This window comes from Balaenoptera ricei, chromosome 16 (genome assembly GCF_028023285.1).
Source record: "Balaenoptera ricei isolate mBalRic1 chromosome 16, mBalRic1.hap2, whole genome shotgun sequence".
In the NCBI taxonomy this organism is placed as follows: domain Eukaryota; kingdom Metazoa; phylum Chordata; class Mammalia; order Artiodactyla; family Balaenopteridae; genus Balaenoptera; species Balaenoptera ricei.
The window spans coordinates 19,933,531-20,055,426 of NC_082654.1; the positions used below are offsets into that span (position 1 = coordinate 19,933,531).

General features: G+C 39.5%; 2 protein-coding genes across 6 annotated transcripts; one reads left to right on the forward strand and one right to left on the reverse strand.

Moving 5' to 3' along the window:
• Positions 1–16,723: 16,723 nt before the first annotated feature.
• On the forward strand, positions 16,724–28,025 carry SMNDC1 (survival motor neuron domain containing 1). Of its 2 annotated transcripts, none has more exons than XM_059900207.1 (6): positions 16,724–16,912; positions 18,107–18,226; positions 23,029–23,171; positions 23,788–23,949; positions 25,835–25,988; positions 26,774–28,025. In XM_059900207.1, exons 2-6 carry the CDS (start codon positions 18,107–18,109, stop codon positions 26,909–26,911), a joined length of 717 nt encoding a protein of 238 aa, XP_059756190.1. In that variant the 5' UTR covers positions 16,724–16,912; the 3' UTR covers positions 26,912–28,025. The 2 variants fall into 2 exon arrangements, with proteins under 2 accessions (XP_059756190.1, XP_059756191.1); XM_059900208.1 differs by lacking the exon at positions 16,724–16,912 and adding an exon at positions 20,948–21,136 and having other exon boundaries at positions 18,141–18,226.
• A 5,891-nt stretch (positions 28,026–33,916) lies between these two features.
• MXI1 (MAX interactor 1, dimerization protein) lies at positions 33,917–117,821 on the reverse strand. Of its 4 annotated transcripts, none has more exons than XM_059900773.1 (6): positions 117,368–117,821; positions 98,629–98,761; positions 80,246–80,275; positions 40,857–40,971; positions 40,059–40,230; positions 33,917–36,477 (listed from the first exon to the last, which is right to left on the reverse strand). In XM_059900773.1, exons 1-6 carry the CDS (start codon positions 117,627–117,629, stop codon positions 36,314–36,316), a joined length of 876 nt encoding a protein of 291 aa, XP_059756756.1. In that variant the 5' UTR covers positions 117,630–117,821; the 3' UTR covers positions 33,917–36,313. The 4 variants fall into 4 exon arrangements, with proteins under 4 accessions (XP_059756756.1, XP_059756758.1, XP_059756757.1 ...); XM_059900775.1 differs by lacking the exon at positions 117,368–117,821 and adding an exon at positions 115,135–115,284; XM_059900774.1 differs by lacking the exon at positions 117,368–117,821 and adding an exon at positions 100,453–102,781.
• Between the last annotated feature and the right edge of the window lie 4,075 nt (positions 117,822–121,896).

A 121,896-nucleotide genomic window follows, 5' to 3' on the forward strand; every position in this document is an offset into this window, starting at 1 on the left:
GGGGTTATGCTTTGTCAGTCTCCTGTCTGTGAGCTGGTGCTGAGTTTAATTACTAGGACCTGACCTCAGAACCTTAGCGTCAACGTCCTTGACTCTTATTTCCCTGGTGTCAGGCTTCAATGACACCTGCTCCCTGAAGCCCTCATCTCCGTAGGTCTAGAGTGTTTACCTTTGCTTTGCATCATCATTAATCTTTCTGATTTTGCCCCTCAACTCATTTTGCTGGACTGCTCCTTCCTACATGATCCCTCTGAATTTGTTTTCTGACCAGCTAGCTGAATCATTAGGCCTGTTGCTGTCCAAAGTCTGCTTTCACATCAGTCCTCACCAGGTGGTTCCTTCCTTAATCTTCAGTGATGGCTGCATTCACCCTCACCAGCGTTCACTACCCCAGAAAATGAATGAGGTCATCCTATAACATACGCAAAGAATACATCTAAGGTGGTCTTAAACGAGAATCTATCCTATACTAAAATATCTCTAAGGAAGGCCAATCCCCAGTTTAAACTGGCACTGGACAGTCTCTAAGGGGAAGACATCCTCCCTTTGCCTGCATTCACACAGAGGGAAGATTCGGAGATGAGCCGATCACTACCTCTTGTGGTTACCTTTCACATACTCACAGATTGACACTCAGTAGGTCATTGGTTTCCGTTCTCCAAATTCCATTCATTTATTAAAATTACATTTTGCTAACCCTTTCAGATTGTTACTCCCCATTTGGTCCTCTGCAATTACCTGTCTTATGCTCTGAGGCTGAGGTATAGTGATAAGAGCACGGTTTTTCCTCTAAATCATAAACTTGGGAACAAAGTATTCTTCATGATGCCACTTGTCATTTCCTTTTTCTTTAACTTCAGAAAGTCACTCTGGGGCTTCCCTGGTGGCGCAGTGGTTAAGAACCCGCCTGCCAATTCAGGGGACATGGGTTCGAGCCCTGGTCCAGGAAGATCCCACATGCCGCAGAGCAACTAAGCCCGTGCACCACAGCTACTGAGCCTGCGCTCTATAGTCTGTGAGCCACAACTACTGAGCCTGCGCACCTAGAGCCCGTGCTCCACAACAAGAGAAGCCACCGCAATGGGAAGCCCGTGCATCGCAACAAAGAATAGCCTCCGCTTGCCGCAACTAGAGAAAGCCTGCACACAGCAACAAAGACCCAATGCAACCAAAAATAAATAATAAATAAATTAATTAATTAAAAAAGAAAAGAAAAGAAAAGAAAGTCACTCTGGTGGTCAGGTGAATTCCTGAGCAGTGACCCTTTGGCACAAGTGTTCCTCTTCTAACTAAGATGGTTGAACCCATCTCCTTACAAAGTGGAAACATACAGCTTGTTTCTGTAGAGAAGCTGCTAACCTGACCCACAAATGCAGTTTTATTCCCACCAGAATACAAAATGATCCATGATGACAGGGACTTTGTTTAGTTACTATATCTCCAGTATTTGGCATATATAGGCACTCATATGTGTTTATTCATTCATTCATTCAACAAATGCTTATTGAGCATTTACTAAAGAGGGCATTGTGCCAGGTGATACTTGGGATCGAAGGAATGAAAACAAGTATACCTGGGAGGATATTTCAGCCACAAGTAACAGAACTATTTTAAACAATTAGGTATTTATTGTTTCACATAAGTGGAAGTCCAAATTTAGATCAACTCAGATTTGTTGTCCCACCATTAAGGATCCAGGATTTTTCACAGTTTCATCCTAAACTTTTTTCTCCCCTCTGGAAAAGGGAGAGAGGGGAAGGAGAGAGAAAGACCATAGGGTGGCTGCCAGTAACAACTAAGGTAATAGCGGGAGAAAGAGTAAAGAGGAAGACCCTTCCCAAAGTCTTTAGCATTCCTCTTGCTTCTCAATGGCCAGAATTGGGTCACACACCCATTCCTGAACCATGGACTTAGCCTCAGACCGTTCAGCCCCTCACCACACAGTGAGGATGGGGTGGGCTTCCTCTGAAGTAAGGGGACTGTGTTGAGGAGGGGTGGCCCTCTGAACATACAGAGGTTCTGTTAGAAAGGAAGGGAGTCGGGTCTAAGGGCTAAAGGTGGGGCTAGGGAGCAGCCATAGCATTCACTTCAAGTCATAATGTGTAATGAAAGTCTATAGTTTTTTTTTTAAAAAGTGCCTGTCCACATATTAGCTCATGTAATCCTTACAATGATGGCAAAGTGGTAGTTCTCATTCCAGGGGTAAATCAGAATCACCTAAGTAGTGAGTCTGATTCAGAAACTCTGTTGTGAGACCCAGACATTTGTAATTCCTAAAAGCTGCACAGGTGATTCTGATGCCCAGGCAACATTGCACACCAGTCCAGTGCTATAAGTAAAGCACCAGCACCCCATAGGTGTGAGAGTAAGAATTCAGCACAATCTCTACCCTGGAAATCAACTAAATGCCAATTAAGACATTCTGACATATGTGCCAGAGGAGTTTAGGGGAGGAAAAGCTCCCTCTAAGCCAATAAATTGGGGAAGGTTACTGGGAGAGAGTGGGACCTCCAAAGATGAATAAGACTTGAATAGAGAACACAGGGAGCAATGTAGCCAGAAGGGCACAGCATGAGCTGGGGTGGAACAAGATGGAACACTTGTCAAATTCATGTGTCATGTTTGTCAGAGGACAGGCTGATCTCTGGTTTGTTGCCATATTAGTACATGACAAAGGGAAGTTTTCACATTTTTAGAGTTTTCTCATCTTGAACCAATGATTGAAGAAACTGAGGTTTGTTTCCAGAACTGGGTGAATCAGTGCTATCTGATATTCCTGATACTTTACTGAAACTATTCACCAAGCTTCCTCTTTGAGCACAAAGGGGATTTTAAGAGGCAACGATTGGGGCTTTCATATATTTGTGTTTGAAAAATCAGAATAATTGGGTGGAAAAACCCTATGAGATCACCTTTCTGCTCTACCCAACCTGTTGTGAGGTGGGGGGGTGGATACACAATGATCTTCTTAGAGAAGGAGACATTTCAATCCCTTCTCAAAGCAAACTAAGATAAACCCAATAAAATCCAGCCAGGCTGCAGAAGTGATTAGGAGGAAGGTTAGAAACAACCTGAAGAATATGGAGAAAGTTTGTAAGTTGACTGGTAATTGGATTACATTTAAAGATTCAACTAGTGACATATTCAGAGTAGAGTTTCTTTTATTTGTTAACTCCAGGCAAGAGGCTTGGCAGTTTACTGATAGCACAGAAGGTGAGTCATGCTGCACTGGCTCGCTCAGCCGGGCTTGGACAAATATCACCCACTCACTTTGATGGATGCACCTCATGCATAGAAATATGTGGACAGACACTGATTTTTTAAAAAATGCTATCATTACTCACTGTTTGTAACAACTTATTTTCCTTCTTTTTTATACCTTTGTTGTTACTACTTCTGCTGCATCTAACTTGCATTTTAGTGAACTCTAAAGGGGTCTCCTGCATGCTAAAGGAGTTTCTCAGAAATAGAGAGTTGGCAACAGACTTGCCATATGTGTCTTGGGCTGGATACTCTTGAGGAATATTCCTCTCCCAGGTTTCAAGAGCCTTTCCTATGTTATTACTCAATGGGTTCAGGGTGAGAACTCTGGGTAGGAGAGGTATTTACAGAAAGTATTAATGTGATAATTAGCTTCAGCAATGAAAAAAACAAAATATGTGCATACTTTTCAAGTAGGTGTCATACTATAAACTTTACCAGAGAATGGTTATTGTCTGGGAGCTCCTAGAAAGAGAACACCAGGCCACAGAGGAGAGGGCTGGCATAAGCCAGTGAGGGCAGAGGTAAGAGCTGGCTCACCTGGTTCCAGCTCTGTTCCCAACCACGTTGGAAGATAGAAGACGGAGCCGAAGCAAGAGCAGGAATGTGAGAGAGGGCAGCTCAGGTAGGGGCGATGCAGTAGGGGAGGCATCCCTACAAAGTTAAAGAAGACTCACCCCTGTTCAGTTGGGCGAGCCAAATCTTTCTGCAGGTTCTATCTTTCCTACTTAGAGCTGGTCTCTAAGTTCAGAGAGAACCATTTCCCTAGTGTCAATGCCATAGTCTTCTCTTCGTGGTGGATCTGAAATCAAAAATGCTGATGAGCCGAAAGTGATTACAAGCAAAAGATAATATTTTGGAGAAATTTGGACCTTGTTTTGGCAAACGAATTGCTTAAACCCATTCTAGATAGACATAAGGGGGCCTACTAAATCTAGGTTAGAAGCAAAGACCCAAGGAATATAAATGATGGGCATGAATACTATTCCACAAAAAGTGATTTAAAAAGTAAATAAGGGTAGTCAATCATGTATAACTGGGGAGAGTACAAAAACAGTTTCACTGAAAAAGACCACTCTCCTAGTTTAAGTTAGCTGGTCTACCCATGTGCTAGCGATCATACAAAGAGGTGATCACCTAAGGAGGTGAAACACTTAGCCCAAGTTATCCTCTTGATGGGAAAATAAGCCCAATATGTCTCAGTACCCTCAGGTCTCCATACCTAAGCATGTGTACAAAGTTTCTCTCCTTGGGCTGATAAGAATTGGGGCTTAAAATAATGATTCTGGCAGCTGAAAGAAGAAAGAGCAGGATGACAATGTAGTAGGCTTCCAAGCTCTAAATGATAAGGGATTGAACTAAGACAGCAGCTGTGAGGGGGAAAGAGATTTGGTATAATAAATGGAGTTGGTGTCCCACTGAGGTAGAGAAGAAAGCAAAGGATGAGCCCAGAAGGATTCCAGGCTTCCCTCAGGAGAATGTGGCAGGTGACATCATTTCTTGAAAAAGGAAATATAAGAAATGAAGCAACACTGGAGAAAAGAAGATAAATTCCATTTTAGACATGTGGGTGATCGGTGGCTCATCTGGCTAATGGTCAGTTGATACTTAAAAATGTTTTCTCAGTTAAAAATGTATTGGCTCTGAGTAGAGGGGCTACAACTGTCTTGTGCATTATTTTATTCCAGGGCCTAGCACACAGCAGGTGCTCTGTATTTTTAAGGATCTTTTGCTCTTAGCAGTTTGAGTATTATGTATGGTTTGTTTGTTTTTTAAATTTACTTACTCTGCTTGGCATTTACTAAGCTACCTGAATCTGTAATTTCAAGTCTTTCATCAAATTTGGAAAAATTTTAGCCACTATTTTCTAAAAATTTTTTTCTGAATTATTTTCTCTCTCATCTTCTTTGGGGGTGACAATTACAACCATATTAGAACTTTTGATATTGACACAGAGGTCATTGAGGCTCTATTAGTTTTTTTCAACATTTTTTTCTCTCTTCAGTTTTTGATCACTTCTCTTGATCTATTTTCAAGTTCACTGACTCTTTCTTCTAACATTTCCAGTCACCTGTTAATCTTATTGAGTGAGTTTTTATTTCAGATATTGTATTTTTCACATCCAGAATTTTTGGTTCCTTTTTATAGTTTCTGTTCCTCTGCTGAGGTTTCCTGTCTATTCATTCATTATGAGTATATCTTTGTTTATGTCCTTGAACAGTTAAAATAGCTAGTTTAAAATAATTGTCTCCTAATCCTAACTTCTGCATCATTGATTGTCTTTTCTCTTGAACATGGTTCCACTTTTATGTTTCTTTGATTGTCTCTAATTTTAGATTGTGCTTGCACAATGTGAATGATACATTGTAGAGACTATGGTTTCTGTTATGTTCCTCTCACATAACATAACATAGGGCACAGACATAGAAAACAAATGCATGGTTACCAAAGGGTAAAGGGGGTGGGGGAGGGATAAATTAGGAGTTTGGGATTAGCAGATACAAACTACTATATATAAAATAGCTAAACAACAAGTTCCTACTGTATAGCACAGGGAATTATATTCAATAGCCTATAATAAACCATGATGGAAAATAATATATTTATATTTATAACTGAATCACTTTGCTGTACACCAGAAACTAACACAACATTGTAAATCAAATATACTTCAATAAAAAAAATTTTTAAGTCCCTCTCCCACAAAAAAAAGAGTTAACTTGGTTAGACTGTTTTTCTCCTCTGTGGTGGGCAAGGGTTGAAATTTCTATTCAGTTCTTTCATCATTAGCTGGGCTGATTGAAGTCTGCCTCACATGAGTATTGTTCAGAGATCAGCCAGAGGTTTGGGAAAACTTAATGCACAGAATTTGGAGGTTCTCTTCTGTTGTCTTCTCCTTTCTAGGATACCTCCATGACCACTAATATTTTCCAGTTGCTGTGATAGCTTCAAACTCTGTCTTCTAATTCCTCAAACCAATTCACCAAAACTGTGGGTTTCTGTCCACATTCTAAAAGCCTCAGCATGGAGTTGACTGGAGCTTGCCCTCAGGCAGAAGAAATCATTTTTAAAAACAAACAGAAAACTCATCTAGTGCCATTCCCTCCTTCTAAGCGTCAACTCTTCTCTAGTTTCTAGTTTGGTTACGCTTTAATGTCTTTAGATAATCTCCCCCGCCAGAGTTTATAATTATTATTTGCAAAAGGGTTAATCCAATATAAACTACCTGCTGTTAACAGACCTGGAATTCCAGGTGCCCAATAAATATTTGTTAAACAAATTCAAGCACCCACTTTATATTTCCATGCTGATCTCTAACAGACACCATACACTTAACCTAGCCCCAATTAAACTAAACCCTTTATTTCCTCTCTCTCTCTCTCTCTCTCTCTCTCACTCTCACCTCCAGCAAACCTGCTCCTCTCCAAGTCTACTTTATTTATTTCATATACATATGAGATACATACATATCATATACACATAATATGTACGATATGACTAAAATTACTGTCATCCACAAAGTCACCAAGGCTCTTCTACTTCTCAAAAACAGAGAGCCACTCTGCAGTTCTCACCTCACCTGATCTTCACAATATTTGACACCTTTTTTATGGAAACTCTTCTTGTGGTTTCTGTGACATTATTCTATCTTGGATTTCCTTCCTTTGGCTGCTGGGACTTTGGTCTATTTTACAGATTCTTGTTCTACCACTCAGCCTGTGAATGCTAGTGTTCCTTCCTCATCCATGTTTTCTTCTCACTCTCTTCTATTCAGGTAGCTTCAACGTTCACTTAACAAATATTTGTTGAACACCTATTCCATGCCAAGCTCTTTTCTCAGTGCTAGGGCCTTGCCCTAGCACTGCTCTTTTCTCAGACAAGGCCTTGCCCTCATGCAGCTTACATTCTAGTGAGGGGAGATATCTATCTCTGTATCATCTATATATCTATCTATTCAACTGCTTTTGTGGCATTTCCACTTGAATGTATAATAGACCTTTCAAACTCAACATGTCCCAAACTGGAACACTCCCACCTCAGAGTCTTTGCATTTGCTGTTCCCTCTGCATGGAATGATCTACCAGATGTCCTCATGGCTCACAATTCTTACTCCCTTCAAATATCTGCCCCAAAGTCAATTTTTCAGTGAGGCTTTCCTGACTATTTGCTGTAAAATGAATACAACCTATGCCCTCCTTTTGCACTACCCATCCCCTTACTCTCCTTTATTTTTCTCCATGGAACTTATCACCATGTAAATACTACAGATCTAATTTTTAAACTGTTGATGTCAGTCTCCCCTCAGTAGATAAAGCCAACTTGCTCTCCAATGTGGATAAAACAATATCCAGCAATTGTGCATGAGTGGTTTTTTCTTCATTCAAAATTTTAAATTTTCTCCCATTTGATAAGTTTTTGTTGCTATATCTCTGATTATTCATAAGTTTGAGTATTCTTCATATGTTTATTGGCTATTTGGTGTCATTTTGTAAATTGTTTGTTCATATCTTCTCTTCTTCCTCCTCTTCCCCATTCTTTTCGCTTTTCTCTTGGGTTATTTGTCTGTTTTCTTAATGATATGAAGGATTTTTAAAAAATATTCTAGTTACTACTTCTTTTTGCAAATACCTTCTTGTGGTCTGTTGCTTGTTTTTAACTTCGTAATGATGCTTTTGGTTGTATGCATGATTTGAATTTTAATATAGTCCTATTTTTTTGATCTTTTCAAGGATGAATTAACACAAATTATTTTTAGGTGTATGTGCTGGAGGAAGAAGTTATCAAAGGAAATTCTTGCCAAATGACCTTTCTTTTCTCAGTAAGGTAAAAGAAGTCAACTCTTATAGATAGCTGTAGAGTCCCTGAGCTTCCTCCTTTAGCCAACATATATTAATTGACTCTACAACAAATGCCTAGATCTGGGAGTTGGCCGGGGTGGGAGCAGGGAGGCAGGAGATGAGATGGGATTTCATACATTGAACCCTGCCTTACTAGAGCTTACCATCAGAGGACTAATTTGGTTAGATGGTGTAGCCTTGATATACTTCAGTAGAAACTCAGAGGAAGGAGAGATGGGGGTAATATTGAGTAATTGTCTATGGACTGGATTAATCAGAGAAGATCATATGTCAACTTTCTTGACCTCCTATAAACAAAGAATCACAGAATCTCAGGGCTCAGATAAGGAAATGGAGGCTGGCCAAAGTTAAGGTCTTCCTGCTGAAGGTCTCACAGCTAGTAAGAGGCAGAATCCACACTAGAATTACAGATCCTAGGTCCAGTGTGCTGTTTTACCTGCCAGTCAAGCAAGTTGTCATGTCTTCCTTTGATCATAAAATAGAGACCTGAGAGCAATGCAAAAGAAAAATGGAGTAAGACAAGACAGAGCATCAATTACAACCAAAAAAAGCCCACAACCATTTAGTCCGGGCTCACAAACTGTTAGAAGCAGCTATTATATTCACATCAACTTGTTTGTCTTATGAGGATACAAGAAATATGTTATCATTTTTTTTTTTAGATGAGACAGAAAAAAGGAAAGTGACTTAACCCAGGGCACTTGACAAGTCACGGCAAAAATGAGAGTAAACAAACATGGGCTCTGTGTTCAATACTTTTCTCTTCATAAACCATAAGACGAATGGCCACATATATCTATAGATTGTAGTCACTTTCTTGTCTCAGTTACATGAGTTTTGTTCTTCCACTGTCAGGTTAATTGGTTCTATTCACTCTGTCTGTGGAAAAAGTATCAAATTAGGCACCTAATCAGTAACACTGAAAAAATAAATAAACCAGAGATACATTGATTGCTCATAATCAAGCAATTACAGTCATGTTTTTCCTATCTATATACTTACCAGCAAACAGGAATGTAAAAATCACTTTCAACTGCCTGAAAAGAGACATGTCATTAATTAGGATCAATCAGAAATTCTCTCCACCAAGAAAATGCTTCAAAACATTAACTCCTTATACGTTACTGTAGTAATAAACTTATGAGGCAACTGATATCATATGCCCATGTGTCAGAGAAATACTATAATGCTAATTACAAGAAATCTTTAGGATATTCTCCAAAGTCAAATATAATGTTCACTGCTGTCAAAAGTTTGCTTTTGATAGCAAACTCCATGTGTCTCAAGGAGACTGAATTCTACTAGTGCCAGGCACACCTTGCCAAATATTGACGATGCAAAGAAGAACGAGATGTAATCACTGCCCCTTAGATATGATGTCTAGAGTAGCTCCATTCTAAACCCCAATAGCCCAGGGTGTTTGTTACTAGATGTAAAACACTAAAGGAGCAGAAATGGGAAACAAGGAGTTCTGTGCAAGCTGGTGAGCAGTCACCAAAGTCTCATCAGAACTGGGTCATTAAAGATATTCTTCCAAGCAGGAAAGTGGGGAAAGGCATGTGACGTAGAACAGACACTAGGGGCAAAGCAGTAATGCATGAAAGAACAGGGTAGGTTCATACGTGGAGAGTATGGTCAATGCTCAGGCTGACAAGCAGGTTGTGGCCATATCACTAATGGCCTTATATGGTGGGTTAACAAATGGGATTTTGACAACTAGGTGTGGGTATTCTTGGATTGGTGTTTCCAGAAGATCAATCTGGCAGCCAAGTGTGGAAGATGCATCTCAGGGAAGGATTCCCATTCTTAGGCTACTGCATCAGGCTAGGTGAGAAATGCTGACAGCTTGGTCTGCAGCACTGGGATGGAGAAGAGGGAATACATCCAAAAGACATTTAGTGAGTAGAATTAGTCAAACTACTATAAGGGAGAAAAGTGATTCCTTTAGCTGAAACTGGAAAAAAAGAATAAGAAGGGCATCAGTATCACAGAATACAAAAGAAGACAAAATCGGGCAAAAATAGAAAGTTTAAAAAACTTCTTGGGACTTCCCTGGTGGCGCAGTCGTTAAGAATCCACCTGCCAATGCAGGGGACGTCGGTTCAAGCCCTGGTCCGGGAAGATCCCACATGCCGTGGAGCAACTAAGCCCGTGCTCCACAACTACTGAGCCTGTGCTCTAGAGCCCACGAGCCACAACTACTGAGCCCATGTGCCACAACTACTGAAGCCCGCATGCCTACAGCCTGTGCTCTGCAGTAAGAGAAGCCACAGCAATGAGAAGCCCGCGCACCACAACAAAGAGTAGCCCTTGCTCGCCGCAACTAGAGAAAGCCCACATGCAGCAATGCAGACCCAAAACAGCCAAAAATAAATAAATTAATTAAAAAAAAACCTTATTTATAAATAGTTGATCATGCATTGTCTGCCTGCAAAGAGGCTATTTTCAGAACATATCATTTATTCCTCCTTAAAAAAAAAATCTTACCTTAATGGCTTTTCTTTTTACAAAATTTGCCCTATTGGCTTTCGATGTGCCAGAGTAAATAATCACCAATTGTGCCAAAAAATTTTGGAGCATCCTTCAACACTGGAAATGCTTTATCTTGGTACCTGAGATGCTTAAGCATAAGCAAGCTCTCCTACAGCATTTTATATGTATATATGTATATATATATCAGAAATCAATTCGAAACAAACACCTGCAGGAAGTGCTGAGACATTTTTCCATTAGCTTTTAACACAAGGAAAACAAGATGAGAAGGTGACATTGTTTCATGGTTTCTAAAATGGGTAGCTTCTGCAAGAGAGGCAGCATCAGAGGTGCCAAAAACAGGGTGCCATGGGGAAAGTCTGCCTTCTTCCCTACTGTGGATGCTGGGTGCCCTACCCAGATTCCCTCTTCAGGACTGAGGTGCTTGTTCTCCCAGAGGGAGGGAGTGTTGGTGGCTGAGTTTTCAGCTGAATTGCTCTTGCTGCACAGGGGCAGCCCATATCTATTGGCTGATTATTCGGGATTGGGTGGGTATAAAGCCCTGGCTCCCTTGACTTCAGGTGGGGAGCATCTCTGAAGGGCCATCCCAGCTCCAGAGCTCCTACAGGACTGGCTGAGGCCTTTGTTGCAACTGTGTTGCAGCTCCTTCTTTCTCCCTCTGCCCCATCCTGCTCCTGTTACCTCTCACAGGTGATGTTCCCAAGGGTATACCCCAATAAACCTCTTGCACAGAAATCCGAGTCCTTTTCCCAGGAACCCCAACCCATTATACCTACCAGGACCACAAAGAGCCCTTCGTGGTCACTAATTACAGAGAATGAAGGTGTCCCTATAGAAGCATGTATGTATTAAATGTACTGGGTCTTGAACAAGATGAGCCACACTTCCTACTTATGTTTCAGCTTATGTTCTAAAACTGACAACAGAGAGATGTTGTAAACAGAACACGGTGATCTAAAGGAATTTGGATATAAAGTTATTTTATTAAAAAATTATAGCAAGTACAAGTAAAAATGTGTACATTAAAACCAAGAACAGGAGTTGAGTATAGATGAATAGCAGGCCTTCATCACTTGGATACTATAAACCATAGTTTTTTTTGGCTGTTTTTGTTTTTCCCTGTCTTTTCCCCAACAAATCTGTTCGGCAATGTTCCTTCACTAAGGCTCCATCACTGGGGTGGGGCAGGGGGAGGGAAATCGGACATCAAAAGATACCTGTGGGGCTTCCCTGGTGGCGCAGTGGTTGAGAATCTGCCTGCCAATGCAGGGCACACGGGTTCGAGCCCTGGTCTGGGAAGATCCCACATGCCGCGGAGTAACCAGGCCCGTGAGCCACAATTACTGAGCCTGCACATCTGGAGCCTGTGCTCCGCAGCAAGAGAGGCCGCGATGGTGAGAGGCCCGCGCACCGCGATGAAGAGTGGCCCCCGCTCGCCTCCAACTAGAGAAAGCCCTCGCGCAGAAACGAAGACCCAACACAGCTAAAAATAAAAAAAAATAAAATAAAAAAAAAAGATACCTGTGTCCCTACTGCCACCTAATGGTTCTTTGAGCATTAAGGTCTCCATTGCGTAGTTCTTTTTTTCCCAACTGCTGACACTATACCAATAAATTGGCTAAATGTGACCATATCAAACTATGGACCACTAGTCTTACTGTGGCAAAACTCTGGGGCTCATTCTGGCTTCTGGAAAAAGTCATGTTAACTGTCTCCTTTTTCCTCTTTACATTTGGGAATGTATATCCCCCTACTTCCCATGGTTGTTTGGTATAATATGTATCCTTTTAAAAAAAGATTGTTTTATTATCTACCCACTGTGCAATAAAAGTGATGTGGAATGTACCAGGCTTTCCCTGCTTTTTCTGTGATAAGCTTTTTCTAAGATAAATAAACAGGCAACATGAATATGGGGGGTGGGAAACACAGATAAGGAGGGTACTTTCAGGGGCTATGATGCAGATGAATCCAATTAACTCTGGGTGTAAAAGACCATCTTAAGACTACTGATGGAGGCTGTTATACGAGAAAGCCAAACAGAACCAAAAAATGAAAAATGCTCCTGTCACCACATCAGAGGGCAAGGCCCACTGGACTCTCTCTTGCATGTGGGGACAAAGTAATTTTTTCTCATGCTTTCCTTCCTGGCCTTCAAAGAGCTCCTGTGACTACTTCAACTTCCACTGCCCACATCTTGACCCATCTGGCTTTCTGTGGCTTTTTGTTTCTGACAATCACATAAGCTTTTATAATCTCCTATATTACTTTTGAGCTTGTTAAACTACTGCTAGCTCCTAGATTTCTCCTCAACTATCTGCTGCCTTTCCTCACCATTCCCCACCAACATGCACAACACCGGTCATAACTATTCTAACTAGTCTATGAACACTTTTCTCCATCTTTTTCTTTTGAAAATTCTGAGACATAATTTTTCAACAAAAAGTTGAAAGATTAGTACAATGAGCAAACACATGCATCCTCCACAATGACTGTTAAATATTTTGCCACGTTTTAATTCTTTCTCTCTCCATATATGTATGTGTGTGTACATACACACAACGAATTTAGCAAAATTTTATATAATTTTTTGGCAGAACTATTCTACCATTAGTGGTGCTAAGTGTGATCACTAGGCTAAGTTGGTGACTGCTGAATTTCTTCATTGTAAGGTATATTTTCCCCTGTATAATTATTAATATATGGAGTGATACTCTGACACTGTGCGAACATCCTCCTTTTCGCTACCTCCTTTTACAAGATGGGTTTTAGATTCTCTTGATGACCTTTGCCTGAATTATTAGGGACTGCACAAGGTGATTTTTCCAATTCCATAATTCCATCTATGTTTACTGGCTGGCATTCATCTATAAAGAAAAAAAATCCCTTCCCCAACCCTTGATTTTGAGTATCACTCTGGACTTACGGATTTTTAAAATGTATTTAATGATTTGACAATCTATCACAGTCATTACTCTTTTTAGTGCCGTGATTGACTCATATTTAGCCAGTGGAGTCCCCTCAAGCTGGGTTATGTGAACTTTTGACTTGATCCTATTAGTTTTGGGGCACTTCCTTGTTTTCTGGCAAGATGTTCCAGGCTCACCTTTGTACTATTGTACTTTCCGGGCCTAAGACCCAAAAGCAACCATTTCCCCAAGAAATACTGTTTCTTTTGTGGAGAATGGTATTAAATATCAAGATAGGGGCACCCTCCACTGGGGTAACATTACTTCTAAGATATATGTGTATATATATATTTTTTTTCCAAAATTCAAATTTAACATCAGAGGGCTTTCCCCCCAAAAAACTTCTTTTTTAATATATTTTTCTTTCCTCTTATTAGAGTTTTAACTAACAAAATTTATTAATTATTCACTTTATCTAGAGTAGATAAACATAAAAGTTTTAAAATTACATTACTAATAGTACTATTAGAAATAAATCTGTGATGTTTGAGATTTTTTGTTTTTGTTCTTTCTGCCCTCAGAATATATCCCAATAAGAATGTAGGAGTACTATTAAACACCACTTTCAAATAGATCTAAAGAACTTTGATGACTCTGACATTTCTGATCCTTGTAGAGCCTAGATTATCATCTTTTTCAAACTAATCCTTTTTTCTTTTTTTAGTGGTACACGTGAAACATAGAATAGCTGAAAATTGTGCATCCTAAGACTAGAAAGGCAATGCAGATTTCAGTGAACAAATCAGGATTGCTATGACTGGTGAGCACCTGCATCGGTCAGCATTCATTTAAGGTTGTTTTTCCATCAAACTTAAATGGATGATATAACCTAAGAGTCATCTCAGGATATATTTGCAAGGTATTGTACCCAAAAACACTCAATAGGAAGAAAAAGCCAGTAGCTTGCCCTGCAACAAATCTCCATGCAAACATTCAAAACACCTATTATGACTAAAAAGGGCAAAAGGCATAGATAGTTATTTTGACTATGTACACATCTCTAATTCATTACCTTAGGCATTTGTACAGATAGCAAAAAAGTTAGGCAAATCTGGGGCTACTTTTAGTCAAGAAGGAATACAATAAAAGCTAAGCTAAAGAATGCAATCTCCCATTTAACCAACATGTACTAGTTTATTCTATACTTTTATGCTCTGCAGTGAGTTGGTACATTTCCAAAGGCAGTGGCTATACTTTAATTATCTTTAGTAGTGAAAGAAAATAGCTGCATATATGACAATGTGGAGTCTTTAAATTTTATGTACTTACTGAGTTCAATAAAATAAATACCAGCTTTAAAGAACTAGAGGTTTTAGATACTGTTCTTTTTGAAGATAAACACGATTAAATTTGAGTGAGAATATTTTAAGATTTTGACACTTCAAAGGAAGTGGTAAGTCAGATCGCCTATTTGAAGGAACACTCTTAGTCAAAGCTTGTACTTGCTCCAGCTTTGTCTTTAAAAGCACATAGAATCACAGTGAAAAATAAATGAATACATGTAAAGTGTTTATAATGGTGTCTGGTACACACAACTGTTATCTCTTTGTGAGAACTAATAACATTCACTATAACTTTTCTTTCCAAATATAATCTATGTTGCACACAGGGAGAGATTAAAAGCAATCCTGAAAACAAAAGCTATCAAAAAACTATACTGAAGCTTATAAATATTTTCCTATTTTCTGATCTTGGGGGTTCATTAAGAGTTCTTATTTGAGAAATTTTAAAACAGCTGTAAAGTTTACTTTATATTCATGGAAGATCCTCCTGGCATTAGTTCTTAAAATACACAATTGAAATAAGAGCAGTTGTCAAATACTACATTGTGTTTTTAATAGATTTCTACTATATTAAAGAAAAGTACATCCTCTCTGGTTTGTCTTCCCTCTTAATTCTAGCTACACACTGCTGCCCTCTGCAGCATTCTCCATTCTTGCAAGCTGACTGCCACTCTTAATCATCACAAACCCACCTTAGAGGAAGGCTTTCTTAAGGGTCCAGCAACAGACCCCAATCCTCCAGGTAACGTTCTTTCCTGGCATTCACATAGCCTCTTCGTGTCTCAGACCTTTATCTTTTTTTTTAACTAGTTTTTTTTTTAATTGGAAAAAATTATATACGTATGGGGAAAAAGAAGGATAAAAAGGATTATTAGTGAAAACATGTGGCTTCCACTCCAAATGTCTACATATATTCGTGCATCCGTCCATAAATGGTATATATTATTACAAACATACACACTTAACACGCATTTCTTTTTAAACATAAGTGGACGTATTCACACCACTACTTATCATTCAAAATTGTAACTTGGAGATTGTCCCCTTTCAGGCGGTATTAACCTATATAACTTAATTAAAACCAGTAAGTGCTAACAACATAGGTTTTTCTTTTCTTTTTCACGGTACGCATGGCCTTTATTGTTTGCTACGGGAAGTGGAAGAGGCGGGGATGCGATAGCTCCGGCTCCTGGGGCGACTCCACAGATTGGGTCACCGCCCTCGAAAAGTCCAATTAGGTTTTAAATAAACCAATCTACTCTCGAATAGGTTCTGCCACAATCTAAACAGCTTTTTGTTGCCACTAAGACTTTTATTATTCTGTGAAGCGGTGGTTCTCAAACTTGACCAGACATTGGTATCACCTAGAAGGCTTGTTGAAACAGGTTGCTGAGGCCATCCTCAGAGTTTCTGACTCAAAGGTGTGAGGTGGGTGTTGAGAAATCGTATTTATAGTAAATTATTTTTGCAATAAATTATAAATTACTGTAAAAAAAAAATACCACGCAAGGCTGATGGTACCGGGACCACACTCAGAGAACCAACCGGTAGTATGAATGCTGTATTAAACCCCGTTCCTCCCACCACCCAGCATCCTGGGAACCTCAAGAAGTGCCCAACAGCACCCAGCCCTGAAGTAACTAACCAACGGACCCCAACTCCGAGCCGGAACTAAAATAAAACGAACCTACATCCGGCGCCTGGCGCATACCAGCACGTCGTTTCCTTCCTACGAAACCCCGCCCACTTTACTTCCCTAACGTGATTAAGGGCCGGCGGCCTAGAGGGAGCTGGGAATCACGTGAGTCGAGCGACGTCTTGCGAGGATTTTTTTTAACCTCTCGCGAGACTTCACCCGCCTCCTCTATTCCTCCTTCCAGTGCCCGGCTTTAGTCCTCTCCCGCTTGCCGTTGAGTGAGGTATTCTTTTCCACACCGAGTCGCCTAGTTGTCGCGGCGGAGCTTTTGCTTGCTGCTGCCGTTGTCGCAACCACCACTGGGCTCCTTTGCCGCGACCCCGTCCCGCCGCCACGCCCCCAGCCCCACACAAGGTAACAAACGCGATGAGGGAGAGAGTAAGGCCTCGCCGGGCTTTGGCCTCCCCCTAGTTGAAGCGGAGGCCTGAGGCCGAGGAGCGGGCCGCGCTGGAGAGGCCCGGGCGCCGGCCGGAGTGTCAGGAGCGCCGGCCTCCTCTTCCACCCAGAGTTGAGCCCTGAGCGGCCTCGGACGGGGTTGGGCTAGCCGCGGGAACCCAGCGGGTGGAGTTGGCATTTTAAGGACGCTCCGGGCCCTTCCGTGCCTGTTTGCGGGTGGGGCTCCGGCTCCGGGGGCCTCCGCTGGGTTCGTGTTTTCGGTTTCCCTGGAAGCTGTTTGAATTTCGAGGTCTGAAATGGTCGAGCAAGTTGTGGCGGGCTTTGAGGTGTTGGGTGACCGACGGGGAGCAGCCTGGCTTGCTCTAACCCTTTTGGAGTCCTTCCAGGCTCCAGGCTGTGGTTGGACGGGGATTGTAAAACAGACGGGTCCTCGGAAACCCCGTATGTTCGTTAATGAAGCGAGAAAGAATTCTCTCCTATCTTATTTTCGGGAGAAGAATGAGCCAGATTTGGTGAAAGCCACGTTCCTTAGATTGCCTAAATAGGAGAGTATCTGTGCTGTTTCTTTAATTGCAGAAAATGCATCGTCAGTATTTAAGTGACTGGGTTTTTGCTCTGGATAAGAGTTTCTAAGCGCATTCATATTAATTGAATAGCTCTTGTGGAGAGAGTTATTTGTGTAGTTAATCCAAAATCAGTTGGAATTGGTTTTGGAAGTATTTTTTAGTGCTTAAAAATCAGAAGCCTCAACTCTTTCAACAGTTTAGTGCCTTTTTTTTTTTTTTTTTTTTTTTTGGTGACAGTGTAACAATCCTGTTAATTGAGCCTAACAGTGCCTTCCCTGTTACAGGACTTTAAAGAAAATTAGAAATTCTTCTTTTTCCTCTTACCTCTTGTTTTCTGTTCCTATATGTTATTTGTCTGACATGTTTATAATCATCAGAATACTTGAAGTTTGTGTTTGGCTCACAGCTTTTCTCTGAATTGAAAGTAAAGGTAGTAGTGATAAATTACGCTGCAGTGAATTATAATAATGAGTTGGGAGCAAAATTGGTTAGGGTTGATTGAGGTAGACAGGGAAAATTATTTTTTATGGTTTGTTTTTTTTTTTCGGTTCTGTTTTCATGGCCTTACTCTTTTTATTTTCTTCAGATGTCAGAGGATCTAGCAAAGCAACTGGCAAGCTACAAAGCTCAACTCCAGCAAGTTGAAGCTGCGCTGTCTGGAAATGGAGAAAACGAAGATTTGCTAAAATTAAAGAAAGATTTGCAAGTAAGTATGAGGGGACACTTATAGTTACATTGCTTGAAAAGAATATTTCTGTGTTTTACAAATGATCTATTGTTAAGAATCTGTGGGTATCCAGAACACCATTTGGAGGGAGTGTTTCACCCCTTTTCACCCCTTGTGTGTACAAGTGTGTACGCACATAGGCATACATGGCTTCTAGGAGTAGGGTTGCTTCCTCAGTTTGTGTGCATCAAAATGATTGAAACATTGTTCTTTGTTAACGTCAACCTTGTATGCTCGTATAATTTTTAAAAATAGGAGTTAACGTTAGAAGTCATTGTCAAACTTTCTAGAGAAAGAGGTACATACAACTTTACAAGGAATAGCACTTCTGTTTTTAAAGACCTGGAAAAGGAATTAGTTCAAAGGGTAACTAAAATTAAAGGAGGAAAATATAACCTGATTAAGATTCTTTTTAATGCCAAAAGAGTCTTTGAAAATGAAATAGAGCGCACATGCCAGAGATCCTGTGTGTGTGTAACAGAGCTAGCTCTAGTGCTTTGTGTTGAAAACACATTATAAAAATACCTAAAAAGATGCCTGTTTTCTGCATAAATGTTATATAATGTTTGAACTTAAGGCTAGGTTTTACATGTAGTTTTTGACACTTGTTAGCAACTTAAAATTAAACCGAATCTATGTGAGGAGATCTTAATTTGTTCTTTTTGTTGTGGAAGGGCAGTAAGTATGAAACCTGCTTTTTGAAACTTGCTCTGGGGTTTCGAGACAAACATAAAGCCATAATAGTAAATATCTGTTATTTTTCAGAACAATAGGTTGATTAATAAAAATACCATATATAATACTTGTAAATATGTATGAGTTTTCATCTTGACAAATTTGTGAACTTAAAATTCTGAACCTGATTTTTTGGAAAGTTTTAAAAGATGTTTTGATTAGATGGCCTATATTCACTGATTCAAAACAAAACTTGAATCATCTTCATCCTATCTAAGTAATCCTTTCCCTCCCTTTATATCATCCTCTTGCCCATTAAAATTACTAAATTTTAGGGATATTAGAACTGCAAACAAATGAAACTTATGTGAAATGGGGTCCAGATTCAGGATTCTGAAAGCGCTTACCTGGGCATAATTAAGATGAGTTAAATATTTTCAGGTTCAAATTCTGGATTTAGGATAGACTTTCATGAAGTTGCAATAGTATGTTATTTTCCTAAAAACACAGAAACCAGGGCCTCTCTTCAATACGTGGAAATCAGGCCAGTGGATTTCAAGGAGCCAGTCAATAAGAAAAAGATGTTTTGGGAGCAGTTTCTCCCACTCTCAGGCCAACTTTCTGCTTGCCTCAAGGAGAGAGCCTGGCATGCCCCCATCTCTCTGTCTCTCTCTCTTTTTTTTTTTTAAACCCAACTTAAAAGCAGTGCTTTTTTTCTTTGAAGAAAATAAAACGTCATGTGCTAATGTTGTATATATTGCTTCCTGGGCAGTAGGAGGGAGGGGTATATGTGGAACTGGTGGAGGGGGGAGTTGGGAGTGAAGACTGAGAACATTATTATGAGGTGTTTTTAGTACTTACAGAGTAAATTGTCAGAGCCTGGGCAGAATTGTCTTATTAGGACATGATCCATAGTGGAAATACTATTGGGAGACAGACCACTGTGGTAGGCATTGTAGTAACTAGGTAAATGGCTTACTTACGGTTCAGTTAATAATGACTTGGGGGGCCATTTATCTGTAAAATGTCCTGTTTTCTGTAACCATTTTGAAAAGCATTGTACAATAGAACTTTCTGTGGTGATGGAAATGTTCTATATCTGCTGTGTAATATTATAGCCACTACCCACATGTGGCTGTCAAATATTTGGAATAAGACTAGGATGGCCGAAGAGCTGAATTTTTAATTTTATTTAAGTAGCCATATGTGGCTACCATATCAGATGGCACAGATTTAGAAGCATAAGTTCTAACACTTCAGTTAGAAATAATAGAGAATGTTTTTCCTGAGCAGTCTTGACTTTGGATTCTTTTCCTCTTATTCTGTCTTGGAAAAAAAAATCATTTTGGTTACTAGAAATAGGTCTGTTTTGAATTGAAAACTACTCAAAGGTGGAAGGCATCATTTAGGATTACATAAAATTCTGGAAAGTTTTTTGCTGTCTGCTTCCATCTAGTAATTGTTATCTCCATTGACTACAGCTACAGCTTCTATTTTGTCATAGGTTTTTTTTGTGTGTTTGTTTTTTTAAAAATCCTTTTCCTTCTCTGCATTCTGGGATATACCTTGTGCCATTGATATTTAATCCTGCCTTTTATATTTGCTGAAGAATCTGTTCAGACTGATGACTTGAGTTTGTGACCTCCTTTATTTTCTTGTGTTCCTTTTATGGAATATCCTTACTCTGGTTAAGAATTTGTTTGCCCTTTCATTTATGCAAAATGTTCTTTCTGCATTTTTTTCAGTGACCTTCATTTTGTCAGTAAGGCTTCTATGTTTATTTCTTTATGTACTATCTTTCATATAAAGTTACTCAACAGGCAGCAGATTAATTTACTAAAGTCCTAATTGCCTTTCTTTTTTCACTTAAAAGAAGTGGGTTTAGTAAAATCCAGGCTAGCTAGTTGGCTAGCTCCCCAGGCAGTCTCTGATAATCACAAAATATAGTCAATTTATTAGGCTGTTTGCTGAATACACTGGTTCTAAAGGAGGCAGGGGTCAAGTCACTTGTCTCATATGTTACAGTGGCTCTGCATCCCCGAAACGCCTTCCTTCAGTAAGCAGAGTGCTTGAGTTGCACCCCCTTTGACCTGCTGATATGTAGATCACAACATCTGATGCTTCCTGGGATTGCCGATTACTGTAACTGCTGCCCATCTGTCAATGAAGGAGCAGTTTCAGAACTCAGACTTGGGGGAGGAAAAGTAATTAATGGTATGTACCTTTAAGAACTCCCTCATACATAAAATAGTTTCTCTAATACTTTGGTCCATATACACATGTGAAGGAAAAAAAAAAAAACCATTTAGAAGGGTCTTCATAGTTGTTGGGAGGGGTATGTAAAACATGGCAAAGTAAAAAGACAACTAGAGATAAATGCTCCAGATTTTTTAAAGCGTCATTTCAGTGCAGGACTCTGGAAATTATAACATGCACAGCTTTTCAGGACCCTTTTCTTTGGTGAAAATGTATTTCCTTATGAAAATATAGTGGGGAGATGTTTTATCCCAAGAGAAGTAGAGTTCTAAATCTTGAGACCTACAAACACAGACTTCATGTTTGTGCTTTAGTTGTTAAATGATCCCTAGTTAAATGGAATTATTTAATGATAGGGATTGTATGGGCTCTTGAGTCAGGCTTATTGGATTACATTCTTGGCCCTAGAAGTGGTTAATTAAAAACAAGACTGGATAATTTACTCTCCTTCTTTGTGTAGTACATGATCTATTTATTTGGAAGTTCTTTGCTTATTTGCAAAAGATTGTCTTATTAAAAAGTATTTGAATGGATATTTGGCACCTAATAAAACTTTCATTAAAGATGTTAATCTACTGAATTTTTAACTTAAATCTGAGTCTTCTAGTTTTTTCATTCATAAAATTTTTTAATTAATAAAACTGATCTTTCTCCAAGGGCTTTAATAATCCTTTTTTTTTTAAGGCTCAAATAGAAGTTTTTAAGAAATAGCCAGGAAGATTTAAAATCTTTAGGAGAGAAGTAACATTAAACTTTCTTGGCTATTGAACCAGAACTACTATTATAAAACCTCAGTGTGAACCAGAAGAAACTCAATACAGAGTGTAACTTTGCTAATTTTTCTCCCAGAACATACAATGTGATGTTTAAGGTATTTTATTTGCAACAGCAGAGGAACAGGTATGCAAGTTCTTAAATCAGATAAGGTGATGCATAATATGAGTCTTCATCAGAGTAAAAATATAGCAGATTGGTAGCAGAATCTATCAATTTGTTCTATTTCTTAAGTTTTTTAACCAACCCTACTAAACACCTTTAAAGTCAGTAAGTGTAAGCCTGAGTTAGAAAATATATTTGCCACACAGAAAGGTTTTGCCTACCTGTGTGTGTTACATTTATTTTATTCTTTTCTTTTAAATGAAGCTGTGCTAATGTGCTTAACATTAAGGTATTGGGATATTTTAAATCTGACTTGGTAATTTACCTACCCAGATGGGATAGATTTTATAATAAATGAATAGAGAAACTACTGTTTTTTTAATATATCTACAGTACTTTGTAGAAATATGTATGAGCAGGAACATTTTTATTACTAATAAGGCTGCTTCAAGTGTTTGGGGGTTTTTGAGGGGGAACTCAACTGTTGGCAGGCAGTTAATACGACTGCCAAGCAGTGCCCTGTAAAAAGTGCAGTTGCGCGACGTACACGTGACAGTGATGTGAGAGAAAAGTGATCTTGAATCTAAGTCAGTGCCTTACAGTTGACTGTTTCTCATCTTTAGAGAGATCTATTCAGCTAAAATAGGTGCTTAAAAATAATGTACAGTGTAAATTCAAGTCTACCCTATTTCTGTTAGTATTTGAGGTTAATTAAATTGAAAGGCAACTGCCTGGGTTTAAATCCCAGCACCAGTGTATAAAATACTGTATCTCAGTTTCTACATGGGGATAATCACAGTATCTACATCATAGTATTGTTATGAACTGCAAATAAATATGTGTAGAGTACTTAATGAGTGCTATGTGGTATGAGAGCTGTTAACCAAAAACTGAAAGAACTTGCTTGTTGAAAGTAGTTGACAATGTGAATTATAAAAATAATGTTAATGGTTTTTGTTTTTTCTTTTTAGGAAGTTATAGAACTAACCAAAGACCTTCTGTCAACTCAACCTTCTGAAACGCTGGCAAGTTCAGACAATTTTGCTTCTACTCAGCCCACTCATTCTTGGAAAGTAGGAGACAAGTGTATGGCAATCTGGAGTGAAGATGGACAGTAAGTGTAGAAAAAAACTGTAAATATAACATGAAATAGTAAAGTACAATGGTAAGGTGATTTTATTCAGCTTGAACTACCCTATTTTAATCTTTCTATAATAGCCAGTATGACTTATAGAACGAATTTGATTCTTGGGTGGTTACCATTAATACAGTTTAATTTTTAGCTTTAGATTAAGTTTTAGGGCAGAAGAATGGCTTGGATCCTAGAGGAAATAAACGTGAAAGTAGAGGAAAATGAATGGATATTTTTAAAAAAAATAGTCTAAATTCATTTTTCCTTGAATTGAAAATTGAGTAATGGTTGGTTATCTTAGACTTTTGTGAAGCACATACACTGAAATTATTCCTATAATAAGTATCTTTTCTCAAAAGAGATTGACTAAAGCACATATAGTAGACATGTAAGAGACTTCCTTGGCAATATTTTGGTTAGGACTTCCTTTTTTAAAAGCAGATGGCTAACTCCAGCCACTATTATCTTTGCCAAAGGGACATTTGATTATAGGAGTTTCATTTTAGACACATTGAATAGTTGAATCACTGCAGTATAAGTCTTGTAGGCTGAGTGCTAAACCTTTACTCACCTGCTTACAGCCATGATATCTTTACAGGTGTTATGAAGCGGAGATTGAGGAGATAGATGAAGAAAACGGCACCGCTGCAATCACTTTTGCTGGCTATGGCAATGCTGAAGTGACTCCACTGTTGAACCTCAAGCCTGTAGAAGAAGGAAGGAAGGCAAAGGAGGACAGTGGCAACAAACCCATGTCAAAGTAAGTGACTTTGACTTTAGCATTTTAAATGTAATCTTCCCCATTTGGGTACTTGAGGTCTGCAGAATCTATGCAGGCTAGACTAGAGTAAGAAACTTATAATACTGTTCACCATTATTTTGAAGATTAGCAGTGTATGGTCAACATTGTCTGTATATGTATGCCTAGGTAAAGTGAAGACATTTTGGTTCCCACTTAGGCATTTAATGAATAATTATTAAGAGGATTCTATATATCGATACTTCTCACTAAACCAGGTTCTGGGTTCCATCACAGCAAAGAAGACCAAATTAGGCCTTGTCCTGACTGAGTTTATAGTCTAAAGAACAAACACATAATTAAAGAAGAACTTTAATAATATGTAAAAGTAATGGAGGGAACATAACGGGTACTTTTAGGGAACAAAGAAAAGGTACCTAAACTGCATTTTAGTCATCAGGGCAAATTTCTTTGAGGAAATGATGTGTAAACTGAGATTTGAAAAGAACAGGTGTTAGCCAGTTAATGAACTAGAAGGTATGATCTTGGGCAAGCTGCTTAACTTCTGTTCCCTCATCTGTGAAACAGGGACAATAGTATATCCGTTATGGGGTTGTAAGGATTAAATGACGGCATGAGTAAAACATGTAGCACAGTTCTTGACATGTAGTAGAGATCTCACTCAGTAAATGTTTACATTTAAAGAAGAAAACAAGGTGGGAACATAGAGGTAACAGAAAGAAATTCCTTTGGTAAAAACTTGGGGCTCGAGGGTGGGTGGTTTGACAAGAGAAGAGGTTAGAGGGGCAGAGGTCAGATCATAAAAAGCTTGAAAGCCACGGATGTATTTCAAGTAGAGAGGATCTGATGTGTTCAGATTGGAGCTTTCGAATGATTCCTGGCAGCAGAGAGAAGGCAGCTACTGCTGTCATCCAGGTATAAGATGATCGTGGACCTGAACCCAGGGAGTAGCAGTTAAGGATGGACCCATGTATAGTTTGAGAGGTATTTAAGAGATAGAATGAACAATTTTCAGTTCTGCATATTTGCCACAATTTGCTATCTTTTGGATTTGTCAGTTTTCAAAACTTAAGTTGCTACATAAATATATTTGAATTTGGGAAAATTATATCATCTATTAAAGTAAATTTGGTTTAAGCATCCCAATAAGAAAGATTGTAGAATAACATGACATTTCTATTTTTAGTCTTTGATATTTGTGTAAAAACCACACTTCATAGTAGTGATTATATGATACAGAGGAGTCTAGATCGTATAGCCTTGTTTTTAAAGACCTCTCTCTTCATCCTTCTTTTGGTGAGAAGTCAGTGTTAACAGACTGAGCAGAAATTATTGAGAGGGCTTTAGGCTCTGATTGGAAAACCCTAGTTGTTTTTGTTTTAATAATTGTTAGCTATGATTTCCCTTTGTACTGCTGTGCTCTTCCAATCTACATGAAATAGTTTTATCTGCATTGAATCTCTTCATACAGTTTTTCCAAATGCAGCATATCACACTTGCTAACTGCCCATTTAACAATTGATACAGGTTTAGATAGCTTTTAATGTTGAAACTCATCCTATTCCTAAAACACAACTGGCAAAAGCCATGTAAACGGCAAGTTAAAAGTCATAGTTGAAATGTTTGATTTAAATGGGTAGTAGATTACTACACTTGCGTTCAAAAGCTTCCAAGGATACTGCATATTTCAAATAACATTTATTTCTTAGTAGTCCTGAGTGATCGGCATTGATGTTAGCTTTTATTCGTGCGGTGAAGAATGTGTAAGTTCATTAGGTTTTGGGTTTTTTTTTGTGGGGGTGGCAGTGGTTGCACTGCTAAATATCTCTAAGGAAGTCATCTTTTAAATTTTCAGAGTTGACATTTACCTGTTCTGTCCACACAGAAAAGAAATGATTGCCCAGCAGCGTGAATATAAAAAGAAGAAAGCTTTGAAAAAAGCACAGAGAATAAAAGAACTTGAACAAGAAAGAGAGGACCAGAAGGTGAAATGGCAGCAGTTCAACAACAGAGCCTATTCTAAAAACAAAAAAGGCCAGGTTAGTAAATCCTTTCATCATACTTTGTAAATTTGCAAAGTGCAACTGTCATTAAAATAACTTTAAAATGAAAAAGGAGGTTCATAGATTTAACGAAATAGTAACTGGATCTTGAATTCAGAATCCTCTTTAATCTTCATTTTGACTTACTGAAAAATATCTCCATTAGCCACTGTCTCTGCAATGGAAGCACTATGAATGAGTTTATACCAGGAATTACAAAAGATCTAGGTTATTTCCTCTTATTTTTTTTTTATTTTTTTTTAATAAACTTATTTATTTTATTTATTTATTTTTGGCTGTGTTGGGTCTTCATCGCTGCGCACGGACTTTCTCTAGTTGTGGTGAATGGGGGCTACTCTTTGTTGCGGCAGGCAGGCTTCTCATTGCAGTGGCTTCTCTCGTTGCAGAGCATGGGCTCTAGGTGCGTGGGCTTCAGTAGTTGTGGCGCATGGGCTTAGTTGCTCCGCGGCGTGTGGGATCCTCCCGGACCAGGGCATGAACCCGTGTCCCCTGCATTGGCAGGCGGATTCCCAGCCACTGCGCCACCAGGGAAATCCCTGATTTCCTTTTATAAACTAAAATTTGAAAAATTATTTGTTATCTTACATACTGCTTAGAGTGTATTGAACCCTACCTGATTTGTTAACATGCCTTATGTTGGGTATCACTAGTGGGTTTTATGAGCACTCAGGTTCCCTTGAGGTACTTTTCCTTATAGGTGTATTTTGGAATTTTAATTTTTTCCAAAACTAATCAAGAATTGTTTGTTTCATTTCTCCTAGGTAAAGAGGAGTATTTTTGCTTCACCTGAGAGTGTAACTGGCAAAGTTGGAGTAGGAACTTGTGGAATTGCTGATAAACCTATGACACAGTATCAAGATACCTCTAAATACAATGTTAGGCATTTGATGCCTCAATAATCAGAAAAACTGTTGGATTTCATCTCTGCAGGGCTTTACATTTACCTTTTTATCCTTATATTTTTCTAAAGGTAAATTATTTGTTAGACGAGTAAGGAAGATACCATTGTCGTCATTGTTTGACTTCAGTAGAATGAAACTTGAAGAAATTGTATTTGATAACTGCTATTCATTTAAACTTTTTTCATTACTACTACCAGTTTCCTCAAAGTTTGTTGGATAAAGCAACTTTTCTAGATAGATGCTGGATAAATACAGCACTTAGATGAATTATTGATCTTCCTAGTATCAGGCCCCCACTTAATGAATGGCATATACGTTTTGTAAGGCTCTAACTAACTGGGAATTTTCAGATGCTTTGAACTTGCCACATATTCTAGCAATTCACTGGAACATCAAGGCAAAATACCAACCTGCTAAAGAGAACTTCTCTTCATTTTTTTTAATCTTCAGCTTAAGCCTAGCTGTTGCCCAGTTAACCTAAAAGTAGGTTAATTTGTAAACGGCAGAGTTTTTCTTGAGGTTTTTCTCAACTCGTTTCCTAAGCCTATTAGGCCATCTCTAAAATTGATCCAGCTCTGTATTCTTTTCATTGAATTTTAGTTTTATGTAAGAAACCATGTTTAGAACCAGCTACCTTTTCTAATGTTTTTTTTGTTTTTTGTACGTTTGCTTTCCTCCTGTGTTGATTTTCACTTATGGTAGTGGTACCATTTTTTGGATGTGTAATGTTTATATGAGAAAACAAAAAGCTGATGTATAGCCCTGTATACAATGTAGATACTATTTTTGTAAAAAACCAAGGCTAAATTAATGAACAAGAGTACCGAATGTTTCATCATTAAAAATTTACTGTATTTCTTGTGCATTAATCTGACCATAATTTCCCTGTATATTATGTTCACGTAGCTGAGTTTGTAATTTTTGTTAACTAGATCAAGTTGTCAGCATTTGTTGGTAAGTGAACATCACAATTATCCTGAGTTGAGTTTAAGCCAAATGTATGCGTAGAAAAGGGTCTTCCTATTAATGGAAGATGGTGATTTTTAAGATGTGTATTAATTTCAGTTTTTGTATGTTTAACTTTTATTAAATAAAGTGTTTTTAAAATCTCCAGGGTGTGTTAACAGAAAGGTGAAGTTAGCTGCCAGCATTGGTATAGTGATTAAGCATACATCATTTCCACAGGAAAGAATATTGAGTGTGTAATAAATGTTTCGATAAATCCTTATGTGCTCCTTATATCGGACATAAGAAATTGGAAAGGACAGACTAGTTTTAAGGGTTGTGCTTGCATAGGGGTGTTTGTAAATTTTTGGTAGAAGGGGAAAATAATTTTTATTTCATTAAGAAAAAAAATTTTTTTTTATTTCATGAATTTTAATTTTTTTGGTAAATTGAAGCTTTTTAAAAAAGTTTTTGGCCACGCAGCACGGCATGTGGGATCTTAGTTCCTAGACCAGGGATCGAACCCGTGCTCCCTGCAGTGGAAGCTCAGAGTCTTAACCACTGGACCGCCAGGGAAGTCTGGCAAATTGAAACTTTCAGGAGGACAGTGATGAGAGAGAGATTTCCTCGTGTCTCCATCTCCCTCCCAACCCAGGAGATCACTGTTGTTTTGTTTTCTTGTTTCTTTCCCTGTAGTTTATGGCCAAAGGGTAGAGCACATAGGACAGAATGAAAGGTGAGGTAGTTTTTCAATACAAGGCACAAATTACAGTAGAAAAGGAGCTACTTAGCCTGAAAAACTTCTAAATATACTAATGTTCTTGTTACCAGTATAACAAACTTTAAATCAATGGTATCCTTAAAGGATTGCAAGGGAACCCTAGTAATTAAAAAGCACTGGAAAGAAATTTGGTATAACTCTGTGGCCACACAAAGTGGTTTTTGGTGAGATTATCTTGGTATGTTTGCTGGAGTAATAGTTCACCTGGTGTTTGTGTAGGCAAGACTTGTGTTGAGACTCGTGCCTCCTTTGACTCTATGGGCCTTCCTTTCCGCACATTAATTTTCCTGGAGGGCTTTTCAGTAGGAGGAGAGAAAAGGGAAAAAAAAAAGTGACCGTGTTGTATAAAACATTTTTTAACAAATAGGCATATAGCATGAAGTCAAGAGCCTGTGTGTTGAAGACCTAGATGTGGTCCTTTGTAAAGTCCTGTTGTCAGGATGATGATAGTGTCTCTGGACTAAACTTAAGAATTAGGAATCTTGGGGGGACCTGTCTCATAGTGGATGCTGAAGTTGAGAAATGCTTAATGAGGAGCATGATACCAATGGTATTCTACAAATGCAGGTGGTTAAGCTCTCAATATTCTAAAATCAAATATGCTTGGTCTATGAAGGTTTGTTATAAAATTTAATCTAGAGGTTACCCTCTTGTCAAGAAAGGAGACGTGAAGCTCTGAAGTGGACAGACTGAACCATACTTGATGGCCCCCACGTGGCTGTGGTTGCATCTGTCTTTTCTCAGAACTTGACATTTGACTTTGTCATTGACTCTTTCAAGGAAAGAACAGTCCTAACACCCCCAAAACAAACAATTTTAAATTTTAATATTAATCAGATAACAGTGTTTTAATTAACATGTAGAAAAGTCATATTGGAAGAGCAAGGACTCTGGAGCCAGACTGCTGTTTGAATCCTGGCTCCCTCATTTATTATTTGTATGCATAATTCTCTGCCTCAGTTTTCTCAGCTGTAGAATTAAATTAATACGTTTCATTAGGTTGTAAGGATGAGTGAGTTAATATGTGTGAAGTGTTTAGTAGAGTACCTGGTATGTTGTAAGCACTATAGATAGAAGTGTTTGCTACTACTGTGCAGAGCTAATGGTGACTATCTGATCTTTTTTTCCTTAACTTGAATAACAATTCACATTATAATGGAAATAATACTATTGCTTATAAATGTGTTAACTGAAATGTTACCAAGTTACCAAAGTTCTAAGACATATTAAGTAATCCTGGTAGAGGTTTAAATTTTTGTATTAGAATATTTTAGGGTTTGTTTCTTAGTGGGAAGGGGGTTACACACCTAAGAAAAAAAATCACTTTTTTTTTAAAAATTTTATTTTTATCTTTGGCTGCGTTGGATATTGGTTGCTGCACGCGGGCTTTCTCTAGTTGCGGTGAGCGGGGGCTACTCTTCGTTGCAATGCGTGGGCTTCTCATTGCGGTGGCTTCTCTTGTGGAGCACGGGCTCTAGGCGCACGGGCTTCAGTAGTTGTGGCACGTGGGCTCAGTAGTTGTGGCTCGTGGAGTCTAGAGCGCAGGCTCAGTGGTTGTGGCGCATGGGCTTAGTTGCTCCGTGGCACGTGGGATCTTCCCGGACCGGGGATCGAACCTGTGTCCCCTGCACTGTCAGGTGGATTCTCAACCGCTGTGCCACTGGGGAAGGAAGCCCCACTCGTAATTCTTGATTAAAATTAATGAGGGATTCTTGGATCTGGGTCCTACCCCAGGCCTATCCAGGCCAAGGTATGTCTTGTTTTTTTGACAGACACCACACAGGTGATTCTGATGTGCATCCCTGGCTGAGCACCATGTTTTAGGTTAAATGTGAAAACGGTTGGATTTTTGAAACGAAGGAAAAAATTTATAAGTGGCAATTTTCTGAGCCCAATTATGAAGACTTAGGCATCAAACCAAAGTGAAAATGCATCCATTTAATGTAACAACTCATTTTTTTAAATACTTGTTTTTTCACAACAAAGGATGTGCATGTGCATGCACGTGTGTGTTTCCATTACAATGCAGTTTTAATGCTGTGTCTGCCTTTAAAATAGCAAGGGAAAACCATGAGGTGACAAAGGAAACTCAGTTTTGTAAGTTGTGTGGTGTTTGTAGATTGTGATTATATAAGATGAAAAATACCACTTGCAAATTAAGCGAAGTATTAGAGTTGATTTGGCTTTTTGCCTCAACTGGGTATTAACTGAGATATAAAAGAAGGAAGAAAATGTATTAAAACCAACAAGGTTTTGTATTTGTTAAAATATTTAGAGAGTTCAATAAACATGTGCTGAATTGTATTAAGTATTTGTATAAACTATGAAACAACCAGTTAGTATAAATGGTAATTTACAAGTTCAACAGTAAATGTAAACATTCTTTGTGTCTAGGATTTTTGAGTTGCAAGTTAAACTGAATTTTTACTGCAGTGGAGAGGAAAAGCATAGCAGGTAAAATAACAGGTAATGCCATAGTTTAAACAAAACCAAAGCTATTGATTCCCCTTATACTATGATTTTTTAAAAAAGCGTACCTGTATAGATGGGTATAGATGTATCCTTAAGAAACATCTCAAGAGGTTCAGAAGCCATTAATATTGACATTCTAAGAATTTGTTTTGGCCTAGCCAAAAGTAGTAAAACAAACAAAAACAGATGGTGTTAGATTTCTGTGAGGCTCGCCACTTGCCTTTTCTGCCATTCAGCTTAGGTATATAAATGTTCTTTTGTGGCCCTGAGTGGGGAAAAGCATATCTGAGAATAATGCTGGGCTTGGGTTAGCTGACAGCTGAACTAACTAAAAATATCAAATTATGGCTACTTGTCATCTTTTAGTTCCCAGAAATAAAAACTGGCAATTTACTTCCACCAAGCACCTCACCAGTTCATTTTTACAAAACGGGTACAGACTTGTTACTGGAATTATTAAAATTGTAACTTGTTTCCCCAGTTATTTTTAAGAGCACAGCTAAAGAAGCTATGGTTATTCTCATTGGGAGAAAAGGTTTGTTTTTTGTGTGAAGAGCTACTTCACACAAAAATCATGGTTATTATTTTGCTGGCTCATGATTTTCCTTTTTTGGTGAAACTGATGTGCTTTTGTTTTTTCTCCTTTCAAGCCCTGCACTCACTTTAGCAAGATGCAGTGAATTTCTGACCAGAGAAACAAAGAATTCAGGCTTGGAGGAAACACTTGACTCTACATCCTGGGAAAACTAGAGTTGAAGCCTGAGATCCGTAGCTAGGCTAGTCTTTAATAGATGGTAATTGTCCCAATTGTTCATTGCTCAGAAGTATGCAGGAAGGAGGAGTAAGTATCCCTTTGGTTGTTTTGCTCAGAATTTTTCCCTCCAAAAGCCCTGTCAGGTTAGTTGACCTAGCTTTCAGAGTGAGTGTGATGAAGCTGCTAATTTAGAAACAACTGACTTCTTAAATTTGTATTTCTTACATACATTTTAGAGATATTTTATGGCTTTTATGTTTTTACAATGCTATTCTGTGCCCTGGTGTGAAAATCTAAAATATCCCCATTATTGTCCTACTAGTAAAGAGTAAAAGCATTCTTCCATAGCTAAGAGCTTGAAAAAATAGAAAATATCCCAAAATTATAGGAAGTTGGCAGTACTTTAGAAGAGCTTCATTTAAACCATTTCCCCTAATAATTACTACATAGAAAGGTAAAACAAACAACTGAAGCTGTCAGCCAGTACATCTATGTTGAACTACACTTACTATTTACAAGAATCAGATGTATTCCAAAAGAAAACTAGTTTCCTGTTGGATCTGGTACCTAGGCCAATAGGATTTTTCTTCATGGTGAGGCCAGCACTAAAATATTAACTAGGACACTCAATTTATTATGCAATGGTTACTATCAGTGTATAACATACTCAAGCTCAGGTCCTTTCCCTTTTTTAGGAAGACCAGGTAATCACTAAAACCAATGATACATGAATCTTACAAAGCCTTTATTTAAAAATTTCTATAGGATGTCAAAATTTACTTCTTACAATGTAGAACCTACCACAGAATTTTGTGAAAATGAACCATTTTATTAATAGTCTTATTCTGCAAGACCCAGAGTCAGAATAACTAAAATTCAAGATTAAGGACGAAGAGATTAGAAGGCTGCATTCATCAGAGGAAGTAGAGAAGTATAACACCTGTTAATTTCCTTCTAGCACTACATGCTCCTGGGCTGTGGGGGTGGTGTGGATCCACAGGTGTCCGTTTTTGTAATTCTTTTTTTTTTCCTTTTTTATTCAAACAAAGTCACAAAAATTATAATCATCCTCATCAGTTCACTCAGTCTACATATATCAGTTTTAATCCTTAACAGTCTTTCAAAATAGAGGTAGTATTTCTATCAACTTTCCAGGAGGAAACAAGTCTCCATGAAGAAATTTAGTGTCTTGCCCAGGGTCCTTAGCAAATGTTAGAACTGCTATTTAAATGTAACCAAAACCCTTGTTCTTCCCCTGTTATGCTCTTTTTGGAAGGGAGTATGGAATTTTTGAGGTGGAAGGATAATAAAAAGGGCAGCTAGTTGCTTCTTCAAGTGGAAGAAAACAAACCCTCAAAAAACCCTTCCCCGAAAGGGTAAACCATTTCCTTTTGAGAAATGACCCAGGATGCAGTGTGGCTTTAGGTTTAGGAGCCTTGCCTGAACAATCCTCATTGCCTTTTAAAATCCCTTCATAATGCTAAAAACTGTCATTGTTATGGCCCTAAAAAAGGCATTTCTGCTGGAGTTTCTCATACCTATTCTAATCAGAAACTAGAGTTGTAATGACTTCATCACAATCTTCTTTGGTAATAATATGCACAGAAATAGGATTTACCTGTACCTATTAATATATCACTCAGACATTTTACATAGGGGGCAGTGTTAACTCAGGTTAGTAAGGACTAAATGGGAACTTCCAGATTGGTTTTCAATTTGAATAATAGTAGAGTCAAAGGGATTCCCTAAAAAGTTATTTGGAGAACAGATAATTATTAGAATGACAAATGGCTTTGTGTCCTACCTGAAGAAATTAAGATTATTGGGTACATTAAACCATCTGCAGTTAAGTTATGTGGAATTATCAGTCAAGAAGGCACCTGTTGTAAATTACTGAACAGGAAATGGCAATGATTTAAACTGCCATTAATTCAGACCACTGAAGTGGTATAAACATAGACATTTAAGGAGATAGTTGCCTCTCAAGATATGGATGCTCATTCATATTTTTTCCTTCATAGAGAAGGGTGGTACAAAAAGCACTCGTGTGTTCTTCATTCACAATTTTTATTTCTTGCAGTTAACTTTTTGTATCTTCAAAGTCCATTTGTCTTTAAAAAAAATTAATACTTATTCATCATACAATCCATCCCCTTCCCCCTAGGAAAACAAATTCAGGGAAGGAGTAATTTAGGGGGCAGTTGAAATAGGTACTATGGGTTCGTGACAAAGGCTTCCCAGCCCACCATCCTGTACACATACGACAAAATTGCAGCACCTCAAGTTCACCTAAATGAAGTCCCAAATTCCAGCCCTCGGCAAGTGATGCAAGTGAATGCCATGGGAATTACAAAATGGAAGCTCTGTCACTGGGTTCCATTTACTTTCCATGGTAGTTAGCAGAGTCTTCAAACTGTCTCCCTTGGGAAAGTCAAAAATAAGCAAACATATAGAGCAACATTTTGACCTGGCCAGGAGTAATTATAAATGAAACCAGAAATAATTTACCTGGGCCACAGAAATGAATTTCTTTTATCATGTTTTTCATTAAGTCCCCAGCACCTGAAGTAGCAAGTTCTAATAATGGGCTTCTAAAGGCATGCAGTTTTTCACACATCTACTTCAAAGAATTTCTTCCACTCAAACATACCACAGTCAAGGACAAAATATTTTTGGAGGCACGGGAAGAGCACAAGAACAAGTAAGTATATGATGAGGCCTTATGTATGACCAAGATGGTTCACGTCATATATAGAAGCAGTGAGAGCTGTTAAAAGTGCTACTTACAAAGGATGGTCTAACATTACACACACAACTCAACTGCACTGCTAAATATGGTTGTCTTTATTTTCTTTTTCCTTGCCCAGCCCTATCTAAACAAAATAAAACTACAGGACTGAAATTAACCCATTAAAATCAGCAATAAGTTATGAAAATCATAAAGCTTTTTTTTTTTCTTTTTTAAGTAATTAAGGGTAGTTAAATTATTTAAAGTATACAAAGTCCAAAGAGCCAGGGTAAGGTCTCCAAGGCTTCCTGGGGTAAGGGAGAGGGCCAGGGGAGAACCTGGGAGTTTGAAAGACAAAAAGGGAACACATGACATCAAAGTGCAGGCTAGAATTTCACTTAAAATAACATTTCTGAAAATATTGACAAGAGCAACAATAGCACCTGCACAATGGGATTGTGAGGAAGGAGAGAGACTGCCTGTAGGAAAACGGAAGCAAATCTTTACATTAAAATGAGACAAGTGCCGAACTTAACTATGTTAACTATGATAGTATGTCTACTATAGATATCAGATGGTTAAAAGATGGTAAAAGGTAATGATTCTAAAAGAAAACAAAAACAGCATTGACCTTTTTTCTACTTAGCCCAGACCTCATTCATTTTGTGCACTATAAAGAGTGAGGTGTGAGGTGTTTTATCATTATCAAATGCTGCATCAAAATAGATGATTTTTTCCCATGTGTTTTTCACTATAAAAGACGTCTATGTTTTTTATGGACAAGCTTTAAAAAGATGTCATTTTGGTTTTCAACACATACAAACAGTTATCAAAATCTGAAATAAAAATTCTGCCATGGCTCAGACCTTGGCCTGCTAATCTGTGTGCCCAGCTCTTCTGGCCCACGCAGACACAGAGGCACATGGAGCTTTTTCCTTCTGGCCCCTCAGTCCGAACTCAGGCCCTGTGTGGCAGAGCGTGTCATGCACACAGACCCAAGGGCCTAAGGGCAGCTGACTGTAGAGCTGGCGGTTGGGTGCCCTAGTGCTAACAATGCTGGATAAGGTTAGCTTGCTTAGCATGGAATCCAACAGAAAGCTGAGCTGCATGATGATCCCTTTCAAAAGGCTTCATGGGAGTCTCTCCTTTTGCAGAGCATGAAATGAGCTTTTTTTTTTTTTTTTTTTTTAAAGAATTGATCATCCACAGGCTTCAGGATAAGCTGTCCCAGGCTTGAGTTTTAATAGCTCTTTAGCTATCCAAGATTAATGCCTGATTATCTTGTCTTGTCACATTACTATAGGTTTGGTTTTTGTTTTTAGGACCAAAAAGCTCAGGAAGGGTTCATAATCCCATCCTTAAATGTGTCTACTCAATCAATGTAGTATGAGCAAACTAGAAAAGAAAAAGAGGATGGAATCTCCAATGTCCTCTTTCAAATCAACTAAATCAAATCGAGAAAATTTCACACACGTTTTCTGCTGCCATTAGAAACTGATTTTCAGATATGAATATTATGAATATTTGTTCTGTTGAGGAGCCTCTGCTCCACTTTTTGCTAAGTATTTGCTTAAATAGAGGTCTCTTGACCCTTCCATTCAAGTATAGCTTTGTTTAGCTTTAAAGAGGAGACTGCATCATGAACCCAATTTAAGAGATTGTTTGGATTGAACTGGCCCAGTGAATATTGTGCCCTGCACTGTTATGTCATGCTGGGTTCTAGGAAGTGAACGAAAGTTTGACACTGGCACTGGAGTAACCCTCGTCACTCCCAATACTCTGCAGGCTGCTGTGGTCATCAATGTCACTGATGCTGGTGGTACTGATATTGTCCACTTCTCCATGGGAGAACTCTGTGCTTTCAACATCCACTTCAATCTCCTCTGCCAAAGGGAAAAAAGGAAGAACGTTAGTAATCTAGTATACGTGTGCCTTCAAGAACAGGGGGGCATGAGGAAAAGAAATTACTTTTTGTAGTATAAACTGTTACACAAACTACTATCAGTCATCTGTGAAGAACAGAAGGACCCAAAGATGAAGAGACACAGGGATATATTTTGCAAGGGAAATGTCTGGTATACAGTGGTGGTCTCAATTTAAGCAGCAAGTTTACTAAAGCCTTTGACACCAGTCAGTCTAGACCTTCCACCAAAAGCACTTGAGCTACTTGGGAATTAGTGCTTAATATTAAAAGATCCCAACCCCAAGTAGTTTAACAACATTTGTTTTGCATTAAACTAGAAACTAATTCTCAGTGATCTTTATTAAGCAGAGTTGCCTTAAAGGGGGAAAAAAAGCATAAACTGAATACAGGTGAACTAGAAAATGTATCCATCCAGGCCTTTGGTGGTATTATTTTACAGATAGTTCTATAGACTTCTAGGATTCATCATAAAGATCTCTGACTATTCAGTAACCAAAATTAGCCAGTCATTATAAAGTGGACTCTGAGAGATTTGTCTTCAATTAAATTCTCTTGCATCAAATATAGCTTGAAATGAGGGCATGAGGCTTAAAAGTCTCTGGATTATAGTGAGATCTATAGTAAAGATTACAGTAAAGGCATTTTATTTTAGTACTGGTGGTATTTAACTTTACTTCAAAAACCAAACATGATAAAAAAATCTAAATACATATATGACCCAGCTATGTATAGATATTTTAATTGTTAAATACTACATATACAATCACCAATAATATATAAAAAGCAATACACATTTTTTTTAAAAAGGCAGTTGAAAGACCATTTTCTCCCATAACAGACAGGATGAACTCAATACTCTTCAATTCTCTTAAAACAAACTCAAAGCCTGATGTTTCATATTTGGCACTGATTTTAGCTGTTCACACTGATCACACAATCACTTTAGGAAACGTAGATTCTAGCTGAGCGCAAGAAGACAGAGTAAGTTATTTTAAAGAGCATAATTTTCAAAAGGGCTTGTTGCTTCAAAAAGTTTTAGCAATCTGTTTTTAAAATGCAGGCAGTTGTCCAAACAAGCTGTACAAATAATCCTATGAATTCATAACTATTTGTTTCATATCCATAATGCTTCACAGGCTATTTAGTGTTTCCCAGTATCACAGAACACTCATCCAACCTACATTTGGGAAACAAAATCAAGACACCCTATCCAACAGAGCATGCTGAACTCAATTAAAACAAAATAAAATGAGAGACTGTTCTAGCCAAATGGACTAGAGATGTTACTAAAAAAGTCCCTGTAACTCTGGGAAAGAGAGCTGCCAGAGAAGAACAAGACTGGTACTTGGTAAGGTACTTGCACTTTGGGAATACTAAAAAAATGAGAACTATAATGTTGAAAACATACCCTCTCTCTGCAATTTGGAGGTGGGGTGGGTACAAGGAGGTACCCACTTTTTGGTTATTTGAGGGTAACCAAAAAAGTTGATGAGATGTTCTTCTTTAAAGAAGAAAAAGTTAATAAACACAAGAAGAATGACAGAATTAGAAAAATCACTATTTTGTAACACCTAATGAAATAGTGATTGAGCAACAATCATCAATGACTGTTAAAACTATTAAGTGAAAGGTTGATACATCTGCATAAAAGATGACATCACCTGAACCCACTGACCAATTATCACTATCATGGGACAATCAAAAATAACACTGATGCAACAGGAAGTACACAGCACCACCCATGAAGTATTCTTGCCTCAAAAAAGAACATGAATTTAATCATGCCCCTAGATCTACCAACCAGTTTACAAGAAATATGAGGGACAGAACATGTTAAATGACACCATGAGGATTCATTCAGCCAAATCTAGAATGTGGGAAACTCTATAAGAAAAATGGCCCAGTTTCCCAGGTTCTACAAGAAGTAATTGGCATTGAAAAAAAAAAGTGAGAAAGGGAAAACTATTATAGATTAGAAGTACAGTTGACCCTTGAACAACTCAGGGGGTTAGGGATGCCAACTCTCCACACAGTCAAAAATCTGAGTCTAGCGTTACAGTCAGCCCTCCCTATCTGCAGATTCAACCAATCATGGATCATGTAAGTGCTGTAGCACATATTTACTGAAATATATCCACACATAAGTGCACCTGTGCAGTTCAAACTTGTGTTGTTCAAGGGCCAACTGTACCTTAAAAGGTACAAACGTAATGTAGACTTTGTTTGGATTCTAATTCAAACATACCAATGGTAAGATGCCATTTTTGAGAAAGTCTTTCAGAGACTGGGTATTAGATGACACTAAATAGGATTACCTGATTTTATTAATTTTGTGGGATATTATAATAGTATTATATATATTCTTAAAGTCCTATTTATTAAAGATACATATTGAAGTATTTAGGAACAAAATGATAATGTTACCTGAAATTTGATTTTAAAAAACTCCAGAAAAAATGGTGAGGGAGTAAGGGTAGTAGAGAACAGGTGAAACAAGAATGACAAAATGTTGACAGCTGTTCAAGCTGGATGACAGGTACATGAGAGTTCATTACTCTATTTACTTTTGTGTATGTTTAAAAATTTCCATAATACAAAGTCAAAAGAAATTTTACAAAATTTTCTTTTTTTGTTTTAGAATCCTCAAAATCTTGTGAGCTCTAGTTAAAGTTCACCTCTGGGATCTTTTATTGTGGTGTGAGGCCTGATGTAGTGGGAGCTATAGATGAGCAGATCAGTAAGATTCAAACAATTTCTTTTCTGGTTGTTTTTTGTTCCTTAATTCTGCCAAAGACAAATGTTCTGGGGCAGATGTAAAGAGAAATGAAGGGCATGGTACTTTAAAATATAGATATAAAAATTAACATCACCAGTAATAAAACATACCAACATAATGTATCTTCCTGATACAATGAATCGAGAAGGGCACAACATCACTTCTGTGATATTTCTTCCCCCAAATGTATAATACCTCAATCTAATGAAAAAACATCAGACAAACCCAAATTGAGGAACACTGCATAAAATAACTGACCAATATTCTTCAAATGTGTCATGGTCATGAAAGAAAGACTGAAGAAATATCTAATGCAATGTAGGATACTGCACTGGATCCTGGATCAGACAAAGGACATTACTGGGGAAAGTGGTGAAATTTGAATAAGGTTTATAGATTAATTAATAGTATTGCATGAATGTTAATTTCCTGGTTTCAATAACTGTACTATGGTTACATAAGATATTAACATTAGGGGAACCTGGGTGAAGGGTATATGAGAACTCAACAATTTTCTACAGAAAACTTATAACTTTTAAGTCTAAAATTGTTTCAAAGTGGAAAATTTTCAATATATATATAATCAAGAAAAAAAATTCTATAATTCATACAGGCATTGCTAGACAATGTGACTACATAAAATCTAGAATGCTACATTCAGTGCTGGCAAAAAAGGAAGCAAATACAATGCCACCCAACCTCCCCTCTCTAAATTCAGATACAGGGATGCTAGTGTTTCATTAGCGAAGAAGCTCACTGCCTACCTCGCTCTGAATCAGAACGATCTGAAGAAATAGTTGATCCAATGCTGTCCATTCGTATTCGTTCCATCTCTTGAGGACCCTGCAGCTGTTCCAGTCGCCGCTTTAAAAATCTCTGTTCTCGTTCCAAATTCTCTAGCTGGTGCTGGCTCTTCCTTTCAGCTTCTTCAAGTTTCTAAAATGATAAAGTGATATTTAAGTTTGTGTGAGGTACAGTACAAACAATAAAACTGATTCCTACCTAACATCTCAAAAGATTTCTTCTTTGACAGAGAAAACATGAATGACTATACATATGTGTATATACATAAAAACATACATAAGTATATATTTTTTAAACATGAAAAATAGTTCTTTCTTCACTTGTGTGTGTGTGTGTGCGTGTGTGTAATGAATGCTACATTACTAGAACAGTACAGAATTCTCAAAGTCTGTCTGTCAAGTTACCAGCACAAAAGAGAAACTTGCTCTGCAGTATAGTTTGATGGAAAATTACTGAGAGACATAGCCAAATGAAGTCATCTCCACCAGAGGGCACAACTGCCTTCCTTCAGGGTATCAGCAGAGTAATTGTTATTTTCCTAGTATTCTCAGCTCTTCAAATGACCATGCTGTCAAAACAATTTAATGTAATCAGGTTATGTTGCTCCCATCAGATTAGCTGATAAGTTTTCAGAAAATTTCTCTTGAGGTCAGTTATTAAAGGAGGACACTGTGCTAGCTGATATATATGAATAGGAATCATTGCTAAAAAGAGAGCAGGACTGAGAATCATCAGAAAATATGACAAAAAATTCCTACCTTGATGTGTGCTTTGGCTTTGTTGAGCAAACCAAGTGTTGTGTGCCTGGTGCAATCTGGTCCTAGTGGAATCAGAACTTTTAAGCGTTCTAAACACAGGCGAAGATGAGCTCGTCTAAGAAAGACAAAAAAGTCCAATCAGTACAGCCTGAATATTCCACTAAAAACATCCTAAAGCCTATTTTAAGAAAAATAAGAATTTTCACATTATTCAGTCTATAACCATGTTACGCCCCTAATTCTTCAGTTTCAACAAAGTATCTGCATGCAAGTGCAGGTGTGCCTACTGGTTTTCAGTTTCTGACATTTCTGTTGTACTCTGAAGACATCAGTCACTTCAGATTATTATCCCCAATGGTTATCTCTGTCAGAGGTGATTTAATTTTAACCTGCCCCATAAACTGTCTCAACTGTATTAATGTGGAAGTAGGAAAACATATTTGGGCAACTGTATTTGATTTTGAATGTGTAAAACCACAGGCTAGAGTAGAGGTTTTCAGCTTCAAAGCACCCCCAAATGCTCACAAATTTCCATTTCCTCCCTTCCACCTTTCATTCACACACACACACACACACACACACACCCTTCTCCACAACTGTAGCCATCCTACAGTGTTTGTTATTATGTATTAGGTTGAACCATACAAAATTTCTGATATTCAACCATTTCTCACTTATAAAAATGGCAACTTCATATGATCCAACACAATAGAAACAGCAAAATTCTGTGGCCAGTGAGGACAGGGTTAGGCAAAATATATGGCCCTGAGGTCAATTCTAGCCACTGAAACAACAACCCATAAAATAGTTCCCTATTTCCTAATATCTAAGTGTACCAGCTATCATTAGCTTTTCATTTTTATTTGTTCCCTCTCCCCTCTCTCTTACTACCCCTTACCACCTCCAATTTTCTACACATGGAAAAAAGCCATGACAGAATTCTTCACTAAAAATCACTGTATTCTTTAATACACCCATCCTGTGGGCAAGTTAGGGAAAATTTCTCCTGTAAATGCTAGCAGAGAGCCTCATGAATTTATATTCCCTATACCCTACAGGAACTATGATTACCATGATGAGAGTTCTGGGTACATAATTTCACCCTGAAACAATACTAGTTCGTATATCTGGTCCTGTGCTTCATAAAGTATAACATAATTCATCAGTTAATAATATATCTGAAAAGAAAACCCACAGATGTGTTCATAGATTAGCTCTATTCCATAAAGAGCCATAATTGAACATTTAGCAACTGTTTCAACTGCCCCACGAACAGAACACATCCTCCATTTTTTCCTCAAAGAGGGCCAAAACGGTCTACTAGCTCAGCCACCGAACTATGCTTTCTCTGTCTTAATACATAAGAAATAATGTTAAGAGACATTCTCAAATGCTAGCAATTTCAAAGAGGAATAGGAGAAGGCAGCCAATTATGTCACTGACAAGTAAGGATGATTAAGGGTAGTGAGGTCAGAGATCTGGCAGATGAATTGTCAAGATTCTTCCAGTACCCACTAGCCCAGCTAGTTAAAGGTCCGCTAGCATTTCCATTCCAAGTCTCTTTATTCAGTTCAACAACTAAAATCTACTAATTGGCTCCAGGCTGAAACCTGACATACCTAATGTGGATAATGAAAAAAAATTTTTAAACTTTCCCTAAATTAAAGGATTATCAATGGATTCCCCTTAATGAGATTAAACAATTTTAAAGTCACTCTCCTCCCCTGCTATGCTACCCAAAATCATAGAACCTTTAGTAGAATTTTCATTTTTAATTGGAAAATCCCTTAGGTGAGGACTCTCACATAATCACAGAGTGCTCTTGCTGAACAGGCTAAAACTAAACAAAATAAAGTCCACATTAAAAAGTGGCTTTGAGATTGGTTCAAGATGGCGGAGCAGAAGGACGTGCTCTCACTCCCTCTTGCGAAAGCACTGGAATCACAACTAGGTGCTGAACAATCATCGACAGGAAGACACTGGAACTCACCAAAAAAGATACCCCACATCCAAAGACAAAGGAGAAGCCACAATGAGACGGTAGGAGGGGCGCAATCACAATAAAATCAAATCCCATAACTGCTGGGTGGGTGACTCACAAACTGGAGAACACTTATACCACAGAAGTCCACCCACTGGAGTGAAGGTTCTGAGCCCCACGTCAGGCTTCCCAACCTGGGGGTCCAGCAACGGGAGGAGGAATTCCTAGAGAATCAGACTTTGAAGGCTAGCGGGATTTGATTGCAGGACTTTGACAGGACTGGGGGAAACAGAGACTCCACTCTTGGAGGGCACACACAAAGTAGTGTGCGCATCGGGACCCAGGGGAAGGAGCAGTGACCCCATAGGAGACTGAACCAGACCTACCTGCTAGTGTTGGAGGGTCTCCTGTAGAGGCAGGGGGTGGCTGTGTCTCACCATGAGGACAAGGACACTGGCAGAAGTTCTGGGAAGTACTCCTTGGCATAAGCCCTCCCAGAGTCCGCCATTAGCCCCACCAAAGAGCCCTGGTAGGCTCCAGTGTTGGGTCGCCTCAGGCCAAACAATTAACAGGAAGGGAACACAGCCCCACCCATCAGCAGAAAAGTGGATTAAAGTTTTACTGAGCTCTGCCCAGCAGACCAACAGCCAGCTCTACCCACCACCAGTCCCGCCCATCAGGAAACTTGCTCAATCCTCTTAGATAGCCTCATCCACCAGAAGGCAGACAGCAGAAACAAGAAAAACTACAATCGTGCAGCCTGTGGAACAAATACCACATTCACAGAAAGATAGACAAGATGAAAAGGCAGAGGGCTATGTACTAGATGAAGGAACAAGATAAAAGCCCTGAAAAAACTAAATGAAGTGGAGATAGGCAACCTTCCAGAAAAAGAATTCAGAATAAAGATAGTGAAGATGATCCAGGACCTCAGAAAAAGAATGGAGGCAAAGATTGAGAAGATGAAAGAAATGTTTAACGAAGACCTAGAAGAATTAAAGAACAAACAAACAGAGATGAACAATACAATAACTGAAATGAAAAATACACTAGAAGGAATCAATAGCAGAATAACTGAGGCAGAAGAACGGATAAATGACCTGGAAGACAGAACGGTGGAATTCACTGCTGTGGAACAGAATAAAGAAAAAAGAATGAAAAGAAATGAAGACAGCCTACGAGACCTCTGGGACAACATTAAACGTAACAACATTCGCATTATAGGGGTCCCAGAAGGAGGAAAGAGAGAGAAAGGACCCGAGAAAATATTTGAAGAGATTATAGTCGAAAACTTCCCTAACATGGGAAAGGAAATAGCTACCCAAGTCCAGGAAGTGCAGAGAGTCCCATACAGGATAAACCCAAGGAGAAACACGCCAAGACACATAGTAATCAAAGTGGCAAAAATTAAAGACAAACAAAAATTATTGAAAGCAGCAAGGGAAAAACGACAAATAACATACAAGGGAACTCCCATAAGGTTAACAGCTGATTTCTCAGTAGAAACTCTACAAGCCAGAAGGGAGAGGCATGACATATTTAAAGTGATGAAAGGGAAGAACCTACAACCAAGATTACTCTACCCTGCAAGGATCTCATTCAGATTCGATGGAGAAATCAAAAGCTTTACAGACAAGCAAAAGCTAAGAGAATTCAGCACTACCAAATCAGCTTTACAACAAATGCTAAAGGAACTTCTCGAAGTGGGACACACAAGAGAAGAAGAGGACCTACAAAAACAAACCCAAAACAATTAATAAAATGGTAACAGGAACATACATATCGATAATTACCTTAAATGTGAATGGATTAAATGCTCCAACCAAAAGACACAGGCTCACTGAATGGATACAGAAACAAGACCTGTATATATGCTGTCTACAAGAGACCCACTTCAGACCTAGGGACACATACAGACTGAAAGTGAGGGGTTGGAAAAAGATATTCCATGCAAATGGAAATCAAAAGAAAGCCAGAGTAGCAGTACTCATATCAGATAAAATAGACTTTAAAATAAAGAATGTTACAAGAGACAAGGAAGGACACTACATAATGATCAAGGGATCAATCCAAGAAGAAGGTATAACAATTATAAATATATATGCTCCCAACATAGGAGCACCTCAATACATAAGGCAATTGCTAACAGCTATAAAAGAGGAAATCGACAGTAACACAATAATAGTGGGGGACTTTAACACCTCACTTACACCAATGGACAGATCATCCAAAAAGAAAATTACTAAGGAAACACAAGCTTTAAATGACACAATAGACCAGATAGATTTAATTGATATTTATAGGACATTCCATCCAAAAACAGCAGATTACACTTTCTTCTCGAGTGCGCATGGAACATTCTCCAGGAAAGATCACACCTTGGGTCACAAATCAAGCCTCAGTAAATTTAAGAAAATTGAAATCATATCAAGTATCTTTTCTGACCACAACGCTATGAGATTAGAAATCAATTACAGGGGAAAAACGTAAAAAACACAAACACATGGAGGCTAAAAAATACACTACTAAATAACCAAGAGATCACTGAAGAAATCAAAGAGGAAATCAAAAAATACCTAGAGACAAATGACAATGAAAACACGACGATCCAAAACTGATGGGATGCAGAAAAAGCTGTTCTAAGAGGGAAGTTTATACCTATACAAGCCTACCTCAAGAAACAAGAAAGATCTCAAATAAACAATCTAACCTTACACCTAAAGGAACTAGAGAAAGAAGAACAAACAAAACCCAAAGTTAGTAGAAGGAAAGAAATCATAAAGATCAGAGCAGAAATAAATGAAATAAAAACAAAGAAAATAAAAGCAAAGATCAATACAACTAAAAGCTGGTTCTTTGAGAAGATAAACAAAATTGATAAACCATTAGCCAGACTCATCAAGAAAAAGAGGGAGAGGACGCAAATCAATAAAATTAGAAATGAAAAAGGAGAAGTCGCCACAGACACCACAGAGATACAAAGCATCCTAAGAGACTACTACAAGCAACTTTATGCCAATAAAATGGACAACCAGGAAGAAATGGACACATTCTTAGAAAGGTATAACATTCCAAGACTGAACCAGGAAGAAATAGAAAATATGAACAGACCAATCACAAGTAATGAAATTGAAACTGTGATTAAAAATCTTCCAACAAACAAAAGTCCAGGAACAGATGGCTTCACAGGTGAATTCTATCAAACATTTAGAGAAGCGCTAACACCCATCCTTCTCAAACTCTTCCAAAAAATTGCAGAGGAAGGAACACTCCCAAACTCATTCTATGAGGCCACCATCACCCTGATACCAAAACCAGACAAAGATACTACAAAAAAAGAAAATTACAGACCAATATCACTGATGAATATAGATGCAAAAATCCTCAACAAAATACTAGCAAACAGAATCCAACAACACATTAAAAGGATCATACACCATGATCAAGTGGGATTTATCCCAGGGATGCAAGGATTCTTCAATATATGCAAATCAATCAATGTGATACACCATATTAACAAATTGAAGAAGAAAAACCCTATGATCATCTCAATAGATGCAGAAAAAACTTTTGACAAAATTCAACACCATTTATGATAAAAACTCTCCAGAAAGGGGGCATAGAGGAAAACTACCTCAACATAATAAAGGCCATATATGACAAACCCACAGCAAACATCATTCTCAATGGTGAAAAACTGAAAGCATTTCCTCTAAGATCAGGAACAAGACAAGGATGTCCACTCTCACCACTATTATTCAACATAGTTTTGGAAGTCCTAGCCACGGCAATCAGAGAAGAAAAAGAAATAAAAGGAATCCAAATTGGAAAAGAAGAAGTAAAACAGTCACTGTTTGCAGATGACATGATACTATACAGAGAATCCTAAAGATGCCACCAGAAAACTACTAGAGCTAATCAATGACTTTGGTAAGTTGCAGGATACAAAATTAATGCACAGAAATCTCTTGCATTCTTATACACTAATGATGAAAAATCTGAAAGAGAAATTAAAGAAACACTCCCATTTACCACTGCAACAAAAAGAACAAAATACCTAGGAATAAACCTACCTATGGAGACAAAAGACCTGTATGCAGAAAACGCTAAGACACTGATGAAAGAAATTAAAGATGATACAAACAGATGGAGAGATATACCATGTTCTTGGATTGGAAGAATCAACATTGTGAAAATGACTATACTACCCAAAGCAATCTACAGATTCAATGCAATCCCTATCAAATTACCAGTGGCATTTTTTACAGAACTAGAACAAAAAATCTTAAAATTTGTATGGAGACACAAAAGACCCCGAATAGCCAAAATAGTCTTGAGGGAAAAAAACGGAGCCGGAGGAATCAGATTCCCTGACTTCAGACTACACTACAAAGCTACGGTAATCAAGACAATACGGTACTTGAACAAAAACAGAAATATAGATCAATGGAACAGAATAGAAAGCCCAGAGCTAAACCCATGTACCTATGGTCAACTAATCTATGACAAAGGAGGCAAGGATATACAGTGGAGAAAAGACAGTCTCTTCAATAAGTGGTGCTGGGAAAACTGGACAGCTACCTTAAAGAATGAAATTAGAACACTCCCCAACACCATACACAAAAATAAACTCAAAATGGATTAGAGACCTAAATGTAAGACCGGACACTATAAAACTCTCAGAGGAAAACACAGGAAGAACACTCTTTGATATAAATCACAGCAAGATCTTTTTTGATCCACCTCCTAGAGTAATGGAAATAAAAACAAAAATAAACAAATGGGATCTAATGAAACTTAAAAGCTTTTGCAAAGCAAAGGAAACTACAAGCAAGACAAAAAGGCAACCCTCAGAATGGGAGAAAATATTTGCAAATGAATCAACGGACAAAGGATTAATCTCCAAAATATATAAATAGCTCACGCAGCTCAATATTAAAAAAACAAACAACCCAATCCAAAAATGGGCAGAAGACCTAAATAGACATTTCTCCAAAGAAGACATACAGACGGCCACAAAGCACATGAAAAGATGCTCAACATCACTAATTATTAGAGAAATGCAAATCAAAACTACAATGAGGTATCACCTCACACCAGTTAGAATGGGCATCATCAGAAAATCTACAGACAACAAATGCTGGAGAGGGTGTGGAGAAAAGGGAACCCTCTTGCACTGTTAGTGGGAATGTAAATTGACACAGCCACTATGGAGAACAATAAGGAGGTTCCTTAAAAAACTAAAAATAGAATTACCATATGACCCAGCAATCCCACTACTGGGCATATACCCAGAGAAAACTGTAATTCAAAAAGACACATGCACCTGAATGTTCATTGCAGCACTATTTACAATAGCCAGGTCATGGAAGCAACCTAAATGCCCATCAACAGAAGAATGGATAAAGAAGTTGTGGTACATATATACAATGGAATATTACTCAGCTGTAAGAAGGAACGAAATCGGGTCACTCGTAGAGACGTGGATGAATCTAGGGACTGTCATATGGCGTGAAGTAAGTCAGAAAGAGAAAAACAAATATCGCATATTAACGCATATATGTGGAACCTAGAAAAATGGCACAGGTGAACCAGTTTTCAGCGCAGAAATTGAGACACAGATGTAAAGAACAAATGTATGGACACCAAGGGCGGAAAGTGGCGGGGGTGATGGTGGTGTGATGAATTGAGAGATTGGGATTGACATATATACACTAATAGGTATAAAATGGATAACTAATAAGAACCTGCTGTATAAAAAAATAAATAAAATTCAAAAAATAAAAATAAAAAAAATTAAAAGTGCCTTTAAACTCTTCATTAGGATTATTATAGCATATGCCTAACAACGAACTCATGTGAGATGACTGGAGGGTGGAGAGAGACTGGTGGTTCTCTTGCAATAATTAGAGGCTCCCAAGGGAGCTCTGAATTCAGTCATCTAAAAAAGTTAACAAAGCAACTAACTAGTAAAGTTAACAAGTATTTTGCCACAGGAATAAATTGTCAATTTTGTTTAAATTATTTAACCCCAGCAATTCAGTGCATATATAGGAACTTTTACTTTTAGCTTAAGAAACTTCAAAATGACTCCTTACTATAGTTTCATATCAAGAAAAAAATGGGTGGGTCAGTTTTCTGTTTTGTGAGATCTAAGTTAAAGTCATATTAACATCTAAGCAGAATTTGCAGCAACATGGATGCAACTAGAGATTATCATACTAAGTGAAGTAAGTCAGACAGAGAAAGACAAATATCATATGATATCACTTATGTGTGGAATCTAAAATATGGCACAAATGAACATATCTACAAAACAGAAACAGACACAGAGATCAGACTTGTGATTGCCAAGGGGGAGGTGGGAAGGGAGAGGGATGGACTGACAGTTTGGGGTTGGCAGATGCAAACTATTACATTTAGAATGGATAAACAACAAGGTCCTACTGTATAGCACAGGGAACTATATCCAATTTCCTGGGATAAACCATAATGGAAAAGAATATAAAAAAAGGAGTGTGTGTGTGTGTGTGTGTATACACACACATACATATATATATGGATAACTGAGTCACTTTCCTGTATAGCAGAGACTGGCACAACATTGTAAATCAACTATACTTCAATAAAAAAAAAAGATGAAAAAAAAAAACTATGCTTTAATGTGAAAAAAAAAAAACAATCTAGGCAGAAATCAATTAAAAAGGGACTTCCCTGGTGGCACAGTGGTTAAGAGTCCGCCTGCCAATGCAGGGGACACGAGTTTGATCCCTGGTCCAGGAAGGTCCCACATGCCGTGGAGCAAGTAGGCCTGAGCACCACAACTGCTGAGCCCGCATGCCACAACTACTGCAGCCTGTGCGCCGCAACTGCTGAGCCTGCGTGCTGCAACTGCTGAAGCCCGCATGCCTAGAGCCCATGCTCTGCAACAAGAGAAGTCACTGCAATGAGAAGCCCATGCATTGCAACGAAGAGTAGTCCCCGCTTGCCTCAACTAGAGAGAGCCCGTGCACAGCAATGAAGACCACAAAAAAAAGCAGTCCCCCCCAAAAAAAGAGAAGAAATCAACTAACAATATTAAAATGTCTGTTTTCTCTTTTTAAAAAATCATTCAGTTGTATATTACATGACTTTTGTGTACTCAGCAATGATGTTCCAGACACTTGCTTGAGTGGGAGAAGTAAAAAAAAAACGTATATTTTAAGAGTTTATAATCTAGACTACAAAATGAAACATTTTGTTTCATTTAGTTCACAATGAAATGAGTCATACAGGTATCAAGGGCAACAGAATCTGAATAAAAGGAGAGATTGTACTTGGAGAAGGCAGCCTTTTAAAAGAGGTTGAAACTTGACTTTGAACTTGAGGGATGCTGAATTTGTTTATGAAAAAAGCAAGGATTTTCAAGGTAATTAAAAGAGTAAAGGATTCAAAGTGCACACATTGGGACCAAGTTTAAACCAAAAATTAAAAATAGCTTTTTTCATTCAAGAGAAAACAACTGAATTGGAATTCTATAAGGAAATATCAGCCAAGTTCAGCAGTCTGGTGATCTACAATAGCACTGTCAAATCAGGAGCTACCCAGGCCAAAGGAGTCAAGGTGTAAGTAATGCCTAAATGAACAGGGAAGGCAGACTGCCCCTCTAAAATATTTTTTATTAGCCACTATTGAACATTTCTTCAGTCAAGTCAATTTGTTTAGCCATTTTTAAAAATTGAAGTATAGTTAATTTACAATGTTGTGTTAGTTTCAGGTGTACAACAAAGTGATTTGGTTATACATACATTTTTTTTTTCAGATTCTTTTCCATTATAGGCTATTACAAGATATTGACTATAAGTCCCTGTGCTGTACCATAGGTCCTTGTTGTTTATTTTATATATAGTACTGTGTATATGTTAATCCCAAACTCCTAATTTATCTCCCCCACCCCTACCCTGCTATCCCCTTTGGTAAGCATAAGTTTGTTTTCTACGTCTGTGAGTCTACGTCTGTTTTCTAAATAAGTTCATTTGTATCATTTTTTTTAGATCCCACATATAAGTGATATCATATGATAGTTGTCTTTCTCTGTCTGACTTAACTTCACTTAATATGATAATCTCTAGGTCCATCCATGTTGCTGCAAATGTCATTATTTCGTTCTTTTTTATGGCTGAGTAATATTCCATTGTATATATATACACCACATCTTCTTTATCCATTCATCTGTTGATGGACATTTAGGTTGCTTCCAGGTCTTGGCTATTGTAAATAGCGCTGCAATGAACATTGGGGTGCATGTATTTTTTTGAATTTTTATTGAGTTATAATTTACATACCATATAATTCACTTGCTTTACTTGTACAATTCAATGATTTTTGGGTATATTTAGAGAGTTGTGTAACCATCACCACTGGCATGGAGTTTGGTTTTTTTGGGGGGCCACACTGCATGTGGGATCTTAGTTCCTCAACCAGGGATCGAACCTGCGCCCCCGGCATTGCAAGCATGGAGTCTTACCCGCTGGACCACCAGGTACATCCCGCCTGTATCTTTCTGAATTAGAGTTTTCTCTGGATATATGCCCAAGAGTGGGATTGCAGGATCATATGGTAACTCTGTTTTTAGTTTATTAAGGAACATCTATACTGTTCTCCATAATGCCTGCACCAATTTACATGCCCACCAACAGTGTAGGAGGGTTCCACTATTGAACATTTCTTCAGTCAAGTAATTTTAAATGTGCTCCAAGATGCAGTTTATACTAAGAAAACATACCCTGAGATAACATGTCTCACAAAGGCCAGTGATGCCATTTTCCATGTTTTGTAAATAGGGTCCTTCAAAATAGATAATATTATGAAGGATGAGTGGTGAATGATGTCCTCTGCTCTTCTGTGGGGACAAGTGTATGTGTGGGAGCCAAATGTCATTTCCTCCAGTTTTTGTACTTATAAGTGAATCAGGCATTTGGAGAATAGAATAACAAAGGGTTAATGGAAGTTGAACAATAGCAGCTGACCAAGGCGGAGCCACACTTTTCAAAGTTGCCATTCAAATACTGCACACAGTTTTTCACATGTGCTTATATGCCACTTTTAAGTAAATGCAATGGATTCTCTGTGACTGTCAACTGGAAAGTTCAATCAGAAAATCCATTCTCTTCCATGTGTAAGTTTTTTCTCTCCAACAAATTACAAAACGAACTGTATGGCAAAATTCTTCTTCCCTTACAATGGTGCTGTGCTGCTCTCCACCCTCTCCCCCATAGTCTCCCTGCTGGTAACCAGATTGCAAGCTTAACCACCAATGACCTAGAAAGGCATATCTTTTGATGCCATCTGGTTCTTTCTTTTCTTGCCTTCATTCTCATGTGACTGGTGGCTCAGGAGTCTCTTGTACAGAGCTGCCAAATCATGAACTGTAAGACAATGGGGGAAAAAGAGGACAAGAGACAGAGAAGAAAAAAAGCTTGGTTTGATTTGAAAATCCTTATGTACTGAGAAAAAACTTGCAACTATCATGAGACGATGTTTTTCAAGTCTTCAAGGAGTGGAAGAACTGACATAAAGAAGAAGGATTCATGAAAGGCATGGTTCTGTACCTTTAGTCAAAGTAGGGTAAGAAGGTTGGGGAAAGTTAAGGCTGCTGTTCTGAATATTCTGATGAACATTAGACTAACAGTCAATAGGAAAAAACCTCACATTGTAAAATTAACGTAATCAGACTTGATGGAAAAAAATGTAGCACCCTGGTTAGCAGTTACTTAACTTTTCACAACGCATCAATAGCTCAATAAAAACTATACAACTAAAATCTTTCCTAATTTAGCGTGAGCGACTGTAAAGCGAAGTTAAGATTAGACACTGCAGCAGGAGGTGCCTTGTGAGAAAACTGGAGTCTTGCAGAGAGGGAGGGGGCAAGACAATGGAGAGATGGCAAAAGTACTTTTATTTTCAAAGACACTTTGAGGTCTGTTTTAAAATGAGATTTAAAAGTGGGTTTTACCCAGGGGAAGAGGCAATTCCCAGTGACTAACCCTGTTAGAGAGAAGGTCCTATCAGAATTACCCACACCTTCAAAAAGGGCAAGCCCCTTGTGGGAGAAGGAACAATTAGAGTCTGTTTGGCTTTTATTTTGGTAGATTGGGATCATTTTTCCCTGAAAGAACCAGTGCTGCTTTTGATTTCAAACCTTGTAAACTCTACTGCCAAAGTGAAATATCACAGAACATGAGGGGAAATGATTTTGCCATAAAATGGTCCCTGCTAGTAGGTGTGATATTTTAATGCATAGGTATATCAACCAGAAGAAGCACACTGTTGAGGGAGGAGAGAGGAAAGAATTCCCTTTCAGAAAGAAATTGCAAGCATCTATCTCACGATGATGTTTTTCAAGTCGTCTCTTGAAACTCTAATCCCTCTGCCCAACAACAATAAGAAATTTAACGCCTGCCCAGCCTCACAAACCATCCATTGGCTGATGCCCTTGGAGGCACGGTCCTTCACTGGAACTTACTTGTCTTTCATTCCTCCACTACGGGATACCAAGACTTTGCCAAGTAACGAAATAAAAATGGAAAACAAGTCAAGCGATAGGGACAGTACTGTATTTTCCTCTCTGTTGAATGTTACGCAATGGGCTGTGAGTCCTCCCTTGAGCCACTTTCTTCAAAGCTGCAGTGGCTTGTGGCCAGGTTTCCCAACTCTCTACACAACACTTTTGCACATGACAGCAACTAGCTGTTTTTCCTACACATTTTGTACTCCAGCATTTCTCTAAAATGTAACATGCTGAGAATTTTCTGAAAATCTACAGTTACCAAAAAAAAAAAAAAAACCAAAAAACTGCCTGCCTCCTTTTCTTATAAAAAAAAATGACATTAAAGATGGATCCAGATATCAAGCACAATCATGCTACACATGAACTTTATTACAAAAAACAAATATGATCATATTCTGCTGTTCAGCTTACTCTGTTTGTGAAATAAGCTTTAGACAAGCTATTCCCATAAAACGGCACATGATAATTATATGCTTCATTTACAACTTATATATTATCTACTTCATAAAAAATAGACTATTAACTTCCAGTGAGTAACTTAGTAAGTGGCATTTCCCTAGCGTCGGAATTGACTGTGGTGTCATGGGGCTTAAGGACAATAAAATTAAAACTTAGGAGAATAGCTAGGACCCTCTTCTCACTTTTCAGAAAAAAACTGCTTTCATTAATATTCCTCTTAATTCAACTGGTATCGTGTAAAATAACCAGATAGGAATATTTACAAGTGTTATAATGAAGTTGTAAATTATATAAAGTACATAATATTATGATAATATAAATTATTCTATAGTCACATTTATCCACCTCAGCACTTAAAGGGCTCATCTATATACAAGATAAGAAAATCAGTAAGGTTGAGATACATGTTACTCATTCTTTGAAAACTTTTAAAAATCAGTTTCTCCCAGTAAAATCAAAGTAGTTCTCAGGGTAGGGAGCCAGAGAGTTTTTTGTTTTTTTTTAAGTTATTCTATTTTTTAAAAATAAATTTATTTATTTATGGATTTAAACATTTTTGGCTGCATTGTGTCTTTACCGCTGCGCACGGGCTTTCTCCAGTTGCGGCGAGCAGGGGCTACTCTTCGTTGCGGTGCACGGGCTTCTCATAGCGGTGGCTTCTCTTGTTGCGGAGCACAGGCTCTAGGTGCATGGGCTTCAGTGGCTGTGGCACGCGGGCTTCACTAGTTGTGCGTCGCAGGCTCTAGAGCGCAGGCTCAGTAGCTGTGGCACACAGGCTTAGTTGCTCTGCGGCATATGGGATCTTCCCGGACCAGGGCTCGAACCCGTGTCTCCTGCATTGGCAGGCAGATTCTTAACCACTGTGCCACGAGGGAAGTCACCAGAGAGTATTTAAAGCCAGAAAGTTAAATATAGTATGCCTTCCAGAAGTCATAATTTTCCTCAAAGGTTTGGAAAAAGAACACTATTTTATATAAAAACAAGAACTGATAATAGTGTTTATATAAAATAGTGTTCTTCTTTATTTGAAGAAGACTTCAAATAAATCTTACATTATTTCATAGTACAACCCAGGACCTCCAGGAATCTATGTTAAACTATTAGAGCAAATTACTACAGATCACTATCAGAGCTCGGGACTTCAGAACATCAATTCTGAATTACTGTTGGGATTATGTCTTTCAAAGGTTTAGAGAGAGAGAAAGAGTGGAGCGGGGGAAGCGAGCAGGGGAGAGGTGAGTACTCAATAAATTAATGATGACAGTGACATATTCTTTCTTAAACTACACAGATTCCATGTAGGCTGAAATTTTAGTCTTTACATCTCAGAGATATGAAGAGGATGAAGTGGCACTCAGTCAATAACAATGACCATCAGTAAACAAAGAGCTACATTCTATTATGCCACTGAATTAGATGCTGTAAAAATTTTTTAAAGATGCCAGTAGTAATCTTTATCTGTTTGAAGATGCTATAATTTGGCCTACCACCTTTCCAGCTCCACCTACCATTATCCATTCCCTTTTGCAAACCTCTTCCACAAACCAAAGGTTTGTATTTACGGATTTCTCTACCTGGAATACCCTTTCCTCCACTGTCCTCTAGTGGGCATCTAACTCATTTGTCAGCCCACAGCCAAACTACTGTTTCTTCCATGAGGCCTTCCTTGTCATATCCCTTCCTCAGATAATTAATACTTGATTTTTACACTAATCACACTATATTTTAATTATCTTCTGGATAAGAATGAATCCATACTTTTTAGTCGTTTTAGTTCTTCCAATACCCAAACAGAATGACTGGCCCACAGTGGGGAGAAGGGATGTAACAATTTCTAGTGGATATTTCTGGGCCTCCCTAACTCAGCAAAGTTGAGGTAAAAATACAGGGGCCTCCAAACAGTATAATCAGATGGCAGGCCAACATTCATGAGAGATTTGCTTATGGATGCCAGAACTCTATACTTTGGTGTGCAGCTGTGGTCGCCACCCAAGATGACTACACGTAGAGTAACTGACAATCTCCAACCAACTCTTGTTAAGAGTAGACATGAAGCAGAGGGTTGGGAACTGCATCCATTTACAAGAGAGTGACTTATCAAAGTATTTACAGTGATGGGGGACTAGGTCAACAATATCAAATAAAATTCACAGATAATTTTTTAAAATCCATTTTTTTGGTCACCAATATCAACTTTCTGACCTTACTGACAGGCCTCCTAGCAAGTAGAAAACCTGACTGATAAGTCTGGCCTCTGTTCCAGCTGTTGTTCAAGAAATGGTGATAATAAAAAGTATGATGACAGGAAGGCAATTATTAAGGAGAAAATAGAAAAAAAAATAGCTAAGAAAACCCAGGTATGAGGGGAAAAAGTCTAAAAAGAAATACTCCACAATGCAAGGGGGAAAAAAATTAAATGAACAGTTTTTATCTCATTTGATAAGATGAGAAACTCATGTCTCCATAGTTTTACAAGCTCTCAGGACTGCTGATCCCTTGAAGCCTACAGTACAGAACACATAAATTATTTCATTTTTATTGTTCTGCATTCATCTCTAAGGGAGACTTGACTCTTGACAGCCTCATGTGAAAAAAATAATTAAAATCTGGTTCCAGAGGCATATGTTCTCTACTGAAACTCCCACAAGGAACCCAATCTCCAAAGTGATTTAACGGAAATTGCTCACTTGATATCCATTCTGTGCTCAACTTAACTTCCATGCATATGTCTCATTCCCTCTCATATCTGTTTACAAGAATTTTGTTAAAAAAAAAAAAAAAACTTGATCATTCATTCACCATATTTCTTCTTTGGTCACACAAGAACTTTCTGTGTTCCAAGTTTCAAAGTCTGGGAAATAGGGCTACATCACTGGTGAAAACAGTGGCAATTTGTTCTAAATACAAAATAGCTTATTTTCCTTTGGCAACTCTCCAGGGTTTTGGGTGGAGGGAAAGGATACTTCTCTCTGGAGAGATCAGGCTCTGAACCTGGCCTACTGTCAAAACTTAGCTGTGGGTGGGAGAGAAATTTTTTTAAATTATTTATCTTTCACATCAATTTGGAAACTGATTAAAGATTTTTGCATTATTAACAGTTTTTCTACTCTTCAGTCTTTTGTTGGTGTTCATCCCTATTCTGGCAGCCCCCATTGGCTGATTTAATGGTACCAAGGGGCTGAGAAGTGTTGCTGTCCAAAAGAAAAAGCATTCTCTCACAGGGACTGGGAAGGCAATCTGCAATCACAACAGTAGCTACTTGTTAATTTTCTATTTGAAACACAGTGATGTCAATAGTATTGTACCCTGCCAGCCACCATGGGGTAAAGTACATTTTGAAACCAAAACAAACTTCCTACGTGCTGGCAAGTCAGATTTGAGACACAGTGATAACTTTCTGTAAGACACTGCCCTAGTTTTATATACAAAATGCACACAACAAGCATCAGTCTATTATTCTGTAAGAGTTTAAGTCTGCCTCTCACAGCTCCATTCCTACCCACAGCCCAGTACAATTTATCAAATCACAGTCCAGGGTGGAAGAGGGAAAGGAAGAACTATTGTTACTGACCTCTAATAAAATGGCGATCCTGCTTAGCACAAACAGCACACTCCAAGAATGCTTTGTAATGTAGATGTTCATTTAGAAGCATAAAATGAAAATAGCGTGATACCTTTAAAAATAGTCCCACTATTAAGATGTGATTAGTGTAATAGTTCACTTTAAGGAGGTGTATGCACTTAGGAGGAGAGGCACCTTTCTTACATGAAACAGAAACACTCTGGCCTAAGAATTAATGCATCCCTGGAAGATGAATATTCACAATTTGTACTGAATATAAGTAACCTGAAATAGAGAGCTAAATGACTAAAACTGGTGACTATGCTTACTACTAGCAGACGGCAAATGGTTTGGCATTGCTGGACATCTGCCAATTTAGTCAATCCAAGCCAGGGATTATTTTTAAAGCCCCATTTTAGTAAAATTTCCCCAAAATCAAAATGTGGGGTTTTCTGGTTTTGTTTTTGCTTTGGGGAGGTAAAATTTGGGGCAGGAAAAAGGGTGCCAAAGAGCAATTGTTGGCCAGGTGTAATTTTTAAAAAAACTAATCCTGAGGTATTTGTAGGGCATTTGGAACCTTTTAAAAAATAAGATTCACAGAATTTTAAAATAAGATTCACAGAATTCACAGTCCTGACAATGACAGAGAATTAATGTTCTTATGTCAAAGTTACTTAACTCCTCTGATCTTTCTCTTTCATTATATACTGTATCACATTTTTTTCTGACCACAAAGGGCCCAACTGAAGAGTAGTTTTTGAGAGTTACTTTTGGAGGCAGCCTCGCATAACAGCTGGCACCAATCCTGGACATGCTCTTCTCTGATAAAGCAGAAAATTTTTCAGTGTTGTATTAGGGCACTGACAGAAGAGCATTTTTAGGCAGGTAGAAAGTGAACATGCCTTAAGAACTACTTTACTTTAAAAAACCCTTCTGAAAAGGAAAGGTATTCAAAGGATTAAGAACAATTACAATAGTCTCCTAAAAGGTAAACTTTTATCAGTAAAAGACTGAGTTCAAATTAAGACTGGGTTGCAACACTACACTTTGTGGCTTGTTTCTATTTATATTTGTCTAAATCTTAGTTTGACTCTCCTCTGGATAAGCCCAGAAAAAAATTAAATGAGAGAAGAATCAGAGATATAATATTTATTTTGTATGATTCCAGCCTCAAGGCAATACCATTATAGTTTTCTGTTCAAGGACTGCTACAAAAGTGCCATTACACTTTGATTCCAGGAGAACAGCCTTGAAAAATCTATATTGTTCTGTGGATTTGAGAAGAAGGAAAAGCCATGCTGAGGGAACATGTTCCATTTTGTTACCACTCAATCAAAATCCTGGCTGTTCATGGGGGAGGTTGTGTGGCTCTCTCACTTAAGTATATTCCAACAACAACATAAAAACTGTTGCTTCAGCCAAAGAAGGGGGTAGAGTTAGGAGGTTAAGTTTGCCCAACTTGGCCACAGTTCCTTTCAGTTATTAGAAATACTACAGGGTGAAAGTCTTGGAACATCTTCCAGGATCACCAACATCTCTAATCTCAGGGAACAAAAGATACATGAAGGATCCTTTGAAATAAAGGAAAATAAGACCCAAAATTTATTCAGTATTCTTCTAGACACACCAATATTTCCTGAATATTGCAAGCCAACAAATACATGTTTCTTCCTTCATCTGACCCAATACACGCAGCAGTAAACTCCAACAGCTTTCAAGGGAGTTCTAAGAGCCCAATATCACCAAACTGCTCTTTAGGAAAAGCCTCCTCCATTTCAAAAATAGCAGTCTTGCAAAGCCGTTCAGCTCTATCTAAACTGTGTTATGTTTACAAATGTTTTAACTGCGAAGACGGAATTTCCAATTGAAAAAGAACCTTATTTAGAAGACACTGAATTTTTTTTACAGCTATGCCAAATACAAGCTGTTCTGTAAAGGAATAATTGTGAATCCAGCTGGATTAAAATGAATCAAGATAGAAAAACCATACAGACGTTACAACCCTAGAGAAAAATGCAATAATTGGTCACACCAATGATTCAAATGCCAAAGAGTAAGTTTTGTCAGTGACACCAGCAGGCTCAGGGAAACTATGATGATTGTCCTACATGACAATACATGTATATTACAGAGACATACCCCTAACATCTTCTTACTAAAGTCAAATAGCAATGTTTTTTCAAAGAACTGATCTAGATTGGTTTGACTTTATTTTCGTTTTTTATTAGGGTAATAAGTCCCTATGTAGTTAGCACTCACTGTGTACAGTAGGACTGTCCTTCTTTTTAATCCGAAAATTCCTCCTTCAAGCTTTCCAAGCTTCAAAGGAGTACACTTCCTAATTCTAGTCTGTTATGATTTTGGTGAAAAAATCTTAGTTGTATTCTTTTTTAATTTCCAGATTTCTCCTTTGTTCTAATTTAGCTATTGCATTTCCAGATTAGAAAGATATTTTTCTCATTTAATTTTAGATTATTTTAAAGGCTCAGCATTGCCCTAATTACTTTGGGATAAAAGTACTGGAAAATAAAGGATTCTATAAAAAAATAGATTTTTTGGTAATGGCATAAAATCCTACATCAACCTCCCATATCAGGCAAACTTAAGAGTGACAGGTTGTATGTTGAAATTTTTAAAAGTCAACGATCTAAGGTTGATGTACTAGAGCAGGCACAGAGTTTACAAAGGCACAGGATTTCTCACAGATATATCTTGTTCAGGGTTCTATATTAAAGGATAAATTGAGACACACTCAGACGAAATATAAGTTACAAGGGGAAACACATGATAGCAAAAGTTACTTGGCTCTTCATCATAAAGGGCTTACTGGAGTACAGTGAACATCTTCAACAGTACTCCAAAACAAAATGACATCCAAGAGATTCTGGAGAGCTAAGAAAACTGGCCTTTGGTGTTATCCTTATTTACCTGAAGCTACAGCAGATGTACCTGCCCCAGCTGAAGCTTTTGGCTCTTTTCACAAGACACTTGGGCATTCATCTACACTGCCAGTACAAAAGAGGGAGAACCCTAGTAGACACCCCTTCAGAGGGAAAACATAGCCATTACAAATGACACTGTATTTTAGCTGTCATTAAAGAAATACCAGGAAAGAAACTATAGATTAAGAGAATAAAAAGGCTTTATCACATTCTCTAAATGTAGTCCCAGGCCCATATCTGTCTTATCCATGCTGAATAGCTGAAAGTCCACTTTCACCCCAGAACAAGTGACAAATTATCCTTTAATGACTGAAAGAACAAAAAAGTTTCAGATGCAACATTTCTCCTGAAAACCCTTTCAAACACACTGACAATGTTTTAAAACCAATTTTGGCAAACTCCTACAGAGAATCATGCAAGTCACAGGAATAATCACTCGTAACTAAGTTGTTCATACAAGCTTCAGCCCATGATAACCCCCTGCTTTGAGTTTACCACAATTCCCATCTGGAACACACACAACTTAGCAGTTAATTACATACTGTTTGCAAGGGCTTTATAATTTTGTCTTCTACCTAGTTAGACTAAATCCTCAAAAGCAGGGCCTGGGATTTCTCCTCCTTTTATCCTATCCCCAGTACCTAGCACACAGTCAATGCCTAATAAATGCTTGTCAGTTGATCTATAATTATCTTTAGGAGTCCTTTGTCAGTGCCAGGAATTAAGCCACTTCAAATGAACTCCCATCTCCACACAAAGATTTTAAATCAGAAAACATGATCCTGGGGTTAACAGTATGTAAGCCTGTTAAGAGACATTAGCATAGACATCTGACCATTACCAATAACTTATAAGTCATCCTAGATTGATATTCAAAGGAAGTTCAAAACAAAGTCTAAATTTTCAAGATCAAGGAAACTTGAAACAAATCCTAAACCTAAATTTTCAACATATTTCTGAGTTAAAATAAAAGTGCAAAAGGTGGATGAGGGGAGAGAGTTACGGAGAGGTCAAATAGTACCTTAGCTGAAACAGTAAAACTGCTGCTAAAAGACAAAAATTGTTTATTCCTAACCCCTGTCTTTTGGACCTGTACTAGCATCCAACCAACTCTTCAAAGTACTCAAAGCGCTACCAAAAATGTTGAGAAACCTCCAATAAACCTTCACCTGCCGAGCAAAGGTAAGGCCATTTTGCAAATTGAAGCTGCTAAGTTCAAACATATGTTTGAGCTCCAGCTTTGTTAGGTCTAAACCAAGAAATCCTGGACAGAAGTAAAATACAGTTCCTTATATCATTTCCAAAAAAGCTTCTCTGTAGAGGACTACCATCTGAAAAAAAATTATTTTTAAATTAAAGCACTAATCAGAAAATACCCTGAAGCTCACATTTAAAAATCCATTTTTTCCTACTCCATTCAAATGTTACTAAACTAAGCATGTTGACAACAATTTTAAAATAAAATGAATTTTATTGTAGCAAATTGTAAGGCCAATTAAAAGTTTAGAAAAATGACAGCAAATATCTATTAACTTTATCACAAGTAAATTAATCTACATATCTTTGTCAGTATGAAAATAAAAAATCTAAGATCTCAAGAATAGGGGAAAACTAACCACTAGTATCTTTCCTTCTAAGCAGAGCAGATCAAAGAGTGCTAAACATGATTATTTTTAAAATTTCTAATAAAATGCTCAACAGAGCAAGAACAAGTTTTTTTTTTTTAATTTATTTATTTTATTTTATTTATTTATTTTTTATTTATGGCTGTGTTGGGTCTTCGTTTCTGTGCGAGGGCTTTCTCCAGTTGCGGCAAGCGGGGCCACTCTTCATCGCGGTGCGCGGGCCTCTCACCATCGCGGCCTCTCTTGTTGCGGAGCACAGGCTCCAGACGCGCAGGCTCAGTAATTGTGGCTCACGGGCCCAGCTGCTCTGCGGCACGTGGGATCCTCCCAGACCAGGACTCGAACCCGCGTCCCCTGCACCGGCAGGCAGACCCCCAACCACTGCGCCACCAGGGAAGCCCGACAAGAACAAGTTTTAATACACCATATCTGAAATTCACTGAAGTAGTTACGGATCACTTTCTATTTACTAAACTTGTTACCTTTACTTTAATTACTTCACAGCTTTCAAGTGAGCCAAACTCATAGCTACTTTTTAAACAAATACACACACACACACACACACACTTTTAAATTCAGGCATAAAAGAAACGGCTCTAGATGAATACCTATGAGCACCAATTGGCCATTTCAATAACAATCTATTTGTCTAGAAGCATTTATGGAAATTCTCAGCATTCTATGATGTTTTCCTAAAGCCATTAATTCTAAACTAAGAGAGACATTAGCCTTCCAAAAAAGAATGTCTTTGGAAGCAACCTAAATGTCCATCGACAGAGGAATGGATAAAGATATGGTACATATATACAATGAAATATTACTCAGCCATAAAAAAGAATGAAAGAATGCCATTTGCAGCAACATAGATGGACCTAAAGATTATCATACTAAGTAAATAAGTCAGACAGAGAAACACAAATATCATATGATATCACTCATATGTGGTATCTAATTTTTAAAAATGATACAAACTTATTTACAAAACAGAAGCAGGCTTACAGATACCGAAAACTTATGGTTACCAAAGGGGAAATTGTGGGTGGGGAGGGCGGGATAAATCTGGAGAATCAGGAGCTTGGAATGAATATACCATACTACTATATATAAGATAAGACAACCAACAAGGACCTACTATATAGCACAAGGAACTCTACTCAATATTCTGTGATAACCTGTAAGAGAAAAGAATCTAAAAAAGAATGAATATATGTATATGTATAACTGAACCACTTTGCTGTACACCTGAAACTAACACAACACTGTAAATCAACTATACTCTAATAAAATTTAAAAGAAAGTAATGTCTTCCCAAGGTGCCACCCAAGAACAATGTTCTAAGTGATCATGGAAACTTCCATGTCATAATCTATTTAGATAATTCTACAGGCTTTTAATGATGTCAAAATCATAGCTATCAGAATAAATCAAGTTACCAAAAAATCAGAAGCAAAACAGGATTAACACAACTGCAGATAAAAATTACAGGGAAGAGTCTATATCTCAAAAAGCAAGCTAATATGTAATAAGATGTTAACATCTTAGAGCTATGTAGACAGAACAAGGTAACAACACATCAAGGGGAAGACACCCGTATAAATTCTAAACATTCTGAGGAAATGTCTTTATAACAACAACAAAAAGATCTGTCACCGCTTCTTGCTATTTATAGCAAAACTTTATTTTAAGTCACAATTGAGTTTCTCAGTCTGCTGTACCGAATTCAGATACAGAGAGATATGTACTTGCACCTGTAAAACCATCACACTCAAGAGGCATTTTCCCATGATACAACTTTAGGAGAGGTCCCATTATGAAGCACTATCATCACATACTTCCTAAGTGGGTCATATTACCTAGAATACCCTATGAGGACAAACTGTTCTCTCTGAAGCAGGAGTGGAGAACAAAAGTATTTTCCTTGGAAACGAAAGATATCTTCAGGGTAGCAAATATCTCACTATGTGCCTTTCTAAAATATTTTCTATCTTGAAGTGGCAGGTTTCAAAAAAAACAAAACCCAAAAAAACCCCAGCTACTTATTTGACTTGGCATTTAACTTTTTTCTCTTAATCTAACACAATGTGCATAGCCAGCTATAAAAATCAAATAAAAATGTAAATTACTAATTCACTGACCACCTGTTATATGCAAGACACTGGTTAGATATAAAGACGAGCAAGTTACAGTCCCTTTCCACATGATCCAGAAAGGAAAGACATTACAGTATGAGGTAGTATGGGTTAAAGTTCATATAAATGACACAAACAGTGAACAGATAGGAATTTAGAAGAGATATCATTTTGGATAAACAGAAAAGACTTTGTGAAAAACATATTTTAGCTACACCTTGAAGGCAGTGTGAAAAAGTTCCTTTGGGAATCAGAAAATCTAGATTCTTTCTCATCCTGACTTTGTCATTAGTTTGGTGGAGTATAAAACTTGGAGGAACTTAGTTTTCCTTATCCATTAAATAAGAATACTAGACTAGATGATTTTCTAAGAATCCTTCTAGCTTTATTATCTATGGAAATGTATAGGTAGAATTGCATTTATTGCCTTTCAAAAAAATCTTTAAGTTCACAAGTAATACACTCTTACTACAGAAATTCTAACAAAATCAACATGATAGTTTCTCCTTGATTCTCACTCCCCTCCCCAGAGGCAACAAGTGTTTCAGTTTGACATGTATCTTTCCAAAACTTTTCCAATGTATTTACACATTTGATTGTGTTATTTTTAACATAAATGAGATCATACTGGTAATACCACTTCTCAATTTGCTTTTTTTCACTTAGTATGTCTTTGAAATCTTTCCACATAAACACATAGAAATCTATATCATTCTTTTCACCCAATACAAGGTACAGATGTATTATTATCTACTTAGCCATACCTCTTTTGATAGGAATTCATGTTACTTCTTTTTTTTTTTTTTTAAAGATGGAAATAATTTATTGGATATACTTGGACATTTATTTTCCCATATGACACTTAGGAACATTTCATTCAAATCTTTTAAAAAGCTGGCAGTTTAGCAAAAAACATTATAGGACATCTATCAATATATATTAATTTTAGGAGAATTTATGTTATGACATTAATCAATTGTTTAAATTTTTTTAAACATCTTTATTGGAGTAAAATTGCTTTACAATGGCGTGTCAGTTTCTGCTTTATAACAAAGTGAATTAGCTATACATATACATATATCCCCATATCCCCTCCCTCTTGAGTCTCCCTCCCACCCTCTCTATCCCACCCCTCTAGGTGGTCACAAAGCAGCGAGCTGATCTCCCTGTGCTATGCGGCTGCTTCCCACTAGCTATCTATTTTACATTTGGTAGTGTATATATGTACATGCCACTCTCTCACTTTGTCCCAGCTTACCCTTCCCCCTCCCCGTGTCCTCAAGTCCATTCTCTATGTCTGCGTCATTATTCCTGTCCTGTCCCTAGGTTCTTCATAACCATTTTTTTTTTAGACTCCATATATATGTGTTAGCATATGGTATTTGTTTTTCTCTTTCTGACTTACTTCACTCTGTATGACAGACTCTAGGTCCATCCACCTCACTACAAATAACTCAATTTCGTTTCTTTTTATGGCTGAGTAATATTCCATTGTATATATGTGCCACATCTTCTTTATCCATTCATCTGTCGATGGACACTTAGGTTGCTTCCATGTCCTGGCTATTCATTGCGGCTCTATTTAGTTCATTGCAGCTCTATGTACAATAGCCATGTTACTTTTAATTTGAGGTTATTATAAACATTTTTGTTATTCTTATTCATCCCTCTCTGTGCATTAGAAGTTTAAATGGGGAGTGTGGGGGCGGGGGGGGGGGAGGAAGGAATTTGAGCCAAAAGCATAAAGGTAGAAAATAAAGAGGAAGATGAAGAAGTTCAAACCAGGAGTTCTTATTTTCAGCAAAGGAGGAAACGGGAGTCACAATAATATACTGCAAGTAGCTTTAAGACTAGGAATTGGGAGATATGAGTCCTAGCCCTTGGTTCACAAACTAGATCTGACAGTAAAAAGTGGAATTGGGTATTTCAAATCTCATAATTTTTTTCAGACTAGATGGGATCTTAAAGATCATTCACTTATACTTCCAGATTTTAGAGAAACTGAAGTCTTATCTGTAATCTAGAATGTGATTTTGATGACCCCTAGCTTTGAGTTTCTACCCCACACTCTGCTGAAAGGATTTTTTTAGAAGGGCTTGAATAGTCACTGTGATAAAATACTACAGAAACACAATAAGAAGTGAGAATAACCAACCCATAATGTTACATTTAAAGACAGCAGAAGTTTCTAGTGGACCCAGTCAGCACAGCTCTGATTTCCAGCAAACTTTACCAACTCTGAAGAGGAAAAAAAATAAACAGTGGAGATGTCCTAAAATTAGGGACGGGTTTGGCAGACTATCAAAGCAGTGAGGACATTATTGAAAAGCTACTTTGTCCAAATGGTAAGGAAGAAAGATCCCAATATACCTATCTACTTCTTCTTCAGATTGTTTATAGACAAATGTTTTAAATAAGCTAAGCTGCCCTTCCCTGGAGTTTTGTGTAACAGCAGTGTGCTTTTTCCTCTGGGTATGGCACCCCTCATCTAATGATCAGTGGGGCCTATTAAAATGACTGATTAGATATAGCAATACAATACAGTTACAACCACAAAACCAGATTTCTGGAGCCTGAGCAAATGTAAACTTAAACTTGTCAGAGAATACAAAAAAAAAAAAAAAAAGTGACCAGGATTTAGCACAATAATGTTTACAGATTAACTTGTTACATTTCCTTAGTGAGTCAATGGTAAGTATTTTTCCAAAAGGGACAAGGTCCTAATATTCATTAGTATTTAAATCTCAGAACTCATATCTATATTTATGTGTGTATTCAGCTTTAAGGAATGTGTTTATATTAGTTATAAAAGACATATATGCTTCTTAGGGCAAGTTCTAGTTTTACAGAAATATTTACTATTTATCATTATAAAATAAGTACTTGTTACAAAATAAGCTTTTATTGTAGCTATAGCACCATGTGTTACAATAATCTATAGATATTTTACAAAGCTCTAGTTTGAATGAGATGAGGTTCTAAGCTCATTTTTCCAGCTGCTCTTTAATCTTGTGTGTGTGTGTGGGGGGGTATTTACATACATACATACATACATATATATATGCTGTGGAGATAGCAGAATAATATTTAAGTTTTTAATATGCCTATAATTATTGAACTTAAAAAATTCACAGAACTATAAAACTTTTCATGTAGGAAGGGAATCAGAGATCATCTAGGTCCCCTCCTTTTTACAGCCAAGGAAAGCAAGACCCCAAGAATTTAGTTGACTTATAATATCCACAACTTACCACTAGTAGAGATGAAAAGAAAAATTATTCTACCAGTAGTAGAGACGAAAAGAAAAATTATTATCTTCTAACTTATGGTACAATTCTCACATCAATGCATTACATATCCCCAAAAAAGTCATCTGTGTTGGATTACAGGTATCCTTTTTGACAATTTAGCTCCTAAATCACATTTAGTATTAAAATCTACCTTTCTCTATTGGCTTTCCCCAAAATACCAACAAAAAAAGGAAGTCATTCATACTTATTAGTTCACAAAGTTTCAACTTTTCTTGATTTAGAAGATATGAATATAAGCAATATGTCATGTGGTTGTCCCAGGGCTGAATCAATTATTTTCCAAGCAAATTTATCTTCAAAAGCTGGTTAGTGGGCTTCCCTGGTGGTTCAGTGGTTAAGAACCCTCGCTTCTACTGCAGGAGGCATGGGTTCAATCCCTGGTTGGGGAACTAAGATCCCGCATGCTGCACAGTGCGGCGAAAAAAAAAAAAAGATTAGCAACTAACCATATTAGAAAATTCTTATTACTGAATTCTCCTTTAGAACTGTGGTTTTTCACTCTTAACACCCATGGGACTTGCAACTGGCATTATTCACTAGAATGCACAGAAAAAGATAAGCATGTACAAAATAACTATCCTCTTCTCTGCAACAGCTAAAACATATCAAACGGTCTGAATCTCTTCATTTTTAAAAGTAAATAAATTGAAGATACTAAAAAAGTATCTCATGTAATAAAAAGATGTCTCACTGATGTACCTCTTGGCATGCTTTAACTGCCAAAATTTGTACCAAAATAGAAATTTCTTTACATGAAGAAGATGACAGTTTAAGAAAAAGTATTTGAATTGCAGTTATTATTATTAAACCAATATTTATCAGAGCATTTACACTGCATTAATTACTGTATGCAACAAAAGAATTTAGCAAAACAGCACACTGCCTTAAAATCTAGTGAAATTCTGCTGCTGTATAATTATTATGAACATCAGTGTAAAAGGTATACCCAATTTTATGGATCAAAGCTGACATACTACAATATTCCTTAAAGCTGACATAAAATAAATTCTTGTATACTGCATCATCTAAAATATATCAGGAAAATCTATTACTATTCCTCTTTAAATTACAAATTCATAGTTTGAGAGGAAGTGTTTTCCTAAACAAGTTACAGTTGCCCTGAGATACACACTCTGCAATCACTTGGATAAAAAGCTACTACACCTTCACTATAATACTCACCATGTCAATTATTTAAAGTCTGACTTATTTATTTATAGACATAATTTTAGAATCTGAGTTTCAAGTTATAATATTTCTTGGTTATTTTTAAAACCTAATGATCTCATCTCTTCCCAGGTATCATCTGTAGAATTGATTTAAACTTTAGGAATTGGATAACTGAAGTTCTGAGAACACTTAGTTTCTAGAATGCAATCCTTGTCTGAGTCAGCCTCTGTCACCTTGCAGCCTGAGTCAGGGAATAGAAAGCTTAGCCTTAATGAGCTATTTCTAACAAAGGTCAATATAGAAACTGTGAATCTGTCTAGACACTGCTGCAATGACTTCACTGTATAGGCTGCATTTTAGATGTGTAATTTTATCCTGGCTATGCTTCCTCTATTAACCATAAATTTTACCTCTAAAACCCACCCATTACTTCATCTCTATCTCATATAACATTCAACTATAATTGAATTGAACTCTAACAGGTGCCTATCTCTGCACTTGGACAGCTATTTTTAGTTTGTCTACAGTTTTCAGCGTTCCTACCCCTATAAAACTACAGTTAAAATATTCATTTACTTGCATACAACAATAAATGCATCAATTACATGTTTCTCTGACAAATGATGATGTTACTCTGCATACTGTTTGATAATGTTAACATCTCCATATAGCTGGTTCTACAGTTTCATAAATAGCCAAATTCTATTAAATATGTGTCCCCTACTTTCCAGTGCATAGCTACTTTTTTAGGGTTCTGTAGTTACCCTCGATAACTCAGTACTGTAACTGGACTCCTACTGTCTAAAAAAGTACAAAGAATAAAATTAACTTCTTCAGGGACTTTTACACGAATTTAAAAAATAAGGGCCAGTTTTCCATCTTTAGACTAAAAAGAGGAAACAGCCATCATTTTTACTTGCCTAATCAGAAAACTAGATCAGTAGCTATTTCCTGCTACCTGGACAATGCCGTTTCTCCTTCCCTCCACAGCTATACTTTTTCTTTTTTTTTTTTCTTCAAAAAATCCTCCAAAGAACTGTGCTTTTAAAAAATTTTATTTATTTATTTATTTATTTATTTATTTATTTATTTATTTATTTATTTATTTATGGCTGCATTGGGTCTTTGTTGCTGCGCGCGGGCTTTCTCTAGTTGCGGTGAGCAAGGGCTACTCTTCTTTGCTGTACGTGGGCTTCTCATTGTGGTGGCTTCTCTTTGTTGTGGAGCACTGGCTCTAGGCGTGTAGGCTTCAGCAGTTGTGGCACTTGGGCTCAGTAGTTGTGGCTTGCGAGCTCTAGAGAGCAGGCTCAGTAGCTGTGGCACATGGGCTTAGCTGCTGTGCGGCATGTGGGATCTTTCCGGACCAGGGCTTGAACCCGTGTCCCTGCATTGGCAGGCGGATTCTTAACCACTGCGCCACTAGGGAAGCCCCCCACAGCTATACTTTTAAAATTTTGTTGTTCAAGGCCTGACAAATACGATCAAGTTATATTTTAGTATACCTTAAGCGAATCTGATACAATTACTATATGCTTTCAATATATGGTCTTAATTTTGTTAAGTTTCATTGTTAATTAGAGGCTCTGAAAAATCTTTAAATATTCCCTTTTTATATGCTACAGAACTCAATCTTTCCTCATTATCAAGTACTCGAACCACATTAGGTAGTAGCACCATATAATATATTGGAAATTTATCTGTGGTTAATTACACATCTTAAGCAGTTGTAAAGTGTTGAGTCATTTGTGCAATGCCATCAGACAATGATGAAATCAGCACTTTTTAAGTGCCAAACTGTGAGTTCAGTAGACTTTTTCAGACCTTTTCCCCAGCCAGTGGTGACTGGTATGATGAAAGGATGACCACAAAGTTGGTGAGCAATTAGCCATTTTAGTGAGTGGTGAAGTGGTATCTCAATAGTTTTGATTTGCATTTCCCTAATGATTACGATGTTGAGCATCTTTTCGTGTGCTTATTGACCCTTTGTATATCTGTTCAAATCCTTTGCCCATTTTTATATTGGGTTGTCTTTTTATTGTCTAGTTGTAAGAGTTTTTCATATATTCTGGATACAAGTCTCTTAACAGATATATGTTTTGCAAGTATTTTCTCCCATTCTGTAATTTGTCTTTACTTTCTTGATGGTGTCTTTTGAAGCACAAATGTTTTAAATTTTGATAAAGTCCTATGTATCTATTTTTTCTTTTGTTGCTTGTGCTGCTGGTGTCTTATGTAAGAAACCATTGCCTAGGCCAAAGTCACAAAGATTTACTCTCAGGTTTTCTTCTAAGAATTTTATAACAGTTTTATACCTTAAATTCAGGTCCGTGATCCATTTTGAGTTCATCTGTGTATATGGTGTGAGATAGGGATCTAACTTCATTATTTTGCATATAGATATCCAGTTGTATCAGCACCATTTGTTGAAAAGACATTGAATTGTCTTGGCATCCCTGTCGAAAATTAATTTACCATAAATATGAGGGATTGTTTCTGGAATCTATTCCATTGATCTATAAGTCTGTAAGTATAAGAATACTTAGATCAATACCACACTGTCTTGGTTACATAGCTTTGTGGTAAGTTTTGAAATTGGGAAGTATGAATCTTCCAACTTTGTTCTTTTCAAGATTGTTTTGGCCACTCTGGGTATTATGCATTTCCATATGAACTTTAGGATTAATTGTAAATCCCTGCTAAAAAAAGAAGCTGGGATTTTGACAGGGCTTGCACTGAATCTGCAGATCAATATGGGGAGTACTACAATATTAAGTCTTCCAATCCATAAACACAGGATCTCTCTCCAGCTAAGGTCTTCTTTAATTTCTTTAAACAGTGTTTTGTACTTTTCAGTGTACAAATCTTTCACCTCCCTTGTTAAGTTTATTCCTAAGTATTTTATTTTTTTAGATGCTATTGTTAATAGAATTGTTTTCTTAAACTCATTTTCAGATTGTTCACTGCTGATCTATAGAAACAGAACTGGTTTCTGTGTGTCAATCCTGAACCCTGCAACTTTGCTAAATTTTTTAATGAACTCTAGTTTTTTATGTGTATTCCTTAGGATTTTCTATACATAAGACAAGACTATGATATCTGCAAGTAGAAATGGTTTTACTTCTTCCTTTCCAACCTGAATGCCTTTTATTTCTTTCTCTCACCTAAATGTCTTGGTTAGAACCTCCAGTACAATGTTGAGTAGAAGGCATGAGAGCAGACATATTTGTCTTACTCCTGATCTTAGGGGAAAGAATTTAGTCTTTTACCATTAAGTACAATGTTAGCTGTGGATTTTTCATAAATGACCTTTTTATCAGGCTAAGGAAGTTACTATAAGGTATTTTCATAATGAAATTTATATCTTAGTAATAAACCAAGGCTAAGAAAAACTTTCAACTGAACTTTCCAGAATTATTGGACCCAATCTAAAACTACAGACTTTTGATCCGGCTGCAGTTATATATTTCAAACCTACAATAAAGGTATAGTTTCCTTAACTACATAACTTTTTTTTTTTTAAATTTATTTATTTATTTATTTTTGGCCGCATTGGGCCTTCATTGCTGTGCGTGGGCTTTCTCTAGTTGTGGTGAGTGGGGGCTACTCTTCGTTGCGGTGCGTGGGCTTCTCACTGCAGTGGCTTCTCTTGTGTTGTGGAGCATGGACTCTAGGCACGCGGTCTTCAGCAGTTGTGGCACGCGGGCTCAGTAGTTGTGGCTTGCGAGCTCCAGAGCGCAGGCTCAGTAGTTGTGGCACACGGGCTTAGTTGCTCCACGGCATGTGGGATCTTCCTGGACCAGGGCTCGAACCCGTGTCCTGCGTGCATTGGCAGGCGGATTCTTAACCACTGCGCCACCAGGGAAGTCCCACATAACCTGTTTTTAATGCAAGCAAATATCCTTCAATATTAGTTGAGATAAGAGTTTTAATGAAAGTTCTACCAAACCAATTTTGCAATTTGTTTTTCCTCCTAACAAATGTACATTTTTTTCTAGAATGTGTATACTGTACATAAAAGCATATGTTCTTTTTAAACAAGTGTCATTAAAGCACCCAAAATATGCAGCTAAAACCATTTAAGATATGCTCTTCCTGCCAAGGAATCCTAAATAGTCAGGTGATACACTAAGAAACAATTGCCTAACCCACGGTCAAAGATTTACTCTTATGTCTTGTTCTAAGATAATGTAGACCAAAACAATCACTCTGTCAAAATGTCCATGTCAAATGAGGACATGTATATAGTCTAAAAAAAACTGTATTCATTATCATGTCCAAACCACTGAGATAAACATAATACACCAAAAATTCTAACACAAAAAAGTTGAAATTATTTATGACATTCCAGTCTCCAAGTATATATAAATCTTTACCTCAAAAAATGCTTAACCAGGGCTTCCCTGGTGGCGCAGTGGTTGGGAGTCTGCCTGCCGATGCAGGGGACACGGGTTCGAGCCCTGGTCTGGGAGGATCCCCCATGCCTCGAAGCGACTGGGCCCGTGAGCCACAATTACTGAGCCTGCGCGCCTGGAGCCTGTGCTCCGCAACAAGAGAGGCCGCGATGGTGAGAGGCCCGCGCACCGCGATGAAGAGTGGCCCCCACTCGCCGCAACTAGAGAAAGTCCTCGCACAGAAACGAAGACCCAACACAGCCAAAGATAAATAAATTAAAAAAAAAAAAAAGCTTAACCATTTTCAAGTCATGGATTGAGAAATGAGTAAAGATCTCACAAGTGCAGCATAAACTCCGTCAGGTAAACTGCTCCCCTTTACAAAATTACCTGTCTTCTTTTTAGTGTGCTATGTGATATCTTAATGAACTGAAAGAATCAATTAGCTTCTAAAAAAAAAGTTACCAATTCTCTTCTTATGAGCAGGATAAAGTTCTGCATGGTAAAAATCCTTTAGTATGTTGCCAGATATCAAATTTTTTCCATATAATTTATTTACATTTTAAGAATTCATTAAGTTTTCCATTTACCTCCTATGAAATTGCTTTATTATAATAATATGTCTTTTGAGCTCTCAAGAGTATTTTATATATTTGTCATTTTTCACTTAAGTCATTATAATTCAATAAATAACATATTATTGATTATAGATATGCTCAATAGCACATTTAATCATTTTTTCATTCAGTGAACATTTAATGAATGACTGCTATCTGCTAAGGGTAAATAAGACAAAGTCTCTGCCTTCCTGAAACTTATATTCTAGTAAAAGAAGTCAAATAACTCAAACAAATAAATAATTCATACAGAGATAAATGTTAAGATGACAGAAAAGGCAATGGGATAGAAAGTGACTGGGGGGCAAATACTGTTCTCTAAGGAGATGACCTGAAAACTGAGAACTAAATAATGATGAAAGACTAGAGCAAGGGCTTTCCAAGCAGAAGAAACAGCAGGTACAAAAGCCTTAAGATGGAAATAAACATGGTGTGTTTGAGGAAAAGAAAGAAAACAGTGCCAGCTGGACCATAGGAGATGAGGGATAGAGTGGTGTAGGACTTTGTCGGCCATAGATTTTATCTAGTTGCAATAGGAAGCCAGTGGAGGATTGTAAACAGAAATGGCATGACATGATATATCCTTTAAGAAGATTACTCTTGCTGCTATGTAAAGAATGAAATGTAAGGAGGAATGAATAGTAGCAGTTAACGGAAAATAATATTCTTTCTTTACACTGTTTCTTAGTCTGCTCTGTCCCTTTCTATTCCTAATTCCATCAACTGAACGCTGGTTCTTATATCCTTCTCCTACCTGGGCTACTTCAGAATATCCAAACCAGTCTCCCTGATTTCACAGCTAGAGTATGTGTGCGTATGGGCGCATGTCTGTGCGTGCGTGTGTGCGTTTGTATGTGTATGTTTTGATCAACAGTCTCAAAAACTCACTACTACCAACAAAATGAAATCCAAATTCCTTGACATTCAATAACACTGCAGTCTAATACCAAACCACCTTTCTGGCCTCATTTCCCAACACCAATTTGATAGACTCTACTCTTCCACTATATATGGGCTACTCACTCTTTCCTGGACAGAGCTTATGATGCCACCTTCCTGCTTCCATGGCTCTGACCCCTTTCCTTATCCTTTCCTTAGATTCAAAGTCTCTCTCTTCCTCATGGCTCAGGATACATTCTCCTTGACTATCCAGGCAGTAGCTGTTTGACTATGACCACAGCATTTTTACATCACGAGCCAGTATATACAAGTTTCACAGTTCTACATTTAACTTTACTTCAAGCAACGCACTTTGGTATCTTCTATTCTATTCTACTTCTTTTTCAAATGACTCACTAAAATGACTGCATAGACTACTTAATTGGTTTCAACATTCAGTTTGAAAAACAATTTTAATGTATCCTTCTAGACATTAATTGTTAACTTATCATACATATCCTGGTATTGAAAGAGGCAACTTATAAATACCAAACTACAATGGCCTTAACCTTAAGGATAGGACAGGGTATCTTATACTTCATTTTATCTACCATGATGTCAAACACAGTATTTATTAATTCTTACTGAAGAGAAAGACTGATATTACACACAGCTATCATATTTATGATCAGATACGATCATGATTGACTGTTTTGTGTTCCCATCAACTTGTTTCAAATTGTAGTTATGATGGTCAAAATGGCTAGTTTTTAATAACACTTTGATCTATACTTTCTGCCTTCCTACCTTACAGGATTAAACAATGGTTTTGCATAGTGGGAGAACACAGTAAGTACTCAATAAATGCTCATTTTCACCATTCCTTCAGAGGTATAAGAAAACCTCTATATGGAGGACACCTATTACCATTCACTGGGCATGCTTCTCTTTTATCACAAATACTCGGGTACTTCTGCTCTGCCTAGGAAGGCATTGTAAGTCCAGTGTCCTCATGTGGTCCTTTTAGCTTTGCCAAAGTGGGGATAAGAGTAAGCCTTTTGTTTCAATGGAATGACAACTATTAAGGTTAAATGGCCTCTCCTGCTGTCAGCACTAAGGTTCTTGATCATTAAAGTCCTATTAAAGTTGTTGACTCTTTCAAAAACATCTTCAGTAATTTGAATTAAGAAAATGAAAAAGCAATGAAGCGATCTAAAATCTGTACTGAATGGTTTCTTCTCTGGCAAAAGACCCAACTTATAAGATAAGCCAATGGGGCAATGTAAATTCTTAATTTTCAAATCTCAAAGACTCAAAAGTAAAATTAATTTTACCATGAGATGATTCACATAGGCTCCTGAGGAATGCAGAACAGCTAAAGGTATTCTACTTCCCTTTACTTCTACCTCCTGAGCCTGTTACGACCTCTTGTAGGTCTAGAGGGACAGGGTGAATACACAGGTAACAAATGTTCTGTACCGCCTAGACCAGGCTCAGTGTAACCATCAAGGTTTTAGGCAGAAAAAGAAACCCACGACCTATCCAAGAAAGAATCTAAATTTCTTTATCAGGTCTGAAACTACCTAAAAGCTCCCTAATGGGCTATAGGCATCTTGGGGTAATTGTGGGCCAGAGCAAACTACTCTGTGCTCGCCAGACCCTCTGAAATCTGGGAGTACGAACCTCAACATTTGTTGGCTATTGTCTCCTCAAGGCCAGACCCAGGGCTTCAACAATCTTAGGGCTCTGTTTAAGACAGCCATCTGGGGACTTCTCTGGTGGCACAGTGGTTAAGAATCTGCCTGCCAATGCAGGGGACATAGGTTTGAGCCCAGGTTCAGGAAGATCCCACATGCCGCGGAGCAACTGGGCCCGTGTGCCACAACTACTGAGCCTGCGCTCTAGAGCCCACGAGCCACAATTACTGAGCCCAAGTGCCACAACTACTGAAGCCCGTGCGCCTAGAGGCCGTGCTCCACAACAAAGAGAAGCCACCACAATGAAAAGCCCGCGCACCGCAATGAACAGTAGCCCCCGCTCGCTGCAACTAGAGAAAGCCTGCAAGCAGCAACGAAGACCCACCTCAGCCAAAAATAAATAAATAAATAGATAGATAAATTTTAAAAAAAAGATAGCCATCTGGAATTACTCTGTCATTCACTAACAATTTAAAATCATCTACTCTAATTCTCACTGCATTGCCCCAGTAAAAAAAAAAACCACTAACTTGGAGTAGCTTTACACGCAAGATTTTAGAACTAAGCTTTTTAAAAAAACTTTTGATATGAACATATTGTATGTAGAGGGACAAAATTTCAAAAATATGACTTGCTTCAGGAATATCTTTTCAGAATGAAAACAAAATCAAATCACTCTTTTGACAGTGAATTACTTTCCTCAAATAAGCTCACACTCAAAAGCAAATGAAAGGTAAAGCCAAAATTCTATTTATTTTAAAGGATGCCAAATCTACATTAACTTTTTATTTAATATGTCAAATAAAAACACTGCCTTAGAAAAGAGGATCATTAAATAGAACTGGGTGGGGGCCTAAAAAGTGTAATAGCAATACAGGCTTAAATATTAAAAATATTCTTGTGCTGCTTTCGTGCTCTTTGGCTAAAACATCCCCCCACCCCTCCCTTTAAATCATCCTGTGTCTACCAATATTTCTGTTTTCTTGTTAGATCCACTTTTCAGAAGTGGAGTATAGGTTATTCAACTGGATTCTTCCTTTAACACTCATCCTCTGACACATTCCACTAAATTAGAGATTTATTTATATTGATAAATATCCCTTTTAAAAACAAATATATCTTGGAAAGGTTAATTCTATATTACCTTTCAACCTCAAAGAAGAGAGGGAGGGAGGACGAAAGAACAGGAGGGAAGACGGGAGAGAGGAGAAGACATAATTTGAGAGATAAAGACATCTACGACTATCAGAAGAGGACAGAAAAGGATGAGTGAACCACGCCTTAAGAGAGGTAGGGTAGGAAACCAGCCAGAAAGTCTTAGACCTAAGTAAATAAAACGGAAACAAAAAGCCCTCACTGGAGAGAGCAGAGATCAGGTACAGTCCAGGTGATAAAAGCCACACATGCTACTCCAGTGCTACAGACAAATACTAGATTAAACAATTTACAGGGCATATCAAAGTAATACTATGGGTATAAGGTTATCAATAAGTCAGAATTGATATACAGAATGCATTGAATGAAGTTTACTCAAAGATTTTAAAAGCTCAATCCCAAATACTTTACTAAACAGTCTCTTTACTCTCGTGTTAAACAAAGGTTTTTGCTAGATTTCCAATGAGGGTCTCCCAAGGGCCACATTCATGTGGGTGAAATAATTATAAAAGCCACATGTTTATCAGTATTTAAAACATATGGCCCAAAAATACACTCTGTGCTCTAAAGGTCAAGAGAAGGTTTTATTTTTAGTATCTTCAAAGCTGTTACTTCTTAGTCTTTTTGCCATGTTTAAACTAGCCAGATACTTCCTTTAATATACTAGAAATATAAGACAGAAAAGAGACTCTTTAAAATAAAACATTTCCTGCCAAACTGCTTTGCCTCTAACTAGCAAAACATTTTTGACTAGACCACTGAACTTTGCTCCAGTTTTATCCTTCATTCAGTATTAAAGCTATCATCTACTATACATGCATCAAACGCTAGACACCAAGGATACAAAATTGAACAAAACAGAATCCCTACCTTTGAGGTAGTCATAGTCATTTGGCAGAAAGAGACATATAAACAGATAATTATAAGACTACCTGATTAATTTTACAATAGGAGATATGAACAGAGCATTGTGCAAATAAAGTGGTAAAAGCCACTAAGTCAGCCTGGAGGAAAATGCTAAGCCTCTTCAAGAGGATTTGACATTTAAATTCATCTGCAATGAGGCAGTTGGGTTAGTCAATATGTAAGGGCCCTTCTATTTAAAAAAGGGCAGGACAAAAAGTTGAAGGTCATAGAGATCTTGTTTGTCAAAAATGGGTGGTACACCCAGCTATTCTACTTCTGGGTATTTATCCAAAGAACAGGAAAACAGTGATTTGAAAAGATATATGCACCCCTATGTTCATTGCAGCATTATCTACAGTAGTAAAGATATGGAAATAACCTCTACAGTAGTAAAGATATGGAAATAACCTAAGTGCCCATCAGTGGATTAATGGATGATGTGGCATGTATATGTATGTGTGTATACACACACACACACAGACACACACACATACATGCACACGAGGCAATAGTACTCAGCCATAAAAAAGAATGAAATTCTGCCATTTGTGACAACATGAATGGACCTTGAAGGTATATGCTAAGTGAAATAAGCCACACAGAGAAAGACAAATACCTATGATTTCACTTGTACGTGGAATCTAAAAAAACTAAACAAACAAAATAAAACAAAAACAAACCTATAGATACAGAGAACAGATTACTGGTTACCAGAGGGGAAGGAGGTTGTGGGGCAGGGTGCAATGGATGAAGGGGGTCAACTGTATGGTGATCACTTTTTAGTGCATACAGATGTCGAATTATAGTGCTGTACATCTGAAACTTATATAATTAAAAAAATGGCTAATATAAACAATTCCAGTTTGTTGCTTATAACTTTAACCTCTGTACCAGAAAGAGAATATTTAGTCATTCAATCCTCATCTTCTCTCCCAAACTTGTCCTCTTCCTATATTCCTTTTTTCAGTAAATGATAATACAATCTAAAACTTAACCTTCCATAGCCAACTAATCACCAATTTCTATTGATTATATTCCATACTATTTCTTTATTCTGTCTACTTCTATCTCCAATGGCTACCATCATCTCTTACCTTGGAGGCTTCCAATGGCCTCCAAAGAGTTTTCTTGTCTCTGAGATCCCTTCTGCCAATCAGCCAATTCTTTACACTGTAGCCAAAGTGATCTTTCCAAAACCCAAATCTGATCATATGACAACCCACCTTAAAATCATTCAACTGCTCCTTACTGCTCTCAGAAAAAGTCCAAACTCTTCAGCGTAACTGTCAACATCTGGCCTGGCTTGCCTCATGCTACCATCTTTTATACTCATACTGAACCTCTTGCAGTTTCCTCAATAAACAGTGCTCACTATCCTCTGGAAAGCCTTCTAAGACTCCCTCAAGAGAGAATCAGGTGACCTTCAAAAATGATCTTTCAGCATCCTCTGCTTCTCCATCATCATACTTACCACACTATACAGTATTTTAATTACTTATCTTTCTCTCCCAGGAAGCTATAAATTCCTTAAGGTCATAAGCTGCCTTACACATTCTTGTATTTACTATGTAAAGCATTACGCCTGCCTGGCACTGACATATAGATGGTGCAAGATAAAGATTTGTTGAATGCATGAATGAATGAATGAATGAACTGCAAAGAAAGAGAAATTCAATATCCTACAATTTGCCATAATAGTTATCAGCTACATTACAGAAACCTAATTCTTTAGCAAGACCATATTTAAGCCATGAGCCTATCACAATTAACCCGTTGAGACAGAAATAAAAAACGCTCAACATAAACTCAAAGTTCAAATAAATTTAGAGTATATTTATGTCTGCCAGTTTAGATAGCGTATGTGGACTACTTTTTGGAGAGAATACACATATATCAGAATCATGATATGTTACACATGTAAAAAAGTTATAACTACATATGCAATATGTTTTCACAGGTCAAATGTTGAGTTTGCTTTTTAACATATATGAAAGCTGCACCTCATCACTGACTCACCGATTCTTTTCCAGCTCATTGTGTGTAGACCTAAAAGGGAGGAAAAAAGGGGGAAAAAAAAGAGTATTAGCCATGTTTTGTTGCTGAGGCTATAGAACGGGGGATTAGTTTAGGTACTGCTAAATAAATTCACACAGTTAATTTATTTAACAATGCAATACATGGTCAGACTTCTATCTATCTCACTCATCAAGAAGAAATAGTCTATGTTCATTAAGACTGTTCATTCAGGTATACTGTTTTCAGTTAACAACTCTAAATATTTTGAAATTAGGATCTCATTGTCATTTTTAATAAAATTGATACTAGCAGGTATTCTCTTGCCTACTTCTAGGGTCCTACGTTTTACTGATTTGTAGACATCATATTAGAAATTTTAATTCAAACATAATCCCATTTTTTTTGTTTAAAGAAAAAGGTATATGTACTTCCGTGTCCTCTTCTATCTCCATTTACCTACTCCTAAACATAGGGAGAGAAAAAGTTTTGGCCACCACAGAAGCTGAAACAGGCTTGCCTTATTGCTAAGTGATACAGACAAATTCAAGTCTTCTTTCCTTGAATGTGAAACATAAACCAAAAAAAGTTATACAAGGGAAAAAAATAACATGAAGAGAAGAAAATATATTAATAAAATAAAAAACACATTTTTAAAAGACTGGGAGGATACACCTCAAAATGCTAATAACAATGGTTGTCTTCTGTTTGTGACTTTTTTTCATTTTACTTATTAGTATTTGTTATAATAATACTTACCATCTATTGAACAAGCTGAGTGTCTGCTAAACAGTTAACATACGTTACCTCATTTTATCCTCCAAACAACCCTCATTTTATAAACAAGAATACTGAGGCTCAGAGAGGTAAACAGACATGCTCTTGTCCCAAGAATATAAGTTGCAACCATGATTTAAGCCCACGTCTTTGTTACTCCAAACCCCAAGTTCTTAACCACTCAGTGACAAGCAATACTGAAGAGAGGTTAACGGCACAGACTCTAAGTCCTGACTGACTGGGTTCAAATATTGTGTGGCCTTTTAAAAGTCCCTTCATTTCTCTGTGCTCAGTTTTCTCATCTACAAAATGTGAAAAATAACAGTACTTGCCTCATATGATTGTTATGAGGAATAAACAAGTTTATGTTGAACATCAAAATATAACAAACTCTACCTAAAGTTAGCTACTATTAGAATTATGTTATACTAAGTTCTCTTGAATAAACGTATTAATTTTTACAATAGTTTAGCATTAACAATAACGGAATTTTATAAAGGAAAACTTAAGTTCCTGTCATCAGAACTGAAACTTCAAGCATTTAATATATTCTGCTTAATATCAAAAGCCTTCAGATTATTATATTACTGATTACTTTAATCTGATTTATTATTTAAATGGATATTTAATAATCAAATTTCTAAACTTTAACAATAAGAATATTTTTGTCAGTCTCATAATTTGTGGAAATTTTACCCACTGTCTTAGTTCAAGAGCCAAAAGGCTTCTTTGAATTACTGTCTACTGTCCACCTTTTGCTTTCTTAGCAGTTTCATAAGGTCCAAGTGACACAGGATGAAAAAGACTGATGTTCCTTTTTTTTTTTTAAACATCTTTAATGGAGTATAATTGCTTTATAATGGTGTGTTAGTTTCTGCTTTATAACAAAGCAAATGAGCTCTACATATACATATATCCCCATATCTCCTCCCTCTTGCGTCTCCCTCCCACCCTCCCTATCCCACCCCTCTAGGTGGTCACAAAGCACCGAGCTGATCTCCCTGAGCTATGTGGCTGCTTCCCACTAGCTATCTATTTTACATTTGGTAGTATATATATGTCCATGCCACTCTCTCACTTTGTCCCAGCTTACCCTTCCCCCTCCCCGTGTACTCAAGTCCATTCTCTACGTCTGCGTCATCATTCCTGTCCTGCCCCTAGGTTCTTCAGAACCTTTTTTTTTTTTAGATTCCTAATATATGTGTCAGCATACGGTATTTGTTTTTCTCTTTCTGACTTACTTCACTCTATATGACAGACTCTAGTTCCATCCACCTCACTACAAATAACTCAATTTCGTTTCTTTTTATGGCTGAGTAATATTCCATTGTATATACGTGCCACATCTTCTTTATCCATTCACCTGTCGATGGACACTTAGGTTGCTTCCATGTCCTGGCTATTGTAAATAGAGCTGCAACGAATATTGTGGTACATGACTCTTTTTGAATTATGGTTTTCTCAGGGTATGTGCCCAGTAGTGGGATTGCTGGGTCGTATGGTAATTCTATTTTTAGTTTTGTAAGGAGTCTCCATACTGTCCTCCATAGTGGCTGTATCAATTTACATTCCCACCAACAGTGCAAGAGGGTTCCCTTTTCTCCACACCCTCTCCAGCATTTACTGTTTGTAGATTTTTTGATGATGGCCATTCTGACTGGTGTGAGGTGATAACCTCATTGTAGTCTGATGTTCATTTTTAAGAGATTATCTTAATAAAAAAACATCTCTCTCTCTCTCTCGAGATGTAAAAAAAAATCTCAGGATGCTTTAAGAGTTCAGACAAATTAATGGCAAGGATATGTATGACTCAGATGGGAGAAACAATAAAAACACAGAACTTTTAGTATAACACAAGACTCAGACTTCAAAACTCAATAAATAAATTACAACCAAATCTCTACCACCTATAAGTATTTATAAAAAGGTTTAAGTTCTTTTTTGTTTGAATGAAATGTCAAAGTAAATCAATAAGTTAGAAGAGGGAAAAGGTGTATTTTAAAGAGATTTAAAGCAAAAAAATATTGTCCAAAATTTGAACGTGTAATCAATAATAAAATTTCCCACCCACCCCCTCTTAGTAAGTTTTGGTTTAACTGCCTTAATCTGAGAAGAAAACTCAGAACAAGTAAAACAAAAACAATGAAATACTATAGTAAGGGGACCTCCCTGGTGGCACAGTGGTTAAGAATCTGCCTACCAATGCAGGGGACATGGGTTCGAGCCCTGGTCTGGGACGATCCCACATGCCTTGGAACAACTAAGCCCGTGCGCCACAACTACTGAGCCTGCGCTCTAGAGCCCACGAACCACAGCTACTGAGCCCGAGTGCCACAACTACTGAAGCCCGCGTGCCTAGAGCCCGTGCTCCACAACAAGAGAAGCCACCGCAATGAGAAGCCCACGCACCGCAATGAAGAGTAGCCCCCGCTCGCCGCAACTAGAGAAAGCCCAACGCAGCAACGAAGACTCAACACAGGCAAAAATAAATTAATTTTTTTAATTAACACTCCCAAACTCATTCTATGAGGCCACCATCACCCTGATACCAAAACCAGACAAAGATACTATGAAAAAAGAAAATTACAGACCAATATCATTGATGAATATAGATGCAAAAATCCTCAAAAAAATACTAGCAAACAGAATCCAACAACACATTAAAATGATCATACACCATGATCAAGGGGGATTTATCCCAGGGGTGCAAGGATTCTTCAATATACGTAAATCAATCAATGTGATACACCATATTAACAAATTGAAGAAGAAACACCATATGATCATCTCAATAGATGCAGAAAAAGCTTTTGACAAAATTCAACACCGATTCATGATAAAAAACTCTCCAGAAAGTGGGCATAGAGGGAACCTACCTCAACATAATAAAGGCCGTATATGACAAACTCACAGCAAACATCAGTCTCAATGGTGAAAAACTGAAAGCATTTCCTCTAAGATCAGGAACTAGACAAGGATGTCCACTCTCACCACTATTATTCAACATAGTTTTGGAAGTCCTAGCCACGGCAATCAGAGAAGAAAAATAAAAGGAATACAAATTGGAAAAGAAGAAGTAAAACTGTCACTGTTTGCAGATGACATGATACTGTACATAGAGAATCCTAAAGATGCCACCAGAAAACTACTAGAGCTAATCAATGACTTTGGTAAAATTGCAGGATACAAAATGAATACACAGAAATCTCTTGCATTGCTATACACTAATGATGAAAAATCTGAAAGAGAAATTAAAGAAACACTCCCATTTACCACTGCAACAAAAAGAATAAAATACCTAGGAATAAACCTACCTATGGAGACAAAAGACCTGTATGCAGAAAACTATAAGACACTGATGAAAGAAATTAAAGATGATACAAACAGATGGAGAGATATACCATGTTCTTGGATTGGAAGAATCAATATTGTGAAAATGACTATACTACCCAAAGCAATCCACAGATTCAATGTAATCCCTATCAAATTACCAATGGCATTTTTTACAGAACTAGAACAAAAAATCTTAAAATTTGTATGGAGACACAAAAGACCCCGAAAGCCAAAGCAGTCTTGAGGGAAAAATACGGAGCTGGAGGAATCAGATTCCCTGACTTCAGACTATGCTACAAAGCTATGGTAATCAAGACAATACAGTACTTGAACAAAAACAGAAATACAGATCAATGGAACAGGATAGAAAGCCCAGAGATAAACCCATGTACCTATGGTCAACTAATCTATGACAAAGGAGGCAAGGATATACAGTGGAGAAAAGACAGTCTCTTCAATAAGTGGTGCTGGGAAAACTGGACAGCTACCTTAAAGAATGAAATTAGAACACTCCCCAACACCATACACAAAAATAAACTCAAAATGGATTAGAGACCTAAATGTAAGACCGGACACTATAAAACTCTCAGAGGAAAACACAGGAAGAACACTCTTTGACATAAATCACAGCAAGATCTTTTTTGATCCACCTCCTAGAGTAATGGAAATAAAAACAAAAATAAACAAATGGGACGTAGTGAAACTTAAAAGCTTTTGCAAAGCAAAGGAAACTATAAACAAGACGAAAAGACAACCCTCAGAATGGGAGAAAATATTTGCAAACGAATCAACGGACAAAGGATTAATCTCCAAAATATACAAATGGCTCATGCAGCTCAATATTAAAAAAACAAACAACCCAATCCAAAAATAGGCAGAAGACCTAAATAGACATTTCTCCAAAGAAGACATACAGATGGCCAAGAAGCACATGAAAACCTGCTCAACATCACTAATCATTAGAGAAATGCAAATCAAAACTACAATGAGGTATCATCTCACACCAGTTACAATGGGCATCATCAGAAAATCTACAAACAACAAATGCTGGAGAGGGTGTGAAGAAAAGGGAACCCTCTTGCACTGTTGGTGGGAATGTAAATTGATACAGTCACTATGGAGAACAGTATGGAGGTTCCTTAAAAAACTAAAAATAGAACTACCACATGACCCAGCAATCCCACTACTGGGCATATACCCAGAGAAAACCATAATTCAAAAAGACACATGCACCCCAATGTTCACTGCAGCAGTATTTACAACAGCCAGGTCATGGAAGCAACCTAAATGCCCATCAACAGACGAATGGATAAAGAAGATGTGGTATATATATACAATGGAATATTACTCAGCCATAAGAAGGAACGAAATTGGGTCATTTGTAGAGACGTGGATGGATCTAGAGACTGTCATACAGAGTGAAGTAAGTCAGAAAGAGAAAAACAAATATCGTATTTTAACGCATATATGTGGAACCTAGCAAAATGGTACAGATGAACCGGTTTTCAGGGCAGAAATAGAGACACAGGTGTAGAGAACAAACATATGGAAACAAAGGGGGGAAACTGGCGGGGGGGGTGGTGGTGGTGGGATGAATTGGGAGATTGAGATTGACATGTATACACTAATATGTATAAAATGGATAACTGATAAGAACCTGCTGTATAAAAAAATAAATAAAATTCAAAAAAAAAAGAAGCATGAACCATGAAAGATAAACATGTAAACTGTACTTCATCAAAATTTAAAACTTTTGTTTTTCAAAAGACACTGTTAAGAAAATGACAAAGGCAAACCACTGAGGAGAAAACATTTGTAAACCACATATGTAACAAAGAACTTGTATCCAGAATTTACAAAGAACTCTTACAACTCAATAAGAAAACAAACAACTAAATAAAGTAAAAAGCAAAAGACACAGACCCTTCACCAAAGAAGATATATCAATGGCAAACAAACACACAATAAGATATTCAAAATCACTAGGAAAATGCAAAATAAAACACAGTGAGATACTACAACACACCCACTAGAATGGCTAAAATTTAAAAGACTGACAATACCAAGTGCTATCCAGGATCTGGAGCTACTGGAAGTACCCTCCACTGCTAGTCAGGATGTAAAATGGTACAGTCACTTTGGAGAATGGTTTGGTAGTTTCTTTATAAAGTTATATATACACTTACTATGTGACCCAGAATTCTACTCCTAGGTAGCTAAGAAAAATGAAAACTTATGTCCACAGAAAGACCTGTTCATAAAAGTATGTAGCATCTTTACTTATAATAGCTAGAAACTATATACAACCTAATGTCTATCAACTGGTAAATGAATAAACAAACTGTGGCATATTCATACAATGAACTCAGCAATATAAAGGACTTAGCTACTGATTCATAGGACAACAGGAATGAATTTCAAACAACATCATGCTAAGTGAAAGAAGTCAGACACGGAATAGTATATACATGATTCCATTTATATGAAATTCCAGAAATGGCAAAACTGTAGTGACAAAACAGATCAGAAGGTGGAGATTAGAAACTGACTATAGAGGCATGAGGTAATAATATTTTGAGATGATAAAAAAAAGTTCTGTATCTTAATTGTGTTGGGGGTTGCATGACTGTATACACGTCTAGTCACTGACTCATACACTAAAAATTGAGGAATTTTACTGTATAGAAATTACACTGCATCAAAAAATTTTTTTAAAGTTATAAACCTCATCCTACAATTGAGGCAATACTCTAATCTACCACAAAGTATTCAGGAATGAGACTAAAACATCAATTCCTTATTCTAGAAGACTAATAATACAAATTACTAGAAAGTGCATAATTTAAAAACATAAGCGCTTTGGGGAATATCTGTTCTTTCATCTACTTAAATTTATTTTTCATTTCTGGCATATGATTAATCTGCTGTCAGTCAAGAGTATAGACAGTCAAATCTTCATCTTCATAACAGGAAGTCAACAGATAACAAGCAGGGTAAGTTCCTAATTTAGAAATATGAAAGGCAAACAGTAGAAGAAACTGTTAAATTATTGCAAGTGGTAGCCTCTAGGAAGCAGAAATTGGATGGGGAGAGATGAGGCAGAGGAATGTTATTTTAATTTGTAAGCCATTTAGTATTAACTAACTTTTATCTTAGTGCCAGAAATTAAGACGCATCTAAATACATACTAAAGTTATACAATATTTGTGAAATAATCACTTCTTAGGTAAAAGCAATATTGGGAACTACAGAGAATTTTCAAGATTAAAATGACTGCTCTTAAACAAATTTTCAAAAGTTAAAACAAGGCATTTAAAAAGACAAACCACTAATTACCTAGACTGCTTCATTATTTGATTCTATTACAGAGCAACATTCTAAAAATCTTTGAAAATGGAAAAAATATCAGTGATTTCCTAAATCACTGGACTTCCAAATTGTAATTCAGTATTTCAGGAAGGAGTCAGGCATGAAATAAACATTCAGTAGATATTTGTTGAAGGAAAAAAAAACCCAAACGGTACCATAATTAATAGCACTACTCATAATAGAAAGCCCATAGATCCCAATTTTCATTGTTAGTATACTCCATTCCTCACTATAGTACTAGAAGCAGACACAGATGTTATACATATATCTATTTCAAAGAATCCTCCTGTCTAAGGGAAATATATCGCATAGAAAAGTGATTCTCAAAGGGAGTAAGGGAGGAGAGGTTGGCAGGATAGCTGAATTTTCCTTGTTCTGGTTGCTGCAGGAGAGTGGAAGTGCCTTCTTCCAACTGACTACACTCCCTACTCCTTATTGGTTTATTTCAAGTTTTAAAGGAATCAATGCTGTGGTGATCATTTTGTAATGAATAGAAATAACAAATCACTATGTTGTACACTGGGAACTAACATAGTGTTGTTGGTCAATTATACTTCAAAAACAATCAAACTCATAGAAAAAGAGATCAGATTTGTGGTTATCAGAGGCCGGGGGTGACGGGAGGGGTAATTGGATGAAGGCAGTCAAAATATTTAAATTTCCAGTTATCAGATAAATAAGTACCAGGGATGTAATGTACAACATGATTAATATATTAACACTGCTGTTTGTAATACATGAAAGTTGTTAAGACAGTAAATACTAAGAATTCTCATCACAAGGAAAAGAATTTTTTTCTTTTTATTTTGTATCTGTATGAGATGATAGACGTTCCCTAAACTTATTGTGATAATAACTTCATGATGTAAGTCATTATGCTATACACCTTAAATTTATATAGCACTGTATGTCAATTATATCTCAATAAACTGGAAGAAAAAAATAAAGGAAACATTGCTTAATATTCATTCATTCATTCTACCTTTAGTTCTTTTTAGCATTTGTCTTATGTCCAAGACCCTTCATTATCTTACTGCAATAAATAAGACAGGCAATCTTTTTTTTAAGTTTTATTGATACATACTATAAAATTCACCCATTTTAAGTGTACAATTCAATGAGCTTTTGTAAATTTACGTATTTGTGTAACCATTACCACATTCCACTTTTAGAACACTTCTATCACCCCAAAAGTCCCCTCATGTCCATTTCCAGTCAATCTCCACTCCCACCCCTCACCCACTGCTGATCTGCTTTCTATCTCTATAGTTTTGCCTTATAAATTTCATATAATGGAATTATGCAATATGTACTCTTATGTATCTGACTTTGTTTACATAAGTTTTTTGTGGTTCATCCATTTTGTCATATGTATGAGTATTTTTTCTTTTTTATTGCTGGGTAGTATTCCATTGTACAATATACTATATTTTGTTTATCCATTCACTAGCTGATGGACATTTCAATTGCTTCCAGCTTTTGGTGATTATGAATAATGCCATGACCATGCATGTTCAAGTCTTCCTGTGGACTCCTGTAGAATAAGAGACCTTCATCTTACAGGACAGTGCCTCACACTTGTTACACTTTACCACTAACAGCCAAATGATTTTTCACATTTGTGGCCAACAGTATGACGCACATACTGATACTTAATAAATTAATATTAAATTCCTACTGATACTTAAAATGTTTGTTAAAAGAATAAAAGAAACATGTTACTCAGCTATTTCTGATAATATGGGTCTTAACCTCAAATGCTAAAAAAAACAAAACAAAAACAACTTTGTCTCCAATGAGTTTACCTGCTACAAATAAACTGACGATGAGAATAAAGATATTAAACATCCCTAGATCAGTTTTGTACAAAACAATCAATTAAGCCTAAGTTTCTCTAAAAGTCTTCTCAAAACTATATCAACATTTCATTAAAAAGTACCTTCAGGTCTACATAATCATGCTCAAAGTATTCAGCCATTCATTTACTTAGTAAGGATTTATTGAGTGCCTACACTGGGAATATAAGTACTCTAAAATTTCAAAGTCTCTTCCCTCATGTAGCTCACATTCCATCATCCAATTTTTGCAAAAAGTAAAAATAACAAAAATAGCAAAAATAACGCAGGACTTACTAAGAAAATTGCAACTATATACCATACACTATGGCACTATATTCTTACAATGTTAGATAACCACCACGTTAATTCTTTTAAACTAATTTCTACACACTTAAGCATGTTTAAATTTTATACAAATAAATCATTTTGTTTCTTTAAACAGTCAGTGGATTAAATATGGTGTTTGTGATAAATTCCATTAAAATATTAGACTCTGAGCTTTTGGTAACCCCCCCCCTCCCAGCAATAAACAATGATTCTATACAAAAATGAGATTCAAATACTTCTTTTTGACTAATAGTGCTATTTTCAGGAATGTAACCTGCCTTCCAAAGGACAACTGATTGGGTAACATATTAAAATGATAAAATTAAGTACACCAAAACTTAAGAGCCAGGCCTAGAAATCTAAATTTTAAATTGTAACTTATGTGCATTTACTGTTACCAACAAAGACTACAAAAAACCATCCAACAGATTAAGTATTAATGACAATACACTATCCAGAGTTTTTGTGGAGACTAAAGATCACTTTTGTTCTGTTGTTCCTATAGAAGATATATACTATCACACAGGACTATGGTGATCGAAATTAAAAACCTGAAAATTTACTTCTTCTAATACCAAGGCAAACTTACCACATTTTACTCTCTAGTCTCTTTTATTACATGAGAGGAAAGGTTCTTTATAGCTCCTCAAAAAGAATCCTAAATTGCCCCTGTCTAATTAATCAAAATAAGAGTAAAGGAAAATCAGTTGCTTTATCAAAATACATGACTGACTAAAGACTAAAATTATATTCTTCTATAATTTAAAAATGCTCGTTTCAAATGGCTTCAAAGCGCTCGTCATGTGGCCTCCACAAATGGTGTTTACATAGTGTTCTCAAAAGACTAGCAAAAATATTTCCCATGATAAACAAAGACAAGGAAATAAATACCACATGGAAACCCTTTTACCCAATGTCATAACACTAAATAAAAAGAAAATCCGTAACACTTTCCCCTGAAATGTATGCAGTAACATTAATAACAAAATTATCTACTAAACCAAATATTTTCTCTTAAAAGAAATTCATTACTTAGATAAAACATAAGGAATTTCTCTCTAATACTATGTGGTGGAATCCCTATGTCTCCTTGAATGCACATTAAATTTAATCAATGAACAAGTATATATTGTGAATCTATAGCATTTCCATAATAACCTTTTTCTATAAATTTAAGCTATTTACTCTCTGTACCATCATCCAACATAAATAAAAATGGCCCTGTCTATAACATCTTGCTGATTTGCATTATTTATCATTTTTACTATATACACTATCTTTCCAAATATACCACAAGCTCCTCTATGGTAGGGAAGCATGTACAGCAATAGTTCTATATCTATAGTGTAAGTTCAATAAATTTGATTACAAATTATTTTAAGAGAGCAGTTTCAATAGCTAGCAAATAAGGAAGCAAATTGCAAAGGGTAAAAAAGAACCCTGGTGGTAAGGCATTAAAACAGCAGGTGCAGACCACACGTTTCAGGCATTTCCCAGAGCAGAAAAGGAGAACAGTAAAACACATAAATTTCAGGTTATAGTCACTGAGTCTTAGTTTTTAAGTAAATTATTACTAAGGACTGTTTGCTGATTCCAGAGAAACAAATTGCAGGGATTTCTCTCATCTTCTAGTTGTACAGTGCATACCAGTTCAGTTTCCTTATCAAAAAAATAGAGAAATAAATTCCACTTCACCTCACAGAAATGTTCTGAAATTCAAAAGAAATAATAATGTATGTTAAAGGGCTTTGCACACAAGTAGCATATTAAATGCAAGGTGTTATTGAAGATGGATTCTACCCTTTGATCCAACAATTCTAATTCTTCATGTTTATCCTAAGGATGTAGGTGGACAAATGCACAAAAGTATCTGTACAAAGATGTTCATAGTAGCCCTGCATGGCATGAAAAAGTAGTGTAAAATTAACATTTTAAATGTCATTAACAGGGACGTCCCTGATGGTCCAGTGGTTAAGAATCTGCCCTCCAATGCAGGGAACAGGGGTTCGATCCCTAGTCGGGGAACTAAGATCCCACATGCCACAGGGCAACCAAGCCTGCATGCCACAACTACTGAGCCCGCACGCTCTGGAGCCCATGGGCCACAACTAGAGAGAAGCCTGTGTGCCGCCAACAAAGAGTGCGCCCACCACAACAAAAGAGCCCGCGTGCCACAACTAAGACCCAGTGCAGCCAAATAAATAAATAAATAAATAAATATTTTTAAAAACGTCATTAACAGATGGTTGGCTTAACAAATTATGGTACACACATGAAGTAGAATATCATGCTGTAATTAAAAACGACTTAACAGATGTGTATGAACTTGAAAAAATGTTCAAGGTAAGTGAAAGCAGGATTGCAAAGGTTCACAACACTGAGATGCCTTCTTTCATCTTTCAAACTTGATCAGGTCCTCTATTATGGCCTTCACAGGATCTTCTATTTTTCTCTATTAAGCTCATCATAGTTTGAAATAATGTATTTATATGTTTACTTGATAACATGTGTTAGATGATAATGAAGATGGTATACATATGTGTACACACACACACACACACACACGGGGAAGAAAAGTCTGCCAATGTTTTAAAATGTCAGAAGCCAAAATGAAAATAAAAACAATCTAAAAAAAATATGCATACTTAAATTACATTAGCACTATTGAACAGAAATGAGATCTGGATACATATTTTGTCAAACCACACCACAAAACCTCTTTGATTAGATTAGTATTGGGGAAACTGTCTTCACTTAAGAAATGACAAAGAATCATGCTACAATATATCCAAAAGGAGGCAATGCTGTTTAATTTGTAAGGAAAAAACTAGAAGAGAAAGCTTTCTTCAGGTTAACATTCCTGCCTGCTTAGAATTATGCATATACTGCTTAAAATCTGTCTTGATATTAAACTTAACCATCACTTATAGCTATAAGGCTTGGACAAAAATCCCTTAAGCATCTCTAGGCCACATGAGCTTTAACCATAAAATATATGATAATATCTTACCTTCATAAAACAGAGAGCTGTACCAGATGAAATCCTGAATTCCCTTTCTATGATTTGTGATCGTCTATATTACAGTATCACATAAATATTCTGGCGAAAGGCCTCTCATCAAATAGGAACAGAAGGAGTTGTCCTACCAACTTACAAGCCATGATCATGCAAGTCTCCTTCAAACGATACTTCCACAGGGGGATATATTCTTTAAGAAACCCAACAACAGCAAACTTATGCTTCAATGAAGCATTTAATGGAAAATCTGAGTTTGTTGAGGTATATAAATAATTCTTGAGAATTTTTCATTTAAACTTGGTTTTAGTGGAAGACAGAATATCACAGAACACATCAGATCACATCACTCTACATTTGGAAAGTACTTGAAGAACAACACTAATATCATTAAGAGTTTAACTGCTACTAATTTCCACTTTTGTCCTGAAACTTTGGGAGTTCTCTACTGGACAAAAACTCAGCAACTAGTTATTTAATATAGAAAAATTGAAAAATATAGACTAATAAGAAATTTCACAAAAATAAAAATAAGGCTTCATTCTATTATTCTGTGAACAAATAAGTACATGTTTAAGAATAACAACCGAAGATATATCTTAAATTACTTCCACTAGGGGGAAAAAAAACCCTCTACAACTATACTAGAAAAAGAATTCACCCCGCTCCTGCAAAACAAAACAAAAAAATCCCTAATAATCCATGAAGAAGACAGACAAAAAGGATATAAAGCTGAAAATATAACAGTACATCATTCCCTCTAAAATAAGACTAAAACATTTCATCATTCTGTAGTTTAAGAAAAGTTAAACTAAAGCCTTACAAGCAAAAGGAAAGTTTTGTTTTTTATGTCATCAATCTTAGCACATAGTACTGAAATATTGCAGCTGAAAAATGTAAGACATTTTTCATCAACTTGAAAATTCAACCGTAAATTGGTATAGGTATACCTTGGAGACATCATGGGTTTGGTTCCAGACCACTGCAATAAAGCGAATATCTCAATAAAGTGAGTCATACAAATTTTTTGGTTTCTCAGTGCACATAAAAGTTATGTTTACATTATACTATAGTCTTTTTTTTTTTTTTTTTGGCTGCGTCGGGTCTTAGTTGCCGCACACCGGATCTTTGCTGAGGCATGCGAGATCTTTCCTTTCAGCACGCAGGCTTCTCTGTAGTTGTGACGTGCTGGGTTTTTTTTTTTTCTCTCTAGTTGTGGCGCTCGGGTTCCAGGGTGCGTGGGCTCTGTAGTTTGCAGCATGCGGGCTCTCTAGTGGAAGCACACGAGCTCAGTATTTGTGGCACACGGGCTTAGTTGCCTCACGGCATGTGGGATCTTAGTTCCCCAACCAGGGATCGAACCCGTGTCCTCTGCATTGGAAGGCGGATTCTTTACCACTGGACCACCAGGGAAGTCCCTACTATAGTCTATTAAATGTGCAATAGTATTATGTCTAAAAAAAAAAAAGTACATATCTCAATTCAAAAATATTGTTAAAAAATGCTTACCATCACTTGACAAGGCAGGGTTGCCACAAACCTTCAATTTGTAAAAAACACAGTGTCTGTGACACACAATAGAGGGAAGTGCAAGAAAATGAGGTATGCCTGTACTTACTACTTTGTAGATCACCTTAAAATAATACAATTACTATATGCGTGTCACAAGCGCATACCAATATTTACTGCCAATATTTGACAGACTTACGGTTCTTTGCATATATGAGTTCTGATATCACTGAATTCTCATGACACAGGATGACAATAGTAGTCTTTAAAATTAATTGTAGCATTCTGTAGTCTACAATAACATACCTGTTTAAAAGAACTGGTAATCTGAAGATTTTTATTCTTCAAATACTATATATTGTTTTCCTTTCCAGATGTATTATCATTAATATCCTTCAGAACACAAAGTAATCAGAGTTTGCCAAAGCAGGAGTTGCACATTCTTCCATTATTTCTACTTACAGAGTCTAATATAATACTTGGCACAAAAGAAAAACTCAGTTCCAATTTAGGACAGTCTACTTGGAGTTTGAAAACCTTCCATTCTTCAAAAACATGTACTGTGTACAGAGCACTGTGATGGGTACTGGGGATAAATCTTTAAGCAGAAGAGATTCAATCCTTGCCTTCATGGAGTTTTTAGTCCAATAAATGAGACATGAATTTATCAATCAGATAACTGTATTTCTATAGACTGTGATAAACAGTGAAGGAAAAGTAGGGATGCCATGAGGTATGTGAATACCTGCTCTACTTTGGCAGATGAGGAAAAGGCTTCCCTGAAGAAGTTATTATTGAGCTGAAGTAAGAGTGTAATTAGATAGAGGTAACATGGCAAAAGGGGAAGAAAAATGATTCTCAGAAGAGAACAGAGTATGTGCAAAGACCCTGAGGTAGGAGGAAACATGGTATACTGAAGCAACTGAAGGAAGGCTAGCCAATATAATTCATCAGAATTATATTTGGGACAAGAGTGGTTGCAGGGATACCAGTCAGGAGGTCGCAACGGCTGTCCAGGTGAGGAGTGATAGTATCTTGGATTAGGAGGGTAGTAACGAAGCTAAGAGAAAAGGCAGGCTCAAGAGATACTTAGGAGGAAATCGGTGTTACGCTGAAGCCATGTACAGTAGTGTCAGTAGAGTTTTAAAGATGACAGATCTTAATATTTTTCAGTTGTGAGACCAAACAGTAAAGAAGCTGGGAATTTGAACTTATCTGATACTACTCAATAAGCCAGATAGCAACTGCAGCCAGTTCTCTAACAGCAATAACATCTTAGCAAGGGTGATTTTTGGAAGTGTGCCAGAAGGCCATGAACCAAGACTACAGTAAAGTCAACCATGAATTTAAAAAATAATTATGTATTACAGATCCCACCTCCTAATTGTTAAAAGGATCCCAAATGATAAAATTACTGGGATTTTCAAGGTACATGCTTTTAAACTCACATTACATCACTCATTTTCTCTCCTTTTTACTTCTATGAAAGTAAGGTTTCAAGGCTTGGGAGAAAGGAGGAATAGGAATTTATAATATTATGAGTCAACTCTCAGCATAAATTTATAAAGTAACATTTTATATCAGGAATATCATATTATACCTGAGAATATTAGGGGGGGAAAAGTCAACCAACATTATATCTTAAGGATGCTACAATGTCAGGGAAACAAATGTCACTTTATGACATACAAGAGATCAATGTTCAAGACGCATAAGAACAGCAACTTCCATATAGGTAGCTTTTTGATCAGGAAAATAAGACGCATATACTCATCAACTCTATTCCTTTCCTTGTTTCAGATGACTAATAAATGAAAATTTTTACAAGTTTTCTTTCTTTCTGCTTTATGCAACCAGTATAATAAAATCTTTATTAAATCCTGTAATAGGCTTAAAGTTAACAGGGAGTCTACAGTGCTCCCTTACAAATGAAACAACAACACTATCTCCCAAGTACCCCAGTATTAGAATTTGATCCCTGGTTCCCTACTCCATGAAGCAGAAATCTTAAATGGTAAGGAGAAATAATTTCTAGTGTTCCACTTTAACATACGAGTTCTCATCTAAAGGCCCCACCCTAAATCCCACACATGGGTCGACCTTGAGATAATATATCCTAAAATCTCTTTTTCTTTCTCTCTCTCTTTTTCTTTCTTTCTTACTATTTATATTCCCATGAAAAATTACTTTACTTAGTCTTAGGTGGTCCAATGTACATGTAATTATTTTCCCTTGGGTACTAAGAACAACATGGCATACTTGTAGTGTTATAAATTTTCTGACATGCTGTGCTAAAATACACAGTAATTAGCAATGTGGTCCCACACACAATAGTAGAATCCTGACAAGAACACTAGCATGAAAGAGAAACATCACTTAGTCAAAACCCCAAGCTAAGCAAAGTATAAGTCAACAGATGACAAAAGACATTAATGACCTGTAACATAACTGGTAAAATCTAGAAATACACATCTTATTTATACCTCTATAATCCTTGAGTTGTTAGTAAAAATGTCACATTTGCAATGATGGGGTGGTGTACTGAATAACCAATATAGTAACTGATCTCTAAAACTGTCAATAAATCAGTGTCACAGAACTTCAGGGGAAGGCGGGACCTTGGTGAGTACATAGTTCATCCCTCAATTTACTATGATGACAGTAAAGGACAGAGAAAAAATGTAATGAGATCATATACTTGATTTCTAGAAAGTAGGAAACAATAAATACTTGCAGCATGGCAGAATCCACGTTTGGTTTCCTACCTGGTATTTCTCCCATGTCTCAAAGTTAAAAAAAAATTTTTTTTAACCTACACATGGATTGGAAAACTCATAAATTCCTGAATACAGGTTTTAGTTGACGATACCTTAACCAGAGAAACCGTGAGGGGCAAGAAAATTTATACGTACTTTTTGTTTAATGCTGCATATCATACTACGTATTTTCTTCCCAAACCTACCATACCACAACAAACCCTCTAGATCCACACATAAACATAAATACAGCATATTACACTTACGGCTAATTATTGTTATAATTTTTTAAATTGTTTAAAATACACAGAATAGTCTTAATGAAGAATAGAAGCCATAAAGGAAACACAGCTTTAAAGATAAGTCAGAGAAAGAAGAGTGAATCCTAGTGATGTGCCTCAGTAATCCAGAGTGCGAAGATCCAACATTTTGAGCTGTGTTATATATAGGAACCTCAAGTTTTCTGCATCAGTGAGTTAGAGCCCCTACTCCTGACCCCTCCCCAATCCACCTCCCCAGGTGTTATCCAATTTCCTGTCTGGAGCTCTCCAAAGTCTTCAGGCAAACTTAGTTACCCAGAGATTGCTCTGTGCCCCTCCAAAATGAATGCTTATATTCTCTAGACCAAACTCTGGAAAAAAAGATCTCATTTAATTCCTTTTATCAATGGAAAAGGCAAGCATCTGTTGATTTTGACTTTCTTTTAAGACTGGACTTTTGAAAACTTCATATGAGATGAATCTTTAGAATTCACTGACCCTCTAGAACAAAAACACTGAAGAGAGAGCCACACACTACCAAAAATTTTCAAAAAAAATAGAAGTCAACTATGTCTGAGTACAGCCAAGTAAGCATTTTCTAAGTTTCTGTTTTGATTGAAGAATAAGCACCTTCTTTCTTTTCCATTTTTTTTTTTTTTTTTTTTTTTGCTTTAAAAGCTCCCAATTCAATCTTATCATCCTTAAAAAAAATAGACTGTGCCCACTAACTTCCTACTCTACCTAAATATTTTTATTCCTTTGACAAAACCCTTGATTCTGTTTTATATCCTGCCTGAGCTATTTTTGATTTTTAAAAATTTTTGGATCATCCAAGTTTAAAGCTGGCCCAAGATTGCATTTAGCAGGTGGCTGCATGCATGGACACATGCTGCCAGGTCTCTGAACTTACTATCGCTCTCAGTCACAGACATCTCCACTTAATAATCCCCAGCAAGAACTTCTTTGGTTGTCTTTCCAGATTCTATTTCTTCCCTTCTACACAAAGGTAGGTTATGATTCCGAGACTTTATCATTTTAAAAGGGCCAAATCCCGAGGGATGGTGGGAAAGGCACCCATTTGGCTGTTCAGTGTTGCTCTAGACTCGGTATTAGAGAACTGAGGTCAGTTGGGCCAGCACTTCTGCCTGAGTATGTGCTCCCTCCCTCCAGCTGCCCTTTCTAAACCTCCCCAGCTTGCTACCTGTTGGCAGTGCTGGTGTTGCTGCTCCCGCTGCTGTGTTTCTGTGCCCGGCTCAACCTCCGTGGGGGCTTTGAATGCTGCAGCCGGGGGCTCGGCATGGAGGGGAACGCTGAGGCGTAGCCATGTTCACACTCTAAAGAAATGGCAAGAAAAAAAGATATGATAAGAGGAATATACCCAAATTCAAGGATCTACAGATCTCAAGTCCTTGCAGTAACAGGTTGTTGAAAACAAGAGAATAAAAAGAGGTAAATTTTTTCCCCTCTTTCTGGTTGGAAGATAAAATTCCCAGTCCTTGCCTGGTCATCAATCCTGTGACATTATATACAGACCCAACTCACCCCTGGAAGGTGTACCAACACCTCCTCTAAACCAAGGAACTTCTCCCTCCTCTCCAAAATCCTTTTCTCCAAGAATTCCTGACTCAAACACTCTCTTTTCTGAGACCAATTACCATTCAGCTAAATTATTTCACTTGCCTCAAAATCCCTTTTCCTTTAACTATCCCCCTCCTAGAAGGTGTCTCTCTAAGCCCCACGTTTTTGTGTACTTCAAATAAATCAATCACCTAGTCTTAGGAGGACATTTTCTCTCAACACCACAATTTCCAGGGGCTGTACTCTTCATACCCCAATCTCTTTACAGCTCCCTTAGTCTCCATTCCTAAGGGGATCCCATCGCATCACACTTCAGATTCAAAGAGGTCCCTTGGCCACAAGTGTCTGCCCTCCGCCCTGCTCTTCAGCAGGCATTCCCTTTCTTGGCTCTCAGCCTTGTCTCCTCCACCCCTACCTGCACTGCTCCCAGCCCTTTCCTCCAGTTCTTTGCATCTTCTTGCCTCCCAGGTCCTCAGATCACCTCCACTCTCAACACCCTCCCTCCCTCTCCTCTGGTCCACCTCCACTCAGGGCAGCTCCCAGTTCCAGCCTGACCCCTCTCTCCGTCTCCCCCAGGTGACAGTCTCCTCTCCTTCATTAACATACACACACCCACATGTGCCCCCCGCACGCATGCACCAGTGGCACTCCTCCCCTCACATACCTGCTGCCTCATGCACCCCTCCACTCACATGCCCACCCTCTCTCACACGCACACCCACACACACGCACCCCCTCCTCACACACTCACCCCTCCTCACACACGCACCCCCTCCTCACACACTCACCCCTCCTCACACACGCACCCCCTCCTCACACACTCACCCCTCCTCACACACGCACCCCCTCCTCACACACTCACCCCTCTTCACACATACACCCCTCCTCACACACACACCCCTCCTCACACACGCACCCCCTCCTCACACACTCACCCCTCCTCACACATGCACCCACACACACACTCCCCCTCCTCACACACTCACCCCTCCTCACACACGCACCCCCTCCTCACACACTCACCCCTCCTCACACTCGCACCCTCCTTACACACGCACCCCCTCCTCACACACTCATCCCTCCTCACACTCGCACCCTCCTCACACACGCACCCCCCTCACACTCACCCCTCCTCACACACGCACCCCCTCCTCACACTCACCCCTCCTCACACACGCACCCCCTCCTCACACACACACACCCCTCCTCACACTCGCACCCTCCTCACACACGCACCCTCCTCACGCACCCCCTCCTCACACACACACACCCCTCCTCACACACTCACCCCTCCTCACACACGCACCCCCTCCTCACACACGCACCCCCTCCTCACACACGCACCCTCCTCACACACGCACCCCTCACCCGCCGCACCGCACTCCTTGCGCGGAGCTGGAGTGCGCGGGCTCAAGCGGTGGAGGAGGCGGCGGCGTCCAGCCGTTACCTCGGTCGCGGCGCTCCAAAAACTCGGCCGCCTCCAGCAGGCGCTGCACGTTGATCATCCGCACCTGCTCCATGGGCACCGCGGGCGGCGACAGGGGCCTCTCCGCGCTCCCTTCCCTGGCCGACAGGAGGCGCCTCATGCGGCTACAATCCGGCACCGCCCCGGGACATGTGCGGCGGCGGGCGGGCCAGCCCCGCCGCGGTTCCGCGCGCTCCCCACCGCTCCGCCGCCCCCGCGCCTCAGCAGACAGCCAGCGCGGGGTTTGTTTACCTCTCCGCGGGAGCACGGGGGAGGGGCGGGAGCAGTGCCGCGGCCCGCCCCCTCCCGCCCCTTCCTCTGCCTCCTGGGAAATGTAGTCCCTCCCCGCCCACTGCACGCCGGGAGTCGTAGTACGCACGCCGCTTCAATGCGCCTGCGCCTTGCCAAATTCCGCAATGGCCGCCGGGAGATGTAGTCCCGCTCGACTTCTACCTCCCAGATGCAAAGACTAAGAAGCTCTCTGGGCTTTGCTTCGCGGAGGGAAGGATTTGAGCTAACTGTGAGTCTACTCCCGGGGAGCCCTTTTCTCAATGACTTCCGGCGGGCGCCTAGGAGCTGAAGCATGCTTGATCCGCAGTGCCACGCTCCAGTTTTCTATCTACTACTACTTTCTCCTGTAACTTGTGTGCCTTGGTTGCCCCATGTGCAGAATAAATACTTGAAAAGCCAAAAATCCCTGTTCAGGAACAAGGGGTGATCCTATCAGAGCCAGAGAGGACTCCCATAAGGCCCTTCTTCCACCTCAGTTTTCACAGAGAGGTAGTGTTTTGTGTTTTTTTTTAATCTTATTTTTTAAAACTCCTTTCACCTCCCTCAGGAGGGGAAAAGGCTAGAAAACCTCGAGATTTTAGAGACTAGAAAACCTCTCTGGTGCTGCAAGTGAGGGATATAATTCAGTGGTTTGGTGCTGGAGTCACATGAGGCTCAGTTCAAATTCTGACTCTGCTACTTAACACTAGTTGTGTGGACTCTTCAGGCCTCATTTTCCTCACATCTATATCAGGTATAATTACTCCATTTATCCAAACATTGAGGGCCTGCCATGTGTCAGGCACTGTACTAGACATAATGTGTACAGTAATGAGAGAAACAGAGATGGGCCTTGCTCTCAAGGAGTGTGTAGTCAGTAGGGCTAATTGTGAAGATTAAATAATCCCAGCACTTAGTACATGGCACTCAATAAATGGAAGCTATGATGATCATTTCCTCTCACGCTCTCCTCCACAGAGAAGGAACTGAAAGCAGAGGCTAAAGAGAGCAGGACCACATTAAAAGACTGCCAATGGCTGCCCTAACCACCACCGTCTTTCCAAGTCCTCAAAGTCTAGACCAGAGTTTCTCCACCTCAGCATTATTGATATTTTGGGCGAATAATTCCTAACTGGGGGTGGGGGTGGAGACCTGTGCATTGTGGGATATTCAGCAGCATCCCTGGCCTCTACCCACTAGATGCCAGTAGCACACCACCAACTCAGGTGTGACTACCAAAAATGTCTCCAGACATTGCCAAATGTCTCTTGGGGCAGAAAATCACCCCTGACTGAGAAGCTCTGGTCTAGGGCGAAGAAAGGCAAGAGGGTCATAACTGTTGAAAGCTCTAGGAGCAAGCTGGGAATTGCGTAAACATCCATAACTTTTCCCCACCCTGATTATTTTAACCTCCTGGTGGACATCCAGAATAACAGGAAGCTCTTGGTGAGGGGAGAACTTCCTGTGGTCATTCCAGTGGCTACTGCAGAAAATAACCATCTCAGAATGAAAACGTTACTCTCAAAAATGTCATGGGCTTCATGCTGCATTTTAATATGCTCTCCCTCCTTTTTTTTTCCAAAGTGAACAAGATTTCCAATGAGGTCAAAATCTGCAAAATTCTACCAGCCTTATTAAATATTACACTTGGCACCACATTTAAGAACCAAATAGATGTTCCATCAAATGCAGGGAGACCCAAAATGAGAGATGTTCACAAGCCACAGGAGATTTTTTTTGGTAAAAGCTTTGAAACAGGAACTGTGCTTTTTCAGCTGTTGGCTAGGTCACTTCAGATCTGGGCTTTCCCATTGGGTGTTGGTAACAACCACCCTCCACATTCAACAAGGGACATGTTGGATGGGGAAGAATGGAATTATTTAAAAGAAAATACCTGTTCACTCAGAACATCTGTAAGTTGAGGGTAGAAATAAAAATAAGGTTGAAAGTTTCTAATAAAGTTGAAAGTTTCTACCACTTCAGATCACAAATTGCTAAGGGCTACCCCAGGAACTTAAAAGAGGTAGCTTTATAACAAATAAAAGTCTACCCAATGGGAGGTAAACCATGCGACATGCAATCAAGGAAAAAAGTACAAACTGAAAATACACATGTGTTCAAGATGGGTTTAAATCCATACATCATAAGCCCTAGCGGGCTATTAAGAGAAAGCAGGATGCTTGGAGCACATGCCTGGCCTTTCACAGTTGACCTCCAGATGAATTAACCAACCCTTCTTTTAAAGCCATGGCCAAGAGGGAGATGAGGAGATGGAAAGTAGTGCGAGAATCACCAAAAGGCCACCTGCATATGTTGAAGAAGAGAAAAGGTGATGGTGATGGTGGGCAGTGTTAAGAACCGGTTTCTGTACAGAAATATCCAGCCCCTTCTAACAGCAAATGACCGGCTCCGGCTGACTCCCAGAGTTCTTGTGTGGACATTGGCCACAAGGGCCTCCTACAGCACAAAGCCTGGGGCTCTAGCCTTGGGAGAGTGATGCTACCCACAAACCATTCCTCAGCACCAGCCCAGCCTGGGGAAGCCCAGAGGCAGCCATGGCCTTTCTTTTGCAGATGAATCCAATCTGCACTACAAATGGGGAAACTGAGGAAAAGCAAGGCTTCCAAAGTCTATGACAAAAGAATCTGGAATCTTACCCATAGTTTCTGGTTCTTCTGTCCTCTCCCTAAAGTATCTCACTCAGGGGAGTCTCCTTTAAAGACGGAAAAAGTCCTCCAGAGTCCCCCAGCCCTGTAACAAACAGCCTGGATGGGGACAGTCTGCCTTCTGGAAGAACACGGCAAAGCTCTCCATTCCTAGGGGTCCTCTCCCTGCACCGTTTACTCAATGTAAATTTTCAAATGATTTACTGCAGATCCATGAACAATGGAGAAGGCTGGTCTGCGTTACATCGTTTCTGCAGACAGGAAAGACGAATAGAGGGGAAGGGGCCACGAGGTTAAGGTGCAAGTCCGAAGTCACTGTCTTAGTGACACCTGGCGCTTAAGAGAACTTCCCTGAAACTGCAAAGTGTATACTGTGCAGGGCACTGTTTTCCGCAGTTATCTTCAAGGGTGGGGATCTTCAAATAATCAAGGTTGGGAACAGGGGAGGTAAGTCCTGAGCTCCTAAGTAGGAACCGTTAACAGTTATACATCTTCCCATTGCCCACCCCAAAATGACAACCGCAGCCTCCTCCTCGCCTCTCTCCTCGGAGCCCAGAAACGTGAGGAGCAGCAGAAAACCTTTTCTTCTGCCCAGTGAGTCAGCCTTGCCTAACTTCATGCGTAAGCTCTCCTCGAGTCAGCAGCGGCTCAGAGCTGCGGGTCTGTGTGCAGCCGAGATAAATTTGGGTCTAGAAGGGATGACGTAATGCTAAACCCGAGAGGTAGCTGCCGCCTCCCAGGGCTCCAGTCGCCAGGGCTGCCGGCTGACATCCCAACCACACGGAAAAGCACCACGACCCAGGTGCCTGAGCTGGGGATAAAGGGAAAGAAAGGACATGAGGGTGGAGGAAACAGCAGGGGGAGGCAGTGTTAATCTGAGATCGCTGAATCTGGAAGTTTGTTGTTTTTTAACTTTGGTTTTCTGGTGAGATCAGGCCACTGGCAGAAGCTCAAACAGCTGCACTTGACTTCCATCCTGGCTTATCTCTTGCCTCTTAGAAAAGGGCTTCTTACATTTTATTAAATGGCCCTTATAACAGCAGCCTGTTTCGGTGATTGTTATGGATGTGTTAATCTTTCGAACGTCCTCTTCCTTCTTTTTTGCATTAACTTGGATCCAAGAAGAAATCTGCATTGCAGGACTCAATTAATATGCACGTGCAAGACTCTTGCTTACCCCGGAGCACCCCACTTGGGGGTGCAACTGATAAGGTATGCAGGAGGATCTTGCTAGGGGCATGCCAAGTGAATGTTCCCCCGAATAACATTTCATGGTTTGTTTCGTAGAAGATTGTATCATTAAGCTTATTCCTCAATCCAGCCTCCATTTTTCAGATGAAAATACTGAGGCTCAGAGAGGTATGGTAACTTACCAAGGTCACACAGTTATCTATTAAACTGATGGAGCAAGGGTTAGGACTCAGTCTTACAGACTCTCATCCTGTGCTCTTTACCCATCTCCATAATTCTTTTTCTAGTTGATTTGTGGTTTTAAAAATAAATAGGTAAATATGGGGTTTCCCTGGTGGCGCAGTGGTTAAGAATCCGCCTGCCAATGCAGGGAACACGGGTTCGATCCCTGGCCCGGGAAGATCCCACATGCCGTGGAGCAACTAAGTCCATGTGCCACAACTACTGAAGCCCGCGCGCCTAGAGCCCATGCTCTGCAACAAGAGAAGCCACGACAATGAGAATCCTGCACACTGCAACAAAGAGTATCCCCCACTAGCCGCAACTAGGGAAAGCCCGCGCACAGCAACGAAGACCCAACACAGCCAAAAAACAAAAACAAACAAATAAATAAAGTTATAAAAAATAAAATAAAATAAATAAAAAATAGATAAATAAAGTGGAATACATTTTCTGGTCTTTTAAATTTATGGAGACCCTCTCCTTTAAATATCTAGATCAAGTTACATTCCAAAGGGATCCAAAGCGTTTCCTGTTTCATCTTCTGTTCAAGGTTCATTCTTCCCTAAGGAAAGGGAAGAATCAACTCCTCTGCTGGTGATGACCACAAGCCATGGGCCCAACCTCGCTACATCACTTTAATTAAAAGACCAGCACAGGTAAATGATCTTTGTTGTATGGAAGTAGCTTCCTTCATTAGGAATGCCTCCCGAATACTTTTTTTCAAATGACATTTCATCATGTGTTGCTGTAGCCATGTATTATTCTCCTTTAATTTGTGGTTATAATCATTTATACTGATAGATTTTGTGACTTTCAGCCATCTCTGGCATATATCCTGGTCAGCCATTGTATGTTGTTCTTTAAAACTGCTCATTCCATGGGTTAATATTTTGTTTAGAATGTTTGCATCTCTATTCAAAAGCAAGAATGTACTGTAATTTTTTGTTGCACTTATCAGGTTTTGGATGCAATGACCTATTCTTTCAAAGTTAAATGCAACTTGATTTTAAAGCCTTAAAAAAATATATTACCAGAGGCCTTCCCCTGCTGCTAAGAGGATGCCCCACATTCTTGACACAGCCCTGGGTAACCCTCCCTCCCCTGCCAGGAGCCTGCCTACAGTTGCCCTGCCTCACCACCCCTTGGCATCACCACTCCCTTCCAAGCGGCAGAAACTTGTGGAGGTCACTCTTAGGGCCAGCCAGGCCCTGGACACTAAATCACACACCCGGCCCTGCTGCCTCGTGGCTGAGTTCTCAGCTTCAGGTGCACTATTTAGAATAAAACACCAGGCCTTTGCCTGGCCAAAGATGTCTGTGATCTCACCTTCACTTCTATTTCCGGCATTCTGATTCTAGGATTCTGGGATTCTCCAGAGATCCTAGAACATACGCCTCCACTTGCCTACTAGCTGCTACATAATGAGAGCCAACAATGTGCATGGTGCCACTTGTATAGTCAGTTCATTTAATCCTCTACACACCTCTGAGATTCCTGTTTCCCAGATGAAGCCCCAAAAGGTTAAGTGATTTGCCCAAGGTCACATAGGTAGCAAACGGATTCAAACCTAGATTTCCCAACTCTTAGACCCCACAGCATACGTCAGGGTATGTTCCGTCAGACAAGGTCAGACAAAATTGGTTAGGGCAATGGTCTCACCCAGGTGTAATACCATCCGCCTAGAAGGCTTCAGAAATGTGTAGGAGTGTCTTTCTTGAGTGTCACCATGACTGGGGAGTTCTACTGGCATTTAGTGAGTACGAACCAAGGATTTTAAATCCTGCTCAAGAAGAACCATCTCATCAATAGCTCCCTTGTTGATAAACACTAGGTCAGAAGGTTAAAGGCAGAGAACTCATCATTTGTTCAACGAATCTTTCTTAATCCTCAATTACATGCTGGGCACTAACCTAGATGCTAAAGAGAACAATGAACAAAACTGCTTGTGGGGCTTCCCTGGCGGCGCAGTGGTTGAGAATCTGCCTGCCAGTGCAGGGGACACGGGTTCGAGCCCTGGTCTGGGAAGAGCCCACATGCCGCGGAGCAACTAGGCCTGTGAGCCACAACTACTGAGCCTGTGCGTCTGGAACCTGTGCTCCGCAACAAGAGAGGCCGCGATAGTGAGAGGCCCGCGCACCGCAATGAAGAGTGGCCCCCGCTCACCCAACTAGAGAAAGCCCTCGCACAGAAACGAAGACCCAACACAGCTAAAAATAAATAAATAAATAAATAAATTTATTAAAACAAAAAACAAAAACCAAAAACTGCTTGTGGTCTTTGTCCTCAAGGTGCTTGTATTCTAGCCTGATAGACAGATGATAAGCAAGTAAAATCATTGTAAACTGTGATAAGTAGGATAAGGGATAAATAATAAATGAGATGGGGGGGTAGCTTTAGGTGGGTAGAGGGATTAGGGCAATCACAAGGGCTGTCTAGGCCAGCTTCTCAAGCTTTAATGAGCACACAGATCACCTGGGAATCATGCTAAAATGGAGATTTGGATTCAGCAGCTCTGGGGTGGGACCTGGGAGTCCCATTTCTGACAAGGTCCCAGGAGACACCAGGGCTACCCATCTTCAGACCACACTCACGTTAAACAGTAAGGGTGACGGCCATGCAGGGAAGATGGATTTTATTCTAAGTGAGATAGGAAGGAAACTATTGAAGGGCTTTAACCAAATAAATGACATGAACCCAGTTATATCTAAGATCACTCTTGTTTCCTAGATCTCGATGGAGGAGAGGAAGAGGTTGGACCTACGCCGTTTGACCGGAACCAGCTGGCCCACACTGGCAAGGTGGCAGCCAGGGCCTAAAGCTCAACTGTGCAGCTCACACTTGCCAAGCACGGGCCAGACCAGTTGCCCTACAAGCTCAAGTGCCTTCTGGAAACCTAGTAGAGCCTGACAGGGTGTGGATTCACACCCTTGACATTGTAGCACCCAGAGTGTCAGGAGCCCTACTGGTTGGGTGAGTTCCCCAGGGGGTGCTGGGCAAGGTGGTACTGCAAGAGCAAGTGGCAACACCCTAGACCATTGCCTTCCAGAAAAAAGGGCCCTATCTGGCTTCAGTGTCAATGCCTAAAGAGTCCCGGAAGGTTTTGGCTGCCCTCTCTCTGCCCTAGGATGAGTGGGAAGTAAAGGAAGTCGCTCCAGGGAGGCATTCCCAAGGGGACCCTCAGCCTGAACCTCAAACATTCCAGATTCCATTTCTTGCCTCTTGCTCTCTGACACTTCTCTCAGAGTTCTGAAGTCTCCTAGGAAGAAAGAAAAACCTGGTTTTGAGTCTCAGCTCCACTCTTTGTTAGCAGGTGGCCTTGGGAAAGTTAGTTAGCCTTGCTAAGGCTAAGGCTTTCCTCATCTATAAAATGAGGATAATGATAGCACCCTCGTGTTGGATGATTGTTAGGATTTAATATAAAGCACTTAGCATTGTGCTGGCACGTAGTAACTGCTCAGCAAAAGGGCACCATTATCACTATTTCTTTGGAAAACAGAGACAACATTGTATTTGTCAGCAGCCTCCTTGGGGACAGGCTATCAGACTCGCAGGAGACAGGCAAGTATTATTTACTGTTCTCTATTTCTCTGTCACTTGCACTGGAATATAGAACTAGAACTGGAGACCACACATACTGCACTTTGGAAGCAACAAGCACAGTGCTTGGCTCCTCACAGGTGTTAGAAATTTTACAGCTGGTGGAAAAAAGGAAAGAAAGTTGCATGCAAGGTACTCAGAGTCTTGGGAGTCAAGAAATATGGTAGAGATGGTCAGGTGTAGTGGAGGTAAGAGGGAGATAACACAGGGACATCATAATGAAGTTCTGGGCCCCTGTAGAAATAAAAACAAAGGCCACATGCGCTTACACTCGCCACCCATGGCCAAAAAGAGAGCAGCCCTGGGCACGCCCTCCATTTTAATACAACAGTATTAAAACAGTCCCGAATCATCTTTATTCAAGTATCCTTGCTAATGGCAATAAAGACACAGGGTAAAATATCTCTAATAGCAGGTAATCCAAATCCCCTTTTATTAGCTTTAAACTTCCCAATCTTTCTCTCCCTCAGGGCACTGTGTTTATCTTTCTAATTTTGCTGTGTTTAAATTTCCTTAGCAGACACTGGAGTTGGATATTAGAGGTATGAGGCCAAGGGCATGTTGTATGGGAGAGCAGGCTTGGTAGGAGCACTGCTATGGACAATCCTCCAAGTGCAGAGTGCCCTAGTCTGTAAAGAACTAGGAGTGGAATGTGCTTATTTACAAGGTTGCTTACACAGTACTTGATTTCCTAAGCTCAGGCAGCTTAAAAAAAAAAAAAAAAAAAGAGTCAGATCTGTAAATATTACAAGGATAAACACAAAACACAAAGGATTTTAAACACCAGGCTGGGGGGTGGCAGGGTGCATGCAGGGAGGGGAGGGACTATTCCTTTTTTTGGAAGCCCGGCATAAATTTTTGTTCTATCTGTAATGATGGCTAGAACCAAAGACACAAAGCCCAAGTCAGATGCAGTCCCACACTGTTGGGGTTTACTTTAAGACAACTGAATTTCTAAAATCTGGCACTGCAATAGAGTATAACTCCATGATGGCAGGAAACTGTACTTCCAGGTCCTAGCACAGAGCCTGACATAAAGCAGTGTGTACCCCTTAAGTACCAGTTTGATGGATGGATGAATGAACAAACTCACAGAACACATTTAGGGAGAATTCCTGGCATGCAATATAATTCCACATTTTATAAAATTATTTGCCACAGGGGCCTTTTAAAGAAAGGTTCTCTAACCTAAATTTTTAAAAAAGAGATCCTATTTACATATATTTCCTGGAGATGTATTGCTCAAAACAAGGGTCACCTGAACTTTCAAAATATTTCACAAGCAAGGGGCCCTGTACAGCATTCTGCCAAGATGAGGAAGCAAAGAAGGAACCTCCAGCTGCGGAGGATAGTGGCAAACGCCCATTCGTTTTGGCCGGAGAGATCAAGTCAGCTGCTGACAGCTTTAAGACCTCCAGCCAGGCCACTCAGGGACAACAGTATCGAGAAAATTACTTCCCTTTAGTTTAGCAGAAGAGCCAGAGAGCAGGTGTCTCTCCCTGCGGAATTGAAGCTTCTCTCCAGTGTCAGCCAGAGCTCCACCCTCCACCCCCAGAAGGAGGCCCCTCCAGGAAGACTTGAATTCCTCCTCCTCAGTTAAGGCTGGGTAGCCATCCTGTCACTGTCATCGCCTTCCGGCTCCACCCACTCCCCCCACCCTAAATGTAAAAGGAAATATTTCTTCTAAATGGTGAATTCAAATTAGCTCAATTTTGAGAGACTATTGAGAATGTTGCAATGACCTTTGCAATAACCGGACACACCCTGGGATCAGTAAACCAGGGTTGAGAATTGCTGACTTTATGAGCACCTGACTTATAAAACAAAAGCCCGGTTTGGGGCTCTGCCTGGGACCCATTCTCACGTCAGGCGGGAGGGAACACAGCCCAGAAGGACCTGGTTCTGCCTCTCCTGTGTCATCTTGGGTAAGCCACTGGCCCTCTCTGGGCCTCGGCCTCCCTGTCTGTATAGTGAGGATGATGGCTGCTCTGTGACCTCTGGGGCTCCTTCTGGCCCTGATGCTCCATCTTACCACCTGCCTCCTTTAAAAGCAAAACCCAAAAGGGAGTGGAAGGCGGAATGGGAAAGGGCAGAGAACTGGTTCAGAAGGCCAGGCTACCATAAACCTTCCCCCGTTTCTTCCTGCTGAAAATGCCTTTATTCATTCTGCAGGAAGATTCCCATTTTTTGCTGGGTTATTGATTTTTATACTTCTTTTTCTTTCTCTCTCTTTTTTTAACTCAAAAGCCACAAAACCACAAGTCACCTCCCCAAAACGGGTCATTTGGAAGCCAGTGCTATCGGGGGTTAGGTGTGTCAGGCCTGGCATACTGGTGGTATCTAAGTGAAGACCAGGCCAGGGCAACCATGGGCTTCTCCTCCAGAAACCCAGTTTAAATCAATATTTATCCAACTGTATTTATAGAAAGTGGTGGTGGTAGGGAAGAGGGGGTGGGGTAGGGAGGCAGGGGCATCTAAAACAGAACAAGCCACAATGACTGATGCAAATCTTTGTGGCCAATTCATTTCTGCAGGGCCAGGCTTTTTTTTAAAAGGCAAAAGACCCAGCTTTTGGTGAACCTGCTGTTGGCCCTAGTACCATAGCAACAGCCCCAAGTCCTCTAATATGTCCAGAGGACAGACTTGGGAAAGGCAGTAGGAGGGGGGTAGTGTTTCCTAGGAGCCTAAACTTGAGTTAGGGCCAGCAGAGTTGAACAACTCTGAAAAACAAAAACAATCTCTCTGGTTGGCTCTTCTGTCTCCAGCTTCACTTCTAAACCTTTTCTAAGCAGAGCGTGTGCAGGAAGACCCTGGACAATCAACAGGGTGTTACAAACAGCCGCTCTGCTTCAGATTATTGGGCGACCTTGAGCCAGTCATTTCACCTCTCTGGACTTCATTCCTTGGCTGGAAAATGCATACACTACACGTATATATGGTTAAAACTGTAGGCTCAGTCGAATCAGAGGCCTAGGTTCAAAACTCAGCTCTGCCATTATTAACCCCGTGACCTTTGGGCAAGTTACTCAGCTCCCTGTTCCTTGGTTACCCCCTCTGTAAAATGGGGGTAATAGAAGTGCATATGCCGTGGGGTTGTTGTGAAGATTGGAGGAGATAACGCATGTTTAGCCCCATTCTTTACCAAGTATAGTCAGCGCTCGATAAATAGTTGCCAGTGTTGACATTATACAATGCAATTAGTTGCTGCTGCCACCGCATGCTGGCACCCTCTTCATTTCCTTCCGTTCTACCCCCAGGCTTCTGCCAGCCATCCTCAGATGAAAACCCCCATTTCTAGGTGCATCAGTGGGAGAGTGTTTTGGTCAGAGAGGGCAGGTAGGTGAGCAGCTGTTGTTTTGCCTTGGATCTGATAGAGCTTCCCCCCACCCCCACCACATCCCAAACCAGAAATGGCTCAATTCAGCTTCTCTAACTTCCCATGGTCCGGATGCTTTTCCTGGGTCCCCTCCACAGGTTACCCAGTCCCTGGGAGCTCTGGGACTCTGAAAGCCACAACAGTATCCTCAAAAGTCTATTTCTGGCATTCACCTATGGGCAGAGATAATATTTAAAACTGGAAAAAAAGTTGAATCTGAGGAACATAATTTAGGATGCAGAGGAAACAGAAGCCTGATTTAATAATGCTCTTTACATAACTCCACCAAAAACAAGTACATCACTCCACTCCCATCATAAATCAACCCATGGAGTTTTCAGAAAAAAAAGCAATTGCACATAGTACATGCTCAATACATATTTGTGGAATGAATGAATGAATGAATCGTAAGATGCCTTCTGTACAGAAATGTGACCTAGGTGAACATTAGTTGCCACCAAAGCCCTCAATTTTAGCATAAGTTGCACTGGTTTCCTGCTCTCTAAACCAATAACTGATCCGTCTGTAGGGTCACAGCTGATGTAGTTTCAGCTCTCTAGGCCTGACCTACCATCTCCTTATAAGCCCTGGTCTTTACAGCCCAAGGGCATTCTGCATTGATAATGGGAGACATCCTCCCTTCTTGGAAGAGATCAGTATTTCTAATTCTTCTCCAAGTCTTCAGAAAGTCTGTCATGTGTCCCCTGGCCTTCAAACCTGATCACTGTGCCATAGCCAGTAAATGACAAATCCAACCAATCAAAGGCTGTATACTGTCTACCGTATGCCCAGTGTTATGCAATGGTGACATATACTGAAATACTGTAAGTGATCTTTTCCCTTAAGATGCTAATCTTCTCCCTGTGAGGATAAAGCTAATGCACAGCAAGCAAGTAGAGAATTGCTGATTATCAAGGCTCAAAGAAGTGACTATTTATTGAGCACCTACTATATTCCAGGTACTTTAAAAGGAGCACCTCAGTTAGTTGTTCAGCAATGGCAGGAGGCCGATGCTATTGTTATCCTTGTTTTACAAAAAAGAAATGAAACCTCAGAAAGGTTAGGTAACTTGTGCCCAAGGTCACACAGCCAGTAAGCAGTGAAGGGGGAATTTGGGCCCTGCTCTGGGTGACTGTAAAGCTTTTGTTCTCTCAACAACCCTGACTTAAGGAATATCCAGGGGAGGTTTCCTGGAGGAGGTGGGAACTGACCTAGGCCTTGAAGGGTAGGTAAGACACAGATAACCCCAGGGGAGTAAGAGAATGAGGGCATTTTAGACAGAGAGAAGAGTCTAAGTGAAGCACAGAGGCATGACTGTAAAGCCTGCTTGCTGGTGGACCTGCTGGACGGGAGCAGAGATTAAGTCAGGAAGGCAGGGTAGGGCCAAATGACACCACACAGCAGCAGCTTACTCTATCAGAGGGAAGAGGCTGCTCTTGGGCCTGTCCATGCCCTTAGGAAAGCACCTCACCCTCAAACCCAGGTAATACACTCCAGAGAACCACCCATGGCTTCTACTCCCATTTAATCATTCTTTTCTATCTTAAGCATTGCCCCAAAGCCACCTTCCCTACAGACTGGGAAGCCCATTTCTGTCCTGTAGACCTTACCGGTTATAGTAACTTCCACTTGCCTGCTGAACAACTTTTATGCACAGAACACCCTTTTGTGAATTTCTTTCTTATTCCCTTTCATTTTTAACCTTTTCTAAAACAGGAAGTACATATTTTTTCCACTAATCAGTCAGTCCTAAATTGCTATCCCTCCACTGGACCCCAAATGGATATGGGTGATATATCAGAGGTTATTTATGTATAATTTCTGAATTTGTGATAACAGGGTCACAGTATCCATGATTAATATTTCTGGAGGCCTATAATTTGAGATTCTCAGGGATTCACATCAGTTGGAACTTTGGGAGAATGTACCAGCATATCCTAAGCAATCCTTGCCTTGCACAGAGCAGTCAATACTGAGTGACTTAATTTGAACACCCCAAGAAAACTCATTATATATACTGAGAATAATTCAGTACTGTGTACACTCAGCTCTGCTAGTACGGAAACCTCAAAGAAGCCATGAAAAGCAGTTCTGGTGACAACGGAAAATAAGGCAAGCTCCTGCCAAGTAAATACTTTGCAATCGGTAAAAGCGGAACGTGTAAACTCGTGACCAGGGCCTATCGGTGCGTTTCGAGGATGTCTCACAGAACCCGAAATGGAGAATTGAGGCTCAACACCCGGGTGAAGAGCGTCCCTTTAAGAAGGGATTGTACCAGCTGGCCACACTAGAGCTCCCCGTGATTTTCTGGCTTGCCTCCTGGCTCCACCCCCCAGTCTCTGGCCTCAGCAACTCGTGACGTCAGAGGAAGCTGAAGCTGCCGATTGGCTGAGGGACGCTGCTAGGTCAAGTCCAGTCAGAGGAAAGAAGTTTGTCTCCATGTGGAAACCATGTGTCTCTAGCTGGGAGGGGGAAGAGGAGGAGGCGGAGAAACTGAGATCAAGTGATTACAGGAGAACTGGCTGAAATGAAAGCGGGGAGGTTGTGCACCTGAGCCGGCCAGTAATGCCCTTTGCAGTAGTGACCTAAGAAAACAAGCAAACAAACAAAAAGACCTTGCCCAACTAACAAAACTTGAGCCCCCCCAATCATAAAAATAATTAAAAAGCTAGGGTCCTTGCTTCCTTCCAAAAACCAGGGACCTGAGAAACGCTGGAATCCTATCGGAACGCCTAGATTCCCCTCCCTCCCACCACGACCGAATGATGTAAGCGTTTCGGAAAGCGGGGCTCTGAAGCAAAACAAGTCCTGCGCGCGCGGAGGGACCCTCAGTGCCCGTATCCGACGCACGCACGACCCGCCCCCCGACTCGCGTTATTGCTGTGCACACGCGGACCGCCGTGACGCGCGGGCATTGTGTGCAGCGAGCAGAAAACAACGGCGAGCGCCGCCAGCGCGAAGAAGCACCCCCAATAAAATGAGGCAGATGTAGGGCCCGCTGTTTTCCGTACCAGGAGACCGAGACTGGGCGGGAGGTGGGGCGAGAGTGGGGAAAATAAAGTGGCCTCCGTGGGCCGCTCCAATTTTAAGGGGAGATAATAGAGGGCCCTGCGGATGGTCGCCCCATAGTTTGCTGGAGGTCACCCTCGCCTGCGTGAGCTGTTGGGGAGGGGGCGAGAGCCTAGAGCGGAGTTCCCGCTCTCGGGGAAATCTGGGGGCCGCTGGCATCACGTCATGCTGAGCCAAACAGCGGCTGCGAAAAGAGGCAAGAGAGCTAAAAATACTCCCGCGGGGAGCCGGCCGAAGGAGGGGGGCAGCGGGGCCGAGGGGCTGATTACGCACACGAAGTTGACTTCGATTGGGGCGCCCAGGTTCCCGAGCCCCTCTCGGGGTCTTGCAGCGCGGACGCCTCGGGAAAGGGACCAGGAGGAAGCCCCTTGGCTTCCACAGTCTCAGGAGCCTGGCTCCGCTGCCGCTGGCCCGCCCGGTGCGGGGCAGCCCGGCCCAGCGCGCCCGGCCCTCTGCTTACGTGACTGGTGGCCACGCCAGAGCCCCGGCACCGGTAAACAAGGAGGTGGCGGCGGCCGAGGCGGCCGGGGGAGCGAGGGTGGGGGCGGCGAGGTGGGGAGCAGAGGTCTCCGATTGTCTGCGAGTGCGAGGGGCGGAGGGCGAGGGATGCGGTGGAAGCTCCAGCAGCCTGTTTAGTACACCCTTCTGTAGAGGGGGGCGGAGGGGGCCAACCAGGTTTGCCACACACTGCCAAGGTGCCCTCTTTGGGTGCACCCCCGGCCAGAGCCGACGCCACGGGACAGACTCAGGGGAACAGGGCACCCGGGCGGGGGATAGCGTAAGAAATCACGCCCCTCCCCCCTCCAACAAAAGCGAACACACCAAACAAAACCACGTCTTCCCCCACCTCCCCACCAGCTCTGGCTTTTCAGAAACTACCCTACTGACGAATGCACACTGCCCCCCCCCCGCAAAACCCCGTGAATAATCGCAAACATTCAGCTACACGGCCGACGATGCGCCTTTCTCGCAACCCAGGCATTCTGAGAAAACAGGAGAGAAGAAAAGAACGCACTACCGACCACGCTACAAAAATCCTTGTTTTTGCCTTAAGCTACTGCACGATTTCGCTGCCATCACACGGTTACTTTAACCCCGAAGGCCTGGGGTGTCGGTCAGATAAGGTGTTTTTGTGTTTGAGGGTTGTTGTTGTGTTTGGGGGAGGGGGGAGTAGGTTGCAAGATCTGACACGTTGCAATCGGACCCTTTCTTTCTTTCTTTCTTTCTTCCTTTCTTTCTTTCTTTCTCTCTCTCTCTCTCTCCTCCTCTCTCTCTCTCATCTCATTGATCTTCCTACTTGTTCGGACAGATAAAACAGCCTGCTTTTCTCTACTCTGTCGGTCTATATTCCTCGGCCCCTTCCCCCTTCTCGCAGCTATTATTTGTGAGGACCTTGCTGGAAACGCCGCACACGCGTGCCCCCGTTAACGGTGCTGAGCGACTGCCTGGGGAGGATGGGGGGACCCAGTTGGCAGAGGCAAAAATGAAACAAACAAATACAAAAAGGAGGCCAGGCCGGGGTGGGGCTCCCAGCACCCCCCCCCCCAAAACATCGCTCTCCACCTGAATCTGGGGTGGGGGGGGGGGAACAGTAGAAATCCACGAGGAAGGCATTTGCCTTCCTCGCCCAGCGCGCTCACTCGGGAGCCGTATCCCGGAAAATAAAAAAACCAAACATAACAGCCTACACCTTCTTCCATAACTATTGTTTCCTGCGAGATCCCAAAGTTTCCTTCTGGCTGCGTCCCCCTCGCCAAGTTTCCCGGGCGCAGGACGGCGGGTCCGGGGCGAGCTGCTGGCGGTGCTTGGCTTTGCCGGCCTGTTTCTTTGGGGGGTGGGGGGGGGGCGGTGAGGAAACCACAGGGCACCAGAGGCGCAGGAGGACTGTATCCGTGGACGCGATGGCCTGAGCCCAGCCTTGCTGCGAGAGGAGAGGAAAAAGCAAAGTAGACAGGAGGGAGAAACAGAGCCGAGCCAGCCCGAGCCCACGCCGCGGAGGGCTGTTTGGTTGTTGGTGTTACCGTTGTCGTGTGTGTCTGTGTGTTTTCTTTCTGGAACCGCTGAGCTCTGCCTACAGTTTCCAACTTTCGGCTTCTAATCCCCACCCCACCCAGGAACGAGCGACAGAAAAACAACACTTGTCTGCCCGAGAAGACTCCGGAAAAAAAAAAAAGGAAGAAAGGCGACCTCGAAGAGATGAGCTCTCGGCTCAGTTGTCAGCAAACAACAACACTCCCCCGCTCCTCGGCCCAGCGGTCCTGCCAGCCTCTGGGAGACGGACAGACGGACGCACCGACAGGCCCCCCCCCCTTCCCCCCGCTCGTCTTTGTTACATCTTTAGCAGCTTTGTGCGTGCGTGTCCTTTCTCCGGTGTCATCGGCTTTACTGCCGAGGGCTGGATGTGTGTGTGTTGGGGGAGGGGGGTCAAGCAGGCGACAGGGGTCGCCCAAATGGGCGAGGAAGAAAGAGCCGGGCGCCGAGGAGGAGCCAGCGCCCCCAAACTTACTTTTGTTTTCTTTCTCGATCTGCTCCAGGTAGCTGGCGGCCTCGAGCAGAATCTGCACGTTCTGCAGAAAAGTGTTGATGTGCTTCTCCATCGAGTTCTCGCTGGTGTTGAAAATGTCCGAGAAGGGGCACCTGAGCTTGGCCCCCGCGAGCTCCTCTGGCTGGGCCGGGGGCTGGGGCGCGGTCACGGCCGGGGGCGCGGCGGGGGCCAGCCCCGCACCCTCGCAGCGCGCCTCCTTGCGCGGCCGTCCGCGTTTGCCCATGGAGGAACCGGGGTCCGCCGAGCTCGTCCTGTTTTGGGGCTGCGCGGCCCGGCCGAGCTCCGGGCCCCAGGGGAGAACCGGCTGGCTGGAGCGAAGAAGGCGCCGAGGCGAGGAGGCGACCTGACTTCCCGAGCCTCGCTGCGTGCAGTTGTGTGTCTGAGTGTGAGTGTGTGTCCGTCTCGCAGTGGGTCTGTGTGTATGGGAGATTGAATGAACCTACAGGACAGACGGAGGCGCTCTGGCGCCTGGGTCCTAGTGCGAGCCGGTCGCCATCGGACCGGTCAAAATAAAAGGTGGAGGCAAGCGAGGCAGGGACCGCCCCCTGCCCGTCCCCGCACACTTCTCCGACTCTCCCCAAATCTTACCACATTGTAGAGCGTAGGATTTAAACACGAATGGAAAAAAATACTCGAAGGCTCTGAGCGCACCGGCATAAAAACAAACTACTAAGCTATTTTTTTCTTCACATAAAAGTAATAGCAATGCCTGGCACATAGTAGGTTTCCAACAAATGGTAGCTGCTATGACTTAAAAAATAAAAGCCCAATCCAAAATATCGTCATATATGACCTCAAGTTCTCTTCCCCCAATGCATGCACACTCACTCACTCACTCACAGACGCATGGGCATCTGCCTTCACGGGGCCAAATGAAATCCCCAGGCCACCAAATCCCAGTTACAGATTTACTCACTCTTTCCTTCTCCCTTCGAATGCAAAGTTATTTTCCAGGAAGAGGGAGGAGGTGTAAGCATCTCTCCCCACACTCCTCTTCCCAGCCATAGTCCAGCTGTGCAAAGCTCACAGTAGGGTGCCTCCACACCTGGCTCTCTTTTATTTGACAGAAAGGCAGAAGTGGCAGCCCAGGAACCTCCCACCCCTACACCAGCTGAATTCCACCTTTTGGTTCTGAAGACCCCTGCCCCAGTTGACATTGTTTCAGTGCTACTGCAGACCCAGTGAGAGTCTGCAGGAACCGTGGATGGTCTCCAGGCCCGGGAAGGATGGTGGGAGTCAGGGCCCTTTGGGAGTGCCATAGAGAAGGATTCAAGTCCCAGTTCTGCTGCATACAGACTGCATGTGTGCCTGGGCGAGTCCTATAACTGCCCTTGGCCTCAGTTTCCCCATCCACGAAACCTCTGATAAGATTCGTGTGCTGATTAAATTATATCTGCACTTAGTACACTGCCTGGCCCATAGTAAGATCTTTTGCTTCCAGTATAGACCCAGACAAGAGCCTGAGTCCCCTACCTGCAGCTAAGGGGGGAAATAAGTTGCAGGAAACAAGACTCTTCTGCACTTTGTTGGAAAACATATCTGCAATAAGCCCACCTAAATATTGTCAACTTGCGAGGTCACCTGGAGTTTTCCTCCAGGGAAACCGTTTACCTAGAAGACACAGTGAACGCTGGCCCCTGGAGCTGTGCAACCCAGCCACCCTGCTTAGAGTCAGCTTCACACACATTTGTCAGGAAGACTTTTCCTGGAAATGGAAACTTTTTGAAAAAATGAAAGTACATTTCTTTGTAAAAACACTCACTATGTAAAACAGAATACACACACCCTCACCAAAGCCTTGTGTATTTGTAGTCTATAATAACCTGCTGCTGATATGACAGGAACAATCAGTATTTGGCATTTTAAAGCCAATAGATTCACATTTGGGATCATAATATAATCATACTACACATACTCTGCTCATTTTCCGTCTTGATTGATCTCTGCATCCTTTGGCTAGGGTAGAGGAGAAGCTCCTAAAAGCTGTGAGGTAAATTACTTCCATCATCAGAACAATTACTTACTATTTGTTCTATTGGAACCACAATCTGAGTTACTCATGCTTAAAAGTCTATAAACGTCTAAGGACTTTAGGAAGTACAAACAAGTTTCAAACAAGTTTTTTCCAATGCCATTTTGCAAAAACTGCTCTCCCTTGCCCTAGATGAAAGATGATAGTGAGATGACGAACCACCTAAGCCCGGAGAAAACCTTGGTCTCTCTTTAATTCCCCAGTGGAGGCATGGGCCAAATGTGCACATATGCAGTACTCTGACCTGCATGTATGTATATACACACGCACCAAGATAGGCACACCCCACACATGAGTGCCAGGGTGGAGGTAGGGTGTTTTGTCATTATTAATTTATCCCTGTTTCATCTCTCATAGGTCTGCAAGCTTCAGAAAGACCAGTGGGAATCTTCAAGCTGGGCCACGGATCCGACCAAAGCCAAAACAAACAATGGCTTGAAGAAAATCTACAAAAAAGTGCTGATTTGCACTATTCCCACAGTCAGCCACAGCCCCCGCCATCATTCCCATGGAAAACACCACTGCTGGTGCCAAATCAAGTCTTCCCACCCCCCATCATAGGGGCATTGTTTTTTGTTATTATGTGACTTCTTAGTATCAGACAATGGCACCACAAGAGACACATTGGAAGCAGGAGAAATGCCTTTTTGTTTCACAAAGTCTATGCTATTGTGCCCCAGAGTGTCACATACAGTATAGTTGCATATATTCATTTTGGTAACGTGTCTGTGGAACGATGAATGTGCTAAAGCTCAAAGGTCCTTCCTTATTTTTTTCAGAGTCCACCAAGTGTTAAATCATGTTAGCATCCCTCCTCCCTCACCAACCCCCAATTAACAGATTTCTCTAATAAAGCTGGCCCCAACAGAAAGGGTGGTGTTTCAGAAGTTATATCCTGGGACAGGCATCCAGGATGCTGGGTTACAAGCGCAGCTCCATTCTTGATTACCTTTGCTTCCCAGGAGGAGCCATTCAAACCCTCTGCACCTCTTTCTCTGGGGCTTTGACTCCATAAATAAACAGGTCTCTTTGGAAACTTGCTGAGAATTTCTGCAGAGAACAGGTAGGGGATGAGAAGGCAACCAGCCTGATAAGAACATGTGAACTCTATGAAAGGAAAGCAGTGAATTTTTGCAGTGCCTGACCAGGCCAGCCATGATGCTCCCAAGGGCCCTAGATGTCTTGGGTGCCCACTCAGTCTGGTCTCGTTTTCTCAACCTTCTGTTTCTTTATTTGGCCTGTTTGCCTGTTTGGTAATATTTTTCCATCAGTCTTGTTTCCATATTAAAGCAAAATCACTCTTTCTTCTTTTTGCCCCTCCTTTCCCCCAGACTACACTACACTCTTACATCAAAGGAGTTGTTTTGCCTGTAATTATGTCTTCAGGTACACAAGCTGGTTAATTACTGAGGCTATGATATGAGTTGCCCCCAGACCTCCCCATCCTGCATTTATATGGGATGCCCTTCCCCTTCCTGGACCACTTTGGCTCTCCTGGGCTCCTTAGCCTTGCCCTTCCTCCTTACCTGTGCTCCCCTCACTAGCCCTTTCTGCCTAAGTCTACCCTCCAACATCTCGCTTTCCCTCGGACCTTGTCAGCACAACCCCGTCAGGTTCTCCTCCGGTCTTTGACCTGTGGTCTTTGCACTCAGGCTTGGTAAACACCATCAAGAGATCTTCTGTCCCCTGCATTGTCACTTGAGTCCTAATCCTCAGAGTTTTCCTAGCCAAATTTTTCCTGGGCATCTTTCCCTTCGGAAAGGCATTGTCCGATAATGATCTGAGGAGCTGGCTCGGGGCTCCTTCTCTCCTTGGGAGCCTTTATCTTGCCTTCATGTTTTAGAAGAAAGAAGTGGCTTCAAGGAAAGCCCAGGAGTTGGGGGTTAGGGACTGATGAGGCACAAGCAGAACGGCAGGAACTAGGAGAACTGTGGGACTCTGCCTGCTCCCACTGGCTCCCACTTAAAAGTGCTGACCAGGTCTCCTTCAACCGCTCCCCATGCCCCCACCCCCAACCTCACACTCACCAGCGGGTGTAGACATGGGCAGAGGATAAAGAGCCTCCGTCCTACATGGGAGCTCACCCGGACGTCACCTGCTCCTGGGCATTATCTCTGCTCTTCTGGACTCTGCCCTTCTCCTGGACCTCTGAGGTTGGCAGGCCCTTCCTGTCTCAGCCAGCTCCTGGGCTTCTCCTATACAACGCCCAGTACTTACAGGGTTCATTAGACTATGAGCTCATCGAGGGCAGGGAGCACACCTCTCTTCCCCAGCATCCCCAGCCCCTGGCACCTAGCATGGCACAAGCGTGACACAGAAGAGAGGCTTAGGCCAGGAGGGTCAAAGGGATCAATGACCTTCCCTTGCCTGGCCAGAACTTGGTGCTGGCCCTTCATGGCTTCCTTGCTCCAGCATGGCAAAAAGAGGCATTTGACACTGTCTGCAAAACTATTCCTGA

Bases quoted from the DNA above. Each gene is read 5' to 3' on its own strand.
- SMNDC1 (XM_059900207.1), top strand. From the start codon at position 18,107: ATGTCAGAGGATCTAGCAAAGCAACTGGCAAGCTACAAAGCTCAACTC. The intron at 18,227-23,028 runs GTAAGTATGAGG...TTTTCTTTTTAG, and splicing joins AATTAAAGAAAGATTTGCAA to GAAGTTATAGAACTAACCAA. The intron at 25,989-26,773 runs GTTAGTAAATCC...CATTTCTCCTAG, and splicing joins CTAAAAACAAAAAAGGCCAG to GTAAAGAGGAGTATTTTTGC.
- MXI1 (XM_059900773.1), bottom strand. From the start codon at position 117,629: ATGGGCAAACGCGGACGGCCGCGCAAGGAGGCGCGCTGCGAGGGTGCG. The intron at 80,276-98,628 runs GTAGCAAGCTGG...CCTCCCTTTTAG, and splicing joins AACACCAGCACTGCCAACAG to GTCTACACACAATGAGCTGG. The intron at 40,972-80,245 runs GTGAGTCAGTGA...TGTCTTTCTTAG, and splicing joins AATGAGCTGGAAAAGAATCG to ACGAGCTCATCTTCGCCTGT.